The sequence below is a fragment of the Prionailurus bengalensis genome, chromosome A1, assembly GCF_016509475.1.
Source record: "Prionailurus bengalensis isolate Pbe53 chromosome A1, Fcat_Pben_1.1_paternal_pri, whole genome shotgun sequence".
NCBI classification, from domain to species: Eukaryota; Metazoa; Chordata; class Mammalia; order Carnivora; family Felidae; genus Prionailurus; species Prionailurus bengalensis.
In genome coordinates, this window is record NC_057343.1 from 175,262,680 (window position 1) to 175,405,720 (window position 143,041).

Here is a 143,041-nt window from a genome sequence, read left to right on the forward strand (position 1 = left end):
ACAAAAATGAAATCTTACCAAAGTTAAGATGAAGTTCAGTTGGAAAGTGGGAATAAAGGATCAGGAGACTTTTATCTTTAACTTATAAACTGTTCTTTACAGTTTGATTTTTCAAAATTATGAACATATATTACCTTACAATTTTGTTTACTTATTTGATTGCCTTTGTTTTGACTATCATTTTTCAAAAAATGTTTGTTTATTTTGAGAGAGAGAGAGAGTGTGTGTGTGTGAGAAGGGGAGGGGCAGGAAGAAAGAGAGAGAATCCTAAGCAGGCTCTGTGCTGTCATCTCAGAGCCAACATGGGGCTTGATCTCATGCACTATGAGATCATGACCTGAGCTGAAATCAAGAGTCAGACACTTAATCAGCTGAGCCACCCAGGCGCCCCTAATGTGACTACCATTAATAATAATGCACAAAGTGAAAACATCCAAAAGACACAAAGGGAGTTGTACAATTTTCCAGTTACCCTCTCCAGCTCCCTGATAGAGAAGAAATGTATTCCTAGCATGTATTTATTGTATTTGGCAGGAGGAGGGGGAAGAGAGTGAGTGGGAAGGGTGGAGGGCATTGGCTGCTACTCTGTGGCCTGGTATAGGGCTTCTCTTCTCAGGGTCACTCTCTTTCTTTGGCTTCCAGGCATCAGGCCCCCTGAAATCCCACTGACATGCTGGTGAAGACCTTCAGGGATGCCTTGGCTGTGGGCCTTCCAGGTCTGGGTCCTGCACTACTGGGCCCTAGGGAGTGAGGTCCTGGGGCCCCCCAGGGCTGGCCCCCTTCCTGCCAGGTCCCCTTGGGCCAGGCCTGCCTAGCGGATGCCCAAACACTCATTAGGCAAGATGGGGCTGTAGGCAAATATTTATTCCTGTGCAGCTGCGGGCTGAGTGGAGACCGCAGGTGCGGGGCAGAGTCCTGTTTACCCAGCATTGAGCCGGGCAGGCGCTGCCTGTTTGCTGAGCTCTATTCCTGGCCTGGCTTAGGTGCCCAGGAGGAAGATGGGACAACAGAGGATGTGGCAGGTGGGGAGTTGGGAGTGCCTCCTTGGCAGCCAAATCCTGCACAGGCCTCAGTATAAAGGCCTGACTAGGCCCTGGGGTCATGTGAGACTGGCCTCTTCCTCTCTCCTCTTGTAGACTTCCCGTGTGCTGCTCACTGGGGGCTGGGCGAGGGGCAGGTCTTCCTTTAACCACCTCTGCCCTGGGCTGACTCCTGGTCATTCTTGGGTCTCCCTGACCACCTCCCACTCCAGAGTGGGTAGGTGCCCTGTTAGTGGTAGCCATGGCCCCACAGCTCATGGAAATCACCTATTCATTTCCTCACACTTTCCTGGTTAGTGTTTGTCTTCTCTGCATCTAACAGAAGAGCAGGGACAGAGACAGTTTTGTTCCCCCACGGTTTTCGCATCTCCTCCATAAAGCATGGCGCCTCATAGGTGCTCACCGAATATTTCAGTGTTGGCCTGAGTGAAGCCAGGCAGGGGGAACTGCATGGGCAAAAGCACAGAGGTGAGATGGAGGGTTGAGGGGGTTGGGGTGGGGGAGGAAGCAAAGAGACCAGAGGCTGGAAAGTTATGTCCGGGCTGGGACTCTGAAAGGCCTTGAATGCCATGCCAATGAGTTTGGTTTTATCTAGACAGATATGGGAAATTGTTGGAACATAAAGGAAATGCAACTAATACAGTGAGAAAATGATATACTAGATTCTTCAAGTTGAACAGTGTAAATTCTGAGGTTCATACAATGGCCTGCAAGGCCCTCATCATCTGCTGTCTCAACTGCATCCGCTTTCTGTCACCTTCCCCTTACTCACCTCAGCCCTGCTGGCCTTGCTGTTTCTTGAACACCAAAGGGACATGCCAGCTGCAGGGACAATGCACTTGCTGTTCCTTTGTCTGGAAAGCTGTCTCCTTGGAATCATGATTTACCTCCTCACTTTGTTTAAATCTCAGCCTCCAATGCCACTTTACCAGAGAGACCTTCCATGATACTGTAGACAAAAGAGCCTCATTCCCCAGTGCTCTTATCCTGCTTTATTTTCTTTTGTAATACTTGTTTCTATTTGCTTACTCTCTGTTTCTTCCACAGGAATGTCAGCTACAAAAAGTCAAGGTATATCTCTTTTGTTTACTGCTATGTCTTCTAAGCCTAGAACTTGTACCTTTAGGCTCTAGGAATGCCTGTCGAGTGAATGAATGAATGAATGAATGAGTGACTGTTTAACGTTAAGCCAAACCACCCAAGTCCTGTAATGCTCCCCTGGGCCAGTGCTTTCCTGTCTCCAAAGCCCTCACACAACCATTAGCTCCTTTGATCTGCACATCAGCCAGGTGGGGAACACAGGACAGGCATTAATATCTGCCTTAAAAAGTGATTATCCATGGCACAGAAACATCATGATCACATGGACAGAAACCAGAATGAAATGCCTGTAGGCTCAAGACTTTAGTAAATCAATTTTAAAAATTCGATGTGCAGGAATTGTAGCAAAGAGGAAAGAGTCTGCATTCTGAGCCAGGTCTTCCTTGCTTTCTTTCCTGGTCTGGCTGTTTGCTTACTCTGCGACCCAGGACAAATCTCAGCTACTTCTCTGAGGCTTGGCTATCCTTTCTGTAAAATGGAGATCAGATTCCCTCAAATAGGTACAGTGCAGAGGCATTTCCTGGGCCACGCTCTCTTGTGTGCATCCTTTATGGAGACTGTGCGGTATTCCACAGGCTTAACCGCTTGACTGTTGCCGGACATAGTGACAGTAGCTACCATTCGTTTAGTGCTTGATCTTGCTGGATGCCAGGCCAAGCAGTGTATCTTCACTAGCTCATTCAATCCTTCCTGCTACTCTGGTAGGTGCTGTTAACCCCCCTGTTTTGCAGATGAGGTTAAGTGACTTGCCCAAAGCCACACAGCCTGTAAATGGAGGAGTCAGAATTGGAAGCCAAGTAATCAAACCTGAGAGCTTTATACTCTCTGCTCTGGTAGGATTTTTTGTCCCCATTTTATGGATGAGGAAAATGAGGCTCAGGGAAGTCCACGACTTTACCTGGGCAGAACTGGGATGAGACAGAAACCAGATCTTCCAATTTTTGACCTGTGTCCTCCAGCCCACCCCTATGCACCCTGGGACAGTGTCTGTATGTCTCATTCTTCCTGAACTGGGGGACCAAGTGGCTGATAAAGGAGTAGCCTTCTAGCTTCTGCCCCATAACCAGCTAAAGACTTAAGGATGGGGTTGAGGGGATCACTGGTAAGCCGAGGAATCTTAGTTCTACTCTGGAAACCACTCTTCTCTCCCCCCACCTCCCGTCTCTTGCCTCCCTCCAAGAGCTCTGTACCAATTAATCAGCAGACATCCGAGGCTCCAGCTGGGACCAAGTGGGCTGGACTCATTAGTACAGAATGACATTAATATCCAAAGAATTTCGAGACAAATGCAATGATTCAGGGAAGGCGCCTGCGTAGGGATGGCTCAGAAGTTGGTGTGGGTAAGGGAGCTGTGGTAAGGGGCAGAGAGGAAACAGTGCAGATGTGGTAGGAGGAGAACAAGACCAGGTCCCCGAGATGCCCGGTGGGAAGGGAGGAGACAGCAACTCTAACTTGGGCAGGGTCTATCCTCTTGTGCAGTCTAACCCCTTCCTCCCTGGACTGTCCAAAGAGGAATCCAGGGAATATAATGCCTCTTCCCCAGTGGGTCACTGTAACCTCGGGCCAGTTGGAGAGGTGGCACTATGTGGTGGCCAGATCCCAGCTGCATCTCCTTTCACCTCTCATGGTGGGACCTTCTGCAAGTCTCTCCATCTCTTTGGGCCCCAGTCTCCTCATCCGGACCAGGGGGTAGTAACAGCGGCCCCTCAGGGCTGGTGAGATGATGGCGGATGTGGACGTGCCTTGTGGAGTGGGAATCAGAGGGAAGGGATGGCATATTCCTCTTCTTCTGCTTCTCTTTCAAGGTATTCTTTAGTGGTGTTAACCAACAACACTCTGTGCCTTTGGGGACAATGGGAGTCAAACCAGCCTTTACAGAAAGTCTCAGAAATAGAATTCTGTTTCCTAAGCTATTAATTTCTTCACTCACTCAAATATTCGCTCCATTCATTCACTCACTCACACATGTACTGATCACTTCCCATGTGCCACCACCGATCGACTAGGCACTGGGGATAATAAAAAGGTGGATGGGACACGATTCCCACCTCAGTGGGGCCCTCACTCGAGTGGGGATGCCAGTTAAGGGAGAGATCATTGCCATGATATTGGGTAGGGAGGGCTGTTGATTTCAGGAGCTCTGCAGCCTGGATTTTGTCCAGACATTCTGATTTCAAATCTATGGTCTCATGGTCCTCATTAACACATTGCTTATCTCCATCACTATTTTTTTTTATTAATTTTTTTTATTATCTAGGAAACGTGACAATACACCTGCAGTTCTTTGGTGCTGTGGGAGTGGAATTAGCCAGGACAGGCTAGGTTATTCTGTGACAATGGACAACCCAACCCCTGGGAGCTCAGAGGAGGGGTGACGTCCTCTGCCTGGAGCACACGTGTGTCATCAAGGAGAGCCTTTCAGAGGCGGGGACATGGAGCTGTCCCTGCAGTTAGAGAAGTTACCAGCTAGCCTGGGGGGGTGGGACAGTGGGACATCATTAATTAAAAATATTTATTGACACCTCCTGTGTGGCAGGCAGTGTTCTAAGTGTGGGGATACAGTTGTGAACAAAACAGACAAATCTCTGCTTTCAAGGAGATGATTTTCTGGTGGGGGGCTAGAGAAAGGACAAGCAGAGCAGGGATGGTGCTTGCTGTTTTGTATCTGGTGCTCAGGACAGGGCTTGGTGACAGGTGCCACTTGAGCAGAGGCCTGGAGGAGGCAAGGGAGTGAGCCAGATGGGGATTTGGGGGAAAAGTGTAGGCAGAGGGAACACAGTGCACAGTCCCTGAGGTAGAACCTTGCTGGGCCCTGGGAGAAGCCAGGAGACTAGAGCTGCGGGGAGGGTGGCGGGCATGCAGGGATGTGGGGGGCGGAGCGGGGAGCAGGGGTGGGCCTGTGGGTTTGGCTGCTGGACAAGTACAGAACGCCCAGTTAAATCTGAATTTCATATAAACAACAAATAAATTTTTAGTATAATAAGTATGAACCATGCAAAACTGCCTTTCTCTGAAATTCAAATTTAACTGGGTGTCCTGTGTTTTCCTTTGCTAAATTTAGCTAGCCTAGTGTCAGGCCTCTGTAAGACTTTGGTTTGACTCTGAGATGGAAGCCACTGGAGGATTTGGAGCAGAGGAGGGGTAGGATGTGATCAGTTTTAAGGGGATCCTCTGGGTGCTATGTTGTGATCAGACTGCAGTAGGTAGGGGCAGAAGCTGCGGGCAGGGCATGGGAAGTGAGAGATGGGGGCTAGTATGGCAGTGGGAGTATGGAAACATGAGGGGAAGCCAGACATGTTTGGAAGATGGAAGTGACCCTGTTTGCTAACAGGTTGGTCGTGAGGTGGCAGAGACAGAGAGGAGACAAAGAAGACTCAATGGCCTTTGGCCTGAGCAACTGGAAATACTGAGATGATGGCATGAGATGTGTGTGCATGTGTGCGTGTGTGTGTGTGTGTGTGTATGTGTGTGTGTGTTTAGACACATTGTTAAGATACCTACTCTGTAACCAGGAGGAGACATCCAGTACACGGTTGGACGCATGGGCCTGGGCTTCTGGAGAAGACCCTTGTTTGTCACTAGTACAGATGTCATTGAAAGCTGTGCCTGCTGAGAGTACCAGGATGCTGTGGAGATGGAAGGGGCCCTGATCCAGGCATCTGCAAAGGCCTGAGGCTTTGGGGTGCACTCAGGGTACGAAGAGGGGTTGAGTGCTGATGGCTAGGCCAAATTGGTGTGGAAAATTGGTGTGGAAATGGCTCAGCTTTGAGGACCAGAAGCCATGGAGGGTACTAAGCAGGGGAGTGCTGTGCCAGATCTGTGTGTTAGATCTGAGGCAGGGCGGAGGGGAACCTGGGGTCCCCTGTGTGGGGCTGGGAGGGCAGTGAGGACACTGGGGTGCCAGTCTTGGCAAGATGGGGGGAGGCCTCACCAGGACAGCAGCAGGGGGTCAGAGCCAGGGCCACAGAAGAGAGGGTGGGTTTGTGTGGGACTGATGGGGCTAGGTGGCAGACTGGATGTGGGGAGTCGAAGATGCATGTCCAGAGCCTTCAGGCTCTTGCAGGGCTGCGGGGCGGGGGGTGGGCAGAGAAAGGAGTGCAGAGCCGGTTCTCCCCCAGCACCCCACGGCCACTGTGCTTGTTAGCAAGGAACACTCCTTAGAGGGAACATATGTGCTGTTATTTTTAGGTGATTAGCCGCACGTCGTGGAGCGTTTGTTTGCCAGTCGTGGGTAAACAAAAGCCATTTGTCAAAATGAGATGTTCTAGCCTCATCCTCCCCTCACAGGCCAGTTGCCGGCTGTGAATTCCTGTTGCATCAGCCGTGAGGCTAATTAGCTCCACTGCTCCTGAATAATAATGGCCACATTCACGGAGAGGTGTCTGCATGCCAGGAGCCTTGCAGACGGTACAAAACTTGAAGCTGCTCAAAATGCATCTTTGTTGGTCCCATTTTGGAGTTGGGGAAACTGAGGCTGAACATCTACCCTCCCCCATCCTAGGAATGGGGACTCAGCAATGCCATCAGTCACTGTGGAGCAGCTTAGGTAATTGGACAAGTGCTGGGAATCCCATCAAGAGGCTTGCTCTGTGTCTCCCCTTCTGGGTGCTGACTTTTGGGACCTCTGGGTAAAGGGGCCAGAGAAGCTCTAGAGGAAGGAGCATGGATGGGCTTTGGATGGGGACAGCAATGAGTTTTTGGCTTGTCTTTGCCACTCAAGTGCAGTATATAATCTTGGCCTGGGCTCTGCGATACAATATGCAGGGAGTTTATTAGGGAATGCTCCTGAGATCAGTATCTCTGGAAGGGAGGGGACGGACACAGGATTGGGCAAAGGAGGAAGGCAACCTATCATGCTGTCTTTATGGAAGCTCAGTTGGTCCTGCAGGGAGTTGATGACCCTTCAGGGCTGTTCTGAGTTGAGGCAAAAGGGCTGGGCCTTTGCACTCCATGTTGATCCATCATTGTCTGTAGGTCACTCCAGGAATGGAGTGTGAGGGGCTGACAACCATCTGCCAGCAACACCCACAGAAGCTGGGGGAATAGGTCCTTTACTCCTGCAGGGGGACCTGGGTGGTGCCTCACAGAGCCCACCACAGTCCACTCCTTGGACCTCTTCTGGGAGAGGCTCCTCTAGGAGTGAAAAAGAGGGCTAGTGGATGAACTATAGCACCCCTCCCTCTTCCTGCTAAGGGTTTTGTGGTATCAGGGGCTGCAACCAACATTCTTCAACTTCCTCCTCCACTAGCCACCAGAGATCCCTGTCACTCTCAGGTGACATCTCTGTGGGGACGGAGACTCTGGTCACCATGCCCTTTTCAGGCCTGGATGGCTGCACTTGTCAGTTTACCATCAATATGGGCAAGAGAGCACCAAGAGGCACCCAACGGGATCACCTATGTGTCACCATATTCTTCCCTGTCCCCAAGGGTGACTTCCTCCTGATGACCAGGGTCAATTGCTCTGGCCAGGATGGCCACTCTTCATGCTTGCTGGTTCCCTGACACTAGGAGCCTAAAGTGCCAAGGGGGAGGCAGCTGTAGCCCATAGTTTAAGGGACTTTACCGTGTCCACTGGCAAAAGTACCCTCCCTCTGGGAACAAGGAGCCCACAGAACCCATAGTTGAGGGATGGAAAGCACAAATTCTCTACATGGGTCACTGGGAGGGATGTAAGCTGGGCCACTTAAGCTTCCTCTTAGACCCATGTATCCCACTGGGACACAGTGCCATATAAGGTATTTGATTTAAAGTGATACTGCATCTTGGAGGATGGTGCCCAGACCTCATGAAATATTGTTTCTGAGTTGGCTTTTCAGCAGTGCCTTAGCAGGCTGTTACACTGCCCCACCTGGCCAGAAGCTTTTGGGTAATGGGGTGCATGATGGCAGCCCGCTCCCCTACCTCATGGGTTACTGCTGTAAGATGAGTTATTCGGTTTGACGTGATGTTATGTGGTATCATATGCCTGTGGATTCACCACTTCATACACCCTTGGATAGACAGCCTGTGGGCAAGGAAGGCCAATCTGTGTCTGGAACATGTCTCTATTCCTGGTCTTTCCAGGGTGGAGGGGTCCAGAGTAGTCGTCTGTTACATATTGACCCAAACGAATCTAAGGTTTTGTCCTCCTCTTTAGCTGGTAGCACCGGATCCCTGTGGGGCCATTTGTGTGAGCTGAGGGTACTGGTAAAAGCTGAGTGTGGGTGACAGGGTTCTTTTACCTGCTATGCAGCTTGCTGGTGAACTCAAGTCCTGATCATGTTCAACTCAGGATGTACCCACCTCCTGACTTCGTGGGTCTGACAGACCCGGCTCATGATGGGCAGTTCTGGGTATGTGAACACTCGGCATCTCATAATTGGGCGCTCTGTCTCTACCAGAGCCAGGAGCATGCCACAACCTGTTTTTCAAAAGATGTAGAATTCTTCACTACAGATGATATGCACTTGCTCCAGAATTCCCAGGGTCTCCATTGTGGTTCTCCCCGGGGAGCTTGTCACACCTCACGGGGCATCCTTTCCTATCACTGTCCTATGTGTCTAATACCATACGGTCTGCTGAATCCGTCAGCCCAAGTGACAGGGCTGATGGTGCCAGCAGCCTGAACCTTCTGCAGAGTTCTTCCTCACTCTGGGCCTTGGTAGCCCCTCATATCACAGTACTCCCAGACATGAAATAATTTTGCTTCCAAACCCATCTATCAGGTGCTGTGCTTTCTTCTTTGTGATGCGAGGTGAGAGATGAAATAATTTATCTTTACTTTGGAGGTGGGTCCAAGTATTTACTAGACCACAGGATTCCTGGAAATTTTACTGACATGGTGGGCCCCTGGATCTCCATCAGTTTTCTCTCTCACCCTCTGGCCTCCAGCAAGCTAGGTGCCTCTTGTTCATCAGCTCAATCAGCATGATGTCATCAGTGTAATGGATTGTTGTATGTTCTCCAGTGTGTCCGAATGGTCCCGATCTCCTTGGACTACCATGACAGAGCCTTGGTGAAAATGGTGAATGCATGTTGTTGTCGGTTCTTTGTGAATGTGTGCTGTTCCTGATTTTCTTTCTTGATTGGGATAGAAGAGAATACAGTTAGCAAATTAATGACTTCATAATATGTACCCGAGTTCACATTCTTCAGGTTTCACCTGGCTTCCATGGGGGGCAGACTGGTGAATTAAGTGGAGCCATGATAAGAATTATTACCCCTACATCCCTAAGATCTTTAAGAATGGCACTAATGTTTGCCATCCTCCCAGGGTGTAATACCATTTTTGACTTACCACCTTAGCCAGAAGGAGCAGTTTCAGAGGCTTCCGCTTGTTCTTCCCCACCATGACCACTCTTACCTCACAGGATAAAGGAGTTTGTGCCAATTACTAAGTATGTCTATTTCAGTTATACATTTGGAGACTCCTGGGTGGGATGCAGTGGGCCCACTGTGACCAGGGCCTGAGCTAGAACTGCATTTATCACCTGACCCCCTGACCATGATGATGCTTGGAGGTAGCAAAGTGATCTTCAATTCCGTGCCCAACTGCCCTAGAAAGGCTTGCGTTATTGCCCTTTTCTCAGTATTCAGTTACCTGAGTAACTTGGGGGAAGGACTGGGGAAATCATTGCTGCGTATTATTGCAGGGTCCTTCCTCCTGAGGACACAGGCTTTCCCTCAACCAGTGGATTCCAGGTCTAAAAACCTACTCAGGTATGAAACTAGGGAAGGGATTGTTACTTCTTATTGGGGTGACTATCTTCAGTCTCCCGACAGCCCATCTTAGATGGTTTTTTTTTTATTATTATGCAGATAGAGTAGTATCCTGGTTGGCCGATGCTATGTTCTAGCAACTCCATGACCCTCTGCAGGTCAGGCTCTCCTCGCTGTCCCTCCACCTTACCACTCATCACAGAATTGCGTCTTCCTGCCTTCAGGTGGCTTCTGTGTTTTCAGGGCCCTATCACCCCCACTGCTGTGAGTAAGCCCGGTTTGCAATGGCATCTCCTACTGCCAGCCCCAGCCTCCAGTGAAGAGCCATCCTTGAACTTCCAAGTGATGCTGGGGCCACTCACCAGTGCACTCCTGACCGCCTTGCAAATGGTATGTCCTCTGGGTTCTGTGTGCAGTATAGGCCTCTGGAGGGAGTTCTGGCCTTACATAGTATAGGACATCCCCTCTGCCGTGCCCACTTCTCTGAGCCTTTCAGTGCCTTCTTCCAACATCTGCGGTGGCACTTTTCACTTCACCTGGGCCACTGCTTTCCCCATGCTTCTGGGGACCCCTGGGGTACTCGTGAGGGTGTTAAATCCTGTGTCCTGGGAGGGTGCTCCCATACTGATAAATGCTCCCTTTATCTAGCTTTGTGCGCTGGCCCTGTTGATCACTCACCTTCCGTCCCAATCCAGAGCCATGTTGACTAGGTGCTGCAGCCCCTTTGGGGTAGAGCCCCCATCTTTCCACATTGGGCCCAGTGTGCCCACAGCTACTTTATGTGTGACTTAACCCTAGTTATCGGCCCAATGACATCAGCAGAAGTGGAGCAGATCCTGAGTGTGGACATGTCTTGGCAGGGAGAAGCCTCTGCAGTCTCAGGTGAGGAGGGAGTGCTAGCTCCCAGCAGGGAGGGGTAAGCTCCTGCAGACTCAGAGCATTCAGGGGGATCTGGAGAGTTGGGCTTTTGCAATATCCCCACCCAGATGTCCCCATACTGCGTGTTGGGGTTTCATTCTTTCCTAACCAGGGCTTTGACCTTGGCAGAGCAGACGTGTCTTGGCTGGAGTTGAGCCTAGGGCAAGTTTTCACATTTTCTGTCCTTCTGTGGTGGAAGATGACCACCTCTCTAAACAGCAACAGAAGGCCCTCTGGCTTTCACATTTAGCTTTTAATTGCTGACTAATCATACTCAGCTCTGTGTCATTGTTTTCAGGATCAGTGAGGTTTAACAACAGCTACCCAGTTCGGTTGTCCTTGTAGTTACTGTTTCTTCCATATTTCTTATATACATCACTCTAATTAATGGATTCCCTGTCACCAGTCTGCCATCCTAGTTCATCACTCAACCAGCTGGGTGGCAGGTGATTCTGCTCCAAACTCCCATCCTGGTGTCTGCTTTCCTGACCCACTTTTGGTACCAACTGTATGTAACAGGTTGGGTTCTCAGAAAGCAGACTCTGTGACAGAATTCAGCATGTGGGGTATTTATTAAGAATTATTCTTAGGATCAACACCTGTGGAGGGGAAGAGACAGAAACAGGATTGAACAGAGAGAGAAGTCAAGTTGCCCCATAGTACTGTTTGAAGCCTCAGCTGGCCCTGCAGTGAGTCCTGAAGGTGGTGTGATCTTTTAGAGCTGTTCTGAGTTGGGGCAAAAGGCCCTGGCAGTCCTGGGAACAGGCTGGTGACCTTGGGTGACGTGGTCTTCTTCTGCTGAAGCAGTCTCTGATGGTACTGATAGCTGAGGACTGTCTGATGGCAGCTGGGGTAATAGGGTCTTTATTCCTATTGGAGCATCTACCCCAACACCTGTGAGTTCACTCATCTGTAAGACACGGATATAAAAAGTCCTAGCTATTGCTAGGCTAATTGATAAAGACTCCATAAATGGTAGCTATTGCATACTTTATAGGTAGTTATTTGAGGATAAAACTTCAACTCAAAATAATTCAAGTCATGAAAGGAGTTTACTTGTTCACATAATTGGGAACATAGAAGTGACTTCAGGAATGGATGGATACAGGAGCTCAAAGAATTTCATCAGGATGGGTCTCAATCTCTCTTTACACACACACACACACACACACACACACACACACACACACACACCTGTCTTTCCATCTCTAAGTCCCCAGTTCCTCTGAGTTGGCTTCACCCTCAGGCAGTCTGCCCTTGAAGGCTAACAATGGCCCTCAACGGGGGGTGGGGGGGCATTATATCTATCTGTATCTATACCTATACCTATACCTATACCTATACCTATACCTATACCTATACCTATATCTGTATCTGTCTATATATTTGTATCTATATATGTATCTATATCTATATCATCTGTATCTATATCTATGTCTATATATATCTATATCTGAATATTACTCAGCCATCAAAAAGAATGAACTCTTGCCATTTGCAATGATGTGGATGGAGCTAGAGTATATTATGCTAAGTGAAACAAGTCAGTCAGAGAAAGACAAATACCATATGATTTCACTCATATGTGGAACTTAAGATACAAAATGGATGAACATATAGGGAGGAAAAAAAAGAAAGAGAGAGGGAAACACACCATAAGAGATTCTTAACTATAGAGAACAAACTGAGGGTTGGTGGAGGCAGGTGGGTGGTGGATGGATGATGGGTACTAAGGAGGGCACTTGTTGCGATGAGCACTGGGTGTTGTATGTGAGTGATGAATCACTAAATTCTACTCCTGAAACCAATATTACACTATATGGTAACTAACTAGCATTTAAATAAAAATTTGAAACAAAAAAAAAAGAGAGAGAGAGAGAAGAAAAGATGGTCCCTAACAGCTCCAGGCCCACATCCTGCCAGCTCAGGAACACTGGCAGAACGAGGGGGCCAAAACCTCCCAGTGATGACTAGTTCTAGGATAAATCCTACTTATTGGCCAGGCCTGGGTCATGGGGCCTCTCAAGAGCAGGGAGGATGAGGTCAGCCCTTCTTGATGGGAAGCTGGGGTTAGGCAGTGTCCCAAAGGAAAACTGAGATGCCGTGAGCAAATAAAAGTCAACAGATGATGGTAAAAAACACATCCACACCCTCTCCACCTTGAAGGCTTATTTTATTCCATCTAGAGAATAGAAGGGCGTCAGACTGATCTTGCCTATGTGGGGCCATGTGCTATGTTCAAGAATATGTCTCACACGTCTACACGTGGCTGCCTGGAAACTTGCCGCATGGCCCACTAGCCATGATTGTGAGGTGCATCTACTGGGTCCAGGGACTGAGGCCAAGTCCAGGTGGATTGAGAGGCAACTTTCAACTCCAATTTGTCTTCTAGATCATTCGCTCTGCCAGTCAATATACATTTATTAGTGTCTACTTTTGCCAGCCCAGTGTGGGGCCCTGGTGATAGAGACTGAAAGCCCCTCCCCAGTGAGGACTCAGGGTAACTGAGGACTCAGCCACATTGTATGTCATGGGACATAGCAGCAGGGAGCTGGATGGCTGAGGGGGACCAGGCCCAGCAGCCCCTGAGCCTCTCTGGCCTTCAACTATGTTCTCTTTGGCCGACAATCATTTAAAAAGATTTATTTATATTACCATTACTGTAATATTTCATCAGCTCTGCTATGAGACTTATTGCAAAGTATGCCTCCATTTTATGTACCATTGAGAGACATGCCAACAATTTTAAGATGAACCCCCCAATTTTAATGATGTTTATATATGAAAAAATGTGCTGCCGAGTAATGAGGACATACAGTAATTACCAACACTTAAAAACGGGGCTATTTCATATTAAACTCCCGTATCCTGGTTTCTTCTGAATAATTGCATACTTCCTCAACCCAGGGCTGGCACCTTTGCGTGGCAACAGTCAGCCGGAGAGGAGTAGGACTTTCCCCTTTTGTTGTTTGCTTTATTTTTGTTATTTGTTTTAAATAGATCATACGTTCTTAGGGTTCAGAAATCAAAACAATACAAGACAGTATAGAATGAAAAATCTGACTCCCACACCTGTCATCATCCACTCTGTTCTCAGCCCCTCACCACAAATAAAGCCCTGCATTACATTCTCATGCTTCCTTCCATTTTTTAAAAAAATGCAGACACAAACAAATATGAATAGATACACCTCAACTCTCTCATTTAAAATAGGTTCTGCCTTTGTTTTGATCACTTAATGATGTGTCTAGCAGATATTTCCAAATCTGCAGAGAGATGCTGGCCCTCCAGGGGAGAACAGGTTCCCCATTAACTGAAGTCTCCCTATACCAGCTTTCTTCCTTGCATACCCACTGGGCCCCTGGGGACATCAGACTGTAGTCTTCCTCATCTATCCTGGAGACACTCAGCAGATGCCAAGGCCTAGGGTTGGGGAGGGGGGCAAGCACGTTGGGGCAAGGGAGGTGAGATGGATAGGAGGTAGTACTTGTGAGTGGATGCATGTGCATGGATGCTTTGGTCTGGCTTAAAAGCTCTCTGGTAAGTGGATAGGGTTGCAGGGATAAACAAGGTCCAGGAGTTCAGAGACTCACTGGCAGCAGGAGAGCAAAATGAAGCAAATGGATAGTTGGAAAACTAGAGCAGAGAGTATGATCTTGGGGAAATTAATTAAACTCTTTGAGTTTCTGACGCCTCATTTGCAAAACAGGGATCTTTTAGTCCCTATTTTTAGGATTATTGTGCAGGATAAATGCAACAACAGTTCCTGTCATATAGTAAACACTAGTATGTATTATCTCTGTGGAGGCATAGTGGAAGGAATAAGACTGCTTGGAGGTGGCGGTGAGTGGGGTTTTGAAGGCTAAATAGGAGTTCACAAGGTAGAAAGTGGAAATAGTACGTTCTAACACAGGAAATAGTATGGGGTCTTCTAGCTTGCCTTCAGGTGTTAACTCAGTTTCAAGGAGGATGTAACTGAATCTCATACAGAAGATGTGGCCTGCCTAAAGTCAAGCATGCAGGAATGCAGAGCTCCATACCCAGTTCTGTCTGACTCTGACCCCGGTGGTTAATGCTCAAGTTAGAACATGTGTACTATCATTCTCGAGACCTATTTGTGTTGTAGCTCAGGGCTGATAAATTGGGTTGCTGTGGCATGTGAGGCAGCCTTGCCCTCTGAAGGAAGAAAAATCACCTGGTGCTCAAGGGCACAAACCGGGGTACCTTCTCTGAGCTCTGCTTTCTATGTAAGCTCTGCTCCCAAGCAAGTTTCCCGCAGGAAGTGGCAAGATGGCTGCCGGGAGCTTAACTGGACCAGCAGAGGTACTGCAGAGGAGAGAGGGAGCCCCTTTCCTAGTGGTTGCAGTTAATGTTTTTATTTATTTTTGAGACAGAGAGAGACAGAGCATGAGCAGGGGAGGGGAAGAGAGAGAGGGAGACACAGAATCGGAAGCAGGCTCCAGGCTCTGAGCTGTCAGCACAGAGCCCGACGGGGGGCTCGAACTGACGGAGTGTGAGATCATGACCTGAGCTGAAGTCGGACGCTTAACCGACCCAGGCGCCCCTCCTGGTGGTTACAGTTAAAGTCCTAGGCAGGGTTCTCATTGGTCATGCTTGGGTGACAAGGCTATCAGTCGGCCAATGGTTAGGAGAATGTGGTCTTCTCACTAAGGCTGAAGTGACCTGTCGTAGGTCACGTCGTGACCATCACAGAACCAATCAAGTGGCTAAAAGATGTGGCCCTCTCACTGGTCACACCTGGGTCGCATGACCATCACTGAACCGATCAAGTGGCTAGGGGAATGTAGTCCTCTCACAGATCAGGCCTCTCACGTGACCAGAGGAGCCAGAACTACAAGGGTCTAGAGTGGAGGAAGGGTGGTCCCCTAAAGTGATATTGGGGTCCTGCACCCAGTAAAGGGGGAGATGGCTGGCTGGCAAACCCAGTGGATGTTCTTCATAGAGCCCCAGACAGGCCCATCCATTCGTCTCTTATGACCTGGGGCTGAGGGAAGCCTGGGACACCTGAGCCGGGGGTCAGGAACGCTTTCCTGGAGCCCTTTAGTGAAAAGCATCTGGCCCCAGGCAGCAGCATGCATGGCAGTACAATAGTCCGTAACAGTGGAGGAGCTATGCCAGTGAAGGGGTTTGGTTATGGTCAACTCTGTGGATGGGGTGGGCAGTGTCCTATACCCTCCTCACGCTGTCCTGGTTGCAGTTTGGAGCAAACAGTTACAATGGAAGCATCTGAGCTTCCATGATTCGTGGGCTGGCCATAGGCTCCACCCGACCAGGCCTTCCAGGGATTCGCCAGTGGTTAAGCAAGAGGAGGAAACGAGTTTTACAAATTAGTACCAACACCTGGAGGGACAGAACCAGCCCAGGGGAAACCATATAGGGAGTCCAGTCCCCATAGCATCCACTGACGCATTGTGCAGAGAAACCTCTGTTTCCAGGGTAACCACCACATCCTGATTGGACATCTCACCTTGCCAAGGAGGGCAATTTGAAACATTCTGGTATATAATTTATTGCAGACATTCTGTGGTATAGGCCCTGTGTCAAGTGCTTTACATATATGACCTCCTTTCATCCTCCCTGCACTGAGGGAGTATCATTGTCCCCATTTTACAGACAAATGAACCAAGACTCGAGGATGTTAGGAAACTTCTCCCAAGATCACATACTAAGAGGGAATGCTGCCCATTTGATGTCCAAACCCTGGTTCTTCTGAGCTGGGCCTCCTTTGATGCTGGGGACCAGAGACCCAGTTGCAACCCAACCGCCCCCCCCCCCCGCCCCCAAAACGTGGCAGGTGAGCTGAGCTGCGTGTCTCCCACAGTCACTCAGCAGATGTTCTGAGGATGCTCAAAGATGAGGCACAGGATAGGGGTTCACTTTCTGGTCCCAGGGTCTCCTGCCCCAGACAGTTCCCTTGTGGCCTCTCCCAGAGTCCAGAGCTTCGTTTTTTTATCTGAAGCCTGGCAATTTGGGGCCCAGATGAGGCCCCTAGGCCTGAGTGCTTCAGTGGGGAGGATGGGAGGTTTCAGAGAGGGACAAGAGGGGTGGGAGTAGGCGGGGAGGGGTAGAGCCCCAGGACTCAGAGGAGGTGGGAGACAGGGAGGCAGCTTCATTAGTCTGTCCCCAGGGAACTTGGCAGCCAGTTATTAGGCACTCCCTAGGATGGTGAGCTTGGCAGATGAGGGAAGAAAACAACATGGGGGTTGTGGGTGTGGGCTGGGGTTGGTTCTGCCTCTTCTGGACCAGGGGATCCCTTTTTTTCATCATATGAGGGGAGGGCTGAGGTTCTCCAGGGCCTAAACCTGTCACCATGGTGCAAGCCCCTCCTTGACAGCAGGGACAGTGTCATGAGCATCCTTGGATGCAGGAAAGGAGCTGAACTGACGCCAGTGCTGGTCCCTAGGGCACCTTGACGGTGCACTCCCCCACTGAGGCTTCTTGGCTACTATGGTGGTTGCGCCAAGGCTGTGGTGTCTACTGGACCCTTACCCTCTGTCCTGTGTCTGAGAATCCCACCAGTCCTACTTGTAGTCTTGAGGCTACGTACTGTTGCTCCCATACTGTAGACCCATCTCCCTTATCATTTTCCCTTTTCTCCAGTAGAAAGAAATCTGTTAAGTTTCCCTCAGACTTCTTCTCTTCTCCTTTCCCACCAGCCCCTTGGCCTTGAAAGTTATCAGTGATGACTTAAACCCTACTTGCAGCTCAGACTCTTTGCTGAGCAGCTGCCTCCTGGGCATCTCCCAGGGGTGCTCCTGGGCTCCACAGACTCTACCGCTTCTCATCCGCCTACCCTGCTCTGCCTCTGTGGCATCCCATCTTGGAGAAGGGCTCCACTGTCTGCCCACTAGCCCAGCCCAGGGCACACAGAGTCGCTCCCAACTCTCTTCTTCCCCTGACCTACCACAGGTAAGCCAAACCTTTACTAGCTTTCCACCAACTCTTTTAACTACCTTCTTCATGGCTGTCCTCTGGTTCACTCACCTTTCCTTCTTTCCTGGAGTCTCCACGTTGATCTCTGAGCCCCTGGTTCACCATCCATGCTGCCTGTCCATAGCTCTCTCCTGTTTTAAAATTCTCAGTGGCTCCCCCAGCACCCCCAGATGAAATCTGTACTCCTTGTCTTAGCATTCTGAGCTCCATGTGGCCTGGTCCCTACTGCAGCCTCTGCTTCCACACCTCCTCCAACACTTTGCATGTTCCAGTTCCCACAGTGTGCCATGTTCCCTCCACTCTGAGTCTTTGCTCATGCTGTTCTCTCTCCAAGGAATGTCTCTCCCCACTTTTGGTTGTAAGTACACTCAGCTTTTGACTCCTCCAGGAAATGCTCCCTGAACATGTGCCCACTCCCCGCCTTCAGCAGGTCTAGGTGTCTCTGTTGTGGGCTCTTATAACATCCCACATGTTTCTACATCATGGCGCTTAGCACTCTCAGTTACAGTTGACTGCAGATCTGTCTTCTGCCCTCTGCTAGCTGTGGGAGCTTGGAGAGCCAGGGTTGGGTATCTTGCTGGTCGTGCTCTCTAGCATCCACCTGAGTCAGGCCTGTGGTGTATGCTTAAGCAGGGCTGCAGAAGAAATGAAATGTCTACCAATCTCTCAAATGTCAACATCAGGGTCTTTTGATGTATGTATTAGTTTCCTATCCCTGCTGTAACAAATTACTACAAGCTTAGTAGCAATGCAAATTTAGTCTACAATTCTAGAGATCAGAAATCTGATGGGGCCTGGTCTCACTGTGCCAAAATCAAAGGGTGGACAGGTCTGGGTTTCTTCTGGAGGCTCTAAGGGAGAATCTATTTCCTTGTCTTTTACAGTTTCCGCGGCCTTTTCCACTTACCTTGGCTTGTGGGCACTTTCTCCATTTCAAAGCCACCAATGTTGGGCTGGGTCCTTCTCATGGTACCATCTCTCTTTTCTGCCTCCCTCTTTCACTTTTAAGGACCCTGGTGATTACATTGAGCCCAACTGGAAAATCCAGTATAATCTCCCTATTTTAAGGTCAGCTTATTAGACCTTAATTTCATTTGCAGCCTTAATTCCTCTTTGCCGTGTAAATTAACAAGATATTCACAGGTTCGAGGGATTAGGACATGGACATCTCTGGGTGGCCACTGTCCTGCCCATCACAATAAGGAAGAAGCTGGAGAAGCCAGTGCCATGTGGGGAGAGGTACCCCTCTGTGAGACTCTAAGAATGGGGGACACCAGGGGCAAAAGGACAGTCAGGGTCAGATAGCAGGATGATTTGATGCAGGTTAAGAGAGTTCTGGGAGAGCCAGAAAGGGATTTCTGCCTGTCATGGTCAAACCTGCAAGTGGTAGAAACCCAGCCAAAACTGGCTTTAAGGACCAAGGGGATTTATTGACACATGAGACTAAAACATCACACACAGGTAAGAATTCCTCCAAGTACAGCTGGGTTGGGGGTCAGAGGATGTCCCACAACTCCACTTCCCTCTACCTCCCAAATCTCCTTTCAATCCTAGCTTGGCTTTATTCTCAGTCCACATGAGATGGCAACATAGCAGCAGTCACTGCCACCCCCAGCCTCCAGGTTTAAGTGAGCCAGAGCAACTGCCACCTCTCAGCAGGTCTCCCTGCCCTGCCTTGCCTTGCCTTGCCTGGGTCTTGAGTCTAGCTCCCAACCAATCATGGGGCCAGGGGGCTGGATTTCACTCAAATCATGGGTAGATAACAGAGGAAGAGTGGGTTCCTAAAGGAAATTCTGATGGCTGTTTTCCCCGATGGGTGATGCTCCCTGTATTCTCTTAGGGAGACAGGATTAAGAGGAGACCTGGGTCCTGATTCTGGTTCCTCTGCTAACTTGCTGCTGTGTGACTTTGAGTGAGTTACTTATTAACCTCTCTGGGCCTGACTGTGGAATGAGGGGGTGAGGTGGGATGCCCTCTAAGGGACCTTACCACTCAGAGGCCTTTCCCATCTGTTTAGCCCATCTGTTTTCTTGTGAGTCTAGATACTAGTGGTAAAGATCCTTAGAAAACCTGGTAGTCGGAGAAGTAGTAGGGGAAGCTGCTCAGAGTGGAGCCAAGTTTGGGATCTGTGGCAGGGCCAGGGAGGTGGGCTAGAGCACGTGAAGTGCTGGGTTCATGGGACAGTTGGGGGCCTGAGCAAATGGCCAGTGGCTATCAAGACTTAGGGCTTGTCTGTTGCCAGGGTCAAACCTCACTCTGCTTGTATCGAGCTTAGCGCATGGCCACGGTTGGGGTTATCGTGTGAGTTGGCATCACTGTGTGGCTGTGGTAAAGACTCAGTCTGGGTCCAGGCTGGGGATCAAAGCTGGTCAGCAGGAGACAGGGCAGATGCTGTCAACTGGTATATGGGGGAGCCAGGTGTCACACAAAAGTGACTGGCCACATGTGACTTCTCAATTATTCTCACCTAACATACTATATATTTTACTTATTCTTTTGTTTTTTGTCTGCTTCCTTTTACTAGAATCTCAATTCCCTGAGGACAACCACTTTGTTCTCTAGCTCCTAGAACAGTGCCTGGCACATCGTAGGTGCTCAATAAATAGTTGTCTGAATAATGCAGAGGTATGTGCATGCAGGTGAGGCCAATGCTGTGTGCATTAGATTACCAGTTCCCCAACCTTGCCATTCATTTGAACCACCCGGAGATCTTATAAGAACACCAATGCCCAGGGTACAGCCCTTACCGGTTGAGTCAGAATATCTGGGGGACCAAACTAGGCACTGGTATTTTTAAAAAACCGCCAGGTAGTCCCACTTGCTGCAAAGTTTGAGAGGTGCTCACTGCATTAGACCACGTGAAGTGTGGGGTGGGGAGTATGTGCCGCCTCATGAGGACACACACACAGTGGTTCTGGGTGGTAGGATGGAGACTTTTTGTCCTAGATCTCTATCACATTCTCCGGACACCCGCCACGGAGGTGATTACTTTGCTCTCAAAATGGATTTTGGCCGCGAGTCAAGAAGAGCTCTCGCTTCCCAGCTAAACGATGGCAAATCAATTTGAGGACTCTGCTGGAGCTGCTGATTAGGGCTGGCAGCCAGGGAGCCCTCTGGCTGTCAGAGCCATGGCAGGACTCAGCTAGGCCTTTGAGAGGAGGTGGCAGGCAGGAGCTGGGACCAGCCTTGGGGTCCAAGAACCCAGCCTTCTCCTGGGGGACATGGGAAGCCTAGATGGGGCTGCTGTCCACTTTGGGAGTGCAATCTCCATTTATTTAGGACAGCAATATTAATAGTATTTGTCATCATTTATTAAGAACTTGTACGTGCTGGGCACTTTAATACATTTGTTGCCATAATTGGGCAATGCAAGCATTATTATCCTTTAGTATGGAGTCCCTGAGAGGTAAAATAATGTGTTCAAGATCAAATGGCTTCCACATAACAAGTCAGGCTTATAACCAGGTCTGCTTGGGAAAAACCCAAATGTTTTCTCATGATGCTCTGTTGTGTGTTCGTGTACATGTCTGGACTCTGAGCTCTCATGACCATATCAGGTTCAGGTTTACAAGGCAGCTCCTATCCCAGTGTTTGGCCATGGGGAGTTTGCTGGAGGAAGAAAGGAATGAGGACATGTTTGCTGAGTGGATGGATGAATGAAAGAGTAGTTGCTGACTAGGGGCAGAAGTTGGGATGAGGTATGCGTTGTGAGGTAGGCAGCCTCCAAGATGGCCTGCAGCCCCCAGTGATCGTCCCTCCTGCTGTTCATGCCCTGTGTAGTATCCTCCTACATTGAATCAGAGCTGGTCTGTGTGACCAACAGAGTACTGGAGAAGCGATGGTGTGACTTTCGAGGCTAGGTCATGAAAGACATTGCATCTTCCACCTTGCTCTCTTGGATTACTCACTCTGGGAGAGACTAGCTTCCCTATCACGAGGACACTTCAGAAGCCCTTTGGAGAGGGAGACTTCTGCCAGAAAGCCAGTGCCAGTTTGGCAGCAATGTGATGGAGGCGTCTTGGAGGTGGATCCTCAAGCCCTAGTTAAGACTTCAGATGAGACCTCAGCCCCAGCTGACATCTCTTTTTTTTATGTTTATTTATTTTTGAGAGAGAGAGAAAGAGAGAGGGAGAGAGCAGGGGAGGGGCAGAGAGAGGTGGGGACAGAAGACCCAAAGCAGGCTCTGTGCTGATAGCAGAGAGTCAGATGCAGGGCTCAAACTCATGAACTGTGAGATCATGACCTGAGCCAAAGTTGGATGCTTAACCAACTGAACCACCCAGGTGCCCCCCAGCTGACATCTTAATTGCAACTTTATGAGAGACCCCAATCCATAAATAGCCATGAAGCTACAACAGAATTTTTTGACTCTCAGAAACTGTGAGAGAAAAAGAAATGTTTGTTTCACGCTACTAAGTTTTGGGATAATTTGTTATGCAACAACAGATAACTCATGCATATTGCTAAGTCTTTTGAGCTGATGAGAGCTTCCTGGAATAGGCAGTTTATTCCCTCCTGTCCCCTTTCTCACTTGTGACTCCTGCCTCTCAGTTTATTTTGTATGTATTACAGTAAAAAGACATGAGAGTTGGTTTTAAATCCAGGTTCCCAGTTTACTATTTGGATGACCTGAGGATTTTTATTGAAATTAATTCTTCTCCTTATCCCTTTTTACTTTTTATCCCTCCTTTCCTATCCCTTTTTCTTGTCTTCATCAGTCTTGCCATAGTAAGAGTAGCATTTTGTAGTAATGGCTGTCATTGTTTAAGTAACTGTTATGCACCAGGCACTGTGTTAGGGGATCCACAGACATTATTTAATTTAGCTCCCTTAATTGGTGGTGGTGGTGGGGTTAGTTATTATTGTATTCTATTATTTTGTTTTTTATTTTAATTCCAGTATAGATAACATACATTATATACTCATTTATTCTATTTTATTTTATTATATTTTTTTTAAATTTTTTTTTCAACGTTTATTTATTTTTGGGACAGAGAGAGACAGAGCATGAACGGGGGAGGGGCAGAGAGAGAGGGAGACACAGAATCGGAAACAGGCTCCAGGCTCTGAGCCATCAGCCCAGAGCCTGACACGGGGCTCGAACTCCCGGACCGTGAGATCGTGACCTGGCTGAAGTCGGACGCTTAACCGACTGCGCCACCCAGGCGCCCCTATACTCATTTATTTTAAATAGATAAGGAGACCAAGGTCCAGAGAGTCACATGCCCAAGACTGGACAGAAAGAATCAATATTCCAAGCCAGGTTTGTCTGCAAACCAAAGCCTATGCTCATTTCCATTATACGTCTCTACTTCTGAGCCCCAGTGTTGTAATATGTAACATGGGCATAATTCTGACCTCACAGATCCCTGTCAGGATGAGCAAAGGTGGTGCCTTTAGAGCAACAACCCTATTATGGCATGGAGCGAAGGCCTAGTAAGTGGGAGGCTTCCTTGATCTTCCTATTCTCCCCTCCCCACTTATGTACTTTACGATGGGCTATCCTAGCCCTTGTATAGACAGGGTCATGTCATTGCCTGTCACTGCAGTACCAACAGGGAGTTGATGAGACTGATGGGCCTACCCCAGGATGGACGGGGTGCATGCCTGGGTCTGGAATCCAAGGAGATGGTAGCACTAGCAGCTCTTGCTTACCCACTGTCCCTTACCTTGTGCTAGCTCTGTTCCTGCCCCAGCTCACACAGAGATGAAGGAAGGAAGGAACATGCATTCAAACCTAGGTCAGTACCTGTGGAGAAGCCATTGTGTAGAGATGGCTCCAGCTGGAGGATCCCAGCTGAGAAAACGTTGGGGGTGGGGAGGGATATTGAATCATCTCTTAGATCAGGCAAGAAATCCCAATTAATTACAAGTGCTAAGTGAGTGGTCTGGAAGCAGACTTTTGCAGTCAATTAAAGGGATGTTGGAGGAAGCTTCATTAACCCCCTGCCTCCTGGCAACTTTTGGTTTAGGAGAAAGAAGGCATCTGTCTGTAATGAGCTCCCCCACACTGTGGGGAATGCAGAGAGGGGGAATGCAGAGAGTGCCCTCCACCAAAGATGGCACAAGAGGGACTCCTGGGTTGCATGGAAGGATGGATTCGTGATGTCCTATGCTTTGATCCCTGTGGTAAATGAAGTTGTAAAGACATTGCTCCATTTGGAGGCCAGCCCATGCACAGTGCAGTTTGTGCTTTTCTTGTCCTTCTCCAGCATGGACAGCAGAATGGCCACTAGACTCTCCCCAGGTGCCTCAAACACAGAAGCCCCAAACTAAACTCATTATTTTCCCCCAAACCTGTCTCCGCAAATTTTTCAGATCTTGAAGAATGGAGCCACCCAAGATGGAGACATAGGCTTTGGCCTCAACCCCTTCCTGTTCCATGCCCTACACATTCAATCCTTAAGTCCTGCCAATCTGCCCTCCTATGTAGTACCCCCAATTTATCTGTTTCTCTCAGGCCCTTTGCCATTGCCTAAGGTTGGGCCTTACCATCTCCAGCCTTGACATTGTACTAGCTCCTTCTTGGAGCCCAGTTCATTCTCCTCCCAGCCCTAATGATCTTTCTCAATCTGCCCACCTGATCGTATCACACCTCTGCTCAAGACCCTTCAGTGGCTCCCCATGGTCTGCAGGGAGAGCCCAAGCTCCATCTCCTGGCACCCTGGTTGATGTCCCCAGGCTTTCAGCTTTTCATCAAGAATTTAATAAGCTCCTGCAGATGTCCCCTGCTTCTCCCTCCTTGACACCCACCACCCATGCTCAGACTACTTTTGTCCCCTCCCTGCTTTTGCTCATGCCAGCCCTTCCACCTGGAGTGCCCTCCTTCTCTACCAGGTTGACTTCTCATTTAAGACTCATCTGAGATATTGCCTCCTCCCGGGAGCCTTCCCCAAGCATCCTGAGTTTGCTTTTATCACTGCACATGTTACGGTGGCTAATTAGCCTATTTATCTGCCTGTCTCCTCCTTTAGCAGGTAGATTCCTGGTAGAAAGGGCTGTGTGATTGGTGTTCTCGGTGTCTAGTGTGTGATTGGTGTTCTTGGTGCTTAGCAAGTGGTAGGAGCTCAGTAAGTGCTATTTAAGAAAGGGTTAAGACTATGAGGGGAAGACCTTTGGGACTAACAGTGAGAGGATGCTTTCATTTCCCGACTGGGGCACAGGATTCTGTGGGGTGCCATTGAGTGTCAAGGAGGGGCAAAGTGGGCAGAGGAGAAGCATCTGAGTGTCTGGGGCTGAGTTGTTTACTGAAGAGGGACCTGAGTCTTGAAAGGACAGTGTCTTGTGTGCTGATAGAGCACACAGATGGACTTCTAGGGAAGCCCAAAGACCTTGTGTTCCATTTCTCTCCAATCTTCATCCTTGGAAGGCCCTCAGAGCCTAGCCACTGACTCTGGGGATGGTCTCAGTCTTGCAGAGGCCTGAGGGGAACCAACTGTTGACCCTTATTCTGCTCTGACACATTTCCTCCTCCACTTGGGACCCTGTGGTAGATGAGGTTTGGTTCTGGCTCCTCTGAGGTCCTGCTCCACTCCTGCTTCTTTGTAGGGAATGGGGGAGTTGCATCAGGCTCCATGGGGGCAGACCCTAAGATGCCCCCCTCCAGTGATCCCTGTCCTGTTACATCCTTGTGTAACCCTCTCCCTATGGGTGTGGGCAGGACCTATGACTTTTAACCGATAGAATATGGTAAAAGTGATGGGATGTACTTGCCCAATCAGGTTACATAACATTGAGGCTTCCATCTTATCAGCCTTCTCTGTTACCTTCTTGGCTTGCACACTTGGATGAAGAAAGCTGCCATGTTGTGAGCTGCTCTAATGAAGGGGCCCACATAGTAAGAAATGAAGGACAGCCTCTGGCCAACAGCCAGCCAGGGACTGAGGCCCTCAATCCAACAGGAACTAAATCTTGGCAACAATCACGTGACCTTGAAAGTGGCCCTTGACATCAGTTGAGACCCCAACCCTGGCCTGCACTTGACTGCAGCTTGGTGAGAGACCCTGAAGCAGAGAACCCTGGCCTCCTGTGAGAAACTGTGAGATAATAAATACATGTTGCTTTAAGCTTCCAAGTGTGTGGTAATTTGTTATGCAGCAGTAGATAACTAATACAGCCTCCCAGTGCACACTGAGCTCCCCTGACTCTGAGAGGCGAGGAGACCTGTTATCCTTAGTGCACTAGCCCAGACTTATGGGGGGATCTGGGAGAAAGGTAGGATGAGTGATGTTAGGGCATAGGAGAGAAAGGGGTCAGGTTCTGCCTCCCCTCCCCCTATTGTCCAGTAGGTGCAAAGAGCTAGAGGAAAAGTGACTGTGGCCACCAAGCAGAGGAGAGGGAGATTGGTCGCTTGGATCCTGAGTCAGCACTGGGGTTCCTAAGGACCCACTGCAGGCTAGACTCTGCAGTGGGTGGTGGGAGGCATTGGGGCACCAGCAAGCATGACACCTAGAAGAGCTCCCAAGTTAGAGACAGACACTGCAGCGGCATAAATTGTAGTAGGATTTATAAGGTGCCATTCAGTGAATGGTTGGCACGCAGTGCTAAGAGTGTGCATGTGTGACCCCATTTCTTCCTCACAACTGTGGAGGTCAAAACAATTATTATCCCATTTTACTTGCAAGCACACACTCAGAGGGGTTAAGTGGCTTGTTCAAGATCACTCTGCTGGGTGACAACCCTCTGGCAAACCCAGGGCTGCCTGAGCACATAGTTGTGATGCTCTGTGTGTTGTAAGCACAGCAACAAACCCTGCTGTGGGAAGGGGGATGGGGGGCTGTGTCAGGGTGGGCGTCACACAGGAGGTGACATCTTGCTGGATCTTGAGAATTTCAGGAGTACACCAGGGAGGGGAAGGATACCATTCATTCCAGGCAGAGGGGAAAGACTCAGCATGTGCATACCGTGTGTGCTTGGCTCAGAGTTGGGTGTGGGTCTAACCCAGTAGGTTGGTGTCATATCTTACAGGGCCATTTTGATGATTTTGCTGTTGTCCTGACCACTGAAGCGTGCTGGGCAGGAGAGTGACATGGTTAAGTTTGTGTTTTGATGAGTCTTCCGGGCGAGGTGGGGTGATGGGGAGAGGATGGACAGAGGGAAGAGGCAGAAGCTGGGAGACTAGTATGTGGGGAATGGGAGGTGCCTAGACAAGTAGAGAAAAAGTGAGGCCCAGCTTAAGGCAGCACAATGGTGGGGACAGCCGAGGGTGAAAGAAGGTTCTCGTCTTGTCCTGACTCAACAAGGTCTGGGAAGTGTCTGTGTCCAGGAACAATGCTGAGTGGCACCAGCTCCCACACACGGCCTGGCAGAGAGTAGGAACTCCCTTGGTGTTGGTGGGTGACCAGTAACAGACCTTTGCCCACCCACGGTTCTTGGCTTCATGTCGGCACACCATATCCCAGGGAGCTTTCAGAGAAGGATGGCCAGAGATGGGTGTGGAGTATTGTGACCAGGCTGGAACACTAGCTCTGGGGGGTTTTCGTACAGTTGAACTTGAAGGGCGGGAGGTGAGTGGCGCTGATCTCTGGGGGCGAGCCCTGACTCTGGCCTTCATTTGTTTCCAATGTCCCAGCCAGAAGTCAGGGTAAAATGGGAGGTTTTCTGAGACCTCTTGAACATTGCAGGTCAGCCCCCCTTGCCTTAGCTGGTGCCCCATGTAACCCTGGTGGTGCCAACAGACAGAAAAGGACAGACAGACTAAGAGTTGCTGTACAAGGTCTTTTCTTTGTTGTCATGGTTGGTTTGGTACATCTTAGCATCTGCGTCATACAAAGGGGGGAGCAACAGCCATGGCTTTTGGTCAGGTTCAGGGGGCATGAGGGGGTGCCCCTCCCCTCCCCCCAGGCACTGACACATTTAAAGAAAGCAGAGCAACAAGGACACAGCACAGATGTGGGAAAGGGATTCCCCCGCGAGAGCAGGATGGTCGTCCTCACCTGGGTCTCACTAGGACCCCCACCCCCATCCCAGGGCCAGTGGGAGCACCTTCCAACCTCTCCCCAGTGAAGAAGGTGGGCAGCAGGAACAGGGAGGGGAGTAGGGGACATGTGGGGGAAGGCATATCTTCAGGCATACCCTTATCTGAGCCATCTGATCCCCAGCTGCCTGTCCAGTCAAGGGCCTATGAGGCCCTCGAAGGATGGAGCAGTTGGGCGGTGGGGTGGGCAACCCTGCCATCTAGGGGCAGGACTCTCAGGACTGGGGCTCTAGCCATAGCCTGGTGGGGGTAGCTTCTTTCCTCATCAGGCCACCTGAGAGGGGCCTGGGCTGCTGAAATACTTCAGTTCACTATCTCTCCCCTTCTCTGTCTCTCTTCCCTCTGTGCCCTCCCTCCCTCTCTCTCTCCCTTTCTGTCTTGTCTCCATCTCTCTCTCTCTCTCTTCTCTCTCTCTGTCTCTCTGTCTCTCTCTCTCTGTCTCTCTCTCTCTCACACACACACACACACACACACACCCATACTTAAGAGGGTCTCTTGACTTCTTGCCTGCCTTTGGAGGAGACCCCACACAGTGTTGCCACTTCCTGGAGCTTCTGAACCTGGAGCTGAGGATGTGCATGTGTGGAAATCCTGGCTCGCTGCCGGCACCGGCATGGGCGATCCAGAGAAGCCTTCTCCCTCCTTTCTTGAGGATGAGCTCCCAGGCACGCAAGCCTGGCAGTGGCCTTCCCTGGCAACCACGCATGCCCACATCAGGTGGTGCCCACTCCCTTGCATCTCATTGTTTGCACCATATACAAATGATTGCTCCTTCTTATTTCTCTAGCTGAAGAATGTCTCCCTGGTATGTTGCATGTGTGCACTGAATTCTGGGACTCCTCCCTCCCTACCACAGCCTCCTAAGTGTATCACATGCATTGCCCCATTTAGGTGTGACACACTCATCCCCCTCCCATCCAGTGGGTCACACACACCTCCCACCCCAGGTACATCAGGTAAACATCTCTTCCCTGCTAAAGCACACCCCACACATATTTTGTACCCCCTCTCCCTCCACCTGAGTGTGTTGCACACAACATCTTCACTGGGTCACACACTAGCTTCTTTCCACAGGTCTGCATCGGGAATGACAGTCATCATGTCTCTCTGGACCTGAAGTTGATCACCTGGCAGTGGTTGGAGCCAGGTATGCCCCATGCCGAAATTCTCCCCTGCTCCTGCCTCCAGGAAGACCTCTAGTTCTGCTCAGGGGTAGGCCTGAGGATTCTGGAAGAGTGTGGGACGTTTGCCAGACTCATCCAGCCAGCCTGGAGGGTACTCTCCTATGGGAAAAATCCAGAGCCCGCTGGCGGTGCAGAAGGGCTGTGGAGACCACCAGGGACATTCTCTGAGGGGCTGGTGTCCCTCAGGTCCACCTGGGATATCTTGCATGGCTGTGTTCCCCTGCTCATCTGAAGCTCCCTGGGCCTCAGTCTCTGCTGCCCATCTGTCATTTTCTGTGCTCTGGCACCATCTTTGAGATCTGTGGGCCCCTGTCAAGGGGGAGACGTTTTCAAACACTTGGGATCCACATCTGTGTCTGGCTGGGGCTCACACACAGGGTCTGGGGAAGCCTGGGGCCCCTTGACTGCGCCCTGCCTATCTCTGTCCCAGGACCCCAGGGCTCTAGAGAATGACCATCCTGCCCAGGATTAGAGACACAGACAAGCAGACAGTAGGGGTGCGAGGTGGCTCCCCGTCACAGACACAGGCACAGACACAGGCCCCTTGGTGGGGCAGGACACAAGGGCACAGGGGAGGGGGAGGGGGCGGGGGAGAAGGGCAAGTCCAGGGAGCTAGAGCTGCTGGAGCCCTGCTCCCTAGAGAAGGGACAGACCAGGGGATTTTTCTAGTTCCCTAAACATATGGATTGTTTTGTCTCATCTTTAAAGTATTGCAGTCTAACTGATATGGCTTTAACTATTGGAAACGGACAGAGAAGACACATGTCTGTCTCTGAAATAAAAGCATAAATCCACTAAAATGGAAAACCTGCAGAATGCAAACTGGGGTCAATGAGGCAGGAGCTTCGGGGGCAGGCAAGTCGCCCCCTCCCTGGGCCCTGCTTTTGGGGTAGGCCCCGATGAGGGCCCAGCATGGCTTCTTGGGGCACTGCCAGGGTCAGTCCCAGTGGACTTCTGAGGACCTCAGGCAGGAACCCTCCAAGGGCGGGAGGACTCTAGGCCAAGGACAAGGTCTCCTGTTGGATGTGGCCACCCACGGCCAATGGTTTGGAGGCCAAGAAGGGGGTATGTTACCTATGTTCTTTCTCCCGAAGCACACATTCTGCACACAAGTGCCTATTCAGAGCCACACATGCACACAACACTCTCAGCACATCTGACAGTCTCTCAGACACACACTGTACAACTTCTAACACATACCCATTGCTGCAGACACTCCTGCTATTTTGAAAACACATGCAGATACAGGCTAACACATGCAAACTTGACCACCCATATAAGATGGCTAGAAAACAGATATGACACAATTTCAATTCATACATACGCCCTCAAACAAACACACATACACAAGGCTGCCTAACATATACAATCTCTAACACAAGGGTATGATTAACATACACATACAGTCTCAACACACACACACTGACAATGCACCCATATGTACAATCTTTGGACGCACAATTGCTGATGCAGTCTCTGCCACATACACGCATGTGTGCATGCACACACACTTTCCTCTCTCATTTGCTCCAAGGCCCCCTGGTTCTCACACAACTGACTGAGCAGGAGGCCTTGACAGTTTGGGGTGGAGGGAACAAATGCCATTTTCACACATCCCAGAGGAGAGTTTGTTCTTGGCCAATGAGATGAATGGACAGATGCCTTCTGTCAAGTGGGAACTGGCTTCTCCCCAAAGGCTTGGGGCTTTGGCCAGGAAGGGTCCTCCTGGGGACCATGGGGCCCTGGAAGCACATGAACAGGATGGGTTGGGGAAGTGGGGTGGATAGGAATGGGGGCAGCTTGGCTGTACCAATGGTGAGGTCCCATGGCATGGGCCATCGCTGCCCAATGGCTCCAAGTGTTTTCTGGGGGGCCTGGGAAGCCCCTTGGCTGAGCAAACTGGGCCCAGCCTGGCAGTGGGGCCCCAGGACCCAAGCAGAGAGCGGGGAGACAAGGGGCTGCTCTACCCTGGGGCCTCTCCACAGATGAGTTAAAGTCCAAAGAGGATCCATTTGGAGGGACTGGCTTGGCAGGGGCCATGCCTCGTTGGGAGAGGAGTGCTCCTGGGCTGGGTGTCATCTCAGGGGGAGGGAAGAAGGAGAGCCCCAGCCTCCTGCCCAGACCTAGGCCTGGCCAGAATACAACAGGGCCTCTCAGGCTGGGCCCTCACAGGGCAGGCTTACTCTGACTCCCTTCCTTAGAACCAGGCCACTCAGTGCCCCTACCCTGACCTAGAGGCCCACTGTGGGTCAGAGGCCAAAGGTCGGCATGCTGGGCAGGGCTGGAATGTGTCATTACTTTGGCTGGCTGGGGACAATGGTCCTCCTGGCAGTGGGGTGCATGAAGGAATGTATGGGGGTTACCACACTAGCATAGACCTTAGGCTTCTGGAGGGGGCCCTCAGTGCCTCTGGCACTGGATTCAACGCCCCCTGCTGGGGGAAGCTGTCTTCCCTTTTTCAAGCAACTGGGAAGTGAGGTGGGGGCTGAATACCCTGGGATGAAGGGGGTGTGAGGGAGTGCTGAGGGGGAGGAGTCCTGGCCAGGGAAGGGGGGCAGAGGTCAACTGAGGTTTTCCCCTTCAGAACTGAGACTTAACTGAATGAAAAGAAAGAACCAAAAAAAAAAAAAAAAAAAAAAAGTAACAAGTGGAGTGGGAACAGGGCAGGAGGGCCGGTTACTTCTTGAACATGTCCTGCAGTGGCCCGGGGAGGTATTTGAGCACCGTGTCCAGGATGCTCTCCTCCTCTTCCTCCTCCTCATCCCCGCAGCCTGCAGGGATAGCCTTCTTGGGCCGGGTCAGGCTTCCCTCGCAGGGCTGCTCCAGGGCTGCCTTCTCCTCTGCCTCCTTCTCTTCCTTCTTCTTCAGCCCGTACTGGGAAGGGGGGAGGGCAGACATGAACATGAATGGGGCAAGGAGAGAGCTGGATCTCAAGGTCAAGCTGGCTCATCCGGGGCCGCCACTCATGGAAACTCCCCAAGCCTTAGTCCTCTCATCTATAAAATAGGGATAAGGATGCCTTCCTTATGGGATTGTGCCTGTTCTCGGCAGGTGTTCCAGAAAAGAGAGTCGGTGCATAGGGTTTCCTTTAAAATTAATACCTGCCCATAGTAACTTCTCTGCCCTTCTGACATCCCCCAAGATTTCACATCTGAAAGTCCTCCCATAGGTTTCGATGACAAAACTTGATCTGAGCTGATGGGAGGCTACTTATAGCCTTGTTTTTTTGCAGTGGTGAGACTAGACATGTATGGAACTGCTTGGCATCAGGTGGCAGCTGCAGACCCATTGAGAGTGACACGTAACAATAACAGGTGCTTAGGGCACTACGGTACTTTCCCCAAATTCCCAAATTCTGGATTGCAAACATTTGGTCTCCAGTCTTGGGCACAAGACTGCGGACCATAGCAGCAAACATTCGGGAGCACTTATCGTGTGCATTATCTTACTTAATCCCCATAACCCTCCTTTGAGGGAGGTGTTCCTGTGACACTCCTTTCTCTCTATGAGGAAGAAACCTAGTGAGAGTTAGGTCTAAGGTGAGAGCAGGGATTCAGGGGAGCCTGAGGCCGGGGTTTGGGGGGACCGGCTTGACCTCAGTTCCTTACTCTCCCACGCGGACGGATGGGTGATGCTGACCTTGTCTCGGATCTGCTGCCGGACCTTCTCACGCTCAGCTTCCATGCGCGCATGCTTGGCCTTACGCTCCTCCTCCTGCTGCCGCAGTGCTTCCTGTCGCTCCTCCTCCTTCTTCTGCGCGTCTGGGTCCTTCTCCTCCTCTCCCCCCAGCATCTTCCCCATATCCTTGGTGGCCCCTAAATCGGGTGGGGTGGGGAAGGAGAGGATGGGGTCAGGGGGACCAGGGCTGGGGATAGAAGGACTTGGTGCTCTGCGGGCCCCTCCCACCTGGATTGAGACCCAGGTCGGGGAGTGAAGGGTGCGGGACTCACCTCCAAGGGCCTGCTTCATGACGAAGTCCATGACGCCGGCTCTAGTTAGCGTGCCTTAGCCCGCAGCCAAGGTTGCATGCAGGGCTCCTGACAAGGCCTGGCTCAGAGATATGTGTCAACCTGCAAAAGTGGAGTCAGGGATCAGATGGGAGAGGCCTCTGCACAGACAGACAGCAGCCTCACCCTGGTTCCGGCCCCAGGCTGCATCAGCCCAGGCCAAGACCCAGTGCTCTGGCATTCAGTGGAAAGGGGCTATTTCCTGAGTACTTGCTGCGTGCCAGGCACATACGTGTGGCCAAATATCTTCTGCTTCCGATTTTAAAACCTCATCTTGCCCGTATGGCTTTAATTGGATTGAGTCCAGGAGTGCTAGAAAGAAGGGGGAGTTTGGAGTCAGGCAGAGCTGGGTTCTCATGCCACCCTCATTCCTTATTCACCATGTGACATTCAGCTAGTTCCTGAACCTCCTTAAGCCCCAGTTTCCTCCTCCATAAGATAGAATGGCAGTGCCTCTTTTCCCAGGGCTACTGTGGAGACTGGAGAAAATTCCAGCCTGGGCCACTGGGCCAACCAACTAGATGGAATGAGGAGGGGATTAGGGCCCCAGCAAATCAGAGGCCAGTGAAAAACTGAGAACAGTCAGCTTGGATGAACATATCCAGACTTCTGAAATTAGGCACATGGAGAAATAAGTTACTTTTGTTTCAGGAAACATGTAAGTCTTGTGTTTTATAGCTTAATATTGATTTTTATTTTGAATTACACATGGGGGTTGGAGACATGATCATCTTCTTGGGGCTTAGGGCCTTTAAAGTACCGAGCACGGGCCTTGTAAGCACTCAGCTTGTGTTAGTCCTCCTCTTCTCTCTAAATTACCAACTTTCAATTTTTATTATATTTTTTATTCTTTCCTTTTTGGCCTCAGAACATTTTCTCCAAATAAAATCTTAATGAGAATCTCAGTATGCAAGATCCCAATGTTAGTGGGGCGGGGAGGGTAGAGAGCTTGGAGCTTCCCTCCATCCTTGACCTCCTGCTACCTCGTTCCCCCCACATCCTTGAGAATTTGAACCCCGATACTGTAACTCTGAGAGATTTCCTTTTTATTTTAACCATTCAGTTTCATCACTGGCTTTTCATAGACAAAGCCATCGCAAATCACTTTTTGGGTGTAGATGGGAACATCCCTGAGCTATCTAAAGGGTGATGTGGTCACCTGGGGTGAGGCCTACTCCCCAAGGCCTTTCAGCCCACACAGCCTTGGGGGCTTTATGATTTGCTGGGAGACAAAAGGGAAATGGTGGCAGAGAAGCAGGCTGGATATCACAACCAGGTTGAGTTCAAGGTCACTGGCTGTTTGTTGATGGTTTTCTTCATTTCTTTCAAAATGAGAAGACATATCAGCAGACTGAGATCTTTCTATCAAATGGGGCCCGAGAGTTTATTTGAGGATTTCTACATGATCATACCACCTGACAGGTTGTTTTGAGGAGAGCAAATCATGACGAAGTAGAAAAACATCCCCAGGGGCTTTGGCATCAGACACACCTGGTTAGAAGTCCGGGCTCCCTGGCTGTGGCCACCCTGGGGAAGTGTCAGTTTGCTCCAGGACAGCGAGGGAGTATTAAGCCCACCCTCGTACTGGTGTTTGAAGAAGAGGAGACACTGGTCAAGTGACTGGGTATGTAGCAGCTGCTCCTTAATGTTGGCCATTGCTGACTGCATATTTGTGAGGACGTGTCGGAGCAGGGTTTCCAGGAAATGTAAGAGAACCCACCCCGACCCAGAATTCTGAGTGTGAAGGCGGCTCCGCTCAGTCAATTAAGATGTTTTTGCTGGATTCAAAAACATTGTAAAGAAACTGCATTTCTAAGAAGAGGAAATGAACAATTTAATAATCAAATGATTTCAGGAACTATTGGGTTCCTCCTCTGTGTTTACACGCAGCTCAAGGAATTTGCAAGTGGTAGTAGAGACATGGGACTTTAATCTGAGATGCTTCAAATTGGTCCAAAGGGCACCTGGGCTTTAAAAGGTTCAGTCTCATCCCTAATTTGCTGCTCTGGCAAGTCTCTCTCCTGAACCAGATGATCTTCTGGGCCCTCTTCCCAGTGGTTCGGTTGGAGCAGTTTTGCAGCCTTTGAACTGCTGGCCACCCCCACTGTATCCTCAAATCCTTCTCCTGTCTTGGCTCTGTGACTCAGTTCTTTCCTCTCCCCCATGTCCTACTGCTCTCTTTCCTCTCCTAGTGCTCCTCGCCCTTCCCCCTCCCAGCTTTGCTGCCTCCTCTTGTTCTTCTCCGCTCTTCAATAAGAGTGTTCCCCAGGACCCGGACTTTAGCTCCCGTCTCTTTTTCCTCTCCAATGCTTCCCTAGGGCAACTCATCCTTTCTTGGTCTTTAATGATACCTAGACATCTTATGTGGGCTCTAGACCCCTGTAGTCATTTATCCAACAAATATTAATTGAGTATCTCCTATGTACCAGGCAGCGTGTTAGGCACCGGGGATATATGAGTAAACAAAACAGACAAAACCCTGCCCTCATGCAGATTACATTCTGGAGTGTGTGTGTGGGGGGGGGGGAGGTGGGGGGGGGGCGGTGAGTGTGTGTGTGTGTGTGTGTTTGTGCACAGGGAAATAGACAACAAATAAATCAAGATATGCACTTGCCCTCCTCTTGGACACCTCCCTCTGGATGTCCCATGGCACCATTCAAAGTTAACACACCATCTCCTTCTCCAGACTCTTCTGTTTCTAAGCATTCATTCAGCAAGCATTGATTACGATCCCTCCCGGCCCCCCAATATGCAAAGTACATCTACTCATTTGAGGCCCGAGTCTTCTGGATACTTACATCCCTGTCATTCTAGGTGCCCCCTTACCCTTGTTGAGGCCTGCTGGGATTATTTAGCAGCTTCTTGGGTCCATCCCAAAGTCCTGCTGCTCACCCCCAACGTGGCTCTCTCAGCTATTAAGTAATTGATTGTTCACCCTGTTGAGGTTCTCCCAACCAATTTCTCAAGGGTCCTCCTACTCTGTCTCCTTCCACAGGTGCATTGGAAGACTTGTGAGCCCTGGGTCAGGCATACCTGACTCCGATCCTGAACCTGCTACTTTTTAGCTGCGAGATAGTAAGTAATTGACTTAGCCTCTTTTCTTCATACAGTGAGGATTACCTGCCACTTTGAAAGGTTAGAAATAATGTGTGTAGCACATGGTGGCAGTGGGGAGCTCAGTACATGGTGACTGCTATCACTCTCAAAATGATTAATGCCAACTGGTATGAGATCCTGCCACTTTCCCTCCTAGCTTCTGAGGACGAGGTCCCCCTCCTTCCTGCTGAAGTTAATCTATCCACCGGTACTGCAGATCTTCTCTCCTTACACCTCCTACGTGATCTTTTCGTGCTCTCTCTTCCTCACATCCTCAGTCTCCTGGATAGGTCTCTTTATCCGCTTCCTTCTCCAACTCCTGCCCCTTTCCCTTAATCTCTGTCCTCTACCTTTGTGATGAAGGGGTGTCCATTTGGTGTCTCCACTTCTTCAGCTCCAGGTCAGCCCTGCAGCTCTGTGAGATCAGAGATCTGCTGCCTCTGCACTGCCACCGAAATTGCCCTCGTCGGAGTCACCAGAGGCCTCCAGAATGCCAGATCCTGGAGTGTTTTCACTGCTCTGAAGCTCCTCCATCCATCCCTCTGTAGCATCAGATACTGGTGATGACTCTACTCTCTCCTCATCTCTCTGTTTTTCAGCCCTCTTCTTGAATCTTTTGAATTCTAGGACGGCACTCCTGTGGTCTTCATCCTACTTCTCAGACAAATCTTTCTCCCCTCTACTGACTTCTTTTCTTTAAAATGTGGATGTTATCCAAGCGATCGCTCTCCCCCTTTCTCCTCCTACTGTCCCTTATTCCTCCACTGTCTCCCTTGGGAATCTCACCTAACCCTATTGATTTATGCCCTTCTTTAGTCACAGACCACCCCCAGCCCCCAGACTCACACATTTAACTTTCTGCTGGATATTGCCACATGGGTAATCTCAAATTCAGTCTATCCAAAGATCGATCTTATCCTCGCTTCCCTCACCCAACCACCTTTTCTTCCGGCATGTCTTGTTCCAATCGCCTCAACTGAAAACTCTAGAGTCAGTGACTTCTTCACTTACTCCCTCCCTCCCTCCCAATATTCTTTGGGCATCTACTCTGCCAGGCACTGTTCTCGGTGCTGGGGCTGTGGCAGGGAATAAGGGAGTCACATTTGTTCTCACAGCATTCAGTTAGCTGGGGAGGTAGACACCGGACAAAAGACCACACAAGGAATTGGTGAGTTAAAATTGGGATGGGATGCTAGAGAGGAGTCCAGAGACTGTAGCTTCATGGTGCTTCCTGCATCTACACCCTCTTCTCCTACACTGCTAATGTCTTGGCTCAGGACTTCAAGGTTCTGGATTTGTGCATAACCTCTATGTCTGTCCCTCCCTCAGCTCTTACCCATCCTCCACATGGCTGTCCAATTAATCTTCCTAAAGGGCAGATCTGCTCATCAAACACACCCTGCAATGGCTCCCCATGGTCTTGTTAAACTGGCCAGAGGGTCCTTGTGCTGACCTTCAAATCCTGTACAGTCTAGCACCTGCCTGTCTTGCCATTCATTTCTCATCTTTTGCATGTGGCTCTGCTTCTATTTGAAAACCACTGGGTATTTGTTCATTTTACAGCCTGGGAACCCCTTAACTTCATCTCTGTCGGTTCTAATCCTGACTCCACTACTTACTAAGTGACCTTGAGCAAATGACTTAATCTTTTTTCATCTGTAAAATGGAGACAATACTGCCTATCCCCAAGACATGTTGTGAGCATTAAATGAGATAATGCAAATAAAGTGCTCAGCCTAGTGTTTGGCACATAGTAGGTGCTAATACATATTACCTATCATCACTATCATGGTTATCATCATCACTGTTATCATCAGCAGCAGCAGCAATATTAATTTTCAAAGAGCCCTCTCAAACATCACTGCCTTTATGAAATATCCTGGATCTCCTGGGTGAGATGTGATGGTGTCTTCCTCTTCTGAGACCCAGGGTACTTTTCTACTGCAGCCTTGCCTGCCTCCAGCTCATGTGCTCTGTCCAGCTGTGTGTGTTTCCTTTCCAGATCGCTCTGAGCTCCCTTTAGGGGAGGGCTTGTATCTTGTTCATTTCCCTTATTCCAGAGTCCACAATATCTCCTGGTTCATGGTAGAGCCTCATGACGTATTTGCTAGGTTGAATTTAATGTTGTGTGTCAGCGAGTATGTGAGAGTCTACGCGTTCAGAGTATGATCCTGCATGTCTAACTCTGAACTTAGGCATCGTGTGAGCCTGCGTGAGCGTGTGTGCAGGCGTGTGTGTAGATATTTTGCCATATGCCTGTAGGAGTGCTGAGGTCGGGCAGGTTGCATGCAGTTGAGGATTTTGGCCAGACCGCCAGGAGGCGCTCCTCGGCGGTTCTGCGGGAAACCTTGGTCTATCCCCGCGCGGGAAGGGTGGTGGTGGTGGTGGTGGTGGTTGTGGGGTGGGGTGGTGGTGATGCTGGGCTGGGGGAGGGGAGACAAAAAGGGGGAGAGGGAGGGCTGCCGCCGCAGCACGTTTCCGTGCCTTTAGCGCGCCCAGGACCTAGGACACATCTTCAGCTTTCCCTCCTCCACTTTCTCCAGCCTGTCCCAACCCGAAGGCAGCGGAGGCACCTCCTCAGGCTTGGCCGTCTGAGCCCCAGCCGGTTTTCGGGACTGGGCCCCGCCATCCGACAAGCAGATTCGGGCACCTGCAGTGTTTGTCCTTGTGGCTGTTTTTCTGTTCTTATGGCTCAAGTCCAGCCTATATTCACCGCAACTCAATCCAACACTCATTTGCTTTTCGCAGGGGACCCTACGCTAATGGCGATGGCAGAGACAGAGGATGCCCCTTACTTCCCCCTCCACTCCCCCCCCCCCCATACGCCCCTGGAAAAGAGAAGCACTGGGGGAGGGGAAGGGGCAGTGGAGGATGGGAGGGGATAGGGAATCGGCTCCCTCAGAAAAGCGGAAGTGGCAGGGACTTAGCGTTCCCTCGGCAGAAGAGGACAGGAATCTAGGCGTCCCTCTCCCGCTCCCCTGCGGAGACGAGCCAGCAGCTCTGCCCTGGAGCTCTCGGTTGGCCGCTGAGAGCGCCCCTCCCCCAACACACAAAGCTTCAACCCCAAGACCCAGCCAGGTATCAAACTTTGATGGGGGAGGGGGCAGAGTGGGGCCTGCGAAGGCCTTAGAAGGGACGGTAACTAATTACCCCAGGCAGAGAACGTGCTCTGGCCAAACCTTGGCTCCTCCTCCTCTGAGGACAAATAGTCCCTTTGGCCCCTCACCTTCAGTTGACGTTTTAAGCTTTCCTCCCCTCCACCTTCGGCCTCTCCGCCCCCCTCCTGGCGCCCTCTGACTCACTCCAGGAGCCTGAACCCCTTCGGGGGCGGCTCCCTCCTCCGGGGCGAAGAGGGCTCTGGAGGGTTCCGGGGGAACCACAACCTGAAGTAGCTTAGATCGACTCCCCCCCCCCCCCATCCCCACCCCCGCGAGCTCGAAGTTGTTCTCTAGGTTCAGACTTGAGTCTCCCGCCGCCCTCGGGGCGGTCCTGGCTCTCCGGGAGCAGGGCTGTTTTGGGCTTCTGCCCGAAGGTCTCCGACTCGGGGCCCACTCCTCCTTCCCAGTTTGCCCCGGTTTAACTCTCTTCCCTCCGCTTGCTCGCTCCACCCTCGCGGAGAGCTGTCCTTTCAGCACCACGGCGAACGCGCCCAGGAGGGTCCCAGCTGCTGCCGCTCAGCCTCCCTTTCCGGCGCCTGGCCAGTCTTGGGGAGCTGTCCCCTCGAAAGCCGTACTCCCCAGCTTCCCAGGCTGCCCTGCAGCCTCACGGCGAGAGCCGGGACCCTGTTGCCCACAGCCCGGCTCCGCCCTCCCGGCCCGTGGTCAGCACCGACCTGGCGGTCCACGAAACCGTCTGAGCCACTGCAGGGCTCCGGGTGTACTCAGCGAGGCGGTTCCTTCTGCTATTCCAGCTCCCGCCGCCGCCTCGTGCAACTCCACCAGGCGAGCTGGGGCCGCGGCTGCCGCTGCCGCGGGCGGCTGCCTGAGGCGCCCTCCAATCACGCCCCTCAGCCAGGCCCTGACGTGCTACCGCTCCCCTTCCAGATGGGAAATTCAAACCTCTCTCTCTCTCTCTCTCTCTCTCTCTCTCTCTCTCTCCTCTCCTCTCCTCTCCTCTCTACTCTCTCCTCTCTCTCTCCCCCCTCTCTCCTCCCTCTCTCCTCTCTTCCTCCTCCCCCTTCCTCTCCCTTTCCCATTCTTCCTCCTTCTCCCCTCTTTTCTCTCTCTACTCTCCTTCCTCCTCCACCCTTCGCTGTCCCCTCCATCCCCGCCCCCGGAAGACACCCCCTCCAATCCCCCCCCCCCCCCCCCGCAGCCACTTGTCCTGGCCAAAGCTCTTAGGACCACTAGCTTGTTGCTTCAATGCACTGAGGGCACAGTGATGGGTCGGGATGGAGGAAGGGTTCTTTAAAGCAAAACTCAAAGATCACCTGCTTGGGAAAGTCCTCCTGATTCCTCTAGGAAGAATTGGCCCCACTCTTCTCAGGGTTTCTGCCATCCCTAGACACATGCCTGTTTCAGAGGCAATTGTTGCTCTATTTTGCTTACCTCTTGCCTGTGAGCTCCTATAGGACAGGGCCACCATCAGACCATCTTTACGGCCCCTCAGCATCATGTCCTGCCACAGGAGTACTCAAGAAACATTGATGGATCATGTGGTAAGGCTCCAATAGGGGCTAAGGAGTCCTTCCTGTGGACCCAGAGGGAGAAGATTGCTGCAAAATTTGCTGATTGCCAATCCCTTGTAGATCTGGTATCCTGTGCAGAATAAGGAATCTGTCGCAAACTTTATTCTAGAAGCCTATTTCTTTCTCTTGTAGGCCCAGGGCGGAAACGGGACCTCCAAGAGGTAGGGCGACATCTGTCCATATCCCTCAAGACTTTCCTCTCCCACTTACACTCATTTCTCATTTTATTACTCTCTCCTAATGAGTCTTTCCATTCTGCCTGCCATCTTTTGGCTCTAAAATGCTTCCTTTAATCCAGACCGATCTGTAAGAAAATGACTTAGGGGAGGAGGGGCCTTATATCATGCCTTTGAAAGATTTGCAAGAGTTTGTGCATCAATCAGGGTTATGTCAGAGTGTAGATGACTTCTGCTTCTGTAAGGGGATGGCTTCCTTCCAAGGAGGAAGCAGCAAGAGCTGCAGAGGGACAGGATTGAGAGAGGAAGGAGGTGTGATTTGTGTGATTTTTGTTCCAAAAGGAGGGGACTATTCCTTTACACAAGTTCACAGCAGAGTCCTCAAAGTGAGGGACTTCCACAGGTCAGAGGCCATTGGCGGAACCACCCTTCTTACCTGGAGAGTCATCTTCTGAAGCTCATCTCTATTCTCCCCTTATAGGCTATGGGGCTTGGTATAGGGAAAGCCCTTCATTTATGGCTGAGTTCTGTTTAACACTGTGTTGGGCCATCAGCATGCTCATTTTTAATTTTCTTCCTTTTCCTGAGGCAGACACTAATGGGGGGGGGCAGTGGGGAGGCTGTTTGATTAGAGTGACTTAGACTTGCCACTAATGCCTGAGGGGAGTTCTGGGCAGGGAGATCTGATATTATGCCATTTTAAGACTCACAGTCCTCCTCCTCTCTCTCCTTCTCCCTCCTTTCTTCCTGTTCTTCCAGAGCAGAAGCTCGGTGAATGGGACCTGGCTGGCAGCCCTCTACTTACAGTTGGGGTTTTTCCACAATGGGCATTGTCTTTAACATGGACATCAACCAGGATGCCCTGGTGGCTCAGTCAGTTAAGCCTCCTACTTCATTCGGCTCAGGTCATGATCTCACAGTTCGTGAGTTTGAGCCCTGCATTGGGCTCTCTGCTGTCAGCACAGAGCCCGTTTTGGATCCTCTCTCCCATCCCTCCCCCACTCTCTCTCTTTCTCTCTCTCAAATAAATAAAACATTAAAAAAATAGAGACATCAACCAAGCTGGGATAAACATCCAACTTAGCCCTCAGAAAAATACTGAGCTCAGCTCTGGACACCATATTTTAAGATAGTTTAGGGGTGCCTGGGTGGCTCAGTCGGTCCAACTTTGGCTCAGGTCATGATATCACCGTTCGTGGGTTCAAGCCCCATGTTGGGCTCTGTGCTGACAGCTCAGAGCCTGGAGCCTGCTTCAGATTCTGTGTCTCCCCCTCTCTCTCTGCCCCTCCCCCACTACACTCTGTCTCTGTCTCTTTCTCAAAAATAAACATTAAAAATATTTTTTAAAAAATGGATTCAAGGGGCGCCTGGGTGGCGCAGTCGGTTAAGCGTCCGACTTCAGCCAGGTCACGATCTCACAGTCCGTGAGTTCGAGCCCCGCGTCGGGCTCTGGGCTGATGGCTCAGAGCCTGGAGCCTGTTTCCGATTCTGTGTCTCCCTCTCTCTCTGCCCCTCCGCCGTTCATGCTCTGTCTCTCTCTGTCCCAAAAATAAATAAATGTTGAAAAAAAAATTAAAAAAAAAAATGGATTCAATAAGCTTGCATATGCTTAGGGAAAAAAAGGGTAGTTTGGTGGCGGGTGTCTGGAAATCATGTCACATGGGTGAAAGTTGAAGGATTTGAGGGTGTTTCATCTGGAGGAGAGAATGCTGACGGGCCAAGTCTTGCTCAGTTTATAACTCTGGCACTTAGCATGGTGCCTGGCAAAGTAGGTGCTAAGGAAATGCTTGTGGTTGAATGAATGACCACTGCAAACAAAATGGAGTACTATTGTTTTCATCAGCCCTGAAGACAGAATTAGGGCAATGGGGGAAAGGTAAAGGCAGGCAGACAGAAGCTCTAAGAGGAAAAATCTTCTGTCAGTTGGAGCTGTCTAGCCATAGCGTGGACTGCCTCATGTTAGGTAGTGAGTTCTCCATTCCCTGGAAAATGACAGTTGGGTGGCAGGTGACAGCTAAAGCCACCTTTGAACCCAAGCTTCTGTGAATCTATAAAATACTGTATGAGCTGACATGAATCATGTCAGCTGCAGAAAATCTTACTGGTGGATAAAAGGACAGCTCAGTCAAGCCTTGTTGGCTTCATCCTGTTGAATGATTAGGGGCAAATCAGGGCACTTTAGCTACTGATACTTTCTGTTGAAGAAAGATGGCGGACAGCTGAATACTTGTTCCCTGTTCACTCTTGCCAGCCTAGACATAGTTCCTAAATACTCCACTGTCAATGTAGAAAAGTCATTAAATATTATAACCATTTTCTAATGATTATAATACTACTAGTCATAGCAACCATCAGGCCCCCATTATATCTCAGGCACTTAGTTTGGTGCTTTGCATAAATTACACTCTCTCCTTTAGTTCACACAAACCTCTGTTTCCAAGATGAGGAAGTCGATCTCCTGGGAGATGCAGTGGGTCTTTGGCATAGCCAGGATTCTAGCCCAGGCCTGCCTGATGCTCAGCTCTGGGGTCCTTTAGCCACCCCCCCCCCCCCCCCCCCGCTGCTTCTCTTCTGACACATCCCACAGCCTATGGAAATGTAACTTTTGCTCTTCAGATTTTTTTCACATTGACATTTATCGTCCTCCCTGTTCTCCAGTTTCTCACTTAAAAAAAATAAAAACACAAAAAACTGCCTTGAATTCACACCCAGATTAGGGTCTTCGTGTCATGTGGGTTGTCTGCATTTTCTTCGTCTCCCGCATCTCTAATCCAGCCCGCTGTGAGTCCCCCTCCCCCAGCCAGCCTCAGGGTCTTGTGGAGCCTGCTCTGTAGACAGCTTCTAAGAGTCACCTGGTAAAATATGGATGTGGCTCTGCAAGGTGTCTCACCCTGGCTTGTGCTGGATCTCCACTTCTATTTGTGAGCCCTGTGGTCTGGGGCAGGGGGCCAGATTCGAACAGATTTTTAAAATTACGTGTACGTGCCTTGACTGTTCACTAGGAAGCCAATCAAGAGAGCTAATGTCAGTACTTTGTGTGAGGATCGAGGAACAGTGTGTGAAGAATGACAACTGTTACAGACCATAAATGCAGTGATCAGTGAGAACGGCGTTTGTCCAAAGGTCAGCCCATTTCTTCCCTGCAGTTGTCTCAGCCCAGAGGGCACTCTGGATGCAGTGTGGGATGTGAGGAAGAGATTGCTGGCTGGGCTGACCTCAGCTGGAAGTTGAGCTGGTGGGTGTAGGGAGGCTTCTGAGTGCTGGAGACGTTGACTCCACAACCTGTCATTCTAGCTTGAGCCTGGAGGGGCAGAATTGGTCTTGGTTTGAGGGGGTGGCTGTGTGCCAGAGGCAGAAACAGAACTGTGGGGGTGGCGCACAGGGGAAGGGCTCTGGGCCAACTTGCTCATCTGACGAGTGCCTCCCATCTTGTCACTGATAATGGCGAGGGTGCCACGGTCAGGATGTAAGGCCAGGGGCCCAGTCTGTCTCTTTCAACATGGAGTAGCAATGTGAAGGCAAACCCGTTGTTGTGCAATGGTGCATAAGTGCGTGTGCCCACCAGTGTGGGACCGTGTAGGCGGCAGTGGACAGCATCCATGTGGAGGGACATAGGTGCTAGGAGGCCAGATGTAGGTCTGTTGCCATGTGATCCACAGCGTGTGGTGGTGTATCCTTCCGGATGTGGAGTGTCTCTGGTGTGACTGTATCATTGGGTATAAAGCCAAGAGGGTTGTTGTTACAGCGGGATGTGTAATGGCATTGTGTGAAGGTTTGGGTGTAAGACATCGTTGCCATGTATAGCTGTGCAGGTTGTGCAGTGTACAACCACAGAAGGCACTATTCACATAGACTGTGCCAGATGCGAAGGCTCTGGGGACATGCCACCATTTCTGTGTAATGACGTATGTCTAGGTGTCACTGTCAACGAGAGATGATACAGGTGACAGGATGTTACCGTCAACGTGAAATGGTGCCGTCATTGGTGGGAAGAGTGTAAATGTAAGTGTGTCACAATGGACTGGCACATGTGTCACTGTCGTTGTTGGGGCCGAACGGGTGTGTCTGTGCAGCCAGGAGTGTGTTATCCCCACTGCGCAGGCATACAGGCAAAATGCGTCACTGAATATGACTGATCCCTCTTTTTCCATTTTCCCCCACTGGAGAGACCCTTGGTAGCCCAACCTCTAGCTCTTGCCCCACGCAGGAAGCTGCATAAACCTTTGGATTCTCCATTATCCACTTTTGTTTCTCAGAAAGAGGGTTCCAGGCTCCCCATCTGAACCATGACTCATTGGTGTTGCACATAGTGTGTGTGTGGGAATCCCTGAGGAGCCCCTCTCTATCCCAGAGCCCTGCCCCCAAGTCAGAGCTCCTCCCCAGCCCAGCGTCCTCCTACCAGCTCTTTGGAGGTCCTCTGCCACCCTTCATCCCATCCCCACCCGGTTCCAGGCACTCATTAGCATGTCAAAGCAGTCCTTTTTCAGCCCACGCATTGTACCCTGGGATATCCCCACACAGTTAGCTCCCTCCCATCTTGAGCTTTCCTGAAACCTTACATTTTCATGTCTGCCACACCAGTCTGCGGTTCCCCCACCATCCGGCACAGGGAGGATATTGTGGTGGTAAATCCTTCCTCCCTTGCCTAGTTCTTTTTCCAGCTCTCTCCTGGGACTTCTGCCTCCCCTCGTCCAATCTGAGCCCTTCCAACTCTCGAGGATGTGGTTGGACCAATCTTTCCATCAGAAATTCTTCCCAATGACCCTAGATGCTCGTATCACCCCAGAGCCAGACAATGCATCCCACCAAGCCTCATTTGAGTCTTAGTGCTAGACTTGCTCAGTCATAATAGGTGAAGCATCAAAATTTGTTCTGTGTCCTCAGGAGGTTCCCCTTCCAGAATGTCACTCCATCCTTGTGACACTTGGTCCCTTTCCCCCTCCCCCCATGTGAAGCCCTGCTCAGAAAGACAGTTTTTTACACCTTAGAATCCTCTCCTTAGGCACATGGAAACAGAATAACAGAGCTCCAGAACACGAAAATCATAAGCCAAAGGCCTTTTTAGGATAACGTTTAGAATCACAGAATCTAGAATGATAGGCTCTGTAACCACTGTATGGCCCACTCTTGCTCAGAGCCACTGGGGTGGAGGGCTTGCTAAAAAAATGGCAGACTTTTGGGCATCTTCCCGTGTGGACTGAACCAAAATCTCTGAGATGGGATCCCAGGAGTTTGCAACAGTATCAATCCCCCCAGGTGGTTTTGATATACCCACTAGTTGGAAAACCCTTGCCTTGGGCCACTAGAATCTGAGAATCATATGATTCCGGGCCGTAGTCTTATAGAAAAAAAAAAAATACTGAATCATGAAATCATAGAATATTTTAGGATTCACAGAAGCTTAGATTCAACTAATTACACACATTCACTCACAACTTTAGGATCTTAAATTCCATGAATCTTAACGCCTAGAATTATAGAGTTTGAAGTGACCCTGGAGTGCGATTTTGTTCCTGTTCTAGGAGGAAATTTTCTTTTTCAGCCTCATCGCTCCTTTTGGAATGGAAGGCTTTTTCCCCTGTCCCTTGCAGGGCTGCCTCCACGGTGTCGCCTACATTTGTGAAGATAAATGTTCTTTCCATCTTGGTGCAAAGGCAGCTGGCAGAACCCCTGCATTTATGGAGCAAGTGAGTTGGAAATGACTTCTGCTTTTCATTTAGGACCAGCACACCCTGGCCCACAAAATAGATCTTGCTCTTTGATAAAATGAATCTGAGGGGACATTATTGCTGTTTCATATTTGAGGAACATGGACAACAGAGGTTACTAAGCTCATGGAGCTTCTGGTCAAGGAAATGAAAGAGAAAGAGCGCCGAGGGATAGCCGAATGCTATTTTGGAGATTGATGGGCGTGTGTGTGTGTGTGTGTGTGTGTGTGTGTGTGTGTTTGGAGGGGAGTGGAGTGAAGGGAAGGGGTTGAAACATACATGAAAAATCAGCAACGAAAGGGTAACTTCTTTCTGGTCATTTAACCCAGTGTTCTCAATTTACAAGTGGGGAAACAGAGGCCCAGAAAAGGGAAGGGACTTTTTTAATGCCACACAGCTGGTTAATGAAATTCCTGACTCCTGGGTAAGTACTCCTTCTGAGTTACAACTCAGCATACAGCTCCACGCTTCTTAAAACATGTCCAGCGTGCCAAGCATTGTTTTAGGGATGTTACAGATGTCAGCACTTCCAGCTGCACGACAACCCTACGTAGCAGCTATTTTTTTCACTCATTCATTCATCAGAACATGCCAGGCACTCTCCTAGACAGACAAAGATGTATAGGATGTTTCAGAGTTTCTCTTTCCCCTCTTGAGTCCACAACGAGAGATGCAAATATTCCACAGAGGGATAGCACATAGACAAATTCACGCGCTCAAGATCCCTTCAGATTGGAGCCTCCGATTCGAAGCACTCAGAAGCAAGCGGGGGAGAGATGGCCGCAAACAGTTGATGATAATACAACATGCTAAGTGCTGTCCTAGTGAAGAGGCAGCTCTGGGGAGCAGAATGAAATACACACAGCTTGCAAGCCAGATGGGACTGGAAGCCCGAAGTGGGGAAGGGACAGGATGGCTGTCTCCGGGGCGGCCAAGTCATCTTGGGCTCTGGCCGCATAGGGACGTGGGTTCAAGCTCAGCAGCTTTCTGCACCCAGCACCACCCTCAAAACCAGACAGTATGACTTTTCTCTCAGACTCAGTTTCCTCCTCAGTGAAGTGGGGGGATGATCCCGACCTCCCAGGGCGATTGTGAGGCTCAGATAAAGGCACCGTTTAGGAAACAGCAACACAGTAGTCTCAGCAAACATTAATTCTCTTTTCTTCCAACACCTGAGTAAGGTAGGCATTTCCTCTGGCGTTTTGGGCAATGCGACCATTAGACACAACCTTTTAGTGATCTTGGTCAGAAAACTCTGCCTCATGATTTCCTCGAGTTTGTTTAAGTTGCAATGAGAATGAAAAGAATTGGAAGTTTAGAGGAAAATAGGAGAGATGTTTCTTCTACCTGTTCGCCCCTTCTTTGGGCTTCCTCCCTTCCTCTGTGGCACACAAGGGATTGGGATATTGTGTTCCCAAACGGGAACCGCTTGAAGGAAGCCCAGAGGGGGCTTGGACTTCAGGCCCAAGAACGGGAGGAATTTTCCACCCACAAATCTAAAAATGGCTGCTCTGTGCCACTCAACCTCCAGTTGTTTCTTTCTGGCAGGAAAACAAAATAAAACCAAACCACCTTTTATTTGGCAAACAAGATGTTGGGGAGGTCTTGGGAAGATGAAGCTGGGGGAAAAGAAGGGCTGAAGAGGAAGAAGTTTTCATTCACTGAGCCTCTCGCTGTAGGAGGTGATTCACAGTCTCCATTTGATTTAATCTCCACACCATGCCTCCATTACCTTAAATGTCATTACCTCTACTTCATATTCATATAGGGATATTCAGACTCAGAGAGGTTAAGCACCGTGTTCAGGGTGACACAGCCAAGAAGTAGTAGCATCAGCATTTGAGCTTCGTGTAGCTCTGCAGCTGGCCATATTTCCGAAGGGAGATTAAATGGGTTTCTGGAAGCTGAGCCTGGGCCTGCAGTTTTGGGGCAACTGGTCCCAGAGTTTGGATGACCCTGCTAGGACGCCTATATGGGGATCTTGCCATAGGCTGGTCCTTAATGAGCCTGAGTGTTCCAGGTCTGAAGGCGATCAAAAGGGATGGGGGCTGTAGCTCAGGACCCCTGAATTATGCCCTAAGGATTTATGTAAGAAATCTCCTTCTGTGGTAGCCCTCTGCTCACTTCTGCTCAGTTTGCTGTAGCCTAGCTCTTAAGATCAGCTATCTAACCATTGCTCCTGCCTCTGCTCCTGCCTTGAGATTGACTTTCTAATTGGCTTCCAGAACTGTAGGAGAATCATAGCTTTCCAAAACATGGGTCGGACTGTGGCATTCCCCTCCTTAAAACACATGGTGGTCACAGCTTATTTTGCCACTTAGCACCCACTCCTCCCTTATGTGGCATCAGCTTTGGAAGAGCCAACGTGTGTATTTCATTTGAACCTGTGGGTGGATCACATGACCTGGGCTGAGCCAATCAGCACATATGGTTCCCCTGGTCCCCCAAATCAGTTCAGCAATAAGCACAGGACCAAAATCGGATCAGTCAGGGCTAGAGAGACTCAATTTTGGGACCTGGCTTGAGCTAAGGGAAATGGACTCTCCTCTGAGCTCCACTGTGATGTGAACTGAGGTTCTCAGGAACCACCACATGGAGCCTTAGAATGGGGATCAACTTAGAGCCAGCAGAGTCAAGAAAAGGAGAGCAGGGAAATCTTAGCCTGGTGACATTGTTTATACCTTGGATCAAGCTGTGCCTGCAGCTCTCCTGGGTCTTGTCATTTTTGTGAGCCAATAACTAACCCTTCCCTTTTGTTCTTGTTAAAGCTATTTTGAGTTGTGTTTTTCTTTATGTGCAACCAAAAGGATCTTAACTGATACACAAATCCTTTGATGTGTTCACGTTGCCTTCAGGAGAGAGTTCAAGTCCTTTAAATTGGATTTTAAGGCTCTCGGTGATCAGACCCTGACCTCTCTCTCCAGACACCTTCTATGTTGATCCCTGGACGTGCCATCACCTGGTGTTTCTGAGCCTTTGCCCATGCTGTTTGCCCCCTGAGGAATGGCCTCGTCTGCTCTGTTCTCTTGGTAAGCCTCTGCTTTGACCATCAAGGCTCAGCTAAGGCATAAAGAAATCCCTCCTGGGAAACAGGACTGAAGCAGAAGTTTCCTCTTTGCTCCCACGTGGACCTTTACACTGTAGCACCAATGAAACTAAACTTGACACTTAAGGTTGGATTCCTTGTCTGAGTTTCTCCCTAGAACTCTTTGAGGATGGAGACTCATTGAGGATGAGGGATTCATCCATTCAGCAAATATGGACTGAACATCTACTACATGTCAGAGGCTCCTCTAGGTGCTGGGGATAAACAGTGAACAAATGTACCAATTTCCCTCTTGTCTGGCAGGGGAAGCAGACGCTGATCGAGTAAACACAGGGGGTCTGGGTCATTTCAGAAAGCGGTAGGGCTGTGACATAATAAGACAAGGGGATGCCTGCTTCATGGTTTCTGGGCTTGGAGCCTAAAGGAGGGCCAGGCTCCAAGCAAGGCCTCGGGAAGTGACCATTTAATGAATGAATAAGGAACATCCCCTCAGCCTTTCTTTATGACTCTACCAGTAACTCAGGACTCTACCAGAACCTCTTTGATAGTCATTTATTTCCCATTTTCAGCCTACACCCCCTCTTGGGGTGTAGTTATATAAATGACATTTTTTTATGTGTACAACACACCTTTCCTGATGGGAGTTGAACAAAGGCCACATTCTCTTTGACTTCATGGTGCGGCTCCATCCCTGGCTTGGTCTGGCATCAGGAAGCCGTGCGCTCCTCTCCCTGACTTTGATCAAGGCTCCCACTAGCCTTCATCTTTCCAGTCCTCACTCATCTGTCTCCTCCACAGGCCTATTGCCAGCCCTTTGATCAGCTCTGTGACTCTTCTGGGCTTTATCTGGCACCATTAAGACGATGAGACTTCATCCTGTTTTGTGTCACTCCCATGCTCAAAAGCTTTCGATGACTCACTATTGCCTACAGCATCAAGTCCAGACCCACAAGGGCTTCCCTTGATCTGACTTCCGCCTCCTTTGCAGCCTGTTTACCATGACTGCTCTCCTACAGAGCACTCATTTGCTGTGGAGCACTCAACACCTCCGGTGTTCATTTATTCCTCTATTAATTTACATGTCCTTGGATGTCTTCTCCCACAGGATCATAAGCTGTTTGAGGGCAAGGATCATATCTTGCTCATCCCTGAGTCTCCAGCACCAAACCCAAGGCCTTCTCCACTGTGAATGCTCAACAAATCTTTCCGGAGGTGAAAATCTGTGCACGACATTGCCCCACCTGCTTAGGATTGAAGTGGCTTGTCCTGCCGCATCAGTCTTGAGGTCCCCATCTCAGGGCCAGACTTAGTCCCCTTATTGGGGTATAGACCACAATAATAATTCTGGCATTCTTGTTTAAATCTTATACTTGTTCTCGCCCCCCCCCCTTTTTTTTTTCATTCTTAGTCCACACACCTAATCCCATGATTTCCTTCCATGCTTTGGCCTCATCACTGTGGCATTTTGTCATTGGGATATTTTTGGTGTTATTAGCTGTGTTGATATACATTTTTGTCCTGTTTGGTATCTCTTTGGAGTCCCTGTCCTCCCGTACTCTTAGGCTTTATGGTCTGAGTGGAGTTAACTCCATGCCCCACTTCCATGGGTGAGCAATAGACCTATAGCAGCCAATTAGAACATTATTAGTTGTGGCCACAGTGATTGGCTCAGGGAAGGCAAGTGACACAAGCTAAGCCAATGAGAGCCAGCTCTGGGATTTTAGCTAGAACCAATGGGAAAGATGCTTTCTATTTCTATAGGATTTGCAGAGCTGGCAGAATGTGGGCCTGAGCAGCTGGGCTGTTTTGCCATCACCCAGGGAGAGCCTGCCAGAGGGTGATGCCAACACAGAGAAGAGCAGAGCCAAGGGGAGGATAGGAGACAAATTTCTGATGACAGCGTCTGAGTGCCCAGTTCCTGATGTGCCTTTAAGCATCATCTTCTCCTGTACTTTTCCATTTTGTGATCAATAAATGTTGCCTTTCTACTTAAGTTTTTTTGAATGAGGTTTCTGTCTCTGCCACCTAGGAGAAACCTGCTGGAAACTGTAACTTTGAAGCTGTGTGTCCCTTCCTTCACAAAACTTCTAATCAAGCAGGACCTGACTCTGGAAGGACCCTTCGTTTAGTAGTGTCAATGTTCCAAGAAGGAACCCATCATCCTGGTCCCAGTTCTTGATCTCTAAGCCACCTCCTCACCTGTATAGCATGATTCCATGGTCGTGTTGATTTGAGGGAGAGAAGGGGCTCACACTGTGGGTCCATACTCAAAGCTTTGCCAAAGCTCAAATTTCATATCCACGGATCCCAGTTCATATATCCACATCCCCTCAAAAATGCACATATTTTTGCCAACAGCTCTGCAATTTCACCCTTGAGTGGCATCAGCATTCTTGGGCGGGTGCCATCCATTCCTGGCAATTTGTCTGCATCTTGTTTGTCAACTGGAGTTGGAACATTTGCCCGCCAGAGCAGTGCCTTTGGCGCCCCTACTTCCAAAAGAGAATTTGGGAGCAGGAATTGCCCTGAGGTCCTCCTCAGTCACAGCTGAGGCTGAGGCTCTCAGATGTTCTAGATATCTTTTTTTTCATCTCTGAGCTCTCTCCCAGAGCTGTGATCATCAAGCATCTCAACGGTCCTTTATCTGACCTGCTTTCCATTTGATGGACTTGAAAAATCTCTGATTCTTGGCCCTACAGTCCATCTCAAGGTGACTTTGGGGTGTCTTTGGACTGCATCATTTCAAAGCCTCACTGCCCCAGATAGGCTTCCTGATTCTAAGTCATCAGTTTTTAAAGATTTTCCAGAAGATTCCTTTTTCTTTGTAACAGCCTCTCCTTAGCTTGTTGCTTTGTTTTGTTTTCTTTCTCACTGTTACCGTCAGACTCTGCTGGCCTGTGGTTGGAGGAGGGAGGAGGTCCTACGCTATCTTGGGATGCCACCATCTCAGCATGTAGGTTCTAGGGTCACTGTGGTGGGAAGAGAGAGTTGGAGTGTCACTTAGCTCCCCACAGCCCCGGCTGGGAGATGATCTTACAGGTTAGCTTCTGTTTGCTTCTCCGGCTCTGCTCCCCCCACCATATCTGTGCCCAGGAGGCTGGTCTATATGGACCAATCAACAGGTTCCCTTTGTCCTCTGGCTTCTGGTTGGGTTCTATCAATGGGAGGCCCCAGCAGGGTTTGGAGGCAGGAGGACAACAAGATCAGAGTGTCCCTTGGCTGAAGGCCACTGCTCCTGGCAGTGGTCCTTCCTACACATGTCCCCTCTGCAGGCTTGGCAACCACTCCCTCCTCGTCCTTTAGGCTTAGAGGTGGTAATGGCTCTACACTAATGCTGGCCCTGGAGAACTGTGCTAGCCTTTGTGAAATCTGCCAGTTCTGCCCGCCCCTTAATGAAGCTCTCCTCAAATGGTCCACATGGAACGTTCCGTGTTTCCTGCCAGGATTCTCACTGATATTGACACTTATGTTCACCATTCATTGGCTAGATCTAGTGCCTTGGGCCAGCTGATTGCAAGGGGCTAGGAAGCACGGAGCCGCTTGCGCTCAGGGAGAGGGTTATGACAGGTGTGGATGTGCTCTGGCCTCCACCACAGGCCAACAGCTCCCAGTCCTTGGCATGGAACACTCTGGGATCCCAGTAAGTTCCTTCCAAATGAGTCCCCACACCTCTTATAGCATACTGCTCTTTGAAGCTCCTCTCCCAGGGCACAGCAGAATGCAAGGAGATTTAGGTTCCTGTCCTGACTTTGCTGGGTCCTCACTGTGTGACTTCGGGCAAGCCAATCTCTCTCTCTGAGCTAAGTTTCCTCACTTGCAAAAAAAAGGGTATTGGCACTTATGTTGCAGGTGCACTGTGGGGCTTAGATAGGGCATGCACAGGCCCTGGCACACCAGAGGCTTGCAGGAAATGGCAGTTAGAATTAACCATCACATCCATGCCTTGGAAAGATCAGCATCAACACACTCTTTTAACACTGTTCCCTGAACACCTGCTCTGGGCTAGGCATGTCTTGGTGCGGAATACAGAGTGAACAAGACAGAGGAGGTTTCTGCCTTGTGCAGTGTTTCTGGCAGGAGGGGACAGGCAATTGACAAATAAATAGAAAGCTAATTCAGGGAGTGGTGAGTGCTCTGGAGAAATAAAACAGGATGACGTGAGAGAGAAAGATGGGGTAGGGTGTCTGGGAAAGCCTTCTGGAGATGATATTAGAGCTTGACCTGAAAGAGTGGAAGAGGCCTGTGTGAAGGTCTGGGGCAGAAGGTTTGGCCCAAAAGGCACTCCCCCAAGCTGGGCGAGAACTTGGTCCATTCCTGGGACAGAGTGAAGCCCAGGATGGGGTGGTGGGGGCGTGGGAGGTGAAGGGCAGAGCGGTAGTGGTAGTACCGGAAGTCAGAGAGGTGGGCTGTCCAGGTCCTGTGGGTCCTTGTCAGCCAGGGGGAGGGGCCCGGATGTTATAGAAGTGGAATAAGGGCCATCCATCAGGAGGTTTTAAGGAGCAGGTGCAACACACAGCGAGTCTCTGGGTGAATTCTCCCCATCTCCAGTCCCCAGTTCTCCGACCTCATTTGCCCAGACAGTCTCTTTAACAAATTGCCATTTCTGGAGAATTGCGAGCTTCTGTTGAGGACCTGAGCAGGTTCCGCCCTCAATTCAAGGGAAACCGCGGCCCACAGTCCCAGGGGTCAGGCTCGGATCTACCTGCGGGATCCACCCCCTTGCACCCTGAGAACCTGTAGCGCTCCCCGTGCCCTGCGGGGGCCCTGCGCATGCGCTCTCTCCTTTCTTGGGCTCCCTCTCCCGGGGAGGATGTTGTTGTCATCTCGGTTCTGTAGATGAGGAAACTGAGGACCCAGCATCTCCCACTCCCTGCTCACCTCAGGACGTGTCTCCCTCCTCCCGCAACAGCCCACACGGCACCCTGTAAATAACTGCATGTTCCCAACACCTCTCCTCCTTCTCCTTGGAAACCTGCTTTCTCTTTGGACTCAGGCTGCCGGGCTGTGCGATTCCCGGCTTGGCTCAGTGCGGAGCGTGGCGGCAACTCGCATCTGCAGGCCTGGGCGGGCAGGCGCCTTCGTTCACTAGCTGGGTGACCTTCGGTAGGTCACTTCACCTCTCTGAGCCTCAGTTTCCTCACTGGGAGTGCGGGGGGATCGTAGCTAAGGTCTGTGATGCGATTAGATGAGGACTTGTACACAGGTGTCCGGCTGAGTGTGGAACACGCTCGCGTGCTTAATGAAACTGGTTCCTCTTTTCTTCCCTTCTCTCCTTCTCCTTTCCCTCTTTTCCTTACCTAATCAGTTCTGCGTCCTAGATGTTTTGGAGGGAGGTCGGGGTCCACACATGCGGATGCCGGTAGGACCAGACACGTGACAGAGAGGGGACACTGCTGGGCTCCTTGTTAACGAAGGGCATGGGAAGAAGCCAGCTTCCCAAGCAGACCTGCACAGAGCCGGTAACCTGGGGGAGGCCCGTCACAGGGAGGATGTGGGCCTGGGTTGTCTAGGGGCCTCTGATGCCTTCTAAGGGCTCCCTCCAACTCAGGGCCAGATGCAGGCTCCCCTAGATTGCAGGAGCCACTTACTTAGATTTCCTGCCAAACCAAAGTTTCATATTCACGTTTCATTTCACCTAGTGGAAGGGAGAAGTCGAATGCAGTCTTTCACTGGCTTTTGGTAGATCTTCTGGAAGAAGTGGGAAGGGGCTTTACTAATGGGGAGGGGCGAATCAACGTGACCCCTGACGTCCAGAGCCTGTGGAGTGACGGTAAGAGCAGGAGCTAACTTTGCTGAGCTACTTTGTGCTATCCGCCCTGTATGCACTACCTTGTTTAAGTTGCACAACAACCTTATGAAGTGAGAAATTAGTATTATGCCCATTTCACAGAGGAGGAAAGAGGCAGCGAGAGGCCAGGAATCTTGTCAAGGCCAGACAGCTAGAAGGTGCCGTGGAAGATTTGCATCCAGGCTGTGTGGCCCTCGCCTCACTGTTCTTCTGGGATCAGGAGGTCTGAATGGGAGATGGGACTCACTCTGCAGCCGAGTGGAGGGTGAGGAGACACTAAGTGATTATTGAGCACTCTCTGTGGGTCACTGCCTGCTGCCGTGTGGTCACCCTGTGGTCTCTGTGTAGTTGCTATGGTGGACGAAGGTTGTCTTAGTCTGCCCTGTAGCCTTTCTTCTGTACAGCTCCTTAATATTCCTTTGGAGATTCACCCTCCCCTTATTCTCTGGCCATGTGGTTTGGATAGAGTCCTCCAATTCTCCTTGTTCAAGCTCTACAGACTGGTGCATAACCCAGGCCTAGGATTAAGCTTTGGACATGTGACTTGAGATGGTCCAGTAAGACTCAGTCATGGAAATTATTCTGGAAATGTTAGGAAAATTCTTCTTCTGTTCCAGTTACTGAACTAAGAAAGTGTGAGCCTAGAGCTGGAAGGTCACAGTATGGAAGGAGCCTGCATAAGGGAGAAGCCAAGCCAGAGAGAAACAGAACTGATAGACAGAGAGAGACTGAGCCCTGAGGATATTGTATGACTCCTGGATCAAGCTCTTCCTGAAACCCAGAATCTGCCATTGAATTTTTTAATTACATGAAGTAATAGAACCCTTTTTTGCCCTTGAGGCATTTTGCTTGCTTTTTCTATCACCTGCATCTATAATAGGATTGGCTGGCATCGTGCTAACTACTCCATGTATGTTATTACATTTAATCCAACGAGGTAGTTGATATGGTGCCCACTATGCAGATGAGGGAACTGAGGTTCAGAGAGACTTCTGCTGGTTAAGGTGTCACAGCCAGTACATGGCACAGCTGGGATTAGACCCCAGGCATTTTGACTCTAGACTGCACCTTGATCACCCTGCTGTATGGCAGGAAGGCTGGTTCCCCCCACCCCCCAAATACCTCTTGAAATGTCCCCTCTCCAAGTCACATCCAACTGCTCTCCCTGCTTTACTCTCATCCCCTTTAATCCCTGCTTCCTTGGAAGTCTTCTCTGGCTACACCTTCAGACTAAACTCTGTTTCCTGGTAGACATTTTTATGGCCCAAGGTACTTTTCTTCTTAGCTCGACTGAACTTCAATAATGATTTGTTCCAGGTTTATTTCTTCCGCTGGGTGGGAGTCCCACAGGGGCAAAGATGACGTCTGTTTGCCCATTGTTGCAGCACTGAAGCCTGGCACAGTGCCTGGCCCGTGGTGGGCACCTGGTAAATGTTTACCGAACAAATGGATTGTGCAGTTTTTCACTCCCACTGGGGCCCTGGATCATTGTACACCTGTTTGACTGCAGTGTTATATCATTCTGACACTGCAAAATTCGCTTGTGCTCTGCTGTAGTTGTAGGGTACCTGTGATCTGGGACGCGCCTTATCCTGGCTCTCCCTGCAAGACAGTGAGTTCTTTGAAGACTGGGGCAGCGTCTCCGACCATCATCCACTGAGAGTAGTAATAATACTAACAATGATACAAGGAATAATACTGATGAGGAGCAGTTACTATCTGCCAGGCACAGCCCTGAGGCTTTACACGCATCGCCTTATTGAATCCTTACCTCAACTGCATGCAAATGTACTGTTATGACCCCATTATACTTAAGGGCAAACTGAGGCTCGGGAGGTTATGTGGCTCTTTTGCTTCTGCCGTTTGAGTTAGGGGTCTGCCTGGTGCAATCAAAAGAGAACTTGTTTTTACCGGTGACTTTAATGGGAGCCTGCCAGGCCGGGCTGGAAGGCAGTGAGGATAGCATAAAGGCTGAAGGAGAGCTAAAAGGTTGACTCAGCAGCTGAAGGCCTGGCTGTGCCCTGCTGAAAGGAGGAGAGTCTTTGTTGCAAAGGTCAAAGGGGGGCGGATAAGCATCCAGGAGAGAGGGGAACCCTCAGGGCGAGGGAGCCGAGGCTGAGGGAGAGTTCAGGGGTGTTGGAGAAAGGGCCCTGGCTGGGGAGTCTGGGCTCCTACTCTGGCCTCGGCACCTCCTGGCTGTGTGGCCAGGCTCTGGCCTTAGCACCCCACGGCAAGGCATTGGCACCTCTCTGAGCCCACTTTGCAGTGCTGACGCCAGCCTTGACTTAACACCTGGAAATTGCCTAGCCAGTGCCTGGCAAAGAGTCACGGGCACTGTGTATGTGGCATAGGCTACATGCCTAGGCGGCTGCGGCCCGTCATCTGCCTGAACTTGGGTCATCCTCGCAACAACCCCTGGGAGAGGGCCCCTTGAGGATCCCACTCTGCAGCGGAGACGGGGCAGAACAGGGCAGCCGTTTGCTCAGGGTCGCTCAGCACGTACAAGACAGCTGGATCTGAGTTCTGGCTGTGTGGTTCCGGAACTTCCGCCTTACCATTCTGGCCTTCTCAGGGTTGGAACCTGGTTATCAGTGAGAGACAGTTGCTCACTTTGTATTCTCGCCTCCTTTGGCCAGTGTCTGTACTCCTGGTTTTACCTTTGAGGGACCGCTCCCCTTTCTCCCCCGAGCAGGTCTCGGGGGGCAGTAGACAGACATTTGTCAGCAAACCTGTGGTGGTCTGTGCTGGCACCGGGGCACGGCCCGTTCGGCAGGAGATGGGGGAAGGGGTGCCGGCGCCAGGTTTCTCAGGGGTCCCCTCAGCGGACCGTGGTGATGTCGTGCGGGGGGCTGGCGAGGGGCCCAGAGGTAAGGCACCGGCGCCTCGCTCACCGAAGTCACACCTCCGCAGCCTTGCCAGTCTCCACACCACCTCTGCTATTTACTTAACATTGCCCTCTAATTTCACGCGCTTGCAAAAATAAACCCCTTCACTGCATTGACCTAAAAAGGAAACCTCGGCTGGCTACTTCACACCAGAAAACCAGTGTCACTTGCTGTAACAGAGGGTGACCAGGCGCGTAAACACAACGGAAAGGAAACGCGTGCCGACGTCCAGCTCCCCGCTCTGGGGGCCTGACACCCGCCCTGGGTGTCAGGCCAGCACCCTTGTCATTGAAAGGGAGGGGGCTGATATCAGAGAGGTGTTAAGGATCCCCGGGCACCAGCCCGAGACTTCCTCCTGGATGCAACTGAAGTGTAAAAGAACCGAAAAAGAGGACCACGTGTTTCCGTGTTTGACTTGCTGTCGAAAGCGGTACCTGCCAAGCCACCTGGAGCCAGTGGCTGAGGGACCGAGGCTTCCGTGCTCTGGAAAACGCACCCCTTTCCCTGGGGTCGGCCTCACTTCCCCTCCCGCCTGAGCTCTCCTTGGCCTCAGCTCCACCGATGCCAAGGAAGCAAGGCCTTTGTCTCTCTGAGGCTCAGTCTCCCCGTCTGCCAGGGCTCTTTGGAAGATTAGAATGAGACACTATGTGTCAAAGTGACTCCGCACGCTGGCTGGTACCCGGTAGCCGGGCAGCGAGCCTTCCTGCCCTTTGATCCCAACTTGCTCAAATTTAGAAATTCTGTTCGCAGCCACAGCTGTCTGCCTCCATACCCTTTCCTCTCTTGCAGGCTCTTTCTTTTCACCTAGAGAGTGTGACAGCTTTGGGCTCAGATCTTCTCTCTTTCATCCCCTCCAGGGTCAGATCACCTCTCTGAGCCTCAGTCTGCTCATCTTCAAAATGGGAACAGTCACAGCCACCTCAGCAAGTCACTGTATGGGCAAGGAAATACTTTGTGATTGGTGACATTTTGCGCACACGTAAGGACTTATTTTTCTGATTTGTGATCCTCCGGTGAGGGAGGGTTATCCGGAGTGTTGCCTGGGTGTGACCGCCTATACCCTCAGGGGAAATTATCTGAGTTTGAGTCCACAAGAAAGACTTCTGGAGTTCACGACAGGCGGCAAGCGGATGTCTCTGTCGTGGAGGGGAACGCTGTGGGCTCCAGCTGAGGCAGCTTCTGTTTTTAGCTGGAATCATTGACGCTCAGCCCCCCATGTGGAAAAAAGGAATGTGGTGCAGAAATAGCCCGTCCCAGGGGCTGCCCAAGAGAAGGGCTTATTTTGACTCAGGATGCTGCAGAAGCTGTGGCAGCCTTGTCAAAATACATCTGCCTCTTCTGGAGCAGCCCACGGCTCCTCAGACTCTCGCCAGGACCAAAGCACGGCTGCCAGACGTGCACATCTGGAACCGGGCCCCTGGGAACGGAGGACAGCCCTGGCTTTGATTCCAACAATAACCACCTTCCGAGCACTAGAGGGCGGAAAATAGATATCCTATGTCAGTGGCACGAAGGAGCCCAGTTTGGTCTCCAGGCTCATCCGTCCCTGTGGTCCTCTGAATTGGCACAGGGCCCGGCAGAGTCTGGCAAGTGGAAGGGGGAGTGTCCACAGCCCTTCCTCTGTGGAATTTGCAGTGGGAGTTCTCATACCCATTTCACAGGTGGGAAAACCGAGGCCCAGTCCACAGAGTGGCTTCTGGGGATGAGCTCTCACCCCAGCCACATGTTTTCTCTTCTCCAAGCCCTGCTCTGCACCTTTGAGCTGCTGTGGCCTCTGCCTAGGATGCCCTTCCTCCTCCTAGAATTGTTCCCAAACCAGGAGACCTGTCTCTTCCTCTGGGCACAGTCAGTCCCTGCCTCACTGGGACTCTGTGCAGGCTTCATGGTGGCCCTCATTTGCCTGCCCAGTAACTTGGCACAGCTGCTTGTCATAGAGGGGGCGGAAGCACCTTTTGGCACAGGGCCAGGCAGGCGCCTGCCCGGCGTGGGCCTGAAACATGTTTACCGGAAGAGTGAATGGCGATGGAGTGTTTCACTGAGGGGCACCCCAGCTCAAACCACCCGGGTTGATTCAGCACTCAGTCAGTAAGATAGGATATAGGACCTCTTTCAGGCTCCCTAACTTGAGGGCAGCTTCAGGGAGACGAGAAAACCGGTTCATGGCTCTCGAGCGGCACAGCCGCCTGCTCGCAGCTCCTTTCATACAAAACGTCCTGAATCGGACTCATTCATCACCCACCAGAGCTATCACAGGTGGGGCTCTGCAACCTCCCTGGCTCCTCAGGTTCAAAGCCCTGGTCAGTGTGGATGTCCAGCTCCAAGTCCAGATGACCGGTCCCAAGCCATCTCCTGTCTCCCTGCCCCCTGCCCGTGGGTTCCTTGGGCCTTACCGGCTCCTCCCTGCGCCACCGAGCCTCCCAGTCGTGTCTCCCCACCTCCACCGAGCTCTCGCGGTCCCGTCTCCATTCACATGCCTCGCATGGGGCTGACTCATAGATCCTTTGCGAGCCCAGCTCTGACCACGCAGTTCTGACCCTGCTCAAAACAGTCGGCAGCTCACCCCTTTCTCTGCTGACATTTTCCAAAGTGGATTGTGCAGGTATTAACGGGGGCTCTGTGCATAGGAGGCCCTCGCTCAGGTGAGTGGGGACTGCTGGGCTAAATGAAGTCAAGCAGATTTTTCCCTTCAGGAGGTTTTGGGGCCTTTAATGTGCTCTTGTGGATGATGATTCTCAGAGAGGTGACACAGAGTGTAGCATTTCTAGAGCTTATCTGATCATGGAAGCTTTCAATGGGGAGCATCAAGGGAAGGGGTGTTCTGAAAAACGCGCTTCGGGAAATGCCGGCTTGTTGGCTGGAGCCTAAACTCCTGACCTTGGCACTCGAGGTCCTTTACGGCACGGCTGAGCCCACCTTTGCCACCGCCGCTCTGCCCATTCCAGTCGCATCCAGAAAGCTCCAGCCAAAAAGAACCTCCGGACGCTCCCTGTGCCTGCTGCTGCTTTCCTGCCTCTGTCTGCCGCCCCCTCATCCTCCCGCCAGACTCACTCTTTCCCTCCATCCCAAGCCGCTCTTCCTTCCAGGCCCAGCCCAAATGTAACCCTTCCTCCAGCCTTCCCAAGTGATGGCAGGATGGGAGACCTCTCGCCTTCCTCTTGCCCCGTGGGCCCCAGGCTGGCCAGCATTAGGTCAGTGAATGTGACATTATTATACAGAAATCTTTGGACCCACTCTAATTTGCTAAAAAAAAAAAAATCACTTGCAAACCTGAGTGATTTTAATCAGCATCAGTGCGGGTCTTTCCTTCATGGTGCGCCTTACCACTGACATAGCTTTGATGCAGCGGCTGTGGTCCTGCTGCATGGACTGAGCGTTCCCCAAGGAGCCCCTGAGTCCGTGGCAAATGGGCAGCACCCAAAGCTAAAATGGATGAACATGCTTGGTCCCGTGTCAGCTGCCCCCCCGAAGGGACAATTCCATTAATATTGAAGGAGGGGACTAATGTTTACTGAGCGGCTGCTTGGAACAGAGCACCGCACTCGATGCTTTACACGCGTCATGTCCTCTGATGGGCGGAGCCCTGCCGGGGGAGGAGCTCCCGGGAGGAGCTGGAGTCTGGGAGGGCTTGGGGGACCTGCTGGGACCCACCCAGCTGGGAAGTGGTTAACACCAAGGCAGGAACTCAGCTGAGAGCAGCGCCAAAGCTACTTCTCCTATTGGACCCCAGTCAGGACTCAGGTCAGAGGACTTCTCCTCCAGGAGCCCACCTCGCCTCTATGCGGGGCTTCCCATGCCGGGCCGTTGTCCCCATCTAGCGTGGCACTCCCATGCTTGCTTGGGCAGAGCCTCTGCTTGTGAGTTATCCTCCCCGTCAGCATGGGAGCCCCTCAAGGTCAAGTCTTATTTGTGTTTGCACCTCCGATATCTAGCATGGAGTTTGGCTGCATGCATGAGGTTATGCGTTTGAAGTGAGGCATAGATGTTTTTTGGCCTGAGGAAGATTCTAGGTCTTCGTGGGAATAGCCCTAGGAAGATACGGACTGAGGTCCAGTGCTTTGAAACCTACCATCATGCATTCCTATGGAATCGATAAGTCCTATCGTTTTCTTGTTCAAAGGTGACTCCTGTTAGATGACTAAGCATCATTTTGAGCCACAAACACCCAACAGGAGGTGGTTGGTGACAACAGACAGGTCAGCACTATGCAAACAAGCAAACTGTTGAAATGTGGATGTCATTTTAGCTACACAGCAATACTAGTTGGCATTAAAACACACACCAACACAGTCTCCCTGCAGCATGCAGAGGAATCCTGAAAAAATGCAAAGTAGATCATGTCACACCTCTGTTCAAAACCCTCTAGTAGTTTAGAATAAAACCACCACACTTAGAATGAAGTCCAAAGTCATTTCCTTGGTCTCCAAGCCTCCACATGAGCTAAGCCCCCTCTTCCCTCTACCCTCCTTGCCCACCATTCTCCCCTTCCTTGCTCCACTTGAGCCACAGGCACTCTGTCTTTCTCAAGCTGCCAACCTTGTTCCTGCCTCAGGACCTTTGCACTTGCTATTGCCTCCACCTAGAACACTGTCTCCCCCCACCCCCGCCCCATCCTTACTTAGCTGACTCCTTGGTATTCACTTTCAGGCTTGAATGTCCCCCCTCAAAGAGATTGTCCCTCCTTTACTCTCTAAATTCTGTTTAAACGAGGATGTCAGTTCCTATCTCATTACTCTGTTTAATGGCCTTTATAACACTTGCCACTGTCTGAAATTATTTTGTTTGTTTAAATATGTTTATGTGTGTATTGCTTGTCTCCCCAATTAGCATAAAATCTGCAGGAGGAGAGAAACCTCATCTGCCCTGTTCACTGCTGTGTCCTGCTGCCTATGACACCCACGGTGGCACAGGAGACTTGCTCTCTGAGTAGGAAGACAAGGAAGTGCTTTAGAATACAGGCTCGGGCTGATGGCTGGGGTTCAGATCCCAGCCCTCCCACTTATTGGTGGATGACATCCCCACTTTACAGATGAGCGAACTGAGGCACCAGGAGGTTAAGTGACCTGCCCGAGGTCACCCAAGGGCACACAACGCACTCACAAACCCCACCTCCTCAATGCAGTGGACAAGGATCTCTGCTGCTCCCTCCAAGCTGCTTTCCCACCCTCTCCCTTAGGCATGCTGACCCGCCTGCGATTTCCTGGAAATACCCTGTCCTTTCTTGCCTCTGCCCTTGTGCACCTGGCCCTCCCTTGGCCTAGAGCACCTTCACCTCCTCTTGTCAGCTGGCTAACTCTTCTATCCCTGGCAAGACTCACCTCAGCACCAGGTGCGTGTCCTGACCCCAAGAGGTATGTTGGCCCTGTCAGTAGCGATCCCCACTGTTCTCATCCTTGCCTCCCCCTGCACCTGGCTAAGCTGAGTCCCGCCCCCCAACTCACCCCTCCCCACCCCCCAGCACCGTCTCCTGCATCGTCTGTGTTTGCCTGTATCTCATGCAGCCCTTCCCGCCCTGCACCCTCCTGGCCTCTACCACCAGCCTGTGGGCTGTTTGAAGGCTCGGCCACATCTGAATGTTCAGGGCCTGGCGCGAAGCAAGCATGGAAGAGGATTTGTTGCAGGAAGGGGCATGATGATCAGCCCTGCGAGGCAGCCGCCGGGTGGGGACTAGAGCGATATGGCCAGTACCAGGGGCCAGAAAGCTCTCCGACAGGGAGACGCCCTGAGCCTTTCAGGGCAACCACGGATCAGGGACCGGGTGGGGCCGGTGGCCTCCTCTCCTCCGTGGTGGTTGCCTGTGGCTTTCAGCTCCCTCTGCTGTCTCGCGGGGCCTGGTGAAGCTGGGGTTGACTCTTTGTGACTGGTACCAAGTAACAGGCCCTGTCTGTGTCTGGGAAGTTCTGTAGTCAGGCTCCTCCTGGGGGAGAGGGCTGGGGCTGAGCAAGGCTGAGCCTCCCCCCGGTCCTGCCCTGGACTGAGGTGGGGCAGGCGGTGCCCGTCTGAGGCTCAGACAGCTTTCCGGGGATGGCCTGTTTCCTCCCAGAGCACCTCTGACTCTGAGTGGAGGGGCACTGGATTTTGGCATCCTACAGCTGGGTTCAAATCCCAGCTTCCCGTTCTCGCTGCCACTCTGAGCTAGACGGGCGTGACAAAATGGGACACACAGGAAAGCACTTTATCATGGCAAAGGTGCTGACGCAGCTCGGAGGAGGAGCGAAGCTTGAGTTTCTCTGGAGCCTGCTGACGGCCCTGGGGTCGTGAGGGCAGCGTGGGTAGGGTAAGAGGGTAAGAGGGACCTCCGCACGCACGCACACCGCTCAGCTTCTCAAATCGCCTCAGATGCTGGAGGGCTGGGAGAGGGGCCTCATTTGCAAGTGTTTTCCAGGCATAAACGCCGCCCACACTCCTCCACACAGCTCCTCCTAGCCAACCTGTACTGCGTTGCCAGAAGAATCTTCCTAAAATACTCCTCACATCATATCACTCCCCTGCTCAGAAACTTCCTGCGGTGACCTCACGTTGCCTGGGATGAGCCTGGCTCCTTTGCTGGCACCCGAGGCCCTCCACAGCCCCCACGTCGCTCTGTTTATGTGTTCAGGGTCCGGTCTAGAGTGTCCCCCTTGTATTCTTGTCAGTGAGTCATGTCAGGGTCACCCGAAGATAAGAAGTATCCTTCCTGTGTTATGTATGATGAAGACGACGCTCAGAGAGGTTGACTGACTTGCCCAAGGCCATCCAGGTGGGGCCTAACTGCACCTGGAGACCCCTGAACTTTGGGGTCCCTGAGCTCAGCGAGGCTGCAGGGTGGGGCTTGCCTTGGTGGGGCTCCGAGGACCTCCAGCTGTGGGCGGCAAACCACCCCAGCGACCCTGGAGGGATTCAGCGCAGAAGCAAGCTTTTCAGATGGAGAAGGCAGACGGCCCAACTTACAGGCACGAGGTCGCGGGCGTTGAGGGGGGCCTGAGGCAGCGACAACACTTCGGGCAGCTGGGGAGGAGAGAAGTGGCAGACTGGTGCAAGCCCCAGCTGTGCCACCCACCAGCCGTGAGGACAGGCCTCTGTCCCTCTGCACCCAGGGCTGTAGCCATAGGTTTGCTGTGAGAGTAAAACATGGTGGTGGTATACAGCAGGTGTTTAATAAATGCCTAGCATCAAAAAAGTTCTTTTCTTTTTTCTCTTCAGAGCTGGAAGAGTCCTCAGAGATTCTTAAATCCACCCCGATTTCCTTTTGCAGATGAGGAAACTGAGCCTTGGAGGAGGGGAGTGCTGTGTCCAAGGTGACACAGCTGGAGGGAGGTGGAGAGGGCTGGGGCCTGTGTCTCTCACTTGCTCATCCAGCTATCTGCGTCCCACCGACCACATGTGCCCTTGAGCTCCTGGGAACCCACAGGCGTGGCCAACTGGTGTGATGTGCTTGTCCAGTGGAATTGCAGACTGGGATTCTGGTGGCCCCGCGCCTACCCCCAAGGAGGACCGGCCAGGCACCGGGGTGAGGTGGGGGTGTGTGCGTGCATGCTCAGTAGTGAACGGCTGTAAGCCGAGCCTCAAAATAAAAGAAGAGCCATGACAGCCACGTGACTGGCGTGATTGTCTGAAGTCTGTCCCCCCCTGATTTCAGGAGGGCGAGACAGGCCATCATACCAGTCAGACTTCTGAGGATGAACACACTAGTGACTCCTTTCCCCTGGTACCAGCACCACCATCCTGGGTTCCCTCACACTACCAGAGCCCTAGATTTCTGGCCCTAGGAGGCCAAAGGCCAGGGTGCAAATCATGGCTCTGCTGTCTATCTGTCATGTGACCTTGGGCACATCACCCGTCCATTCTTCCCATAAATATCCCCTGGGCTCTTATTCTGTGCCAGGCAGTATTAATGAGATCCCTACCCTCAGGAGGCTCACAGTCTAGAATGGGTAACAGATACTTAAGCAAACCAAAGACGAAATAATTCAGATGTCAATAAATATGCTGAAGAAAATAACACAGTGTGAGGTGGTCAGGGGAGGAGATGTGGGGAGGGGTTACTCTAGAGGGAGCAGCCCTCATGGGAAGGTGACATTTGCATGATGTATAATCTGCCAAGGAGCGGGAGAGGCAGGTGCAAAGGCCCTGGGGCAGGAATGAGCTTGGTGCTTTGGACCTGTAGAGAGAAGGCTGATGTGGCTGGAGCTGGGGGAATAGGGGGGAGAGTTGGGGAAATGAGCTGGCAGAGGCCTGCAGAGGCCAGGCCACCCAGGGTCTTGAGGGTCCCAGTGCAGACTGTGGATTTTAGTCTGAGAATAGCGGATCTCTGCAGAGCAGCAGAGGAACGGGTTCGACTGACATTTAACAAGACCCCTCTGGCTGCTGCATGGAGGACAGATTAGGGGAGAGGGCTGAAAGTGGGGGATGGGCTAGAAGGGTGTAGCTGCTCCCCCAGAGAGGTGATGGTGTGGACAGGGCAGTGGAGACATCAAGAAGTGTGCGGCCTCTTAACATCTTGGAGCTTAAGCTCTGTGTTCTGGGAAGGAAAGAGGTCTGGAGTGGACTCTCACGCAGGATGGCATGAAGATGAAGGGAGAAAACCTACAGGGGGGTGAGCTGCTGGCTGTGGAACCTGCAGGCATATTCTGTCATGGGCGCTGGGAAGGTCTCCTGGAGCCACTGCGCAGGCCTGCCTGGGGCGTCCCCATCTCTGATCCTCATCAGGGGACGCTCTAGGCAGAGGGGTGGCTGGGAGCCCACTGAGACTTGTCTCTGGGGTCCTGTCTCTGAGGCTGCTGATTGAAACGTGCTTCCCTAAAGGACAATCCAGCCCCCAAACAGAGGCCCATCTTCCTAATCCCTGCAGCTGACAAACATCCCATTGGTTCTCTTCAAATGCCCTACGTAATCTGGTGCCTTCCTCCCTCTGCAAAGGCACTTTTCTAGCCCCCTCTTTTGTTTTTAAATGTTTATTTATTTATTTTGAGAGAGAGAGAGAGAGAGAGAGAGAGAGAAAGCAAGTGGGACAGAGAGAGAGGGAGAGAGAGAATCCCCATCAGACTCTGTGCTGTCAGCACGGAGCCCAATGTGGGGCTTGAACCCACAAATCCTCAGATCATGACCTGAGCCAAAATCAAGAGTCGGATGCTTAACTGACTGAGCCACCCAGGTGCCCCTCTACTCTCCCCTCTTTTTAAGTCACTTGTGTTCTTTCAGCTCTGAGGGGTTTGATTCCCTTCCTCTATGTGTAACAAGTTCATTCCCACCTCAGGGCCTTTGCATTTGCTACGCCTGGGCTGTTCTTTTTCTATACCTGGCTGGTAGCTTCATGAGAAGTCTGCAAATTGCTCCCTAGACAGCACTGCATATAACCCCATACCTCCTCTTAACAAGCTCATTAACCTTATCTCATAGATGAGGAGACCAAGGTCAAGAGAGATGCTGAGTGTGCCTGAGGTCAGGAGGGTGGTGAGGGTCGTTTCTAGGGTGGGCACACAGGGCCTCTGCTCTCAAATCTGCTACACAGGTAAGACCTGAGATTAAAACACGCAGTAAAGCAGGGACTCCTGTGGAGGGAACGGTGCGGGGAGGCCTTAGAGGGTGAGGGGCTCCCCAGAGTCCTGTGCTCCCAGAAAACCATCTTCACCGCTGGTTTGATGAGAGGAGCCCAGATGAGAGGAAAAATCGGTATAATTTTGAAGAGTCACTGCTTAGCTCCCAAAGTATGTGACCTTGGGCCCCAGAGAGCCAGCTACCTGCTCCCTCGTTAACCCCTTGCTGGTGAGGAATAATCCCTTCCCCCTGAAGGCTTCCTCAGTCCCCTAAGGTGACAGACTAGGCAGGGATTAGGGTGTTCCCTTGCTCAGAAACCCCCTCCACAGGGGAAAACCTGAGTGCCTTCGTGACAAAATGTGAGTAGGAAGGAGGCAGTAAGTGTGTGCGTGTGTGTGTGTGTGTGTGTGTGTATCTGCATGTGTGCTTGTGTGGACATGCATCACCCTCTGTGAGTACGTGCGTGTGCAATATTACACAATACGTGCACGCGTGTGTGATGGGTGTGTGCATGACTCTGAGTATGTGCATATGTGTGACATTACACCATGAGTACACATGTGTTTGTGTATGTGTGTGCGTGTATGTGTGTGTGTGAGAGACAGAGAGAGAACACAGTGTGTGCTCCTAGGGGCTACGGTTTCACTATTGACAGCTCAGGGCTTTCTGGCTGATGCTCTGAGCTCCCGTAGGTGTTGAGGAAGGTCAGGCCATCACAGCGATGCCTCTGAGCTTCTTGTGTTCCCCCAAGGCTCACGGGGAGGCAGAACTGGGGAGAGAGGCCTCGAGGAAGGTGGGAGCCAAGTCCAGCTTGTTGAGGCCTGACCAACTGACCCCCCTGGGCTGATTCAGGCTGCCCGCCGGACACTGGGTGGCTGACGATATCTGCCTGGCTGGCTGACCCTCCCAGTCACTGGCTGGCTGACCCTGTGAGGCTGGGTGACTCATCTCTCCCAGCAGCCTGTTCTCCGGAAAGCCTGCCTAAATCCTAGCTCAGCCTGTGGGCTATTAGCTGTTTGGAGCCATGAGTCCTGATTCCCAGGATGCAGTGAGAAGGATCTTTAGGCCTTCAGACTCACTGCCTCCCCAGAGCCTCTGGCACTCATCTCCGGGGCCTCTGGTTTTATTGCCTTAGTCCCTCTGTGGAATGGTTGTCACAAGGTGGGTGTATAGTGAGGGTTTAAGAAGGGCGGGGCCAACAGATGCTCAGGCTGCTTCAACACCCGGAGGTGCAAGCCTGTGCTGTGGCCTCCGCAGAGCCATCTTGCAGTTGCACATGGGCAAGCCGGGCCACTGAGGCAGAGGGCCAGGCAGGGCCAGAGGAGGAGGGTTGGGAGCCAGGGAGCAGTGACTCCATGGCCATCCTTCCCCAGGCACTGAGAGTCTAAAGAGATGTTGATGGTGAGGATACAGTGTGGCTTCCCGTGAACCGGGGAGGAAGCACCGTCGGGTTGTGGGGGGCTGTTTGTTGCAGTGGCTGGGAGAGGGGAACACGCGGAAAGAGCTCAGAGTTTGGAGTCAGGCTTGATTCCGATGTCGGTGACCTTGAGCAGGTCACGCCCCTTCTCTTAGTTTCCTTTTCTGTAAGATGAGATAATACTATCTTCTTGGCTATGTCGTTGGGAGCAGTGATTCATCAGACAGGAACGTGTATGTAAAGCGTCTAGGCACACAGTGGGTGTTCAGTAAGTGTCAACACTGGGAGTGGTTGAGGAAGTGATTAGCAAGGGCGCTAAGACACCTGCTGTTCTTGATGGAAATGTGGCCCCTGCTTTGGGCAGCCTGCTCTGCCACTTCTTGCTCTGGGCGCCCATGTCCCCCTCCTTCACGGCACTATCTGCTGGACCGTCATTATCAGTCCATATCCCATATCTTCTCCGTAATTCCCAGAGTTCCTGGAAAGGAGGGACCTTGGGAGGAATGCTTGTGGCTGACTGAATGATGCCAGTCCGATCAGTGGGCACTGGAAGGACTAAGGTCAAGGGGAAGATAATGAACATGTATTCCGTTCTTACTAGATGTTCTACCTACTTCGTCTCATGTCTCACTAAAACTTTGTTTCATATCCCCATTTTGCTGATGAGAAAATTGAGGCTCGGAGAGAAGAGAGACTAGTTCACGGTCACTCACAGCTGGGCAGGAGTCCCACCCAACCTGTGGTTCTAGTCACTGTTCCATTCTGGTCTAAGGCAAAGAAGGGAGACCACTGCCCTGGCCCCCATGCCTGAGTACCAAGGTGCTCCCGGTGTCGGAGAGCCACTTTGGAGGATGCCTCTGCAGTAGAGGTGCCCATGTGTCCCTGCTGGTGGGACCTGGATCCTTTGGAGCCTGCAGGGTAGAGGAGGCTTGGGGGCCCTGGAATCTAGGGCTTAGAAATAGGATTTTTGCCAGCAGCAGGAGCTTGGACCCCAGAAGCCCACAGCACAAAGCAGGACCATAGTGGCTCCGTGCTCAGGTTTTCTCCACTAGAAGGCTCAGGCGTGTGTTCTGGGTGCATCTCCTGTGTGTAGCTGCCATTTCCATGTGTGCACCCGCTCCCTGGGTGGACCTCTGTGCATCACTGTGTTTGTACCCACATGAGCACGTGTGTAAGCCTACGTGTGCACCTGCTGGGGTTTGCACAAAGTGCGCACCTGTGCAGCCATGAGTTCTGACTGTGCATCTGAGTGTGTGTATCCTTGTACAAGTTTGCAGTGTAGGGGGGATGCGTGTGGTTGTGGCGCGGGGCGCGGTGGGGTGGCTGGGATGTAAGGTGAGAAGCTGCCAGAGGAGACAGGGGTGTCCAGCAGCCACTGAGCCTCACTGTCCCCTCAAGATCTCTGCTTCTAGAATCATTCACGTAATGAAATTCAATGCTTTCCTTGTCTCTACCTTAAAACATTTCTGGCACAGGCTTTGTAGTTAGAGAGTTCTCAGCTCAGATCCTAGCTGTACCATCTGCTGTGCGGGAGGCTGGTGAGTTACCCACTTTCCCGGGCCCAGGGTTCCTCTGTCACACTGTTGTAACGACCGGAGATGACACCTGTGTGCCCAGTGCACACGAGTTTCTTTGAGCTGAACGTGCTATAGAAAGAAGTCTTGTCAAACCATGTGTGTAAGCAGGGGCTATTTCCTTGACATCATTACAAGACAGTCTCCTTCCTTCCTGGCCATGCTTATCCTTTTCTCTGGCACCAACTAATGCAGAAGAGGCGAGATCCTCTCAGACCTGCTGCATGACTCAGAATAACTGCACACCTTGGCATCGGGACAGCATGGCTTGTGTGGGCTTTCTAGACTTTGCCTTGAGATGAATTGTGCTGATTTTTCACCCTCCGTGGAAGGCTAGACACTAAGCTCTTAAACTAAAAAGGGAGGCATCTCCTATTTTAAAATGAATGGAATGCACAGAATTTTTGAAGCTGTAGGCTTTATAAAGTAAGGTGTTTGTTTTGCAGATCTTGTGGTCTTTTCAGGCAGGGCCCACCTGGTGGTGAGGTTGGGCATTGCAACCCAGCTCTATTCAGTTTAAAGCACGCCTGAGTGGCTCAGTGGGTTAAGCATCGGACTTCGGCTCAGGTCATGATCTTAAGGTTCCTGAGTTCGAGTCCCGCGTCAGGCTCTGTGCTGACAGTGCGGAGCCTGGGTCCTGCTTCAGATTCTGTGTCTCCTTCTCTCTCTGCCCCTCCCCCACTCGTGCTCTGTCTCTGTCTCTCTCTAAAATATAAATATTTAAAAAATTAAAAAAAAAAAAAAAAGCCCGAGTGCCTCCATGGAGCCGAGCGTTGCACTGGGTTTGTCACTGTGTGGGCTCACTTCCCCTGGTCAGACGGCAGCCCATTTTATAGGCTAGGCATCCAGCCTGCTCAGGGCCACCTGCTGTTAAGCAAGAGACTCGAATTTGAGTGTTGGCCTTCTAACCTCAAGTCACCTTCACCAAGATGGCTATTTTTCCACCTCTTTTAAAGAAATGGAATCTAAGAAGGTTAGGATGAGGCTGCTTTGGCTGGGGTGAGGGTGGTGGGCCTGGAAACCCCTGGGTGGGGGCCCTCTCACCTCCGAGGTAGCCCCCAGGGGACTGTTGCGGAATCTTGGGGCTTCACCGTGCTTGGCTGGAAATGCATGGCCCCAGTCCCAGGCTCCAGCTGCACAGGAAAGGCCCCGCTCTGCGGCCTGGGTGGGGGAACAGCCCTGGAGGCCCTGGGGAAGCCCAAAGGTGACTGACAAGAGGAGGATGTGAGGGGGTGAGAAGTAGCTGGACAGTGAGGGTGGGGCGCGGCTGGTGCCCTGTATTTGCCAGGATGCGTGAGGGCGCCCCCTTCCCCAAAACATTCCTGGACCCAGGATTCTGTCCGCTGCAGCCATTCCCTCCACTTGGGAACGTATCTCTCATTTCTAAATGAACATTGCAAGAAAGAGAAGAGTCATTTCCCTACCCAGAAGCATTTCTGAGGGGTATTGTGGTTTAAGAAATATGTTTACAAATTGTTTGCCAACAACTTCACGATCACCAGCTGCAATTATCTTGTCTAATCTGTCTCCCCAACTAGACTGTGGGCCATGAGGGAACGGGAACCTTGATTGTCACACCCAGTGTGGGCTCCCAAGGCCCAGCGCAGCGGCGGGCACATGGGGGGTGCTTAGCAAACATTGGTCAATGAGTGACCGGAGCAAAAGGGAACATCGTTTCCATTTCACAGATAAGGAAACCAAGGCTCACGGAGGTTAAGGCAGAGCATGATTAAGCAGCTGGTAGACAGCCAACCACAATTTGGATCCAGCTTCTGGCTTTATTGTTAGCTGTGCGGCAGCAATGAATTGGATGAATTTATTCACCCACCCCTATCCTGCTGAGTAGAGATGGAGACTGACCAAATTCTGGCCCAGTAAGCCGGGAATCCACCCTCCAGCCTCCCCATCCAGGTCCCATCAGTCTGTCTGCAGAATAGGGACACAAAGACAGGATCTCTCTGGGGCCTGGGGAGGATTAATCAGCAATTAGTGTGCAAAACACTTTCCAGACAAATGTTAAGTATTATTAGTATTTAAATTTAGTTTCATCTTCTCCTGCAACCCAACAAAAGGGAACAGATGGTCCTGGCTCCAGGTGGAGAAGGGGAGGGCGGGGCCGCTGGGCACCAGCGGGAAGTTTTCAGCTCTCTGGCTTCCAATTAGCCCCTGCCTGATGCGCGAGCCCGGGGCGTTGTGCTGTGGGGCTGTGGGGAGGTCTTTCTCCTAAAAGCCAAGTGAAGGTCAGGGGAAAGCACAGCTTGGAGGCTGAATTCCCCTTCCTAGCTGTGTGACCTTGAGCAGGTCACGGCTCCTCTCAAAGTCTCAGATCAAGGATATCTTGTGACAAGGAGTACAAGAGACCCAACTGAGAAAGCGCTGGCCCTGGTGCCCCAGCCATGGTAAGCGCTCAATGAACAGGACTCCTTTAGGACACCCAAGCTTGGGTCTCCTTTCCTCTGGAGAGACTCTCTGAGAATTAAAAACACCCCGGGGGCTGCGGCGCCTGGGTGGCTCAGTTGGTTAAGTGTCTGACTTCGGCTCAGGTCATGATCTCATGGCTCGTGGGTTCAAGCCCCGCATCCGGCCCCGTGCTGACCGCTCACAGCCTGGAACCTGCTTCGGATTCTGTCTCGCTCTCTCTCTCCCCTTCCCTCACTCAAGCTCTCTGTCTCTCAAATAAATAAATAAATAAATAAACTTAAAAAAAATTAAAAACACCCTGGGGGTGGCGGCATCTTGCAGATCTGAACACAAGCTAAGGCTCCACCCCTTGTGTGACCTCCTCACGTTCCTTATCTGCAAAATGGGCAATACCGTGGTGCCCGCTCTGCCAGGCTGGAGATCAGCTGAGGTGATGGCTTTGGAAACTGTAGAGGGCGGTACACATGGGAATGACTGTTTCTATTTCCTTCTTTTTTCTGCCCCATGGTCTGTCTTTTGGGCTGTGGAGGGGAGGGGGAGTGTGGAGGAGATAGCATGTGGGGACAAATCCACCTGTAGCCCACCCTGGCTGCGCCCCACTTCTGGGCTCCGTCCTTGCCTCTCCTCCTGCCCCCATTCAATTAGGGAAACTCACCGCAGACCTGGGAAAAAAGGCCTCACGTGCCCGAAATACCGGGGGAGCGGAGGGACCACCGGGGCATGCTGGCGATGTGCAGAGAATGGGCTTGGGGAGTCAGGCAGCCCCGGGTTCATCTCTGGAATCCGCCCCTTTTTATCTCTGGGACCCTGGGCACAGGGCTTTACCTCTCTAAGCCTCAGCTTTCTGACCTGTACAATGGGAATTATAGCACCCTTCTAGAAAGGGCCATAGCAAGGACCAAATTAAATGAGAGAAAATATTGAACCCAAAGCCACAATGCCTCCTGGGACGACTTTGAGCTTTCTCAAAGGAGAGCAGAAGGGGAAACAGCTACTAACTTGGTGGATTATCTTCACCTTCCTATTTTTGGTCCCCCTTCTTCCGGTAACAGCCCCTTGTTATAGCAGCTGGGGAACTGCCGGAGCTCTGCGGTCCGAGATCGAGATCGCTGTATTCCTCTGGTCGAAGGAGGCCACGTGACCTAAACCAAACCAATGGGAATGAAGCCTAGGACCTTCGCGGGTGCTACCGGGAGAGAGGTCCTGCCTTTGCGGGTGACTTGGAGCTGTTGGACGAATGGTGCCAATGGCGACATCTCGCCACCCCCTGGAGAGAGCCTGCCCGAGGACACTGGACAGCCCAGCGGAGGGCAGGGCTGAGAGAGGCGGAGGGAACTAACTTCTTGATGACGCCATGAGGACCCAGGACCCAGGTGTGCGTGAGTCTTGGGCAAACCACCACCTTGCCTTTTTCTTGTTACTTAAGGGCAGTTGGAGCTTTCAAAAACCACTGGCAACTTTTTGTCTTACTGACTCACCCGCAATGAATAATTTGGTTCTAGCAGAACCTTTTTCAACAAGGGGGATATGGCAGCCTCTGGGAATAAGGTGCAGGTGTTTATTTAGATTTAATTTGCTAACATTTGGTGAACATTTCTGTGTTTGTGTTCTTGAGGGATATCGACCTCGTAATGCCTTGTCTGGTTATGGGATCAAGCTGATGCTGACCTTGTAAAATGACTTGGGAAGGTTCCTTCCTGAAAGATGTTGTGCCGAATTTGTGTTATTTCTTCCTTAAGTGTTCGGTGGGATTTGCCAGTGAAGCATGATGCAGATTTGTGATGCTATAAATTATCTTAAAAAACGAGGAGCTGTTTTGTTCACGATTTCTGTCTGAGGTTGGCTGAACTATTCCCCAACAATTTTGTGACCTGAATTCTTGTCGTCAGCTGCTCCTGCCTCTGATAACGTAATACAATCTAAATTCATGTGTCATGGGTTTGTGGTTTTTACTTAAAAAAAAAAACAAAAACCAACAAATTGTTTGCCATCTGTTTTTTTTTAAAAATGGACATAATGCATTTAATATTTATCTTCTCTTAAAGCTGACATACCCTGCTTAATTTTCAGCTCCATCCACCCCTTCACCTGCCTCCCGGCTTGCCCCTGCTTTGCTCTGCCTGGAGCTCTCTTCCCTGCCCCAGCCCTGGTTTGCTCCATTGGGATACCACTTCTACTAAACTTTTCTGGCTTCCCAGCCTGGGCTAGGTGATGCACCTGGCTCTGCCCACTCCCGGGGCTTCCCCCTACCCAAGCTCGAGTCATATTATATTGAACTTGTCTCTGTTTGTCTCTGTCCCAGACTGCGAAGTGCTTGAGGGCTGACCCTGCATCCACTCAGGTCGTTGTTAAGATTCCAGCTCTGAGCACAGAGCCTGGCACGTGGGCCCTTGATAAACCCTTGTTGAGTGAATAAACATTTGTCGCTCTTTGTGTCCACAGCCATAGCGATAATAAGCACCCCTCTACGTGCACACCCCTCTGAATAGTTTGCAAGCGTTTTCACGTGCGTTGTCTCATTTGAGTCTCCACAATAATTCTGTGCTGTTGGTGGCATCACCCGATTATATATTTATGGGGACACTGAGGCCCAGAGACGCACAGGGACTTGCCAAGCTGTGCCAGTGACAGAGCTGGCATGCCAAGGTGGGTCTCCCTGACTCCAAATCCAGTGACTCCCCTTCCTCTCAGTCACATGCTGAGATGCTATTTGAAAAATGTTTTAGCATTTACCCCTAAGTGAAATCTTGTGCTGAAACTGTAGCCACTGAGAGAAAGGGGTGTTGGGCCATGATGGGGGCTGGAGCCACGTGCCCTGCAGAAGCCTGGGCTCCCAGGTTAGATGGGTCCACAGCTTCCCAGGAAAAGAGACAGGGGGCAGGGAAACTGGATTGGACAGCAGAAGGCAGGCAGCGGCCCAGCCCAAGGTCTGGGCGGGGTTTCCAAAGCAGGGCCTGACTATGGCAGGAGTGGGTGGAGAGAGTTCCCTCCGGTCTGGGGACCAACGGACTGTGGATGTGGTTCAGCTATCCCCTCCCCAGCCTCCCGTCCCCACGCCAGATCCTTGCTGCCAAAGCTTTCCCCAACACACTGACCTAATGCACGTACGTATGAAACTAAGGTTTCTAAGAGCTCACGGAGTGGGGTTTGGGCTTTGGGCTCAAAGCTTTCTTCCCTGGCTTACCATTTCTTCCTGTTTCCATTTGCCTGCCTACCTTTGACTCGTTCTCAGGTCTCAGCTTAGATGCCCCCTCCTCCAGGAAGCCTTCCCTGATTCTCTATATAGGAAAGGAGTCCCACTTTCCCGGCCACGCTTCTTTTTATCACAGATTTAAATGCCTTAGAGGCTCACTGTGTGTTCATGTTTCTTGACTCTGCTTCTTTGAGAGCAAGGACTGTCTTCCTCATATCCACATCTGTAGTATGCAGTGCTTCTCATCTGTAAACTGGAGGTGGCAATTCCTAATCATGGGGTGGATTGTGGAGATTCAGTCATAAGCGAGATTTCAGAAACCTCATGTTATAGCTGACATGCAATGTAGCATGGTCATTTTTTCTTAGCTGAGGCTAAAGAGGCCTTCCTCTGGGGCAAGCAGAGTGCTAAAGGCTTCACGTGTGCGGCCTCACTGGATCTTCTCAGCACACGCTTCCTTCTGTTGGTCTGAGCAGTGAAGAGTTTGGGGCAGAGGTGCTTTTCTGGAACGTGTGGAAGACTGAGGGGTCCAGCCATGGGGACTGTGTCCCCAGTCCCTCCACACTCAGACTCCAACCTGCTGGGTCCACACTGGCTCCTCAGAGAGGGGCAGTTTGACCCTACCTTCTTTGAGCCCGAGGGCAAACACGCCTCCTGCTGTCTAGGGCCTTCCAGCTAAGCTGACATTTTCAGAAGGAGCATAACTGAAAGCTTAGGAGCCCAGTAAAAAGACAGCAACAGGCAAAAGAACAGTAAAAATGGCAGTTTCCAAAGCCCACGTTTCTGATTGTGCAGGGAGGCAGCCGAGCCCAGTAGAAAGAACCTGGACTTGAGTCCCACAGACCTGGCTTCACTCTTAATAAGTTAGTTCATCTCTCTGAGCCTCAACTTTCCTGGAAACGAGGCAACCAGGACCTACCTTTCTGTGTTGTGAGGATGTGTGCCTGCAAAGCAGGGCACTCAAGAGTCTTCTCATCTCTCATGGCACTGAGCACAGGGCCAGGCACACAGAACATAAGGAGCCGTGGGTGGTTGACTATTAACTACTACCATCTCCCGCTCTCAGATAGAGACAATGCTTGATCGCCTTCTGTATCTCCTATACTACTTTTGGGGCCAGGTACCATTTTGGTCTCTAGGACACATTTGCTGAAGGAATGGGTAAATTCCAAATGGTGGGAAAACAGGAGCACAGACAACAGGTATGAAAGGAAGACTAAGCAGGGTGTTAACGGTAGACCAGGAAGGAGCTAGATTTCCCTAGAACAAAGTATCAGGAAGTGGGGAAGATGCCTTTGCATGAGTTGTGCCCCAGCTTGCAATTCCCTTTGGTTTCCATGTCTGACATAACTTATCTGTCTCTTAAATCTCAATTCAAATGCCACCTTCTCACTAGCTTTGTTTTACCCTCTGGGCCGATGCCCTTTGGGATTCTGTACCTGGGGCGCCTGGGTGGCTCAGTCATTAAGCATCTGGCTCTTGGTTTCAGCTTAGGTCACGATCTCACAGTTCATGAGTTCGAGCCCCGAGTCGGGCTCTGCACTGACAGTGCTGGAGCCTGCTTAGGACTCTGTCTCTCCCTCTCTCTCTGCCCCTCCCCTGCTCACACGTGTGTGCACATTTACTATCTCTCTGAATCAATAAATGCATACAAACTTTAAAAAAAAAAAGGATTCTGTTCATGCCTCTGTTGTGCACTTTTAATCCCAGGTCATAGTTCTTGGTTTACCTGACTGACCTCCTGCCTGCCTGTGGGTTCCCTGAGGGCAGGGACCATGTCTGGCCTGTCTCAGGGTCTCCATGGCTCTGGGACTCTGCAACCAGTAGGCTCAGCTCATTCTCTTCCCCAGCAAAGGTCTGTTGAACTAATGAATGTTCTACTCAGAGCCCAGAACAGAAGCACTTGTGTCTGGATACTTCCTCCTTCTCAGCAGCCAATTCAAAGCCCAGCGGAGATGACAGGCCCAGCTGGCCCTTGCTTGCATGGCGCCCCGGAGGCTGCAGCTGCTGGCCTTGGAAGTGGAGTCTGTGTGGGGCGACTGTATAGAAGGGCGGCTCTGACAGCCAGGAAGCACACTGGGTTCCACTTCTCTCTGCCACTGCCCAACCCTGGGTAAGTCCCTTCCCCTCTCTGGGCTTTGACTTCTCCTTCTGTGACTAGAGGACTGGGGACAGAAGAGACTGTCCTCGAGAGCTAGCTGGTGTTCCTCCTCCTTCTAAAGTTCTATTCATTTATCTCCTGGGCTTCTCAGAGACCGATAGACACACGTAAACACTCACGTGTACACACACCTACGCGCAGGAACAGACACAGCCTACCCAGATACACGCACACACACATACACACAGAGATTCACATCAATATACTGACTTTCAGAGACCCAGAGACGCACAACGGCCTAAATGTCACGCTTGCACGGGATATGGAGACATTCGGGCTGCTGTGCACACGCATCCCCCCAGATACATGAGACTTGACTTTTCAATACTCACACAGATACGCAGTCTCACTGGTACCTGCAGGTGCGTGAGCACAAGCACACACGTTCCCTTTGGGGATCCAAGCTGCTGCAGTGGGGGTGACTTGAGGTAGACACGTATCTCTGCCCTGGCAGGTGACATGTCTCTCTGGCCTCTCTCCCAGGCTTGGGCTGGGCAGAGTAGCTGCTTGGCCTCGGGGCTGAGAGGTGAGCAAGGTGAACTTGCCCTCGGCCTGCAGGGGTGAGGACTGGGCTGGGGACTCATCTCCCAGGTTACTGCCCGCAGATGCCACTTTTAAAAATAGCTTCCTGCTGCTTCCAGGAAAGCTCTGGGGAATAAGGACTCCAGAGATTGGATTTTGCTTGTTCCTTGCTTGCCCATGGAGCTGTGTGCAAGGGTCTCCCCAGGAGACCACCAGCGCCGCCCAGACTCCCTGGTGGTGCCATGTAACCCGCAGCAAGGAGGAAGACACCCAAGGTGGTTGCATGGTTGAGGCGGGTCAGGGGTAGGGGGATTGCTTCCCGGTGGAACCTTCCGCTCCCAGAGGAGAGCTGCTGGCTCAGCCATCCTGGGTGGGGGCATCACACACCTCCTGGAGGCAGCATGACCTATTAGTGGTTTATACGTGGGCTGTGCCACTCCCTGGCTGTGTAACCTGGGACAAGTTGCTTTATGTCTCTGAGCATCATTGTTTTCAATTGAAAAATGGGGCTAATCACCTCTTTCTTTCCCGTGAGTTGTGAAAATTAAGCCACAGAAGGTAGGTGCAGACGTCTCTCTCCTGTTTGGCTGTGGGTCTCCCCCACCCCCCCCCCTAAATAAGGAGGGCCCTGGCTCACGTGGGCATCCCCAGGCCTGCTCTCCCTTATTGTCCTTCTTTCCTGGCCTCCTCTGCTCATAGTGCCTCTCTCCTGGATAACCAGGAATCGTGTATTTCTGTATTGGAAACCCCAGAGAGTATAGTACAGAATGCAGCTGTGTGTGTGCGTGCGCATGCATGGTTGTCGTGGTGGTAGGGGGGGTCATAGGGACCACCAGGCAGTGACATGGTACTACCTCAGCACCTTTGATGGTGCAGAAATGAGGCTTCAGAACAGCTCTGGGATGGGGAAGCTGGCGGTGGGTGGCGCCCAGGGCTGACAAGCGCATTGCCGGCTGAACCTTCCATCTGTGAAGCCTGTGGCCGCAGGCCCTGGGCTAAGTCGGTGCGAGTTCTGGGCAGTCACAGCCAGGATGTTAAGGATCTGGGCTTCCTCCTTGGCTCTGAGACTTTCTGACTGTGTGCCTTTGGGCACAGGATACAGCCTCTTGTTGCTTCCACTCTAGAGTGGGACCTCTGTCATCATGTCTCAGGGGACTGGTGCGGGGGTGGGGGTGGGTGCGGGGGTGAAAGATGCTTCTGTCAGCCTGTGTACAGCCAGAAGGCATTATCCCCACCCAGATTAAGACCTGGAAGTAGTGTGGTCTCTCCAAAAGCTCCAGCAGAGTTCAGGGGGCAGATAGGACTCCAGGCCCACCCAATCCTCTCTGTCCTCTGGCATACACCGACAGAGGGACTGGAAGGTCTGATCTGGCTCCAGCCAACTGTCCTGGCCACAGGGCACCCTCCTAGAAGGAGTTGATGCCTCTTGCCAGAGGGTGAGCTTCTGAGCATCATGGGGAGGGGCCCCGGTGTGGGCAGGTGGACCTGGCCCAGTGCCCTCTCCAGTATTTACTTGCTGGCTGGCTTCAGACCTTCACCAGCCTCTCTGGGCTTCAGGTCCCTGACTTGGAGTGGTAATCCCTCCCTTGCAGGGCTGTTGTAAAAATCAAATGAGAGAAGCCTAAGGCCACCCTTGGAAAGATCCGTGGGAAGCACACTTTCTACCTCCTTGATGTTGGTATCTGCATCTGCCTTTGCTGCCCTTTGCCTGACCTGGTGAGGCGAGGCCAGTTCCCAAGATCATCTGTGGATGTGGGCCAGTCCCAGGGTAGGGAGATGATGCAGTGCGAGGGGCCCCACCAGGTGCGCGTGGGTGCATCTTGTCTTGGTGGCTGGTTTCTTTCCCTAGACCTCACTGTCTCCACCTGTCAGATGGGGGAGGCATCCCCATGGCTGTGAATCACAGTGTCTCTAGGAACAGAAGATTCCTCACACCTGCGGGTTTTCAGGGCTGCTTCACTTAGGGATGGGAGCCTTGAAACATGCATGGGACAGAAATCATCTGAGTGTGCAGAGGCAGGCGTGAATGCCTGAGGAGAGGCATTTAGAAAAAGTAGGAGCTACAGGGTTATCTAGGTCACTGCGACTCAGAGAGGGACAGGGCTTACCCAAAGAAGACAGTGACTTGTTCATGCAGCAAGATTGTGACTGAGCCAGAGTTACAACCCACGGTTCAGGAATCTCTTGGATGGAAGAGGCTGAAATCATTTGGTTTAACCTCCCTGCTAAGAGTCTGTGCTTATACACCTGCTGGGACAAGAAGCTTACCATATTTTGTGGCAGCTTATTAATTTGTAACAGCTCTGGTCCTTGGACATTCCCCACTCACATTGAACTGAAAACCTACTCCCAAGCACTCCAGCCTAGGCCCTCAGGATCAGTATGCATCGCTTCTACAGGTAGATATTCACCATCCGAGATCACACACCCCGAATCATCTGCTGTCAGGACTCCCAATTTCGCAGCTCCCTGTTCTAACAGAACAGATTCTGGACCCTCGCCCTCTTGGTTGGTGAAGGCACCACCATACCTTCTCAGGACTCAGATTCAGATTTCCAAAGAATAAATCATGAAAACACCAGAGGCTGCCTCAATGAGAATGTTCAATAACTGTAATAGCAATTAGGAATTTTTATTAGTGAAGACAAAATTGACTCAGAGGTAAAAGGGAAATTTTAAAGGCCTTTTCAATTTGTGATTTTCATGGGAGGCAGTTAATCTAAAAGCAAATAAAAGCATCTGAGTGCCAGAAAAAAATATGCAGTGAAATGTATTTTTTTGGAGAGTAAGTCTGACTCTACTTAATTATCAGAGAATTATTCCTAAAATAGATTCTACTGACCGTGAATCCCTCGGGGGCAGAGTCTGGGTCTTTCTATCACTCACAGCAGCCAGAGCTGGCTAGGACACACAGGAGATGAATGAGTACACAAATGAACAGGTTCAGTTTGTTGTCATTTTGAATGTACAAAAGGTCAAGTGCCTCTCCCTGCTCATTCACCTCTGGAGTCTTAGAGGTATGGTAAGCGGTCCTGGGTTTAAGACCATGGTATGGATGTTAAACACTGGAAGGAATGGCAGCCATTCTGGACAGCCCCAGGCTACTGTGGGAAGGAGATGGAAAGGATAGCTCGTGGTTTTGCATTCCAAGCATCCATCTTGCTTTTTTAATAATGCCACCCAGTTTCCTTTGGGAGAACTGCTCCTACCCCAGTCTCCTTCCACGTGGTTTAGGCTTGTGTACTGAGCTCCCAGCCTGGGGATCCAAGAGGGCACATGACTAGGGTTTTACCAATCAGTGCAGTCCCCTGGACATACGATTGGCTCAGGGATGCGCATGTGACCCAAGAAAGGCCAATGAGACTCAGTTCTGGAATTTCTGCTGGAGCTGTGGGAAAGCCTCCTTTTGTGGCAGGTTGCTAAGCTAGCGGGATCTAAGTCTGGAGCTTCAGGAGCCACTGTCAGAAAAGAACTTGCCTGAACACGAAACCAACACAGGAAAGCAAAGCAAAGATGTGGAGAGAAACTGAGGTTTGCTCTCCTCATTTGAGCTGTGGGGGAAAACCAATCATCCTTGAACCTTTCATCACTATGCCAATAAATTGTCCCTCTTGCTAAAGACGCTTAGAGTTGAGTTTCTTTCACTTGCAACTGACAGTGTGTTGACAGGTAGGAGAGTACAAGAGGCAAAGTTCTTCAGTATTGAGGGAGAGAGCTGATAGGAAGCTCTCCCTCTCCATGTTTCCCTGGGAACCTGGGTGGGGCTGCTTATCAGTGCATTCTGTCTTCCCACCCACCCAGAGTAGAGGGGCAGGTAGGGCCCAAAAAGCATGTGGAGATTCCTTCCTCTCTCTCATCCACACACCCTATCAGCCACCAAATTCAATCCATTCACCCTCCTTAAAATGCCATCACAGGGTCCTGTCTTTCCACCTGTCCCACTATCTGAAATGGCTTTTTCTCACCACCTTCAGCATAAAAGTACGTCTTCTGTGAAGCCTCCTCATGCTTCTCTCCCCACTCAGTCAGTTCTACCCTCCCCTGAATTCCCACAGCACCCTCCACATCCCTCCATCACAGTCTCCCAGTGGTCCTAGCCTGTGTCTTTGTGTCCACTTCTACCCTCGGCACTGGGAGCTCCTTGAGGGCAGAGCCCCATTCATTGTGAGTCCTCGGCACTTAGCCGGTGCCTGGCACAAGGTGCCTCACAGACCTCTGATTCACTTCATTGTGTCCAGGGAATTGCTTAATGCTCCATCTCACTTGCCGAGTTTTTTTTTTTTTTTTAATTTTTGGTACTTATTCATTTAAAACCACTTCCAGGGGAAATGGGGACCACAGAGTCAGTTATTCAACCTCTACCGTGTCCAGAGGAGCAACTGTGGCAAGTCTAGGAGGTCATCTTCTCTAGTTGCTGGGAGCTGAGATTTCCATACCACCCTCATTAGGCTGCCTTGAGGAAATGAGTTTCCAGGAGGGCCGTGGGAATTTTCAAGGCATCCTGGTCCCAATGCCAACAAAACCAGATGTGGAAGCAGATGGTGATGACCAGGAGCACATCCCTGCTGGAGGGAGAGCCTCATCCAACCCTTGGCTCTTGTCTTAGAATTACTGGACCAGGAGAGGACAGTCCCTTTAATTAATAACAGAGGGAGAACACGGCAATGTTTTCCTTATCCCTAGCCCAGGAGATCCCCAAAGACATAAGCAATCAAATCTCTCATCCTGGCTTCTCCCAGCTTGGAGTCTTTTTAACAAGGAGCGGGGAGAAGAGAGGAAGAAGGTGCCATCCCTACAACCTGTGCTGGGTGCCTGAACCCCATCATCTCTCCTTACCCTTCATGATCACTCAAGGAACAAGGTGCTATCCCCATTCCCCAGGTGAGGGACTGGAGGTTCTGAGAGGTGAGATCATTAGTGAAATTCACACAGCTGGTAAGTGGTGAGCAAAACTTCAAATCTGGTCTACGTGACCACCTCACCTTCATTCCAGCCAGGCCAGAGAGGTGAAAGGAGTGTGCTTTTGGTGCTCTTGGCAAGCCTGCTGGAATCCTGGTCCTCCACTTTCTGGCCCAGTGGATTATGTAACCCACAAAGCCTCTCTGATGCTCAGTTTCCTCATATGCTCAATGGGAATGACAGTCCCACCTCTCATGGCCCTTGTGTGAGAACAAAGTGGGAGAATCTGGCTCATAGTAAAGGTGCAGTGAAGGTGCTGGCTCTGATGGCTTTTTTCTTGTCCTTCTCTGGACTTTCGGATCCCATGGATGACCTATCAGAGCTATCATGTTATTAAGTTCTAAGTCAGTTGAAACAGGAGAGGTCAGATCTCAGCCTTCAGATCCTACTGATCCTGTGACCTCAAGCAAGTCCATTCACCTTTCTGGGTCGCAGTTTTCTTCTCTGTGAAATGAGAGTGCTGGGCAGGATCACTGTTCCCCAACCTGGGGTCTTCCAAAGACAGTAATGAATGGGGATAGGGAGAGAGGGCATTTTCGAGTAGCAAGGTGGGCCTGGCTAACAGTGTTGTCATATTCCTTAGTCTTGGGTTGGAGTGATAGCACCTCATGGCTTACCTCTTGCTGATCAAAGCTCTGACTGGCAGTTAAGTGTCTTTGATTAATAAAAAATGGAGGAAATGAATTAATCATGACTTAAATGCAGTGTGTTTGGGAAACAGAATCTTTAAAAACTCAAATCCATTGGGGCCAGGAGGGGGAAAAAAAAGGTGTCTTTGATGGAGAGAGGTTGGAGATCCCTGTGGTGAATGTCCATGGAGCCCTCCAGTTGTGGACAGAAGACCTGTGTGGCCAGGGGTCTGTGGGTGCCACCACTAGGGATAGGAGGCTCGGTCCCTTTAAGGCTCTTCTCCCTGCAACCAAGCCCTAGGCCTCTGCGGGGGAGGACATGCATTATTGAAAGCGCATTTCAATACCTATTCACTCTCCTCCTCCTCCTGTGGGTGGCAATCACAGTTTACATAATCTGTCTCTCTGTCCTCCCAGGCAGCTGCTCCCTTCTGGCTGAGTGTTTTGAGGAGGGGGAGGGTGGGGAGAAAGGAGAGACATTAACTGTGTGCTGCCACCTCAAGTAGTGGCCCCATTGCCTTGGAATGAAGGAATGAGATCAGACTTTGACATGGCACAGCCTTGGGTTCAAGTGTCACTTACATGATGTGTGACCTTGGGTATACAGTTTTGCCCCCTCCCTAGTGATCTTGATCTGTTCCCATGGCCTCTATTATAGTCTCCATGCTAATAGCTCCCAAACCTCGGTTCCAGCCCAGACCTCTCTCCTCAACTCCAGGTCCACCTGTCAGCCGCTTGAGGGATAGCCGTGTTTGTGTGTTCACAGGGAGCCTAGGCTTGGTATGTCCCAAACTGATCTCACCAATTTTCTCCCACACCATTCATCCACCCATCCATCCATTATCTATCCATCCATCCATCTACCCATTCATTCATTCATTCATTCATTCACCTATCTAGCCATCCAATCATCCATCCATTCAACCATCCATCCATCCATCCATCCATCCATCTACCCATTCATTCATTCATTCATTCATTCATTCACCCATCTAGCCATCCAATCATCCATCCATTCAACCATCCATCCATCCATCCATCCATCCACCCATTCATTCATTCATTCATTCACCCATCTAGCCATCCAATCATCCATCCATTCAACCATCCATCCATCCATCCATTCATTCATCCATTCATTCACCCATCTAGCCATCTAATCATCCATCCATCCATCCATCCATCCATCCATCCATCCACCATTTCCTAGGTGTCTAGCATTTGTCAGCATTGTGGGTACAACAACATGCAAGACAGGCACTGTATCTGACCTCCCAGTACTCTCTTATGAAGGAGACAGATGAGTAAATGGAAAATGAGAATAAATGCGATGAGTATGATGATAAGGGAAGTATAAGTTGCTGCAGGAGAACAGAAGGGGGTACTCAACACAGCCTTGGGGGATCAGAGACTTTTTGGAGAAGACAGATTGTTTTGGATCTGAGAGATAAGAAAGAGTAAACCTTCTTTCCCTGTGTGTTCCTTGTCTTCATTACCCAAGGTGATTGACACCCCCCCCCCCATTCCTTCTTGTAACAGTGTAACAGCACCTCTTTGGGAGTACCTACCCCTTTCCTACTCACAGCCCTAATGGATTGGGTGGGAGGGCCATGTTATTACCAGCTCTAGGGTGTGTGTGTGACCCAGGCCTGGCTATGGGGACAGATTAGGGCTCTGTCCACTGAAATTCAACCCTAGAACTTTGCTGGCACCATTGGGGTTGCAGTATCCTATTTCTACTAGACTCGCTCAACTTGTGGACAAGTAGTTGCTGTGTTTCTCCTCTGAGCGAGAGAGTCTGCCTGAGAGTAGAATCGAGAGACATAGAGTCATTTAAACCCCTGGATCCAGGTGTGCCTGATGCCAGTAATGTCAGACTTTTCTTTTTATTTGAAGTCGTTTTGTGTTAGGTTTCTGTCACTTGCAGTTGAAAGAGCCCTCATTAAGAGTAAAGAGTCTCATTAACAGTAGGAAAGCATTTTCACATCCTTTGTCTTATTTGATTTTCACAACAGCCCTAGAGGACTGTTTACAGATGGTGGAACGAAAGCTCAGAGAGTTGAGTCTGTGGGACGCATGCAGGTCTGTAAGACACCAAAGTCCATGTTTTATTAAGGGTACTTTGGAGATTAAACAAGAAGGATGTTGGAGAGTAGGATTTAGCTTTGAGTGGAGAGGGCACTTGAAGAACTCATCCACAGGAGAGGACCTTCCTCTGCACAGTCAGCCCACATTCCATTGCATGACCATGTTTCAACATCTGACTGAAGAGTCACCTCCTCCATGAAGCCCTCAGAAAACCCCCTCCTTGATACTCTTGAGCCCCCATCGTCTCTTTTATAGCTTCAGTCACTTTCAGCCTCTCCATTTCACTTCTTTCCGTGTATGACTCATCTTCTTTTCAGGGAGGTCTATGCTTTACTCATCTTTGATTAGACCCAAGCTCCTTGCCCCATGCCTGGCACCCAGTAGGGGTTCAATGCATTTTTTTAAAGTAAGTATTTGAAGTAAATTAACATCCAGATAAGAAGTGCATTTAGGATGTGAATCAGAGTGATAGGGAGACAGAGGGAGGAAAATTGAGATGAGACACAGAGACAGAGAGAGATGCACAGAGAAAGAGAATGAGTCAGTGAGAAGGTGAAAGACAGGGATAGGGGAGGCCTGAGAAGGAGAGAGAAAATTCTGGGGGTGGAGATCTGGGGAAGTCTGCCAGCCTTGACTAGGGTTCAGATGACCTTACTCCTGGTGTTTTTTGTTTGTTTTTAAATGTTTATTTATTTTTGAGAGAGAGAGAGCACAAGGTGGGGAGGGGCAGAGAGAGAGGGAGGCACAGAATCTGAAGCAGGCTATAGACTCTGAGCTATCAGCACAGAGCCCCATGCGGGGCTTGAACCCACGAACTGTGAGATCATGACCTGTGCCAAAGTTAGATGCTTAACTGACTGAGCCACCCAGGTGCCCCTGTTTTTTTTTTTTTTTAAGGAGAGAAGAGCTCTGTCCTCTCTTTTTCTATGTATGTATGTATGTATGTATGTATGTATTAGAGAGGGAGAGAGACAGAATGTGAGTCAAGGAGAGGGGCAGAGGGAGAGAGAGAGAGAGAGAGAGAGAGAGAGAGAGAGAGAGAGAGAGAAAGAGAGAATCCTAAGCAGGCTTCACACTGAGTGGAGGAGCCTGACACGGGGCTTGATTCCATGACCCCGGGATCATGACCTGAGCCAAAATCAAGAGTTGGATACTCAACTGACTGAGCCACCCAGGCACCCCACTCCTGGTGTTTTGTAAGGGACCCATCTGGAAAGAGCGTGGCTTGGTCAGAACCCATTAGGGTTGGAGGGACAAACCCTATGGGATGGGTGGGGAGTAGCTGGTAAGTCAAGGAAGAGCTCCTGTGACCCCTCTTGCTGCCTCAGGAGGTGGGAGAGACAAGACAATTGTGAGGGCTGCTGGATCTGAAGGATCTGGCAGGGCTCTGCAGGGAGGGAAAGGAGGGGGCGGGATAGCTGGGGGTCAGCGGCAGCTAGAAGCTTCTCCAGCCACCTCCTGGAACCTCCTCTCCAGTGGTAGCTATGCTGTGACCCTTCCCTCTAGGAGCTGACTTTGGAGCCCAAACCAGAGAAGGACACACCCCTGCCAGCAGCAGGCCTGTAAATTTCTCCACTCTGTTCGGGGACAGGGCGGTCCATTACAGCTTTGGACTTCACCATCCATAGCCCTGAGCACAATCCCAAAGTAATCCTATGTCTTGTATCCATCTGCTTGTTTCTTACCCACCTCCCCACACCCTGCAGGGGAAGCCCCAGAAAGACAGGGACCTTGTGGGTCTTCTAGGGCTTAGCAGGGTGCCTGGGATGCTCACCAAATACCGTGTAGATTAATGAATGGAAGATCAGGCAGGATGGCAGTGTGTGGTGTGTGTGCGGTGGGGGTGGGGATGTTGCTCGGAGGTAGCTTTGACAGAGCACTTTACCAAGCAAGGCTCCCAAAATAAAGGCGTCTGGGCTCTGAGATGAGAGCCCTTGAGAAGAGAAAGGCCCTTCTGGGGCGAATTGTCTGGCTGTTGGCCAGAGTGCAGGCAGCTGCAGGGAGGTCCTGGGGGAGGGGTGCTCTTCCTGCCCCTGCCACACCTGCTCTCTGGCAGTGACAAAACCGCTAGGGGCCTGCTGTCGCTGCATGAGACAAAAGGGTGCTGCCCTGCTACTCAGGGAGGAGAGAGCCAAAGGACAGGGCTGCAGGCAGGACACGGAGCCACGCCAGTCCTGGACGTGGCCAGGGAGGGAACGAGCATGTACCAACTAAACCAGGGGCTGCTTTGTGGCAGGCCCCATGCTGGCTCATTGGCTTCTCTCCATGAGGCTCTGAGGAAGGGACTGTTGAAACAGACAAAGAGTCGAAGACCCAGGGAGGTAAAGTGACCGGTTCTGGGCCACGGAGTGAGTGGTAGCAGGTCAGGCAACTCAGGTTGGCCCCAGTCCTCCCTTCACATCACTGGGCATCCAACACAATAATGGGGTTGGGGATCACTAGGCTTCTGATGGCTGTTCACCTCTGCTAGGACTTTTGGGGAGAGGTGGGGAGAGGGGAGGGAAAAGGAAGGAAGAGAGGAAAGGGAGGGAGAATCTCCTCTTGTGAGATAAAATATAAGAGTGCGATAGATGTTCTTGGCGCTGTTTCTTTACCTTTCTTTTTGTTCCTTTCTCTTCTATTCCTTCCCAGGCTTCCTGCTCCTGTCTGAGATTAACGAGGAAACAAACCCAGGGCTGAGGCCCCCCATGCTGGGGCTCTACACTTAGCTCCAATTGTGAGACTTTGTACAAGTAATTTCCCAGTCACCTCATCTTTGAGGTGTTGAGATGTTGATAACAATTAAAACAGTGTTTTAACATTTATTTATTCTTGAGAGAGAGAGGCAAAGAGAGAAAGAGAGGGGGAGACACAGAATCCAAAGCAGGCTCCAGGCTCTGAGCTGTCAGCACAGAGCCCGACGTGGTGGGGCTCAACCTCATGAACCGTGAGATCATGACTTGAGCTGAAGTCAGATGCTTAACCCACTGAGCCACCCAGGCGCCCCTGTTGGTAACAATGTTGACCTCTCAAGGAGGCTGTAAGAATTTAAAGAGGCAGAGGAAGCAGATGAAGCCCTGTGCCTAAGTGAGATGCCATTGGTATTAGCCAGAGGTTCAAGAGAATCTACTTCCACAATCCCAGTCACCCTACTTGGCCGCCTGAGATGACTTTCTAAAATAAAATGTACACCTTGTTCCTCAACTTCCAGGGACATGAACAACCATGTCAGGAAAGGGAATGTCCAAATGGCCAGTAAGCACATGAAAATGTGGTCAACCTCACTAGTCATTAGGGAAATGCAAATCACCACTGTGCACTCACCAGGATGGCTAAAATGGAAAGGACAGAAAATGTCAAATGTAGGGGAGGCCATGGAGCTTCTAGACCTTTCATACAGTACAGTGCAGAGTGTAAATTAGGACCACCATTTTGGAAAAAACATTTGACAGTAGCTGCTAAAGATGAACCCACATCCCCTATAACATACTGATTCTACTCCTTGGCATAACCCCCACAGAAATGTGTATATATGTTCATCCAAAGACACAAGCAAGAATCTTAATGGAACCATTTTTCACGGGTCCCAAGTCGAACACAACCCAAATGTCCATCAACACTAGAATGGATGAATGCATTTTGGTGTTGTCAAATATGTTATGTATTAATATTATAACATAATATACGTAATTCCAAATATAATTATATTTGCAATATAATTTAGCCATGGGAATGAATAACATGAGAGAATGCCACACATAACGAGTGAAAGAAGTCAAATACCAAAGAATGCGTGATTTCATTTGTGCGATGTTCAAAAAGAAACCAACTAATCGATGAGGTTAGAAGCTAGAATAGTGGAGAACAGTGGTTCTTTTTCAGGGAGGGGGCGATGAAGAGAGGAGCAAAAGGGGCTTTCTGGCAAGCTGGGAAGTTTGTTTCTTGATCTGGGGGCTGGTTACATGGGTATGTTTACTTTGTGAAAGTTCATTGAGCTGTAAATGTATGATGTGAGTACTTTTATGAATGTAGGTTATATTTCAGTAACAAACATAGGTTTGTTAGGAATGTAGGATATGTTTTTCTGCAACCTCCCCCCCTCCCCCCCCCCACTGCCTATGGCTCTCTCCTAGCCTAGGCCAGGGTCCCAGCTCCCTGGCAATTCAAGGCCCTCTGCTGCCTGCTCTGGCCTCCCTGTCATCACTTCCTGCCTTAAGCAACAGGACAGTGGGTAGGTCTTCCCACGTGCCAGGCTATTTCTCATCTCTGGGCCTTTGCCCTTGGCCCACCATCCTTTTCTCCCCATTTTGTCTGCCCCCTCATCCTTTCCTGAACACCCCACCTCCAGGTAGGCCAGGTACCCCTTCTCTGATCTCCCATAGTCTCCATCCTGCACTTTATCTCAGCCATCCCCGTATGAATTTAATATTATTATTACATGCCTGCCCACTCACCCAAGCTCAGGGCCTGTGACTGATTAGTCTCTCTGTTCCCAGTGTTCAGCATGGGTCCTGGCACAGTAGACAAACTGTGAATGTTTGCAGAATGAATGAGGGAAAAGACATTCTTTTTTTTTTTTTTTAATTTTTTTTTCACGTTTATTTATTTTTGAGACAGGGAGAGACAGAGCATGAACAGGGGAGGGTCAGAGAGAGGGAGACACAGAATCTGAAGCAGGCTCCAGGCTCTGAGCTGTCAGCACAGAGCCCGACGCGGGGCTAGAACTCATGGACCGCAAGATTATGACCTGAGCCGAAGTCGGCCGCTTAACCGACTGAGCCACCCAGGCGCCCCGGGAAAAGACATTCTTATTTGGGGATCTTATTTGCCCCTCTGTTGCCCCCCTCATTTAATCAGGCTGGACCTCCATCACTGTCCTGTGACAGTTTCTCAGAGATTTCTCTTCTCTGGGATAAATGTCTCTGGTTCTGATCCTATCTCCCATGTAATGGATTTCTGTCTTCATTCTATGAACCAGAAATGGACACATATTCCCCTACCCTGAATGCCTCACCTCCTTCATTCTTACTGCACTCGGTTCCCCAGACAGCTCCTGGGGGTCAAGGCAGTGATTGGTCAGCCAGAGGGGTGAATTGAGCCAGGCACTTTCCTCAAACACTAGTCCCTAGGGACATCGGATCCTGTCACCACAAACACCATAGGAGTGGTCTGAAAGCGGAGCGGGATGATTTGGGGGTGGGGGTGGGGTGGTGAGCTTCTTGTCACCAGCAGCATGCAAATGGAAACTAGAGGGCTGCAGTTGGGGGTGCCATTGGCTGAGGTTCTGGGCAAGGCTGACAGCAGGGGTCAGGATCCCTGAGTGCACTGGCTTTTGATCGCAGCAGAGAGGCCCTGCGAGCAGCTGTAGTCACTCCCAGGTCGTCACGGGGCCAGGTGGCGATTTCACTCTAAATGGTTTGCTCATTGGCATTTGACCTCAATTTTTCCATCAACTTGATTTTCATTTCCTAATGTTTACTGATTGGAAAAATAAGGAGAGGTGGAAAGCTCAAGCTGATGAAATTCTCTCCTCACTCTCGTCCCAATTTTCCAGATGTCTTGAGTTAAACATGACCTGTGGAGTCCTGCTGCTTCCCATGAACGATGGGCCTTGGCTGCCTCTGCCCACCAGCAGCTGGAGTCTACCTGTTGGACCCTGGGGTTCCTTAGCACTGTCGCCTGCAGCCCAGGGTTTGTGCCTCTTGGAGTGAGACGGGTCAATGGTGGAGGCAGCCTGGGTCTCCCAGTCACCGCTTGGCAGGAGGCTACCCAGAGACCTGCTGGGCCCACAGCAGACTTTGCATGAGGGAGACGCACACTTTTGTTGTATTAAGCCACGGAGGTCTCAGGATTAATTTGTCACCATTGTTTAACCTAGCCATCTTGGCAACCGCAGTCCCTACAGTTGTGCCCTGTGCTTCGAATGTGTCAGGCACTATGCTGGGCATAGATGTCAGATGTGGTGGGCACCCTCACCCTCTGGGAAGCACAGTTAAAGGGCAGAAGATGGAAACAAAGGAGTTTGTATAATGCAGAGTGTCGTTACTGTGATAGGAGGAAATATTGGGTCTGTGGGAATCCAAACAGAGGGTGGCAAGGCAGAGGGAGGGGCAAGTCACAGAAGGCTTCCTGGAGGAAGTGACTTCTTAGCTGCGTTGAGGTGGATGAAGAGAAGTTAGTCACAAACTGGTGGTTTGCATTGTCTGGTCAGCACAGTATTTAAACTTTTTTTTCGGTAGTTAACAATACTTGGAAAGGAGGAGTCTCACAAAAAATCTGGATTGGGGATTTACTTAAATTGGGGTGCCTGGGTGGCTCAGTTGGCTGAGCGTCTGACTCTTGATTTTAGCTCAGGTTATGATCTCATGGTTTGTGGGATTGAGCCCCAAGCAAAAATCCTGCTTGAGATTATATTTCTCTCCACCCCTCCCCTGCTCATGAACAGGTGCATGTGCTCTCTCTCTCTCTCTCTCTCTCAAAATGAGTAAATAAACATTAAAAAAAATCAGGATATCGATCAACACTGGGGCCGTGAGTCTGTATAGCAACAGTTGGCTGGACCCAGCAGGAGCTGCCCCTGTAGACAGGCATATTCCAGATCACCATAGTTCCTTTCATGTATTTATTTCTGGCCAGCCCTGCAGACAGTGAGTTTGTGGCCCCTGAGTGAGTAATTCTCATTAGACTTCCTCAACCCAGCAGATCCTTTTCAGCTCTGGGGTCAAGGAACAGCCTTATCCAACTTTCTCCCTCCCTCAGCTCATTGGAAGATCCAGGAACCCCTCACTGGAAGTCTGATGGGCTCCTGTCTTGGCTATGGCTGCCTACTGGCCCTAGGTCAGGACAGTGACCTGGCCCTACCAGTGTGGGAGAAAGGAAGCCCCAGGGATGGCTCCGAAGAGTCAGGCCCGGGGGACCACACCGCCTGGTCCTCCCTTGGCTCCTCATAGTAGACATTTGCTGGTTTGGGATTCTGGCCAGAATCCATTTCTCCTCCTTTAATAACAGTCCCTTGATTTTCTTTTTGAGAATCACCCCTTCCTTAGTGTTCAGGTCTTGGAGGGAATCTGATCAAGCTCCATGCTCTCTGCTGGCCAAGAGGAGGACACAGGACCCAAGCCATGCCAGCTAGTGCCCCTCCCGGGGCTGTGAATCATGCGTAGAGTGATGCAAGGAGGAACAAACACTGTGGCTGATGCGTCCCACAGGGGAGACCTGAAGAAACTGGCCTCATTCCTTCTACCAGACCCCTGGTCTGCTTTGGTTCCTGTCCTTTCCTGAGCCTGATAGCCAGGCTTCCTTTTGTTTCTGGGTGTTATCTGATAACCTCTCAATAACCCCTGCTTCTGTTTGATTGGGGCAGATTTGGTTTCTGTTGTTTGCTACTAACACCGATGCACAGCACCTCTCATAGGCGGTGTGGACTGTTTGGGTTCACACTGGATTCCCCTGAATGCCAGGCCAAGCTTGCACAGGCTACAGAGTCAGCTACAGAGAAGAGCTTTGGCTTTTCCTTACCCTCAGCTCCTTCCTCCCCTTCTTCTGGAGCTGCTGGGTCATCCTTTGCAGCCCCAGCCTCACCAGAAACCAGCGGACTGGGATTTCTTCCAGACACACCCTCTGGGGGCAGCCCTGACCATAATGACTGCTGCTGGGCCACTGTCGTGGTCCCTGGACTCCCAGCTCAGTCTGGAGGCTCCAGGTCACCTGCCCAGCAAGCTGGCTCCTTAGGATGGGGCCACCTTTGCCTCCCCAGGACAAGGCTTGACCTGAAGCCAGCGGATGAGTCTGGAGACATCTTGTCTGTGGGCTCAGCATGGGCTCTGGAGCTGCAGGACCCCTTTCCATGCTTCTGCCAGACCGGCATTTCTCTCAGTCATGATCACCTTTACCTTGTTTCCACGCATGTATTCTCTTGTACTATTACTCACTTTATACTGAACAATAACAACACACTCACTTCTTAACCTTTAATACATGTATTCCTAACAGGAACATGACATCATTCGCAAAAACAAGAAAGCTCTATCCTATTCTATAAGTGGAAGGTAATGGTAAAAACGAGGACGCGGAAAATACAACATTGTTATTTAATTTCAGCTAGAAGCTGCTAGAAACTAAGGCTGGTGCCCACTCTGTGGAAAACATTGCCTCTTCAGCCTGTGCCTGCTCCGAGATCCTGTGGCTAGCTGCCCGTCCGGACTTGACCATGGCTGCCCGCCTGGACTTGGCCATGGTTGCCCACTCGTACCCACCATACACTGTATTCCTGGCTGACTAGGCTTGGGCGCCTATCTTGTCCCAGTGGACGAGCTTGGTTCTAGGTCCAGCCATCTCAGGGAATTGAGAGAAGGATGCAAGAATTAACTCTTTAGAGCCCTTCCTGACTGACAGACACGGAGAGGTATTTTACACAGATTATCTCAGTTTTCCCCACATTTCAGTCATTCCTGTACCCCCCTTCGTGATTTCTGCCATATCACTACTATTCATTTACTTTGTAGTTTTCTTTAAATTGATTTGCCTTTTAAAAAGCTCTGAATTTTCTTTTAAAAGGAAATGCTATATTATTTCCATAAATCACAGAATTTGGTGTGTCAGTTATATTTTTCTAACATGCACAATTGTGAGCTATTAAAATAATAAATGTTCATCCATCTACTACCTAAAATCATCGTGTACACCATCAATCACCCATGTACAGCCCTTGGGAAATACTGTAGCTCCTTAGTTAATTTTCACCTATTTCTAGAAGGATGGTTTGTAGATAAGAATATGGAGGCTCAAAGGGGTCCCTTCCTAAAGTCCCATAGGTGGAAAGGCTTGAGGCTGAGATTTTAATCCAGACAGTCTAACTCCAAATGCCAAGGCTCTTTCAACACTAGTCCTTTCCAAATAGATTTTTTAAAAAATCCAATGAATCTGTTAAAAATGAAAATGTGTTTGGAAATCTAATATATGAAACAGATAAAATTGGAGCTTTTAAAAATTATCCAAATAGGATTGTTGGGTGCAGAGATTCCTTTTTAAAAACTTCTCTTGACCAAATCCATTCTACAATGGCCCTTGAGAACTGTCTCAGAAGCCCAGGACTCTGAGGAATGTTATTTTGACCCACATGGCATCACTCCGTCTCTTGACTTCATTTAGTCCAACTTTCCCTGTGAGCCAAACTCCTGAGGGGCAACTTCTGGGTCTATGTTATCTTTCCTGGCTGGGCATCTCTCTCTTGGACCTTTGCCATTTTAAAATCTTAAAATTTTCCATCTTACTCTCTTGAAATCTTCCACTGGCATTGTAAGGCTTACTCTGACCTAATTATTCATTCATCAAACGCTGATGTCTAACCTGTACCCAGATTTTTAGGTGACACAAGAAGAATAGATGTAGTCCCCTTGATGGGTTCCCAAGCCAGTGTAGGAGACAGACAGACACAGCCAAATGCAGTAAGGATTGGAGCAGTCCCTGTTGGCCTGAGTCTCATTGTTGCCTCTGTTCCTGGCTCCTTTTGGGACCTGGTTGCATCCTGTGATGAGCAGTGCCTGAGATGGGGCCAGTGAAGGGACCCCATTGGTGCCAGAGGTCTTGTCTGATTCCCCATTGTGATTCCTGGGTCACCGTTCCCTTCATCAACTGATGCCTGATGTAAGTCTGGACTTTGAATCGTACCTTAATCAGACCCCCAAACCCTTACTCCAATAGAAGGATCAATTTACAATTGCGTCAACATCTGCAATATGGAGCTCTGACTGGCTCCTGGCCTCAGGCTGCTTTCTCCCTTCATGGCAGCCTATGCCCCCAACCTAGAGATCTTCCACTGAAGTGGGTACCACTAAAGGGCCCTTCTCTGCCATGAAGAGAAGAATCTGTCACTCTAAAGATAAAGTAAGATCCAGTCCAAATTCTGATAAATTTTAAAGATTTCTAAAGGAAATTCAGCTTTGTGGTGCCCCCCACCAAGCCAAGGTTTCTACCTTTTTTTCTCAGTCCTATCTATGGTTCTGGTTATCTCTGAGATACCTCAATCTTTGGAAGGCCCTGAATGTTCCCAGGACATCATCCTTGGGGTCTCCCCTGTGCTGTGGGTCCCAGTCTAAGCTAAGCTTGAGTTCCAGGAAGCTTCTCCCTTGGTAGGTCCTAGAGTTGGGTCCATTATCAAACTCAAAACAACTCAAGTCAATTAAAGCCAAGTCAACTTAGCTCAACTCAACTCAACTCAACTCAACTCAACTCAACTCAACCCAATGCATACTTACTGTGTATCTCTTTGACTATACATACTACCCTATGGGTAGGGTAGTTTTGGGAGAGGTAGAATACAACAGCTGCCTATCCATCTTTGCCTATCTGTACTACCCTATGGATAGGCTCTAGTTTTGGGAGAGGTAGAACCCAACAGTTAACAGCACACAATGCTTATTTTCAAGGAGCTTTCTGTTTTCCTAGATTCCCGACTCTGACTTTTCTTTGAGCTGAGGGAACTCCTTGTACAAGGAGCTGGAGAAAAAAGCTTCATTTTCTGGCCTGGAGACATCCCAACCAACAGTGTAATTCTTGGGGTCTGCTCTTCAAGACTTCTCAAACTACCCTTCTGGGGTTGTTTGATTTTAAGATTTCAGATTGCAGAGTCAGTTGGTCCCTTACTCTTTAGGATATGGTTCATATGGGTCCTGAGTCTTGCATTTATTCACAAACTTGCACTGAGCCCTTACTATGTGCTGGACACTTTATAGACATTATCTCATTTAATTTTTATAGCAATCCGTGTGGATGCAGGGCCAGTATGTGGTCAGTTGGAATTTAACCCAGCCCTAATTCCAAAGCCCATACGCTTTCCATGTTATTCCATGGTCTCTTAGAACAACTGGATAAAATCCATAATAAAGAATAGAGATCACCGAATGTTTAAATGAACATATTCCATATGGAAGGAAGGAGTGGATTAATGAATATTTTATGTAAAGCAAAATTTCATCTGACCAGTTTATTAGAATTCTTTGAGAAGAAAACTATATAGGGAGATAAAGGGTGACTTTCACAAAAAGCCTTTGTCAAGTTTCTATCCTAAAGCCTATTAATAAAATTGATTCATTATAGAATTGGGCAGAGGTGGGTGGTGAGTGGGAGGGAGTCTATTTTTGCATGGATAGAGAACTGGCTTAGAGACAAGAAAGAGAGGGTGGGGATAAATGGGTGCTTTTTCAAATGGAGAACTAGGGTTCCCCAGGAATTGGTGCTGAGTTTGGTCTTATATAATACCCAATGCACATGTATTGAGTGCCTAGTGTGTGCAGTTCCTGCAGTAAGTATTGGGGATAACCCCCAAACCAGACTTAGTTCCCCTCCTGGAGGAGCTCAAGGAAAGAGGTGCTCAGTGACATCTCCAAGGTTTCAGAAGACAGGAAGCTCCTGAGGGGCTGAAATGCCAAGACATTGGAGATAAAGCTGAAGAAGGTGGCTGGGAAAGGGGAAAGAGCCCCAGGCAGCAATTAGAAGTTTCGAGCTCTCGGACCAGCTCTGTCACTGACTCGCTGTGTGACCCTGGGCAAGGCCCTTCCCTCTCTGGGTCTCAGTTTTCTCTCCTATCTATACAAGGAAGGAATTGGACTAGATGCTCTGTAAGGGTGTGGTGTTCTGGATGGAGGACAATGATTTGAAATAGAACTTGGTTATGAGAAAGTCTCTCTTTCCTGTGGCCAACATGTCTCCTTCTGTCCCTGCACTGAGATGGGGGACCACTCTCTCTCTCTCTGTCTCTCTCATTTGTGAACAGTGAGGACGAGGCAGAGAGCCATGAGGTCTGTGATGCTGGGGCTCAGAGCCCAGCCTGGAATCCCTCAGTGGCATTCATTGCGAGTGACTCAGCATCATAAATAGCTCCCATCTGGATGAGCAACGATATCTATAGCGATCGAGCGATCTCTATATCCACACACACTCTCTCTGTGCAAATATGTGGCTCACTGTATGCTAAATACGAGGTGGCCTGGAGACGTTCCTCCTCTTAAAAGACTATTTGGTATGAAACTCAAGACTGTTTATTTAAAGAAACAAGTTTACAACTATGCACATTGGATTACTGGTAGTGGGTGGTGGGGAAGAGGCGATGTGGATGAAGGGCTGCTGGGTGTGATCCGCGCTTGGGGGCCACCCGACAGAGAGGCTGAGGCCAACCACTCCACCTTTATCCTTCTGTCTGCAGCAGGAGGGGTAGTGGACACCACACATGAGATGCTTGAAATCCTGGGGTGGGGGTGTAGGGATTGGTATAGTGTTGAGCTCATCAAAGCAGAAAGCCACAGTTAGCAGAAAAAAACATAGGAACTGGGGTAACAGGAGAGCCAGATTCCAGCCTGCTCTGCCCTGCCATTGATCTTGGTCAGTTCATTAATTCACTCATTCATTCATCAAGCATGTAGCAAGCACAGACAATATGCACAGGCCATATGGGGATAACAGACAAGAAAATGTAGGTTGGAATTCAGGCTTAGCCACCTGCCAGCTGTAAGTGCTTTCCCCTCTCTGTGCGTCTGTCTCCTTATCTGTAAATTGGGGATAATACCCCCTAAGGTTTTTTTGGGGGGAGCATCATGGAAGGAGATAATGCACAAGAAAGTGTTTCTCTGTTGTAAACGACTCTGAAAATGCAAGCTAGCACCATTCCACCATATTGCCCAGTTGATTCAGCTCCTTTCTAATTGGGAGTGGTCTTGGTGATCACAGAGGGGAAATGTCATCATGACCCCCTTCACTGGGGCCCCAGGAGTGGGGAGGCCTGAACACCATCCATGGAATGACCCTGGACAGTACCCTTACCTTTGCTTCTTGGCTGAGCTGAGATGTAGGGGCCTTCAGTCAATGAGCAGAGCAGGTAGCATGCCAGAGATGCACAGATCCCTGGAAGAGAAGAGAGGGTGTTGAGGGGTAAAGGGAGAGGACTTTTGGGGTGGTTGGCTTTCTGAATGGGCACTGAACCCCAGGCCCCACTAAAGACATACTCTTGCTTCTCCTGAGGCCACTACTGATCCCCTGGGTTTCATCAAGGGGCTGGGCAAGATGGGACTCTACCTGGCATCAGACCCAACCCCGGGCCCCACCTCACCTACTCCCCTGACACCAGTTGCCCATCTCGGTCACTGGTTCAGGCAACTCTTGTATGGTACCACTGACCACACTGCTTTCTGGCTTAAATGTGATCTCTGACTATGTCAATGGATGGGATTTACTGTCAGTCATACTTGGGTTTGAATTCTGGCTTTGGGAAAATCCATTACGTCTCCCCAAGCCTCAGTTTCCTTATGTATAAAATGGGGCTACTAACTGCACCAACCCCCTACATTAAATGCCGTATAAATGCTGGTTGTAATTACTGTTGTCAGTGTTGACTAAAAATATCTGTGACGATACCTATTACATTGCAGACCCTCAAATTTTAGTTACCTGCCTCTGCTTTCTCCTAGGAGGCACCAAGCATTCAAGGGTACATTCCATGACTGTATCCTGAGCCTTGCACAAGTCCTGACAGAAAGTGGGCACCCATTAGACATTTGTTGACTGAGCGGTGCTCAGCAAGTTTGCTAGGTCTGCTCTCACAAAGCTAGGGCTAGTGAAGTTGATGTTCTCCCATTTTACAGACGAGAACACAGGCACACAGAGGGGAGGCCATTCTGCTCCACCTCCCACCGGGGGAGCCTGTGGAGCCAGATCAGAACCCTCAGTCCCCACTCTGCCCCCTGCTGCAGTCAGGGCCTCTCCTGGCCGGGCACCAAAGCCTCGGCAACTTCAGGGGATTGTGTACAACCTGGTGCCACCTCCTCGACTGTTTTCCCTTCCTCCCGTAACCACAGTCCTGCTGTGACTCAAGAAAGGGGAGATTCTTGTGTCGTTTCCAGAGGTGGGGACTGAGGATTTGCCCTGGATGATAGACACAGTATAGGTAAAGCAGGGACTCCAACAATCAGCCCACTCAAGCCCCTTTCTGTGGCCGGTTGTCTTCTGGGACCACCCTGGGACCACAGTACCTAACCCTTTGGCCTCCACTGCTCCAAGGCATTGCTGCCTCCCGACACAATGTCCTCCACCCCCAATCCCACCTCTAGACTAGGAGCTCAGCGAGGCAGGGCCCCGCTGATTCCCCAGGGCCTGGCACTTAGCGGGACTTGACAAATATCTGGTGGGTGAGTGAATGAATGAGTAAATAGTGGCTGAATGGCTGTGTCAGGCCATGTTCTAAAAGCTGGGGACACCGCAGGGAAAAGGACAGGCATGCTCCGGCTCTCAGAACTGAATTTAAAACGAGCAACTGGATTAGAAACAGGGCAGATGTTACTGTTTTCTGACTGGCTAGGCAGGGAAGTGGGCCCCCTGACTGCCCACGAAGCATCTTAGAGCAAAGAGTGACCTCCCTGGCCTCAGGCAGGGCCACAGGCACGCCAGGTGGGGAGGCCGACCTTTAAGAAGGCCAGGAGAGAATGGTGGCACAATTAAGTATTGAATGTCTACCTACTGCTAAGTTGCAAACAGCTGGCACATTTCCTGGCCCAGAGTAGATACTCTTTTGTGCAGTGAATGAACCCGTTTGTTCAATGCCTGGGCACAGAGTACGTCAGGATGGCTCAGGTCTAGGGGCTGGTGGGAATCAAGGGTGCTGACGATCAGAATGATGATGATGTACCCTTGAACGGGGCTTCACTGTTCTCGGAGCCCTTTCGCACAGCGGTTACTATTCTCCCGGCGCAGGTGACGGATACACTGAGCGTGCACGTGTTAGCGAGCACGCCGGGCTGGGCACAGGCGGCACTGACATAAACAACAGGGCAACGGCCGCACTTTTGCTGTATCTGTGATGTACCAAGCCCTTCACATCCACGATCTCTAATACTCCCATTAGCCTGGCAAGGCCAAGGTCACAATCCCCATCACACAGAGGAGGGCACAGAGGCTCAGAGAAGTCTTGATCTTGCACAGTTGGAACCTGGGTCTTGCTCTAGGAGTGAGATGTAAAAAGCCCACAGTCTGATGGGGACACAAACAGGAAAGCGGATAGTTAACACACAAGGTGACATCCCCGGAAATGCAGGCTCGTCAGAGGTGCCTCACTGCCCGGAGGCCTCAGGGAGGGCTTCCCTGAGAAGGTGAGTCTGAAGCTGAGGCTTAGAGGACAGAGGAGCAGGAAAGGCTTTGCAGGCAGAAAGAACAGCATCTGCAAAGGTGTGGAGAGAGCATGGTCCCACTTGGAGGAATTTGGCTTGGCTAGATCCTTGGGGACAAAGATGAAGCTGGGAGGTTGTCGGGGTCAGTTATGAGGAGCTTTAGGGGGACGTGGACTTTACACAGAGGGTGATGGAGAGCCACTGCAGGGCTCAGCTTGTGCTGTAAGGAGCTCCTTCTGAGGGCAGGGTCTGGATTGGGGGGATAGGTAGCAGGACCTGTGCTTGATGAGGTCTGGGGTAGAGGGAGAAGTAGACTCTGCCTCCTGGCTGGGGCGGTGCATAGAGGTGGAAGGTCTGCGGGACTCAACTCTCCCATTGGCTGACCTACCCCGCGGAGTTAGAGGTCCTCCTCCAGGCCCCAGTGAGGAGCCTGCCCTGACGACAGGTCCTCATCTTTACCCCAGGCTCAGCAAAGCCCTCTTCTGCCACCTGACTGCTCCCAAATTGTGTCCTAGCAACCTCACAGCTCTCACCTTGGCAACACCAGCTTCTACACTCCCTTCCTCTGATTAGGCTGGAAAGGAAGGCGGATCTGGGATGCCTACTGTCCAGCAGACACGCCCAGGGAACCAGCCGGGGCCGCCCACAGCCGGTGCCACTGGCTTCATCAGATGGAGCCTGGCCATTCGGAGGCAGGAGGTGGGTCTGGACACAGGACGGGACTCTGGACAGAACCCTTGTGAGCTGGCTTCTGACCCTGGGCTGTTGCTCTGTCTGAGTAACCTTGGACAAGTCTTTTCCTCTCCCTGGGCCTCAGGTTTCCCTTCTGTAAAATAAGGGGGTTGAATAACACTGTCTCTAGAGTCTAATATTATCTTATTCCATTTTTAACCTTTTCCCATGGTTATTGTTAGATGCTCTGTTGCTGGCACAGATTTTGGTTTCAGACCCTAGGGCTTTAAATCCTGGTTTGCTTAGCCAAATCACTACCTCTCTGAGCCTTGATTTTTTTTCCTCTGTAAAATGAATATATTTCATGCTATCTTACCCAGGGAGTTATAAGAGTCTGTTGAAACGGTATAGATGAAAGTGCTTTATAAATGGCAAAGAGCTATACAAATGTTATCTATTTCATCACATGGGCTGTACTCAGTAGCCATTTACTGAACCCCCTCCACCCCTCTCACCACCAGCAACAATCGCAAGCATTTATTGAACACTTACTACATGCCGAGCTTTGTGCTGAGGTTTTACTCATATTATCTCATTTTATTTTCACAGCAACCGTATAAGGTATTTGCTATTATTTTTCCCATTTTCCGGATAAATAATGGAGGACCTAAATGGTTTTGTATAAGAGCCCAGCCAGACTCCCTGGCTTTACAACTTGACCGTTTAAAATGTACTGAGTTGGCCACCTTGGGATCTCTTCTCCCTCTCTTGGGTTTTTCCTCTTGCCTGAAGTCAGGATCTAACTCGGGGTTTGGTGGGCAAAGGGGCAGCACTATCATTTATTGAGCATCTTCAAAGTGCCAAGAATTGGCCAGCTTCTCAGGCTTTTACATGCTTGCCAATCTCTTGGGGGTCTCATTAAAATGCGAATTCTGATTCAGTGGGTCTGCCATGCGGCTAAGGTTCCGCATTCCTAACAAGTTCCTAGGAGACGCTGATGTTGCTGGTCCAGGGACCACACTTGGAGTAGCCAGGTGCTAGAGGGCTACAAATCTTATCTTATTGACTCTTGGGGACCAGGTCTTCTTAGCCCTGGGGTCACAGATGGGGCAGATGAGGCTTGAGAGGCACTGAGCCTCACTCAGGGTCCCAGAGCATACAAGGGGTGAGTTTGAACTTAGGTCCACTTGGGGGTACGTGGCTCCAGGGCTGCCTGCCAAGCGACACCTCCTGGCTGTGGGTCCCCACTTGGGTTTCTGTCCCCACAGCCAGGATGGAGTGTGGTCTCTGAGGCGCCTACTAGGGACTGTTTCTTACTTTCGGTTTGTCATGAGCCGTCCCATTCTGGTTGCTGGCTTCCGGTGGGAACAGGGCCCCGGGCCCAGGAAGTGTTCCTGCAGTTGAGCGAACATCTCTGGGTCAGGATTAGATCCTGCACGTGTCTGATTCGCCCCATTTGTCTTACCCCCGAACTGGCTCTTTTAGAATCCTGTCCTCGTTTAAACATTTTAATATTTTCTTCATTATGGATTCTTTGGCTCCAATTTTGTTTATAAAAAAATACCGCACAACATGTTATTTATCTTGACGGCTGCATTTTTTGGCACGCCTCTACATTTTGCACCTGAGGCAGGTGCCTCTCTCCCTCGCCTCACCCCCCAGTCCAGCGGCCTTATGTCTTCTCCCTCCCCTCGCTGTCTCATAGCATTAGGGATGCCGCCTGCAAGGCACGGGGCGGTGCCCACCCAGCAGCCAGCCAGCCGACCGATGCATTTATTTCCCAGCAGGGGAACCCATCACTTTTTTGCCCTTTGGCTGACCTGCTCTAGAGATGGCAGCAGGAACCGTAGGCCTAAAGGGGGTCCAGGTGGTCACTTTGATGTGGGCTTTGCCCCATCAGGCCCCGTACCGGTGATGAGACGGAGAGAAGACTCTTAACTACGATTTAGATGATGCCACCCCTCTGCTTCACCCAGTCGTCAGGGCCCTGCCTGCTGTGGCCCCGGTCAACCTCTCTGTCCTTATCTCTATCACCCTCTCCCTCGCTGGCTCGACTTCCGTCATGCACCTTTGTCAAGCTTCTTCCTACGTCAGGACCTTTGCACTTGTCCATAGCCAGCTGCTTCTCCTTGTCCAGATGTCAGCTTTGATGCCTGTTCCTTCAAGCCCTGCCTGCCTTATGTAAACAGCCCCAACAGCCCCTGCCTCCTTGACACACCCCTCTCTTATTTCCTTCCTAGCACTTATATAACTTGGCAAAATGATTTTATTGTTGACTTGCTTCTTTTCTGTCTCTCGAATAGAACGTGAGCTCAGGGACAGCCTGGACCTTATCTTGTCTGTCTTATTCTTCATTGTCTTTCCAGCTCCTCCAACAGCTACTGGCCCATCACAGGTGCTCAGTGAGTATTGAGGAACTGGTGAGCCATACCCTGGGCTTCAGTTTCCACATTTGTGAAATGGGATTACAACCTGAACCCCACATGGTCAGAATCAAAAACAAAATGACCCAGTGGGGCCAGCGGTATTATCCCCATTGTTTAGATGGTGAACTTGAAGCTCAGAGACATGATGGGACTTGCCCAAAGTCGCCGGCAGGATGTGCTGGGGCTGGGGCTGTCTCCAGGATGCGCCGGGCCCCACGCCCTGCCTGGAGCAGGCAGGCATTCAGGAATGGATAGCTGCATCCGAGTTCCTCTGAGTGTCCTGCCATCTGCTGCTTGAACTGCAAGACCCTCCTTGCCCGCCAGGCTGTCACAGCTTCATGACGAGTCAGAGACAGGAATTCTAATGGCTGTTTTCTGGTGGAACACAAAGGCCTGCCTCTTGCAAATGTAGAGATGCATTTTCTCCGCAGTGGCAATTACCACACTGGATGTCTGGGGAACGCTTTTCATCTTCCAGGCACTTCACCAAGATTAACTTCTGAACCTATGCAGCAATGCTCGTTGTAGCTTGAGTAGGTGTCTGGGGCAGCGTGGGCGGCAGTGTCTTCGGTCACAGGAGGACCTGGGGTTCAGAGGGCTGGAGGCCCCCAGGGCAACATCTCTAGGAGTTTGGTCTGTTTTCTCGAGAGCAGCTTCTCCACGGTCCAAAACACATTGACCTTCTTGGGAATCCAAGGCTTCTGACTTTCCCTGCGTGATTTGATTTAGTCGTGTGCTCCACAAACACTTACTGTGAGTTACCGAGGCCTCCTTCTAACCCTGAGAATGAAACGGGGGAACAAAATACATACTGTCCTTCCCTTGCTATGATATTGAATCAGTCAGGGAGACCGAGGACAGCGCCCCTCCTATAACTGGCTGTGTGACTGTGGATAGGTCCCTTTCCCTCTCAAGGCCTTTGGGCTTTAGCTTATTCTCCTCCCCACGATCCCCTGCTTAAAGTCCTTTAATGGCTCCTTGTTGCATACAGAGAAGGTGAGCATGCCTGGCCTGGTCTTCAAGGACCCTCAGAGCTGGGCTCCTACTCGACCTTTTCCACCAGAGGCTCCTGCTCTCGGACGTGCTCCATTTTTATTTATTCATATGTCACTTTCTAGGTGCTTTCCAGGCACTGTCTAAGTGCTTCCCAAAATTTAACTTGGCTAACCCTCACAGAAATCCCTTGAAATTAGTATTGGTGATTCTCATCGTCTCCATTTTCAAGATGAGGACATCGAGACACAGGGTAGTTAAGTAACTTGTGGAAGTCCACACAGCTACTGAATGGCAGGGTTGGGATTTGAACCCGGACAGTCTGGCTCCCATTTCAGGCACTCTGTTGCTGTTAAGTTGCCTTTCTCTGTCCTGGGCATCAGCCCTACCCTCTCCTTTTCTAAGTGCAATCCAACAGCCATGGCCCACTTCCACAAACCCCTGCCCAGTGCCTCCCAGACTGAATGAGTTCTTCTTGGCTCTGTGTTCCCATAATGCCTTGCACATCCCTCCCCATGGCCGCCCTTCCCGCAGGGTTCTGCATTCTGGTTCATGTCCTGTCTCCTCTGCTGGATGCTGAGCATCTCAAGGGGTGAAGCTGTGTCTCACCTTCTCTGCCTGCTCGATGCCCAGCCCAGCATATTCGTATCACCTATTCCTCAATGCAGTAACCAGAGGCATCTTTTTAAAGCAAAAGCAGTTTTTATCACGCTCCTGCTTAAAATCATCCAGTGATAATCCACTGAATATAGAATAAAATCCCAAATCCTGACCATGGCTTAGAAGACTCTGCATGATGGACTGGTCCCTGCCCCCTCTCCACCCTCATCTACACTGGCCCTCTGCCTGTCCCCAAAGAGTCCAGGCTCACATTTAGGGCCTCTTCCAGAGCTATTTCCTGAGCCTGGAATGTTTGGCCCCATATCCTCACGTGATTGACTTCTTATTATTTGGGCCTTAGTTTCATGTTGCCATTTCAGACAGACCTTCCCTATCTGGCCTTCTGTATGCTTAAAAGTCTTCACACTTACTTTTTAATTGTTATTAATGACTGTGTCTACTGCAAGTTTATAAGCCCCATGGAAGCAGGGATCTGAGGTGTCCTGTTCAGTACCTGTAACCATACCTGACACAGAATAGCCACTCAAAGAGTAAATGTTGGAGGAAGTATAAATGCTTATCTGTTGAAATTCACCTAGGCCCAGATAATATAATACAGGTTTCCCCTGCTATTTGAAAGTGGAGCATTCTTATGAAACCTTTTTAAAACCCAAATGGTGTAAAGCAAAGAAGCAATTATCTTTCTGTAAAAGTGAAATCCTTTTCAAATTTCTTTTGGCTAGTGAAAACAGGTACTAACATAGGTCTTCCATAAAAGTGATACGACATAAAGTGAACTTTCAGATAGTGTGGAAAAACCTGTATTAATATGATAATATAATATAATATAATGCAATATATAATATGATATAATATAATATAATCATATAATATAATATAATATAATATAATGTAATATAATATAATATAATATAATATAATATAATATAATATAACATAATATAACATAACATAATATAATATATCTGAACTGGTCTCATCTCAGGCTAAAAGCTGGGATAATTTCATAAGCTGAAATTCACTATCTTTATCACCTTGCCTGCAATCATACTCCCAGACATAAGGCAATTTTATTGACCATTCTCTGCTGACTTCCCTTCACGAGGGATGCTTAGAACTCCTTACATGTGCCTTAATTGTCCACCTAAGACTCAGGGAAACTTGTGAGATACTGCCTTCCCCATTTTGCAGGCAGGGACATCCCTGAAAAGCAAAATGCTGACTTGTGAAGTGCCCAGAGCCTGATGGGAGCACACATACCCGTCACATCCATCACATTTCATCAGTAACAGGAGAGACTTCATGCTCCAGAAAGGCACAAGAATTCTGCGTCCTGCCAGGACTTGGGCCAAACACTGCTCATATCTCAGAGAAATGGCGGTCTGTCGCTAAGAGGAATGTGCAGCCCAGTTGGGGACAAATGGAAAAGAGAGACTTCATATTCATCTGGTTAAGACAGGCAGGATGAGCAAAAATGCAGAAATAAGGTTTGGGTGTCTGACTGCAGAAATGTGTTAATGAGAACCAAGGGGAGAGAAAGGAGATGCACGCACTGGCCAGAATATAGGTACCACCATTGTAGACTTTCTGTGAAAGGATATGGAAGGGAAATGAGTCAAGGTATCTCAAAGACCAACTGCCACACATTGTCATCCTCTTGAGAACCAGGAAGGACATTTCTTGCCCCACTTTCCCTCCTCCTTCCAGCCTCTTTGAGCTCTGAAGGAAATGGCATCCCAGTTTTAGGGGCTGAGAAACTCTAAGACCTAATCTTCTCGGCAGAATGGTGAACTGACAAAAACTCTGGATTATGAGTTCAAAGGTCTCGGCTGTGGTGTCAGCACTGTGGAGCTTTGGGCAAACTCCTTCCTGTCTCTGACCCTTGTCTTCCTCATCTGTAAAAAGTGGCTGTTGGGTTTGATGATTTCCAAATCCAGGATTTCCATGACTTCAAGCCTTCTGTCCTTATAAGCTTATAGTTCAGATTACTTTGAAAGAGAAGCTCTCACTTTTGTCTTTTTCTTTATGGGCTCAATTTGTCTTTTGACTATTGTCTTGCAAATAGTACTGGCCTCTAGCCACAGTGTAGGCAGTGGAGATAAACAATTCTGGCTTTGTAAAATCTGTTGAGGGCTGATGTACCCTCCATTTTTTTTCTGAAATAGTTTCTCTAATGCACATGGCTTATCATCTTAGGGTGGATCTCTCGCAACACTTTCTGCTAAGGACAGGAATGTTCAGAACAGATTGAGGAATGAAAGTCAGAGTTTGAGGTAGAGACTTCTAAGGTAGAACAACATTTGAATGGCAGGGTGTTGTTGTTGATGTTAAAATCCTTCTGCACTAAGTGATATGATGTCTTGGGTTTGCTTCAAGATATGTCTCTCTCTCCCTCTGTGTGTGTGTGTGTGTGTGTGTGTGTGTGTGTGTGTGTCTGAGTGTGATGAGAGTGGGTGTGGGTAAAGATAAAACAAAATTGGCCAACCGTTGAAGCTGGATGACGGGTATGTGGGGGTTTATTATACTATTCTTTCTATTTTTTAAAATATCGTTGAAATATTTCATCACAGTAGAAGGCCCTTTGGAGACTGGCTTCAGCTTTTCTCTCTACTCTCATTTCACACTCCCCATCTTAAGGACTTTCTGGCGCAGTGACATCACCCTGGTGGCTCTGATCTCACACCTCTTGGCCTTTACACACAGTTGCAAGTGTCTGAGGTACCTTTCCTCTCCTTTCCCCACAGCTCATCACTCCTGACTCTGAGATCCTATATAGCCTTGTGTACTCACCTTAGTATAGCACTTATCACATCATATTGCAACTGTTTTCTGCTTCCTTTGCTGCTCTGTGTCCTCCTCAGGACACGTCTCTGTCTCCCCAGTGCACAGCCAGTGCACATAAGAAGTCTTCAGCATATGTTTACAGAGGGAATAGTAGCAGAAAGGATAGCTCATTTTTTGAGTACTTATTATGTGCCAGGCACTTCCCTAAGCTTATTATATAGGTATTTCATTAAATCCTCACCACAAGTGGGTACTATTAACCTGTCTTATCAGAAGGTCACTCTCCCAAGGTCACATGCTAGTAAGTGACAGAGCTGAGATTTGGACTCAGAATGGAAACAACTCTGCTCTTCTCCTGGCATCTGGGGTTTTAAAACACTTCCCCATGAATGTTATACAACAGGCCCAGGATTTTGGGAGCTCGGGCTTTAGGCCCAATTCTACTTAATTGCTAAGTGACCTTGGGCAAATCACCTCTGCCCCCTATACCGGGACTCCCGGGTCTCTGGTTGAGACTACCCGGAATTGAGAGGGTCACGTGAGGCAAGGGCCCTCCCAGCTTCAGCTCACAGAGAAAAGGTTTCCTCTTCCACATTTGGTTTTCTCCCGCTGAACTGGCTTCTCTGTTTGGGAACCTCCCAGCTTCTCATGTTCCTTCAACCTCTTTTCTTACTACCTGCAGCCTCCCAGAGCCAAGCCTAGTTCACAACCTGCTGCTTCTGGGGTCTCTCCCTTCCCCCATTCGTTCCTCTCAGGCATCACTCCGGAGGTGGGGAGCGGAGTAGCTGCCCAGTTCGTGAGGCTTCCCCGCGGTTTCTCGGCCCCCTCCCCCCACGGAAACTCAGCCTCACACTTTCTAGGGATGTTCCGGGGCAGCCTGAGTCAGTGATTGCAGCTGTCAGCCTCGGGTATCTGTGTTAGGCTCTCTGAAGGAAGTCCATGGTCCTGAGTTAGGGTGGAAGTGGGGGTCTGGAGGGAAGAAGGGGCAGCGCACTCCTCCCTTCTAGCCTAGGCCCAGCCGCCCCACTGGAGTCCTGGACCCTTCTGTGCCTGTCTCTCCTTCCACCCTCTTTCCGACTTCCAACTGGGACCCGCCATTGCACGGCCAGGCCTTGGTGAACTGCAGACCCAAACCAGAGACGCGCGATTGTGACTGAGCTCCCCTCCCCAGCTCGCCCCAGACACTGCTCTGGGGAAGCCGAAATCCCCGATCGATGCAACCACCCACCCGCAAGGAACGCGGGAGGCCCCAGCCCCTCGGCTTTGTTCGCGGCTCGCCAGGAAGCAGGCGGCCGGTAAGAGCTGTCTGCCACCGCGGTGTTGACGCGGGGAGCGGAGTCCACGGGGACGAGGGACTGTCCTCGGAGGCCTTGGCACTGAACCCGGACCCAACGAGGAGAGGAGCCGGCGGATGGCCGTTGTAGGCAGGTGCGGCGCTGACCTGAGGAGAGGACCCAGCTGGGCGAGGGGAGCTGTCCCCGAGGTGGTGCTGAAGCGAGAAGGGGCCCGTGGCTCCCTCCGCCTCTCCCCGGAAGAGCCGGTGGCGGCTGAGAGCTACCGGGAGAAGGAAAGAGTACCGGAGGAAGCCACCCTCAGGGAGCTCGCCGGCGCGGGGCCTATGGCTAGGGTCTCTCCGGCGAACCTGCTCCAGCGGAGGAGGTGGCGGCTCAGCAGCAGAGAGCGAGCGTGCGTTCTACGAACCTGTTGGAGGCTGCAGCTCCTCCGCGGCCGACCAGGGCGCCCGGGACCGAGATTCTGGCGCGCGTCTCCTTCCCCCTTCCTGCACTCCTCCGCGGAGGCGCTCCCTCCTGCCTGGGCTAGCACATGTGCACACCGGGGGCGCCCAGCCCCTCTTCGGTCCGCCCCGAGTGTCAGCCGAGCTGCAGGGCACAAAGCCGAGAGGCCTCCCCTAAGGGCAGACCCGCTCCCAGGGAGACCCAAGCTTCCTGAGATAGGAGGCGGGGGCTGGCGACGGGGACCAGAGAGGGCGCCAGCAGTGAAATCAAGAGGGAGACATGGGGGGAGCTCTCCATAGAGTCAGTTCTGCCCTGAAGTTTGGGAACATAGGGTTCTGTCACTTAGAGAACAAAGGGCTTCCTGCCTTGGAAGTCTCTCTTCCCTGCCCCCTTTTTCTGTGACCAGTTAACCAAAGGCAGGTTTTGTACTTGCGCTGTTGAAGTACCTGTAGTACCATGTCCTAGAGAGGGCTTTCCAAGCCTTCCATATGTACAGTGCATTCGTAAAAAATACAAACTCTTTGGTGTGGTACTGAAGGTCCTTCACCAGGAAGACCAGGCTGCCTTTCCAGCTGTTTCCAAAAGGACAGAAAATCACTTATTCTGAGCAGGTTCACCCCAGTGCCTTATCATCTGCTGCTCCCTGGGGCTGGAACATTTTCCCCCTTACTACTTACACTTTATTTGTAAGTTAAAGTGTCCTCATTCTCAGTGAGAACTTCCCTGATTCCTAAGGCACAGTCACTCCCTCCTTAATCTCCCTCAGCCTTTACATCTCTCTAGGAGACTTCTTATCATATTGTATTTAAATTACTTACGCATCTACATTCTCAGTTACCAGGCTCATAAAAACTGGTTCCATATTTTATTTTTCTTTGTATCTCCAGCTCCTAGCACAATGACTGACATACAAGAGATGTTGAATTGTGTCTGCTGAATGTATGCACACGTGAGAAGCAGAGGTCAAAGTAACTTCCTTTCCTTCAGTGTTCATTTGATTTCTCCCAATCTCATCTCTCTCTCCCTCTCCCCACTCCCATGTCTCTTTTAATCACAGCCTGTAAAACCTCACGTGGGAGCATCTCTGTCTAACCCTCCTGCCTCATCACTACCAACTCTCTCCTGACTTAGTAATTCCATCTGCGTAACCACCATTTTGTACCAAGTTGCTTAATTTTTTTTTTCCCCCTGTTTCTCTACTTAGGACTCTTTTAACCTTGGTCTTTACATGGCTAAATCCTTCTTGTCTCTTGGATTTTGGCTCAAATGTCAGCTCCTGAAAAGACCTTTGGCCACCCTATATAATATTTGCTCCCCCAATTACTCTGTAACATTATCTACTTCTTTTTGCTTAGTAATTACTACTCTCTGAAATGGGTTTATTTATGGATTTATTTGTTTATCATTGGCTTTCCCTCAACTAGAATTAAAACTCTACTGGGGCAAGGATCATGTCTGTCTTGCTTGCTGCAGTATTCTCAGTGGCTGGTATCCTGAGAGGAGCCTACCTCACACCAGGGCATCTATAGTCCCTCTCTCCCTGGAAAGGCTGGAGCTATTATGCAGGTCATTGTGGGATTTACTATTAGGTATACACCAAGTAAGAATGTTTGAGGAAAAAGGGTCACACTGATATTCTATGGGATGAAAAAGAAGAGGAAATGGAGGGTCACAGGTACGTGGCTGTGACATGACAGCCCCTTCTCACCCTGGATGGCATGGCCATAACGACGACAACTCACTTCACAACATGCAAAACACTTTCACATCCACAATCTCATTTGGTATTCACTGAAAACCTCTGAGGCCAAAAGAGGCAGGCCGACTTGACCAAGATCACACAGCTTGCAAGTGGTGATGCTATTCTCAGAACTGTGCTACGTGCTGGGCATCTAGAACTAAGACATGCCTCCTGCCCTCCAGGGCTCACATTAGTGAGAGACACAGGTGCATAAACAATGGATTATAGTACAATTTGATGAATACTCAGCAATGATTTTCAACCTGGAGATGGGTAGGGTGGGGAAGAAATGGATAGGCTACCAGGGTCAGAATAAACCAAAATTCTTTCAATAACCATTACAATTTGTACACTTCCCAGGTGTCAGGTGCTGTACTAAGTGTTTACACACTTTGTCTTGACTGATCGTTCCTTCCTATTTCTATTCCCACTTTGTGGAGTTAACAGAACCTTGAGAAGGTTAAGTAACCTGGCCAAGGTCATGAGGCTGGTAAACAGCTAAGCTTGAGCTTAATCTGAGTTTGTTTGACTTGAACCCTGAATTCTTAGCCATTAATGCACCCCAAACATACTGAATCCAGATGGCTGGTGAACAGGGTTGGCACAAGATTTGAAGGTGATTCTTAGGTTATTCTGTTGTATCTTAACCTCTACTGAGAAACAACCATACGGAGAGTGCTGCAAAAAGGAGAAGAGGGAGAGATAAACCTGCATGGAGGGAGGAGTTGCAAGAGGTTGGAACTGGATCTTGAAGGATTAAGTGGGAGTTTGTAGGCAGACAGCAGGTGAAGAGTATTTCAGACAGAAAAAAATGGAATATTCAAGGGCCTCGGGGTGTGGAAATAAAGGGACTGTCAGTGGTTTGGTGAGTATGGAGTATGAGACTGAGATAAGGGATGGGGGCTAGGAAATGAGGCTGGAATCCAGTTTGGATTTGGCTTATGCCTTTATCCTACAGGCAGCAGACAGCCACGTTGAAAGGCAAGAGCTCTGTTTTAACAGCTGCTGTCATTACCTTGATTATCCTACAGTAGCAACATTGGACCAGTGCTTTAAAATTTGGAAAGTGCTTTCTAGTAACAGAAATATCACTCTGGAGTGATGTGGACCTGAAGCTCCACGAGGGCATCATACCTATGGGTTTGTTCTTATTGTTCCCTAGCACCCAGCAATGACCACGGATGTAGTTGCTAAGGAAGTATTTGTGGAAGAGGAAGAAATTGGAGGAGTTCAGTTTAGAGGCTGCTGCAATAATTCAAATAAGAGAGGGGCACCTGGGTAGCTCACTGGTTGAGCGTTCTAGTCTTGATTTTGGTTCAGGTCATGGTTCATGGGTTCGAGTCCCACGTTGGGCTCTGCGCTGGCACTGCAACGCCTTCTTGGGATTCTGTCTCTCCCCTTCTCTCTCTGCCCCTTCTGCACTCTCTCAAAAAAAGAACAACTAAAAAAAATAATTCAAATAAGAGAGAAGTGATGAGAGGTATAACTTAATCCAAGAGTGCAGAATTCTTTGACTACTGACTCTGGAAAGTAAAACCTTATTGCCCTCTACCTTGGAGCACCTTGGGGAAGCTGGAATTTAGCCCTCCAAAATGGTTGCTAAATAATTGCAACAATTTTCTTCTCCAACGTAAAGAAAAGCGTGTTGGCCCCCAGGTGGCCAACACCCATCCAAGCCAGGATTTCCTCTGTTGTATGCACTTTATGTCTTTTGGCTCTTGGAGTTTTGTCCCGATGGTCTCTATTATGTGGCAATAACATTATACGCCGTCATTTGTTTCAGTGTTTTAAGGGGCAATCACCATGCTAATGAAACTCAATCTTGGCTCAAGAACTAGCTTCCACCTTCTGTTTCTCCACCCCTCTGGGAAGTCCACATGGACCCTAATATGGCTAACTTACAGATGGCTGACTTGCATTAGGCTCCGTTAAAGCTCTTGACATATATTAACCCTTTGAGGAGGGTATGATTCTTATCCCCACTTTACAGATATAGAAAAGAGAAGAGACTTGCTGAAGGTTGCATGCTGACAGAGGCAGGTTTAAACCTTGGCTGTTTGACTTGAGTCTGCAGGCTCCAACACTTTATCTGACTGTCTCCTGGGTACAGTCTTCCCATTCTGTTTCCTCCTAGACCTGTGTAAGCCTGGATAAATAATTTCATTTCTGAGAGCCTCAGCTTCCTTTTCTGTAAAATGGGGATAAAAAATAGGTACCAAGGAAGGTTGCTGGGTGACATAAATGAGGCAACATATGAAAGTATATCAATGGTGCTGATTCCTTTCCTGGTCTTCCTCATGTGGACGAGTGGTTCCACATCTGCCTAGACCCTGGGGCCACAAACCCAGGGGGGCAGTATAGAATTCTTCCTTTCTCTCAGCATCCAATCCGTCAGCAAATCATTTAGGCTCTTCCACCAAAATACATCCTAACTTAGTCTACTTCTCTCCCTCTCCACCACATTCCTCCCTTCCATGCCATCATGATCTCCTGCCTGGACTGCTGTTAAGTTTCTTAACTGGTCTCTCTGGTTTCATTCTTGCTTCTCAAAGTGATTTTTAACCTATATATCTTATAAAGAGAAGAGCACAAGTCCTATAAACAGTTTAATTAATTATCACAAAATGAGCACAATTGTGCAACCAGCACCCAGATAGTAAAATGGAACAGTATGAGTCCTCATCATGGCACCCCAGTTGCTACCCCCTTACTCCTCCTCAGAGGCAACACAGTTTTGACTTCTGACACTACAGATTAATGCTACTGATTTACGAAATCATGGAGTATGTATGCTTTTGTGTGTGGCTTCTTTTGCTTGATATCGCATTTGTGAGATTCATTCATGTTGTTGCCTGTGTCAGCAATGTCTTACTTTTTATTACTGTGTAGTATTCCACTCTATGACTGGATCTCAGTGTTTTGATTGATTTTGGGGTTGTTTCCAAATTTTGTATAGATCTTTTGATACATATGGGTAAGGGTTTTTGTTGGGTGTATTCCTAGGAATGGAATAAACGGGTAAAGTGTGCATATATACAGCTTTAGTAGACACTTTCAAACAGTTCTCTGAAGTGGAGAATACCAATTTGCACTCCCATAAGCTGGATATGAGAGTTCTGTTCTTCTACATCCTCACCAACATTTGGTACGGTCAATCTATTTTTACTTTTAGTCATTCTCTGTATGTAGAGGTTTTAATTTGAATTTATCTGATGACTAATGAAGTACTTTTCCACATGTTTAATGACTATTTGGAAAACTTTTGTGAAGCGCTTACTTCTGTCTTTTGTCAATTCTTTTATTCTGATATGTTGCTTTTTTATTGATTTGTAGGAGTTCTTTGTCTGTTCTGGGTAGGAATCCCTTGAAGCCATATAGATTGTAAATATCTTCCCCCAGGCTGCGGCTTACCCTTTCCCTTTGTTGTTGGTGTCTTTTGATGAACAGAAGTTGCTACTTTTATCATAGGTCAATGTATCATTTTTTTCCTTTACAGTTGGCGCTTTTTGTGTTCTGCTTAGAGAAACTTTTGTCTCTCCAAGGTCAAAAAAACATTCTCCTTGTTATCTTTTAGAATCCATATTGTTTTACCTTTTATATTTATATTTACACTCCATATAGAATTGATTTTAATGTGGGTATGAGACAGGGATTAAGGTTAAGTATATTTTGGCCATACGGCTACTCTATTGACACAGCACTCTTTGTTGAAAGGAAAAAAAACCTACCCCCCCCCCCCAACTGTTTGGCTTGCTTTGTTATAAACTAAGTGTCCATATTCGTTTGGGTCCAGTGTGGCTTTTAAAAGTATAAAACAGGAGTGCCTGAGCAGTTCAGTCAGTTAAGGGTCCAACTCTTGGTTTCAGGTCAGGGCATGATCTCCTGGTTTGTGAGTTTGGGCCCCGCATTGGGCTTTGTGCTGATAGTGCAGAGCCTACCTAGGATTCTGTCTCCCTCTCTCTCTGCCCTTGCTCACTCTCTCTCTCTCAAAATAAATAATAAATACATAAAAAAATAAAATACATACAAAAATAAATACATAAAAAATTTTAAAAATAAAATAAACGAAATACAAGTATAACACAGATCAAGTTGTTAGTCTGCTAAACTTCTAATGGCATCTTTCCTGTTGAACTCAGAGTAAAACTCAAACTCCCTTTAAGGTTTTGCACCCTCTGGCCCCCACCTATCTATATGATGGTATTATTCTTTTTTTTTTTTTTTAATTTTTTTTTCAACATTTTTTATTTATTTTTGGGACAGAGAGAGACAGAGCATGAACGGGGGAGGGGCAGAGAGAGAGGGAGACACAGACTTGGAAACAGGCTGCAGGCTCCGAGCCATCAGCCCAGAGCCTGATGCGGGGCTCGAACTCACGGACAGCAAGATCGTGACCTGGCTGATGTCGGACGCTTAACCGACTGCGCCACCCAGGCGCCCCTGTGATGGTATTATTCTACTACTTAACCTGTTACTCACTCCACACCAGCCACAAAGTTTCTTTTCATTCCTTAAACGCACCCCACTCACTCCTATCTAGAGGCCTCAGCTCCCAGCTTGCAGGCTTTTGTGCCAAATGTCTTGTCACACGAGGCTTCTCTGCCCACATTCTCTAAAATAGTCCCTTCTCTTCCCAAGTTACACTCTAGATGATTACCTTGTTTTATCTTTGATAACATTTGCTCCTCTTTGAAAACATCTTATTTATTTATTTATTTATTTATTTATTTATTCGTTCTGCTTCTCTCACCAGAATGTAATCGCCGTGAAGACAAGGATTGTGTCGATTGTGTTTTTCACTGAAACCACAGGGCTGAGGAAAGTGGCTCAATGAATGTTTGTTGAATCGGTGAGAATGGCACCTCTCCACTCTGTTTTCCGTATCGTCTAGCTCTCATGTCAGAGCAATGCACAGCATCTCAAAAGTTGCAGAATTATGTGACACACTGAGTAGGTAGGTAGACAATTCCAACATTATCAATTTCATACCTGACTTATTTTCCCGTTTTTATTGATGTTAAGTCCCAGTTGTCATTATTTCAACAAATCAACTTATATTAATTTTTGAGAGGAAAAGAAGGAAAACCGATATTTCTTGAACTTTTATTATATTTCACTCAATCCTCAAAACAGCCATTTGAAGGGAAGTGTTATCACCTCCAGTTTATAGATGAAGAAACAGGGACTCAGAGAGGCAAGTGTGGTATGTGCTCATAAAAGTAGTTCAATCAGATTGCATAAAGATTACTCTAATGACACCAGTTCAGGCCCCCAGCAGAATATCCTACAGAAATCATGGCATATGCCATTGAGACATTTAGCAGAGAGTTTAAATATTGGCTTTAGGGAATAGAACTTGGGTCCTCCGTCTGGTCTTCCCCCTCACCGACTTTGTGACATTGGGCAAGCTGCATGAAACCAAATTTACTTGCATGAAATAGAAGCTATTTTTTAAGCTTATTGAGAGGATTAAATAGTAACAGGCCTATAAAGTGCTTGCATATAAGAAGCTCAGTAAATGTTGGCTGCTCGTATTGATGTTGTTGTTTTATATAGTAATTCAGTTTGCTCCTTCAAGACATTGTTGAGGAGATGCAAAAGGGGATAAGATGCTAGAAGTAACTGAGGTAGAGCTTTGCAGTTGTGAGCACAGTCCTTCAAACCAGAGCTTTGGAGAGTGATCCTCTTCTGATGTAGAAGAACATTCTTAGCATGTCTCCATTTCCTTGTACAGAGAAAAGTAACAGGTTCCGGGAGGTGAAGTGGTTTGTCCAGGGTCACAGAGCTTAGATCCAAACGCAAACCCATTTGACTCTCGAGATTTGGTACAATTCAAGTCATGAATGTTCTGGTTGTTCTGGGTTCTGAAATCGTAGCCCCTCCCCTCTCCATTGTGCCTGCCACAGGGATAGAGAAAATCCACAGATAATCCCTAAACCTCATTTGAGGCTAATAATCACAGCCATTTATCTCCCCACCAAGCTGCTTATCGAAGCGGTGGACAAGAGGTCCAGCTGATCAGGGTCACCAGTTCCTCTGGGTGCTGCCTGGTTGGGGTAGAGAACTGGGTGAGAGGCAGAGTCCTACAGAGAACACAACAGATGACCGGATCCTGAGAACAGCAATACCCGTATCGCTCTAGGGCAACTGAGAGAACAGGACTTTGTGAACATTTATCTAATCTCAGAGGCCAGAGAGGAAGGACTCTCTGAGCCTTAGTTTCCCTATCTTCAGAATGGAGATAAAGACATCTGTGTTGCAGGGTCATCGTGAACATTCAGTGACATGATGTATGTGTAATAGGGTGTCAAAATGGATTGTTTCTATCTTAGTTTCAGCTAAGGCCACAGAAGCCAGAAATAAAATATAGGTGCCAGGTCCCCTTAGGCAAAGTGAGGCTCCATTCTCCCCATGAAGGTTATACTAATCAGTTCTGAAGTAACCTTGATCAGCCTTGAGGGCATAAAAGGTTGAAGTTAAAGAGGAGGAGAGAGAGTTTGTTTGAAGTTACTGGTGTTCTGGTTATCACCCTGCCCTGCCACTGTCATGGGGGAGAGAGAGAAACACCTTAAGAATGAGAAGGGCTCTGAGGACACCCCCCTGGAAAGTCTTGTCTGAGTCTTCTGACACTGGGGGGCCTTTAGGTTGGTATTCATCCATGTCTGGAAAACTCTAAAGGCAAGAGAGTATGGCTAGTTGGCTGTGTTGATAGCATTCACTATTTCACAAATCTTTATTGAACACTTGCTATGTGCCAAGAACAGTTCCAGACTCTTAGAATCAATGAACAAAACAGATAAGATCCCTGAATTTGAGGCACTCACCTTCTCGTGGAAAGGGAGACACAATACAGATATAAATGTGTAAGACATTTGACGTGATAATTATTATGGAACCAATTAAAACAGAGATGGGATTAGGAAGTGCTAGGGATGTTGATATTTTTTTTTTTCTGAAGGGTCAGAGAAGACCTCATGATAAGGTGATGTTTAAGCAGAAACTCAAAGGAAGAGGAGTGAGTGAAGAGAAGTGGTTGGAGGGAGGTCAGAGAAATAGAGGTAGGGGAGCTTGACTGCTATGGTGAGGACTTTGGGCTTTAGTAGATATTTGATTAACATTGGATGAGAGAGGCAGGAACAGAGGAAATGATGGCGCTGGCTTGGATACGACCAGAGAATCTGCCCAATGGGAAACATTAGTACTGTCACAGGGCCGTAGGGGGGGCTATGTCATCCCCTTGTCTCACAGATGGGAGAATTCAGGATTTCTAGAAGCATGAACATCATAAAACAGGCTGTCCTGGTGGGCCTTTTGTGTACTGAGTTGGAGGGTTAAGAACTTGGGCTTGGACCGTGTTTTGCCATTTGGGGGCAGCTTTGAATGTGCTTTTCTAGAAACTCATCTCCTAGGAAGTCAGTGGCATTACCATGAAGAAATACAGAATTTAGGAGTTCTGCCACTGACCAGTTATGTGTCCTTGGCCTGAATCTCAGTTTGCTTATTTGGACATCAGGATTAGTAATATTTATCTTTCAGAGAAAATGTGAAGCTCGAAGGAAGTAATGGATGGAAAGAAACTTGGCAAATTGTGAAAAGGTGCGCAGACACATATCGTTATTGCCATCTTGGGGACAGTTAAGTACCTTAATATGCCCTCCATCCAGGAAGTATGTGGGACTTGTGGTCTGGAGTCTGTTTTTAGCCTTCCAACATCCATTTCTGTCTTCCTAAGAGTAGCTTGCCTCTCATCCATGTGGCTTAGTTGGCATTGACTTCAACATCAAAGGGTGGGCCCAGTTAGCTTAAACCAGACAGTATCTCTCATTTTTCTGGCCACAGAGATTACAGGAGGATCAGCCAATGACATAATTCAAGTCAGCCAATCAGGGCCAATTAGACTCACTTCTTTGTTGTTGTTGTTGAGCAATCCCACCCCTCGCTCCCCACTTTCATTTATTTCTGGAATTTTTAAAGTTTATTTACTTATTATTTTTTTTCTTTTTGAGTGAGACAGAGAACACAAGCAGGGGAGGGGCAGAGAGCAAGGGACAGAGGATCCAAAGTGGGCTCCATGTGGGGCTTGAACTCACAAGCCACAAGATTATGACCTGAGCCGAAGTTGGATGCCCAACCAACTGAGTCACCCAGTGCCCCTATTTCTGGAATATTTTAAAGCAAACCCCAGATATCTTTACATTTGATTTGTCAGTATGTACCTCTTAATCAATAAGGACTTTTTCTTGCTTTTAATATGACCATAATACAATTATCACAACTAATTAAATTAACAATAATTTTAAAAAGGTTTTTTTTTTTTTCCTTTTGTCAATAGCAGATTGAAGCACTGGCAAGGGATTACAAATAAAAATACTGGTGGTTAGGAAGCCTTCCGATAAATGCTGATTGCTGATTTGAAGTTAGATTGTTCTGAGATGGTACCATTAGAAATTGTATTGTAGGGGCGTCTGGGTGGCTCAGTTGGTTGAGTAACTGACTTCTGCTCAGGTCATGATCTTGCGGTCTGTGGGTTTGAGCCCCGCATCGGGCTCTGTGCTGACAGCTCAGAGCCTGGAGCTTGCTTTGGATTCTGTGTCTCCCTCTCTCTCTGCCCCTCCCCTGCTCATGCTCTCTCTCTCTCTCTCAATAATAAATAAACGTTAAAAAAAAAAAGAAATTGTATTGTAAGAGAATATTAATTAACATAGGGAAAAGTTCAAAGTGAATGTGTAAACATTTTGTTGTGTATAAAGTATGTATACACCTGAAACTAATGTAATATTGTGTGTCAACTATACTTCGATTAAAAAAGCATAAACTACATATAACGGTTTTATGTATAATCATATATAATCAACCTTTCTCTGTATCTAGCACATATAGATATAAATATATGGATAGTTTTTAAAAGGCTGGAAAAACATTCTAATATGCCAGGATTAGCTGAATGGTGGGTCAGGTGTTTGTATTTTGATTTTCATCCCTGTATTTTCAGGGTTTGTGTGCATGTATGCTCGGGGCCAGGGCAGAGGGGCAGAGAGTATTGGGGGAAGGATCATGGCCTCTCTGGTAAGCCTGAATTAATATAATGATAATGACTCATTTCTGAGACTTGTGTTGATCTGTTGATAAGTGGACTTCACTGACTTTTGGAGATACTGACAGCTATCTTGTGGCCAAGAGAGAAGCCAGCTTTAGAGTGAGGATACTGTTGTACTAGGCAGAGGAGAGACGGAATAAAACTGGATTCTTGGTGGCATCGGTTGAGCGTCTGGACCAAACCTTACCTGAAGCTAGGCCTACCTCTGCCCTTTTCAGGTATATGAGGTAACAAATTCCTTTTATTGTTTAAACCAGTTTGAGTTGGATGTTCGGATACCTTCAACTCAAGGAATTCTAACCACTAGGTCGTGGCTTCTGAGCCCCAAAGTTTGGTGAAAAAAAGATTGCATTTGAAATTTCCTGGTGGGAAGTCCCATCCACAAGCTTCCCTCCCCAAGACCCAGCTCCCCAAAGGAGTGTGAGGTTTGTCAATCTCAGTTGCCTTTGAGAATGGGTGGTTATTAATCACTGCTTCTTTCTCTTGGTGATAAATGAGGTGAGTCTGGCAGAAATGCCGGCGTTATGACCTGGTGTCGGGGACCGAGTGGCATTGGTCTGGGCTATTTCCTCGAAGAGGCTGATATAATCCAAGTATCCATCTGGAATGAAGAGGAGAGCAGAGGACAGCAAAGGGAAGAGGGTGAAGAGAGACAAAAACCAAAGAGGTGGAGACACATGGAAAGGCACGGTGGGAGGTGGGGTGAGGTAGCACTGGTGTGGTTGGGCCTATGGGAAGAAGCAGCAGCCCTTGATGCCTTTGCTCAATGGGTGCAAGTTGAGTCTGGTAATTTACTGCAGAATGGGCAGAATGGGGCAGAAGGAGATTCTGGAAGGTTGGGGAACATTCCCCTTCTTCTGGCGCTAAGGCAAAAGCAAGTCCAGCAGTGAAAGGACACAACGTTGACATGGTTATGGTCCAGACATATAGAAGAGAATCTCAGTTTCCTGAGAATAATTGGGGGCCAGAAAAAATATTCCACTCAATATGAACCACTTCAAGGAGGGACTATAATTTTGTCATAAATGCAAGTTAATAGCTTTGATTTGGACTTCGTCAAGAGCTTAAAAATGAAATAAAATTGATGATAACCTATATTTAACAAACCATAGGTCATAATTGAAACTATGTACTGATTTTAAGGACAAACAGAAATTGAATGAAGTATTCAATTTTTTCAGGGTGTATGTTTTCCAGTAAAATTGGACAGCTCATTACAACATTTGTTATTTTCCATTTGACTTTTGCAGTACATTTATCAAGAGGTTTCTTTAGAACAAATATTCATGGATTAAAAAAAATTTCCCCGAAGGGTGTCTCTTAATACTTTGATATCAAAATTATTCTCTTTTGAAGTGCCTGTGCACCCATTTGCATGGTGTTCCAGCTACTTTTGCTACATAATAAAGCACTCCAAAACTTAAGCTGGTTCAATCAAAATTAATCTGTTAGAATTCTGCTAGGAATTCTGGGACAAAGAACTATTCTTTCCTTCTGGCTATAAAAGTGGAAACATAGAGCCTGGGAGCTACTTGAATCTATCTTGGGACCACTAGGGAAACAGCTTTGGGATGAGGTCAACATTGAGACAACAGAGTTAACAGGGGGAAGAAACCAGATCCTTGGAGATGTCATTGAGCTGCTAGATCTTGCTTTGCCTGAAGCTTGAACTACTTCTGGATTTTTGTACTGGCCCCTCAGCCAACACATTTATTTTTTATTTATTTATTTTTTAATTTTTTTTTTCAACGTTTATTTATTTTTGGGACAGAGAGAGACAGAGCATGAACGGGGGAGGGGCAGAGAGAGAGGGAGACACAGAATCGGAAACAGGCTCCAGGCTCCGAGCCATCAGCCCAGAGCCCGACACGGGGCTCGAACTCACGGACCGCGAGATCATGACCTGGCTGAAGTCGGACGCTCAACCGACTGCGCCACCCAGGCGCCCCAACATTTATGTGGTTTTAAAAAGTCAGTCTGAGTGAGCGTCGCTGTTTTTGCAACCAAAAGTTTGCTGATATACTCATCGAGTGAAGATAGCCAGATAGGAACTCAGGATACAGGGCCAAGGACAGATTCCAGCGATGAAAACAGGTCCTAATGTCAGGGGCAGAAGTGTGGTACTCTGTGTGATGGGGTCTGGGGTTCTTTCAAACTTCCTGATTTTGTCCACAATTGGAGCAGAACTGGGTCCATAGAGTGGTCGTCAGGGGGTCTCAGCTATGAGGAGATGAGGAGAGTAAAGGCTGGGGTCTGGTGCAGGTGAGAGCAGAGCCCATGACTGGGGCAGGTCCATCTCAGGATGCAGAGAAAGGATGAAGGCAGGGACTGAACAATTTCTGGGGGGCAGGCAAGCAGAAGAGCCTCAGGCTCCCAGAGGACCTGCCTGAGTGCCAAGAGTCTTCTAGGCACAGAATGATCGTGGAAGAAGCCACGCAGGGAGGAGTGGGTCACAGGAACACACAGGTGAGACACTGTGACCCTGTGACGGTGGTGACTGTGATGTCGATAATGCTCAGGATGTTGTTTTGGCATGCCATATCCATGCAGTATCCATTGCCCTTTTTATCTGGGACAGCATCTGGATTTTCCTTTGGATGCTTCTTTCTCCACAGTCAGTCCTTGTTATCTGGGTGGAGGTGAGCCAACCTGGAATCCAGCATTCTAAACATGGACAAATGGTCCAAGCTGGCCAGTGGGAATAGGGTATCTCCCTGGCCACAGTGACTGGTTGAGGGGTGGACTTTAACCTAAAGAGGGCCTAGCAAAACCCAGTTAGAGGCAGTCTTAGAGGCAGACCGCTGGTAAAGAAACACTCCCTTTCTGCTGAGGTCGAATGTAAGCCCAAGGCTGCTTCAAAGGAAGATTTATATGAAAATAAAGCAATTTTGGAGGACAGTGGAAGAGAGAGAGAGGGAGAGCGAGAGTGGGAGAGGGAGAGGGAAGGGGGGCAGATTTCTGATGTTTGTTTGAGCACCTGGTTTCTGAAGTTAGTTTCACCCTTCAACTTTCCAGCCACGCCTCGAACCAATAAATGCCCCCTTCTTTTTCCCCTTAAGCTGGCATTCAATGAGTGCCTGTCATTTTCGACGAAAAGGCTCCTAATTATGTATCTCCTAAGCAATCCTCACAAATGTGAGGTAGACATTTATTATCCCTCTTTTATAGTTAGGAAGACTGAGGTTCAGATTGAAAAGTAACTGCCACAACCCATACGGCTGGCAAAGGGCCAAGCTCGCTGAAAATCCAGGCCTTTTCTTGTTCCAGGTTGAGCGAGTTGCACATCCCATGCCCTGGATGAGTTCCACGTTCCTTCCCAGCTCTCCGATTCTCTCTGCCCTCCCCGCCTCGCTGTTGGACAGGTGCCGGGTCAGGGGCAGCAGGTAGTGGACCAGCTGCCGCCTGGGTCAGGAGCCCAGCATGTTCTCAAGGACACAGATGGGCTGGCAGCCTTGTGCCTGGGCAGGGAGCCTAAGGCGGGGGTGGACACTGGTTCCTGGAGAAAAAGCTCATTCAAGACTCACCGATGCCCCTCACTGGGCTCTAAGCCCCCAGGGCACAGGTTTGGCGCGACTTTTCTCTATGTGCCCAGTGCCCAGTGCCCAGTGTGGACTGTCTGTTTAACACAACTCTTCAGAGCTCCTACGCAATTGGGGGGAGCCCCCCTCCTTGGTGACCGTGACTGTCTGTTTGGGGCGGGGGAGGGGAGAGAAGACGGCAAGCTCTGGAAGCTCCTCCTAAATTCTCAGCGCCTATCACAGGCCTGGGCACCCAGGAGAGCCCCACAAAGTCGTGTTGAACTGCGATGAATACCATAGCTCTTTCTCAAATCCCTTGGAGTCACTAGACCTTCCACTCTGGAATTGCAATTTTTTTTTTTAAATTTCTGTAGGATTAATAAAATAATAGACGGTATTTTATAAATTACAATAAGATACCTCTGCGAGTTCTAGTAACACCATTTACTGAACACCTACTATGTGTCAGGCACTAGCTTGGTGCTTACCTCCACCGTCTCGTTTGATTCTCCGTATAGCTCACGAAGAAGGTACTTTTATGCAGTTCCACTTCGCAGATGACGAAACAGAGCTCACAGGCATGAAATCACACATCCAAAGCCTCACAGGACGCATACCAGCAGAATTAGGAATTTCTGCCCAGATCGGGATGATCTCAAAGCCATGGCTTTTGCCACCCTACCTGTTCTGCTGCCAGGTGCGGCCTCAAGACAGAGGGTGCTCTGCACCTGATTCAAGCAGCTAGAGCAGCTCGTTTCCAAGAGCCGTCCCCTCAGTAGGTCTGAGTGTCTCTGGGCTCCTGGAATTCTCCTTCTGGCAGCCTCTCAAACAACACATGCCCAAATGGCCAACACTGAGGGCTTCATCTTGCTCGAATTCCTGTCTTCTCTGTCTCTCTGGGTGGGGCCAGTTGGCCAAGACACACACCTAAGCCTCGTCAGAGTCTTTTTCTTCCTCATTCCTCATGTCTAATCCATTGTGAGGTCTGGTCGCCACCTGCCTCCCACCTCCACCTGGGCTCCCCGTGTTAGTTTAGGCCCAGGTGACTGTAGCAGCCTCCTTGATGGTCTCCCTGCCTCCATTCTCCACATCGACTGTCCGAGTGACCCTTTCTACAGCACAGATTCAACCTCAGTCACTCTTCATCGCCCATAGGATCAAGTCCGGATGCCTTAGCCCGGTGTCCAAGATCTTCACAGACTGATGCTTGCCCACTTTACACCTATATCTGCCACCGGGACCTCCTCTCTTGCCATCTCCTTGCAGCAGATGCTCTTATGACTTCCTGTCACCAGTACGAGACATGAGACAAGAGCGGAGAGCACGGGAAGGGAAAGGAGAGAGAGGGCCGTGATAACGAGCTGTCCCTTTCTGGCACAGTGACCCAGCCCACTAGGAAACTTAGTATGTTCAGCGTCATAGGATCTTGCTAGTTAATTCCTCCCTTCCTTTTGGGAGAACCAGAAGGGGGACCAGGAGCAAGCTAGAACACGAACAGGTCCCCACCCCTCATGGACACTGTGGGAGGGGGCTCGGAAATAGAAAATTGTCTCTTTATGGCCTCTACTTACCTGCCTGTCTCGATAAATGACACTTCTTTATCCCCTGACGCTGGGAGCAGGTGGAAGACAAAGGCCGGTAGGTTGCTCTCCAGCGGAGGTGACACAAGTCTTTATGCTCTGCCACCTGAGCTGCAGTTTACAGGAATCCGTTATATTTGTTGCCTTGCAATAACTCATATTTATGGAGTATTTCCAAAGCACTCAGCTGAGCTTTCTTCAGAACAACCACCTTCCCTTTTTTTGTGCTCATGTTCCATCGGTTCACATCATACTTAACTAAATAACATAATTACAATCATGCGTTCAATACAAGTAAAATATAGGAAAGAAAGCTCTATTTCCATGAGAACGAAGTTGAATGCTTTGAAGACACTCCATAAAGGTCAGCGTTAAAAAAAATTCTGTCGAATTACGTGTGGATGAAAGACCCGTGAAGCATTAGGGAAATGAGCATAAAAATCCAGAAGGATTCTGCACTCAGGCTGCATTTTCTTGTTCTACTTTGAGGATGTCTGAAGTGTAAACGTTAGATGTCTTGTGGCTGTGTTTTGTTGGGAAAAAAAGAGAATGCAGAACTCCATCAACAGACCACCTCTTAAAGGCCTCGAAGGCTTCCATCCAAATATTGCTCAGATTCGTGCACATTTACATGCTTTATGTTAGAATAGGATGTTTAGGTAGTGCTATGTTCTGAATATTTGTGTCCCTACCAAATATTGTGTCTCTACCAAATACCAGATTCATATGTTGAAATCCTAATGCCTAATGTGATGCTTTTAGAAGATGGGGCCTTTGGGGGAATGTTAAGTCATGGTGGTGGAGCCCTCATCAGTGGGATTTGTGTTCCTATAAAGGAGACCCCAGAGAGCTCCTCTGCCCCCTTTCGCCAAGTGAGGACACAGAGTGAAAGTGCTGACCACGAATCAGGAAGTGGGTCCAATACTCATGACCTCTCTGCACCTGAGCTATGACCTTCAACAGGAACATATATGAAACTCAGAACAAATAAATGGCAGCTGTTATAATCCTTCTTTATTATGCAACATCTTATTATTTTGCATATTTCCGTTGGTGCTGCATTTTCCTCTGGAGATCCCCCAGGGCAGGACCACGCCTTGTTCAACTTTGTATTCTCAGCACCCCTGGGTCAGAGTAAGAATGCATTCAGAGTTTGTGAAGGTAAATCATCTTGTACTTTTCTGATGTAGGTAACTTTTGGATCATGGTCAGATGCCTTGGGGCTGCTTCCTTGAAAGTGTCAGGGGTGGTGAGAGGTAGGAGAGAGGAATCAGAGTTGAGAGAAGGATGGGGGAGAGAAAGAGAAAAAGGCAGGACCTGGTGGGTCTGGGCTGGGCCCGTCCCACCCCCCAGTGGCCTTATTAGGTCTCCGTGTTGGGGAGGCTGGGGCAGGACCGTGGAGAAGAGACTGCTCCGTCAGCCAGGATGTCAGGGGCCGTCAGTCACACAGGTCCCTCCGGCTGGGAACAAAGCTGGTGCCAGGCTCCCTAGGGGAGGCAACGACAGATGCACCGATGGGGCAGGGGAGGGAACGGTGGCATTGTCGGAGCTCTCGCTGTGCTTTTGGCACGGCGTTGGGCACTTTTACACCCATCCTCATTTCCTGCTCACAGTGACCCCAAGGACTAAGGCAGTAATTAGACTGCCAAATTAAATAGGAGAACCTGAAGCCCAGAGAGGCTCAATTCCAGCCAAGGTCACACAGCAAGGCAGAAGGTTTGAAACCAGATCAGCGTGAAGCTGTGAACGAGGCTTCCCCACCCCCCCCCCCCAAGATGTCTTCCAGTCCCTCTGTTTGGGCAGAGCTGACCAAGACCACAGTGTCCTGTTGAATGGAACAACCTTAGGACTCTTATAATAGACAGAGCACTGACCGAGTCAGGAGCCCAGTGCAGAGGTCCCAACCCTGCCATTGTCAGGCCGTGTGACCTTGGCCTAGTCATTTTACATCCCTGAGCCTCAGTTCTGTCATCTGTAAAATTAGGGCAAAGGTACCTATCCTGACTACCAAGCAGGCATGTTGGAAAGATGGCAAATATTAACAATGACAGTTATGGAACACTTGTCCCATATCAGTAACTGTGATACGTCCCTGCGTGTATTTTCCCATTTAAACTTCACACCCACCTAGGGGTAGGAGTTATTGTTAGCCCCATCTAAAAGACGTGGAGATGAGGAATTAGAGTGTCATATGACTTTCTCCCCAATCATAGGTAGTCACAGTTGGAGCTGGGCCGTGTTGCCGACAGTCTACTCAGAGCCCAAATGCTCACCCTGGCCTGTAGTGTATGTAAGAAGGGCTTTTCGAATGTCAAGGAAGAACAGAAATCTATTGCTTCGTAGGGCTGTAACAGGCAGGGTCTTCTGCTGTGGTTTCACATACATCATCCCATAAACTCCCCATCCCCAGTGGCCCTGGGAAACCAGAGCCCGGCACACTGCAGCTCAGAGGGGCTGGTTACCTGTCCAAGGTCACACAGCCAGAACTCGCAGAGCTGGGCTATAGACCAGGGATGCCCGACCCCAACTCTAGGGATGATGCTACCACTGTTGATAATGATGGCCAACGGGCTGGTCCTGGGGTACCGGAAATACAGAAGGGGGCCCTCCTGGGCACTGGGATGAGTTTGTGTCCTCAGCCGCGCTCCTGTACTCCCGCCTGGGTGTCTCTGTTGATGCTGTTGCTTTGTTTTCCTTTCTGTATTTTCATGAATGTTTCAGCTCAGCTTTTCTGTCCCGAGGCGCTTTAATCACCAAGGGCCCTGTTCCAAACGTGCGCTGCATAAATAACGAAGGAAATAAATAACGCCTACTGCTTCCATCACAAAGCCGGAGCCCCGGGGCAGTGTGGTGGGGAGCCCAGGGGGTGGGAAGATGCAGAAATTTCCCAGGGTTTGACCCCAGCTCTGCTTCTGTCCTGCTGCGTGACCTCCGTGACCTCCAGAAGGCCTCTTAAGTGCTCTGTGCTCCAATATCCTAATTTGCCAAAGGAGGGGAAAAGCTGTTTGGCAGTCCTCATAGAGATGGCCAAATCACATGTTCCGGAAAATGTGAGAAGGTGAGGACGGCGGGTGATGTCTGTTGACTACCGTGCAGCTTAGTTACATGACATGCAGCTGCTCCTGGCCATAATCCAGCAAGGAAGCACTAACAATCCATTTCTTGAGGCTCAGAGGGGACGTGTCCCGGGAACACCCCAGAGCTGGGATCGTGGGCCATACCTTGTGTCTCTAAAGCCGATGCTCTTTTCTGTGCGGAGGAAACCCATGGAGTGCGGGTACCTGAGGCCCTTCTTCACAAGCCCAGCTATTCTCCCAAGGAGGAGGGTTTTCTTTTGAGCCGAAACCAGCAGACCTGCAAAGCTCCCGCCTGCTCAGGAGACAAACAAGGGTTTGTGGATTTGGAACGGGAAGGGCCTGCTGCCTCCCTGAGCCCCGCACATGTAAAGCAGGCATCCTTGGTGACACTCGGGGTGGATGGGGGTGGGGGTGGCCTCGGAGGCAAGTGTGCAGCAGCTAGGCCCACTGTGAAATGAGCAAGAACCACCCAGGACCTGTGGGTGGGAGGGGTTGTGGGACAGGAGAGGCCCTAGGAGAGCATCCCGGTGCAGTGTCAGACCTTGGGGGTCCTGGTGTGATCCAGCCACACCCCCATGTTATCAGGATTGCAGGCTCTAGAGGCCAGTAGTCTTGGGATTGAGTCCTGGAATTATTCCTTCCTAACTGTGGCCTCGAGCAAGTGAGCTAACCCTTCCGGGCTTCTCTTTCGTCATGATGGCCCTGCCCCATGGACTGGTTATGGAGATTGGGTGAATGGTACATAAAGGCCTTGGTGCCATGCCTGACAAGCAAGAGAGCACTCAAGCAATTTCAGCTGTTATTAATGTTTGCAAATCAGAGTCTGTATGTCTACCCATCCATCTAACCATCTACACATTCATCCATCTGTCCTTCTGCCATCTGTCCTTCCATCTACCTGTTCTTCGTTCATTCATCTTTTTACTCAGTGAGCTTTCACTTGGTAGGCTCCCATACTGAGAGCATGTTCCAGGTGCCATCAGTGCTGACCCCTGGGTATCTGAGATTAAAACAACACCAAACACAATAAAAACACACAGCCCTTGCACTCAAGGACCTCATAGTTGAGTGGCAGGGACAGATCTGTGTATCAGATCAGGGCCCCGTCAGGGTCCCCTCAGGAAGGGCAGCCGAGGAGGCCTTGGTAAACGGTGAATGGAGCATTTACAAGGCGGGAACCAGGTTAAGGTGCTAACAAGAGATGGTCTGGTGGCAGGGAAGCTGTTACTACCCTCCTGGGGACAAAGGACAAGCTGTTACTGGATCCCTGCCAGAGCTGTGGTTGAGGAGAGAGCTGTGGCCTTAGTAAGAGGACCTGAGGCACCGGGGCGCCTGGGTGGCTCAGTCGGTTGAGCGGCCACCTTTGGCTCAGGTCGTGATCTCACGGCTTGTGAGTTGGAGCCCCGCATCGGGCTTTGTGCTGACAGCCCGGAGCCTGGTCCTGCTTGGGATTCTGTGTCCCTCTCTCGCTCTGCCCCTCCCTCGCTCATGCTCTGTCTCTCTGTCTCTCAAGGGTAAATAAAACATTTAAAAACAAAAAAACAACAAAAAAAAAAACAACCAGAGGACGTGAGGCCCTGCGGTGGGCGGGGTGCCAGGTCTCAACACCCGTCTCACTTTCCTCCCTGTTCCATCCACTGCACTCACCGAGCCTACCCGATTCAGAGGGCCAAACAGCACAGCTGAGAGCAAGAGAGAGAGAGGTGGGTGAGGAGGGGCGGTAAATGTGGAATATGCACCGTGGTTTGTAGACAGGCAAACGTGATGTATGTGGTGAACATGGAGGGACGATTCTTGGCATTGTAGCAGAGGGCCCTGCAAAAGCTGGTGGGAGGGAGGGAGGGCTTCCTGGAGGATGCGACACCGGTGGCCAGTGGGGAGTAAGAGTTTGCCAGGCAGAGGAGGGACAGACGGTCCTCCTGACAGAGAGCTGCCTGAGCATGAAGGTTTGGGAGCAAAGCATGGAGAATGGAGGAGGTGGAGTGTCAGGGACTGATGTGGGTGCAAGAGGAAGGGGAAAAACAGAGGCCCCCTGAGGAGTTGGGGAGGGCTTGGTGGTGGTTCTAGAGCAGACAGAGAAAGGGGTGGGATCGGACGCTGGTCCTGGGGCCAGCCAGGCCTCCTCCCTGTTCCAGGACCGAATTTCCCAGCGAGAGCAATTTTTGAAAAATTAATTTTTAATGACACCAGTGGGCCCTGAATACATTCTCCTTGTCAAAAATGAAACCGCCACGATCCATCACTCTCACCGCACAGCCCATCCCCCACGGCTGGAGTTTGGGGTACGACTTCCGGTCCTTTGTCTGGTGGTTCACAACTGGGAGTGATTTTGCCTTCCAGGGACATTTGGCAATGACTGGAGACATTTTTGATTGTCACACCTGGGAGTTGGTGCTACTGACATCCGGTAGGTAGAGGCCAAGGATGCTGTTGAACATCCTATATTGCACAGGACAGCGCCCCCCCTACCCCCCAGCAAAGAATTGTCTAGCCCAATATGTTAACAGTACAGAAATTGAGAAATTTTGGTCTAGGCTGGGAGTTCTTAACCTTTCCACCCTCCCCCCTCCAAATATTGCCTTTCTGAAGAGTCTTTCAGACAATTTTTTCCTAAACACAGCTTCCCAATGAAGTATTTTAATACTATAGATACATTGATTATTTGCTTATGCACTCTGTATATCTGTGCTTTATATACAGGAAGGGTAAGATTTCTTAAGTCGTGAAGAATCCATTTTTGACCACTTGGAGGCCATATAACCACCATTGAGGATGTAGGGTGTGGGTACTAACCCAGGAAACACACTGTTTATGTGTGCACATTTTAGCACTAATGGCACCACATTGTATAAAGAGTTCTGCAACATGGCAGATCGTTTGCAAGTCACAGGTCATTTTTCTTTTGGTTCTGCACACTATTCCATTTTACGGCTGACATTATAGTCAACCATTCCCCCACTTAAGAACATGTAGCCATTTCCAAGTTTTCCCTTCTGAATATGAGCAATGCTGCAAACATATTGTTTTTTAAATTAAACTATTTATTTTGAGATCATCGTAGATTCACATGCATTTGTAAGAAACAATACAGAGAGACATCACATACCCTTTACCCAGTTCCCCCAGTGGTAACATCTTGCAAAATTACAGTACGGTATCAGAACCAGGATGTTGACATTGATACAGTCGAGATACAGAACATTCCATCACTACCAGGTCCCTCATGTTGCCCTTTTATGGCTACACCCACTTTCTTGCTACCCCCACCCTACCTTAAGCCTCTGCAATCACGAAACTGTTCCCCATTTATAACATTTCGCATTCCAAAGATGTGACATAAATGGGAGCATACAGCATGAAGTCTTTTGAGATTGACCTTTTGCACGCAACAAAATTCTCCGGAGATTCATCAGTGTGTCTGTAGTCGGTTCCTTTTTTATTGCTGGTAGTTTTGCATGGAATGCATGGACTATAGCTTAACCCATCACCTATGGAAGGATGTCTGGGTTGCTTTCAAGTTTTGACTCTTATGAACAACGCTGCTATAAACATTCATGGGCAGGTTTTTGTGCAAATGTACGTTTTCATTTCTCCAGGGTCAATGCCTTGGAGTGTGATGGCTGAGTCATATGGTAGCTGTACATTTCGTTTATTAAAAGGAATCGCCAAACTGTTTTCCAGAGTGGCTGAGCCATCTTAGGCCGCCACAGCCGTGAATGAGTGGTCCAGTTTGCTTTGCATCCTCATTCGCGTTTGGCATTGCCACCGTTTTTATGTTAGCTCTTCTGATAGGTGTCTAGTGATATCTCGTTGTGGGTTTAATTTGTATTTCCCTGACGGCTAATATTGAACGTTGCTTCATGTGCTTGTTGGCCACCTGTATGTCTTTTTTGGTGAAACGTCTCTTCATGTCTTTTGCCTGTTTTCCAATTGGATTGTTTATTATTTTACTGGCAAGTTCTGAGAGGTGTTTGTTTGTTTGTTAGTTTTTGGTTAGGTTTACTGAGGTAAAATTTACATATAATAAAAGTTCTCTTTTTAGGCGTACAGTTCTTTGAATTTTGACAAATGCAAACAGTCATGTGACCACCACTACCACAATCACTATGCAAAACAGTTCCATCGCCCCCCAAAATTCCCTCAATCCCTTTCTTAGTTAACCCCACTCCCAGCAACCACTGATCTATTTTCTACCCATATAAGTTGTGTCCTTGCCTTTTCCAGAAATTCATATAGTTGGAATCACAGAGTATGCAACCTTTTGAGTCTGCTTTCTTTCACTTAGCATAATGAATTTGAGTTCTAAAAATACACACACACATGAAAGTATATATAAACTATATCCTAGTGTGTATATATATATATATATATATATATATACAAGATACTAGTCCTTTGTTGGATATACGTGGTTTGCCATATTTTCTCCTAGTCTGTACTTGTCTTTTCATTCTATTAACAGGGTCTTTCATAGAGAAAAACCTTAAAACGTTTAATGAGACCCAATTTATCAAAGTTTGCTTTTATGGATTGTACTTTGGCGTTAAATCTAAGAACTCCTGGCTAGCTCCAGACCTTGAGGTTTTCTTCTACGTTTTTTTCCAAACAGTGTTATAGTTTCACATTTAATATTTAAGTCCATGATCTTTCTTTCTCTCTTTGTCCCTTCCTTCCTTCCTTCCTTCCCTCCCTCCCTCCTTTGTTCCTTCCTTCCTTCCCTTCCTCCTTCCCTCCCTCCTTCCTTCCCTCCCTCCCTCCTTTGTTCCTTCCTTCCTTCCTTCCTTCCGTCCCTCCCTCCTTCCTTCTTTCCTTCCTTCCCTCCCTCCCTCCTTCCTTCCCTCCCTCCCTCCTTCCTTCCCTCCCTCCCTCCTTCCTTCCTTCCCTCCACCCTTCCTTCCTTCCTTCCCTCCTTCCCTCCTTTGTTCCTTCCTTCCCTCCTTTGTTCCTTCCTTCCCTCCTTCCCTCCTTTGTTCCTTCCTTCCCTCCTTCCCTCCTTTGTTCCTTCTTTCCTTCCTTCCTTCCTTCCCTCCTTCCCTCCTTTGTTCCTTCCCTCCTTTCCTCCTTCCTTCCTTCCCTCCCTCCTTCCTTCCCTCCCTCCCTCCTTCCCTCCCTCCTTCCCTCCCTCCTTCCTTCCCTCCTTCCTTTCTTCCTTCCCTCCCTCCTTCCTTCCTTCCCTCCTTCCTTCCCTCCCTCTCTCCCTCCTTCCTTCCCTCCTACCTTCCTTCCTTCCCTCCTTCCCTCCTTTGTTCCTTCCTTCCCTCCTTCCCTCCTTTGTTCCTTCCTTCCCTCCTTTGTTCCTTCTTTCCTTCCTTCCTTCCTTCCTTCCTTCCTTCCTTCCTTCCTTCTCTCTCTCTCTTTCTCTCTCTCTCTTTCTTTGCCTCTGGATGTTCACTTGCTTCAGCACCACATGTTGAAATCCATTGATTGCTTTTGCACCTTGTCAAAAATCAGTTGGGTATATTTGTGTGGGTCTATTTCTGACTCCTCTACTCTGCTCCACAGATCTACGTGTCTATTCCCCCCACCAATCCCACACAGTCTTGATTACTGTAGCTTTATAATAATTCTTGAAATCAAGTAAGACCTATTCCTCCCACTTTCTTCTTCTCTTTTTAAAAATTGCATTGTCTATGGGGCGCCTGGGTGGCTGAGTCAGTTGAGCGCCCTGCTCTTGATGTTGACTCAGGTCATGATCCCAGGATTGTGGGATCAATCCCTGCTCATGCTGTCTCTCTAAAACAAACAATGAAGTAAAATTGCATTATCTATTCTAGTTCTTCTGCCTTTCCATATAAAATTCAGAATAATCTTGTCTATATTTGCAAAAAGCATTGCTTGGATTTTGATAGTAATTGTGTTAAATCTATGTATTAATTTGGGGGACAAATTGGCCTCTTTACTATGCTGAATCTTCCAATCCAGGAAGAGAGCATGTCTTTCCATTTATTTAAGTTATCTTTGATTCTGCCATCAATCTTTTGTAATTTTCAGGATGCAAATCCCATACATGTTTGTTAGGTTTATACCTAAGTATTTCTTTTTTTTTCTTTTAGTGCTTTTACTTGGTATTGTATTTTCAGGTTCACCAGCCATGTGTGCATAGTTAATATATAAATAAATATATAAAACTAAAATTAATACATAATTTATTTAGTATATGATTAGTAATATATAATATATATTATATATCATATAATATCTAATTATATAACATATGATATCATATATTATATATGATATTATATAATTTATTATTAATATATAATTAATATATAAAACTAAAATTAATATATAAAACTAAATTTTGCATGTTCATGTTCATTTGGTGTATCCTATGATCTTGCTGAACTCACGTGTTAGGTCTAGGGTGTTTTGTTTTGTTTTTGTAGGTTACCTGGAATTTTTTTTACATATGCAATCATATCATCTATAAATACTGACAGTCTTATTTATTCCCTTGTGGTCTGTATGCCTTTTATTTCCTTTTTTGTTTCTTTATCGCACTGGCTAGAACTTCCAACACTAGGTTGAAGAAGACTGATGAGGTCAGACATCCTTGTTTTTTTTTCCTGATCTTAGAGAAAAGCATTCAGTGGCCTTTTGCCATCAATTATTATGTTAGCTGTAAATTTTGTGTAGATGCTTTTATCAAGTTGAGGATATTTCCCACTTCTATTTTTCTGGGAGTTTCAATCACAAATGGCCGTTGAATTTTCTTAAATACCTTTTTTGGGGGGGCATAAATTAACATAACATGTATTTTTCTTCAATCTATTATTACAGTGGGTTTCATTGACTGTTTTTCAAATGTTAGACTAATGTTTCATGGCATTTAATTCTTTTCATATATTGCAAATTCTACTTGCTAATATTTTATCAAAAATTTTTATGTCTATATTCACGAGATATACTAGTCTGGAAATTTTTTTTTTGTACTGTCTTTATCTGATTTTGGTATCAGGGTAATGCTTTATAAAACAAATTGTGAAGTCTTTATATGTTCCTTTTCTATTTTCTGGAGGAGATTTTGTAGGATTGGTGTTAATTCTTTAAACATTTGGTAGAGTTCTCCAGTGAAGCCATCTGGGCCTGGAGATTTATTTTTTGGAAGCTTCAAAATTATGAATTAAACGTCCTTGTGACTAATTATGAATTAAATAGCCCTAGTTTTAGGGCTATTCAAATGTTTTATTTCATATTAGTGAGTTGGGGGTAGTTTGTGTTTTTCAAGGAGTTGCTCCATTAAAAAAAATTTTTTTTTTAATGTTTATTTATTTTTGAGACAGAGAGAGACAGAGCATGAACGGGGGAGGGTCAGAGAGAGAGGGAGACACAGAATCTGAAACAGGCTCCAGGCTCTGAGCTGTCAGCACAGAGCCCGATGCGGGGCTCAAACTCACGGACCCTGAGATCATGACCTGAGCCGAAGTTGGACGCTTAACCGACTGAGCCACCCAGGCGCCCCGTGATCCATTTTATGTAAGATATCAAATTTATGTGTGGAGAGTTGTTGTAGTATTCTCTTATTATCCTTTTATCCTATTATCTCTTATTATCCTATTATCTGAAGGATCTGTGGTATCCCTAGTTTCATTCCTGATATTAGAAATTTGCGTCTTCTTTCATTTTTCTCTATTAACGTAGCCAGAGTTTTGTCAATTTTATTGATCTTTTCAAGGGAACTGTTGTTCCATTGAATTTTATTTATTGTCTTACTGTTTTCAATTTCATTGATTTATGCTTTTTTGCTTATTATTTCCTTGCTTTGGGTTTATATTTGCTTTCCTGTTTCTAAATACTTGAAGGGCGAACTTCAATGATTGATTTAAGACTTTTCTTCTTTCCTGGTGTATGCATTTAGTGCTATAAATTTCTCTCTGCCTTAGTTGTGCTCCCAAATTTGATATATTCTATTTCCAATTTCACTCAGCTCAGTGCAATTTTTGATATGAGATGAGACCATCTCTTTGACCCATGGATTATTTAGAAGTATGCTGCTTAGTTTCCAAATGTTTAGAGATTTTTTTCTGTTATCTTTTTGTTACTGCTTTCTATTTTTACTTCATTATGTTTGGACAGCATACTCTTTATGATTTCAGTTGTCTAAAATCTGTTGGCTTTTTTTTTTAATGGCCCAGGATATGGTATATCTAGTGTTCTGTGGGCACTTGAATATGTATTCTGCTGTCATTGAGTAGAGCGTTCTGTAAATGTTCTTTAGATCTTGCTCACTGTTGGTGATGTTCTTTAACATTCTGGCTGCTTTTCTGTCTAATTGTTCCGTAAGTTATTGAGAGGGTATGTTAAAGTCTCCAAGTATAATTGCAGATTTAGGGGCACCTGGGTGGCTTAGTCAGTTCAGTGTATGACTCTTGATTTCGGCTCAGATCATAATCCCAGGGTCATAGGATAGAGACATGCACTTAGCGTGGAACCTGCTTAAGATTCCTTCTCTCTTCCTCTGCTCTCTCCCCAACTCGTGCGCACGATCTCTAAAATAAAATAAAATAAAAACTAGGGGTGCCTGGATGGCTCAGTCAGTTAAGCTTTGGCCAGGTAATGATTTCACGGTTTGTGAGTTCGAGCCCCACGTCGGGCTCTGTGCTGACAGCTCAGAGCCTGGAGCCTGCTTCAGATTCTGTGTCTCCCTCTTTCTTTGCCCCTCCCTTGCTCACGCCCTGTCTGTCTGTCTGTCTCTCTCTCTCTGTCAAAAATAAATAAACATTAAAAAAATAAAATAATAAAATAAAAATTATTAATACGTTTGGATTTGGGGTGCCTGGGTGGCCCAGTCAGCTAAGCATCTGACTCTTGAGCTCATGGGCTTGAGGTTGTTCTTAAACCCCACACTGGGGTCTGTGTGGGCACAGAGCCTGCTTAAGATTCTCTCTCTCTCTCTCTCTCTCTCTCTCTCTCTCTCTCCTTCTGCTCCTTCCCTGTTCATGAGCATGTGCGCTCTTTCCCCCGATAAAATGAAATTTAAAAAAATAATTGTTATTTATATATTTTTTGCCCTTCAATTCCATTATGTTTTGCTTTATATATTTTGTAGTTGTGTTTTTTGGTATATACACAAAAAGCCTTCTTCTTGGTGGACTTACTCTTTTATCATTATAGGATATCCTTCTCTGTCTCTCATAATTTTTTTCATTCTGAAGTCACTTTGGTATTACTATCACCACTCTTGCTTAACTTAGAAAACTCGACAAAAGAAAAAAATGTATATTGTATTTACCCATAATTTTGCTTACCCTGCTATTCCTTCCTGATGTTTCAAGATTTCTTCTTCTTCTTCTTCTTCTTTTTTTAACATTTATTTATTTTTGAGACAGAGAGAGACAGAGCATGAACGGGGGAAGGTCAGAGAGAGGGAGACACAGAATCTGAAACAGGCTCCAGGCTCTGAGCCGTCAGCACAGAGCCCGAGGCGGGGCTTGAACTCATGAGCCGTGAGATCATGACCTGAGCCGAAGTCGGACGCTCAACCGACTGAGCCACCCAGGCGCCCCTCAAGATTTCTTCTATCATTTCCTAACTGTTTAGGGAACTACCTTTAGCCATTCTTTTTTTTTTTTTTTTTTTTTAACGTTTTTATCTTTGAGACAGAGAGAGACAGAGCATGAATGGGGGAGGGGCAGAGAGAGAGGGAGACACAGAGTCTGAAACAGGCTCCAGGCTCTGAGCTGTCACCACGGAGCCCGACGTGGGGCTCGAACTCACCGACTGTGAGATCATGACCTGAGCCGAAGTCGGACGCTTAACTGACTGAGCCACCCAGGCGCCCCTAGCCATTCTTTTAAGGTAGCTTTGCTGGTGGCAATTTCCCTTAGTTTTCCTTTATCTGAGAATGTCTCGATTTCCCTTTCCTTCTTGAAGAACATTTTTGATGTATATGGTTTTCTCCCTCCAGCACTGTTGTGCCTTTTCTTTCTTATACTGTCATTAAAACTGCTTTTCCTCTATGGGTAAAGTGCTATCTCTGATTTCATTCCTGTGTCTTGTTTGGGGTTTGGTCGGCTTCTTGAAATTGCAGGTTTACGTTTCTTGCCAAGTTTGCCAAGATTTTACCCATTATTTCTTCTAGTCCTTTTCCAGCTCTGCCCTCTTTTTCTTCTCTTTCTGGGACTCTGATGATGTAAATGTTCAGTCTTTGTTTATAGTTCCATATGTCCCTGAGGTTCCGTTAGTTATTTTTCAATCTATTTTCTCTCTGTTGTTCAGCCTGGGTAATTTATATTCTATTTTCAAGTTCTCTGTCTCTTCTGTATTTTAAATTCTGTTGACCCATTCACTGAGTTTTAAATTTCAGTTATTGTATTTTTTTGATTCTCAAATTTCCATCTGATTGGTTTTTTATACTTTGAATCGCTTTGCTGAGGCTTTTAATTTCCTTGCTCAACTTTCTATTTTTTCATTTACTTCAAGCATGTTCACGATTGCTTGTTGAAACATTTTTAGGATAGCTGCTTTAAAATCCTTGTCATACGATTTCAACATCTATGTCATGTTAGTGTTGGCACCTGTTGACGACTTTCCTTTTTCAAGTTTAGATCATCCTGCTTTTTAGTATGATGAATAATTTGACTGAAACTTAGAAGTTTTGGGTATCATGGCATGAGACGCCACATGTTGTTTAAGCCCTTTATTTTAGCGGACTTCTTCTGAAGATTCTCTGGCAAGGGAAGTGGGTGCTGCCTTGTTATTGTCAGATGGGAGTAGAAGTCCAGATTCCCTATCCGGCCTCCTTTGAAACTCAAGGTGGAGGGAACTCCCCATTACCGCTAGGTGTGTAGGGGTTTCTGGGTCCCGATGTGGTCTACACTAACACCTCCACTGACCCATGGGGCAGACAAGGGGTTCATAAATGCTCCCTGCGTGGTCTTCTCTGACATCCCCTGGGGTTGATGGTTGGAGGATTGGACACCTCCTTCTCAACTGGTGAGGACGGAGCTCTAGGCTCCCCACTTGGTCTTTGCTGGTATGGGTGAGGTAGGACTACAGTGTTTATGGAATAGACTGGTTATTGTCTAAAAGTTCTCTGTCTTTCTAGGTTGCCCATTTCCTGATCCTTTAGCTAGAAAAAGCAAGCTTTTGTTGGACCTTTTTTGGTTTTGGTTTAGTGGAGTTTGTAACTTCAAGGCTATGAAGCTAAAAGAAAACCCCAGAACTCACCACTCTGTTGCTCCTTGAGTCTTGAGGTCTCTCACCAGTCTTCTTTCTTCTCTCCACCTTTCAGAATCTTTTAATGTAATATATATATAAATATATATTTAATGTAATATATATATTTAATGTAATATTTTGTGCATCCAGAGAAAAGTACACGTACTCCCATCTTCCTGGAGCTGGAAATCCTCTTTTATTGATTTATTGATTCATGTTTTTTAAGTTATTTATTTGGAGAAAGAGAGAGAGAGGAGGAGGAGGGGCAGAAAGAGGGAGAGAGAGAATCCCAAGCAGGCTCCGTGCTGTTACCGCAGAGCCCGACGCGGGGCTCCAACTCACAAACTGCGAGATCATGACCTGAGCCGAAGTCGAACGCTTAACCGACTGAGCCACCCAAGTGTCCCTTATTGATTTATTTTTTAACATTCCTCCTTGTGCAGACCTGAAGATGAATTTCTAGGGTAAATAATGAACGGCGAAATTTCTGTGTCATAGGCTATGTGTATTTGTATGTGTGTGCACGTGCATGTGAGTGAGTGAGGGGAAGAGAGAGAGGGAGACAGGGGATCTGAAGCTGGCTCCGTGCTGTCAGCACAGAGCCCAGTGTGGGGCTCGACCTTACCAACTGTGAGGTCATGACCTGAGCTTCACTGACTGAGCCACCCAGGCACCCCTAGGCTCTGTGTATTTTTAAGTTTTGAATTAGCCTCCAAGATGCCAATTTTTACTCCCACTAGCAGGGTGTGTGTCCTTCTCCCTCCCCATACTCGTGCATATGTACCATTCAAAATTGTACTTAAAAAATTTTACTAACTTGGGTGAAAAAATAACATTTCATCGTTTAATGCTGCAATTGCTCTGATTACTAGTGAGGGCAAGTATTCTTTACATGGAATTATTGACTGATTACATGGATTTTACATTATAAAGAGGAAGAGAGACAAAAAACAAGCAAACAAATTAATCAGGTATTTTTATTTTTTATTTATTAAAAAAATTTTTTTAATGTTTTTATTTATTTTTGAGAGAGAGACACAGAAACAGAGCATGAGTTGGGGAGGGGCAGAGAGAGAGAGAGAGAGAGAAAGAGAGAGAGACAGAATCTGAAGCAGGCTCCAGGCTCCGAGCTGTCAGTGCAGAGCCTGATGCGGGGCTTGAACCCACGAGCTGTGAGATCATGACCTGAGCTGAAGTCGGACGCTCAACCGACTGAGCCACTCAGGCGCCCCAACCAGGTAATTTTAAAGAATGGTAAATATGCAGAAAATCAAACAAAGTAGTGGGTAAAAGTATAGGGGGCTCATCAAAGGAAAAAATACAACCATGAGAGGTAGTAACACATCAGTTTTTTGGGTGGCACCAGGGTTGCCTAAGGGGGAGATGTCCCTCATAGCAGGAGTCTGTTCAGGGGCTAATGGAGAGGGGGCCACATCCAGAAGTGGGGGAGTAGGGGGCCGGAGATGGTGCTTACATGTCTAGGTGGTGTCACTGAGCAGCCCAGAAGGGAGTCTTTAGGTCCGAACTCTGGAGAGCAGTAGCAACTTGGGGTCTTATAACCACAGTTCTCTTATCAATGGCCAGCAAATGCTGCATGTAGTTTTGTGGGGTATGCAAAGCAGGCAGGTCCTAAGTGACGGAAAGTCTGCTTGTTTGGACTATTTAAATTGGTTTTTTTTTTTTAACGTTTTATTTATTTTTGAGACAGGGATAGACAGAGCATGAACAGGGGAGGGTCAGAGAGAGGGAGACACAGAAT

At 49.1% G+C, this 143,041-nt stretch overlaps 1 protein-coding gene across 3 annotated transcripts; it reads right to left on the bottom strand.

Moving 5' to 3' along the window:
- Positions 1-27,416: 27,416 nt before the first annotated feature.
- CPLX2 (complexin 2) lies at positions 27,417-111,316 on the bottom strand. 3 transcript variants are annotated; one of them, XM_043595537.1, is made up of 5 exons: positions 111,072-111,316; positions 99,539-99,619; positions 32,824-32,943; positions 32,513-32,688; positions 27,417-31,747 (listed from the first exon to the last, which is right to left on the bottom strand). In XM_043595537.1, the coding sequence occupies exons 3-5, from the start codon at positions 32,852-32,854 to the stop codon at positions 31,550-31,552; spliced, it is 405 nt and encodes a 134-aa protein (XP_043451472.1). In that variant the 5' UTR covers positions 32,855-32,943; positions 99,539-99,619; positions 111,072-111,316; the 3' UTR covers positions 27,417-31,549. The 3 variants fall into 3 exon arrangements, with proteins under 3 accessions (XP_043451472.1, XP_043451481.1, XP_043451464.1); XM_043595546.1 differs by lacking the exons at positions 99,539-99,619; positions 111,072-111,316 and adding an exon at positions 40,524-40,619; XM_043595529.1 differs by lacking the exons at positions 99,539-99,619; positions 111,072-111,316 and adding an exon at positions 39,809-40,027.
- Positions 111,317-143,041: the final 31,725 nt, after the last annotated feature.

What these genes read in the sequence shown, in the direction of transcription:
- CPLX2 (XM_043595537.1), bottom strand. Translation starts at nt 32,854, where the DNA reads ATGGACTTCGTCATGAAGCAGGCCCTTGGAG. An exon ending in CATGAAGCAGGCCCTTGGAG is followed by an intron (nt 32,689 to 32,823) that starts GTGAGTCCCGCA and finishes CACCCGATTTAG; the next exon opens with GGGCCACCAAGGATATGGGG. An exon ending in GGCAGCAGATCCGAGACAAG is followed by an intron (nt 31,748 to 32,512) that starts GTCAGCATCACC and finishes CCCCCTTCCCAG; the next exon opens with TACGGGCTGAAGAAGAAGGA.